Source organism: Falco rusticolus, chromosome 3 (assembly GCF_015220075.1).
Source record: "Falco rusticolus isolate bFalRus1 chromosome 3, bFalRus1.pri, whole genome shotgun sequence".
NCBI lineage: Eukaryota > Metazoa > Chordata > Aves > Falconiformes > Falconidae > Falco > Falco rusticolus.
This window is the reverse complement of record NC_051189.1, coordinates 86868574-87012752: the sequence shown is the minus strand read 5'-3', so window position 1 is coordinate 87012752 and position 144179 is coordinate 86868574. Positions and strand designations below refer to the sequence as shown.

General features: G+C 41.8%; 2 protein-coding genes across 8 annotated transcripts in view; one reads left to right on the top strand and one right to left on the bottom strand.

Moving 5' to 3' along the window:
* The window catches only part of DENND3 (DENN domain containing 3), a 44735-nt gene extending 1640 nt beyond the window's left edge, over positions 1-43095 (top strand). Inside the window, exons 2-23 of the mRNA XM_037380545.1 lie at positions 5241-5514; positions 6240-6355; positions 6868-6998; positions 13192-13303; positions 14907-15026; positions 16470-16688; positions 18984-19105; positions 19564-19719; positions 22471-22567; positions 27821-27924; positions 28229-28410; positions 29016-29537; positions 30386-30648; positions 31200-31370; positions 32220-32349; positions 32817-32924; positions 34152-34291; positions 35524-35684; positions 37260-37393; positions 38404-38519; positions 38649-38786; positions 41557-43095. Coding sequence (XP_037236442.1) covers positions 5241-5514; positions 6240-6355; positions 6868-6998; positions 13192-13303; positions 14907-15026; positions 16470-16688; positions 18984-19105; positions 19564-19719; positions 22471-22567; positions 27821-27924; positions 28229-28410; positions 29016-29537; positions 30386-30648; positions 31200-31370; positions 32220-32349; positions 32817-32924; positions 34152-34291; positions 35524-35684; positions 37260-37393; positions 38404-38519; positions 38649-38786; positions 41557-41757 — 3717 coding nt within the window. The 3' untranslated portion in view covers positions 41758-43095. The remainder of the gene's footprint in view (positions 1-5240; positions 5515-6239; positions 6356-6867; positions 6999-13191; positions 13304-14906; positions 15027-16469; positions 16689-18983; positions 19106-19563; positions 19720-22470; positions 22568-27820; positions 27925-28228; positions 28411-29015; positions 29538-30385; positions 30649-31199; positions 31371-32219; positions 32350-32816; positions 32925-34151; positions 34292-35523; positions 35685-37259; positions 37394-38403; positions 38520-38648; positions 38787-41556) is intronic.
* A 6158-nt stretch (positions 43096-49253) lies between these two features.
* Positions 49254-139553, bottom strand: SLC45A4 (solute carrier family 45 member 4). Of its 7 annotated transcripts, none has more exons than XM_037378938.1 (9): positions 117122-117335; positions 110617-110657; positions 88801-89417; positions 62531-62719; positions 59396-59575; positions 58210-59285; positions 58012-58111; positions 56792-57003; positions 49254-55968 (listed from the first exon to the last, which is right to left on the bottom strand). In XM_037378938.1, exons 3-9 carry the CDS (start codon positions 89042-89044, stop codon positions 55606-55608), a joined length of 2364 nt encoding a protein of 787 aa, XP_037234835.1. In that variant the 5' UTR covers positions 89045-89417; positions 110617-110657; positions 117122-117335; the 3' UTR covers positions 49254-55605. The 7 variants fall into 7 exon arrangements, with proteins under 7 accessions (XP_037234835.1, XP_037234834.1, XP_037234836.1 ...); XM_037378937.1 differs by lacking the exon at positions 110617-110657 and adding an exon at positions 92576-92710; XM_037378939.1 differs by lacking the exons at positions 110617-110657; positions 117122-117335 and adding an exon at positions 139305-139553.
* Between the last annotated feature and the right edge of the window lie 4626 nt (positions 139554-144179).

Sequence of the window (144179 nt, the reverse complement as noted above, 5' to 3'; positions counted from 1 at the left end):
AAGAAAATAAGAACATTTCAATGGAAAGTAGTGGACCTCTGATGATATTTACAGATGAAACAGCAGAGTAAAAATCTTGATAATGCTTCAAATCTTGGTCTTGAAAGTGTGTTTGGTATTCTTAACTTTATTGCAATATGTTCTTTACTGTAACAAAGTCAATGAAGTTAGTGGGAATGTGATATAACCCACTGTCAAAGAAAAGTCTTGTATGACTGACCTGTTGTCAATGGAGATTCCAATGGAAAAAAAGATAAAGTTTTGCACTGAAGCTCATGAAACTGAAGTGTCTGGGCTGTCATCCATCAGTTGTCCTTATTGCCAGGATACTGTCACTCTAAGATTTAAATTTTAAGAGCTCAAAGGCTGCTATTTTCAGCTAGAGATTACTTTTTAGTGTTGGAAGTGTGTTATTTTGTAAGAATGAGATGTACAATAGTGAAGATCATACAGCCATCTTTGATAAAACTTCTTTCCCCTAAGTTATCTTCAGCTATAAAGCTGGGGTTTGATATGACAAGTATGATGTGCAAACTATCAGTGAGATGTCTCAGATCTTCCTGTTGGCTCCATTGTTGGGTTCTGTATCTACCTACCACAGTCAGTGGTATAGATCTTGTCTCTTACAGTGTCTGCATCGTGCTTTCTGGCCCTGCTAATGCAGACATAACCACCAAACCATATTTTTTCTTTTTCTGTAACGCCCTCCTGGGTGTCAAGTTGTATGAAAGGAATGAGGTGTGATCAAATTGAGCATTAGTTAGTAGTGTGTGCTTGTGGGACAGAGGGATAGAAGGGACAGAGTGTACCCTCAGCAGGCTTCCTGATGATACAAAACTGGGAGAAGTGGCCGAATGGCAGCATAGCCTTCTGGTGTAAGACCTGGATAGGCCAGAGAGCTGGATGGAGAAGAGCCTAATGTAGTTCAACAAAGGCCAGTGTAAGGTCCTGCCACCTGGAGAGGAACAACCCCATGCACCAGTACAGGCTGGGGCTGACCTGCTGGGAGGCAGCTCTGCAGAGAGGGACCTGAGCGTTCTGGTGGGCAGCAAGTTGCCTGTGAGCCAGCAGCGTGCCTGTGTGGCCAAGGATGCCAATGGGATTCTGGGGTGCATCAGGAGGAGTGTGGCCAGCAGGTCGAGGTAGGTGATCCTCCCCCTCTATTCTGCCCTAGTGGGGCTGCACCCGGAGTGCTGTGTCCAGTTCTGGGCTCCCCAGTTCTAGAGAGACAGGGTGGTACAGGAGAGGGTCCAGCAGAGGGCTACACAGATGATGAGGGGAGAGGTGGAGATACAGTTTTGCACTGAAGGTCATGAAACTGAAGTTTCTGGGCTGTCATCCATCAGTTGTTCCTATTCTCAAGATACTGTCACTCTGAGACACTGGAGCACCTCCCTTCTGAGAAAAGGCTGAGAGACCTTGGCCTCTTTAGCCTGGAGAAGACTGAGAGGGGATCTTTTCAATGTCTGCAAGTGTCAAGAGGATGAGGCCGGGCTCTTTACGGTAGTGCCCAGCAAGAAGAGAAGGGGTAACGGGCACAAACTGCAACACAAGAAGTTCCTTCTGAATATGAGGAAAAACTCTTTAGTTTGCAGGTGAAAGAGCACTGGAACAGGCTGTCCAGAGAGGCTGTGGAGTCTCCTTCTCTGGAGACATTCAAAACCTACCTGGACGAGACTCTGTTCATCCTGCTCTAGGAGACCCTGCTTTAGCAGGGGGTTGGGCTGGGTGATCTCGAGAGGTCCCTTCCAACCAGAGGCCCTGATTTCTGCAGCAGTGAAAAGTGAGTGCGTAATGGCCTGCATCATCAGGACCATAGCTCGTAGGTGAAGGGAAGGGATTATTACTATTATTGTTATTAGTCAATGCTCTTTAGGTCACATCTGGAATACTGTCCCACATTTGGGTACCTTGATACCAGAGAACTGCACGCCAATGGCAGTGAGACCAGAAGAAGCTACCCTATATGAGGGCTGAAGCACAAGGATGGAAGAATCTCCTTCCTAAGGGATTTCTGAAACTTGACTGGACGAGACCTAATGTAACCTGATTTAACTTCAAAGTTACCATTGCTTTGAGCAAAGGGTTGCACTAGAACTTCCAGAGGTCTCTTCCAACCTAAGTATTCGAAGTCTTCATACTTTTCCCTGCCCAGTTATTCCTTAAAGAAGCTGGTTCTTTCGTGGCATTTAAAACAATATTAACTTCTTCAGTGATGACGAGAATGAGATCAAGGAAACACCAAATAGCTGAGATCACACTCTAATCTGTGGTTTCAACACACTACTTCTTGTTTGTGTCTAAAATAGTGTGGTCAGTGTAAAAAGTCTTGTCTGTTCTGTATGGCATCATTGTTACAGGAACATAATTGGTAAATGGGGATGGACCAATGTCCCTGATTTCTGGAATCTTGCAGAATTACAGGGAAGAAAAGGCATTAGTATTTATAAGAGGTTATGCATGATGCAAGGACATTTGATAGTAAAAAGCGATAGAGGAGAAGCATTTCAAAATGAAGAATTAACAGTAGAAGCAAAGACTACAAAGTGTTCAAAGAATAGTAGAAACAAGTGACTGTTGCTCTGTTGCTGCCTGCTCACTATCTCTGAACTGAAAGTGTAAGAAAGTACAACTTTGGCTGCAGATGTTAATACGAGCCAACTTGGATGCTGATTGACTGAGTCGCTGGGTCAGTGACAATGCTGACTGTGCTTTTTCTGGGGCGGGGGCTGATGGAAAATGGTGTTTAATGCCTCTGTTGTAGTTCAAGACATTAAGGACCTGCAATTTTAGAAGCTTGTAGGCTGTGAGGCTATTAAATTGCTGGCTGTCATCCAGCACTTGTATCACAGAGATTCCTTCAATGTAAGTCAGGGATTGCCCTCTCAAAGCAACTTTGTATGGAAACCTCTGCAGGGCAAATCTGCCAAATTAAGATTGCTACTGTTTGAATAGGTCAGTGGTTTTTTTGCATAACAGCCTCAGGGCTGATCGATAATTGTTCATTTGCTTCTGAAATGTTGAGCTGCATGTTATTTTGAGTGATCCTGTTGGATTTATCTGCGTTTCCAGTTTATTCACTTGATATGGATGTCAGCTGCCAGCTAAGGAAAATGACACAAAGTTTTTAGCATGGCAGGATCTGTCACTGAGTACCCCAGTTTGTAATGTGCTTTTGTTGTGGTTTAACCTTGGCTGGTAATTAAGTGCCACACAGCTGCTCACTCACTCCACCCTCACCCAGAGGGCTGGGAAGGAGAATCGGAGAGGAATGCAAAACTCTGGTGTTGAGGTAAGAGCAATTTAATAATTGAGATAAAATAAAAACAAAAGAACAATAATAATAACAGTTATAATGAAAAGAAGGGAGAGGAATGAAAATCCAAAGGGAAGTGAGAACAGAAAACAAGTGATACACAATATAATTGCTCACCACCCACTGACCAGCCAGTCCCCCAGAAATGATCCACAGGCCCTGGCCAACTCACCCAGTTTATATACAGAGCGTGGCGTCCAATGGTATGGAATATCCCTCTGGCTAGTTGGGGTCAGCTGTCCTGGCTGTCCCCCTCCCTGTTTCTTGTGCCCCTCCAGCCTTCATGCTGGCAGGGCCTAAGGAACTGCAAAGTCCTTGACTTCGTGAAAACACTATTTAGCAACAACTAAAACCATCAGTGGGTTACCAACATTATTCTCATACTAAATCCAAAACGCAGCACTGCACTAGCTACTAATAAGAAAATTATCCCAGCCAAAACCAGGACAGCTTTTTAAGGTAATTCCTGTCTTCTGAATATCCCAGTGGATACTTCCTGAAGTTTTATCTTTTCCACTCTAATCTCTTTCTAGTTCAGGCTCTGTGTTTATTAAAAGTATTTTTTCACTTGTTATTTTTATTGAAGTACTTTGTTTCAAGTATCCTAGTATAGAATATGGTGGAGCTTATGATACAGTAACAACTATATCATGAAGGTAAGTATTCCTTCGCATTTTTCCTGTGATGCTCAAATGTGAAGAAGACTACTGGTGGACTCATCTACTAGGACAAATAACCTGAGACTTTCTGTTCCAAAACTTGGATGGAGGAAGATTGGCTTCAGTGAAACAATAGAGCTTTTTATGTCGTAGCTATTTTAAAAAGCAGGGAAATTGAGAGAGGCCAGCATTGATTCTGAAGGAACATCTTACATACAATACTGATGCTTTTACCTTCAGACACGATGAATGCAGCATGTATGCTGCATCTGTCTTTGAATTAGTTAGCAAAAAGTTGAAAATGAAACAGCTTTTTAGCCACAGTTAGCTTGCCTTTCCTGTTTCCAAATATCCGTTGACTAAACAAGGCTTTTTTTTTTTTTTTTTTTTTACTTGCTGTTTTGACCTTGCAGGAAGAATTAAAATAGCAGTGAAGTAATTGAAAATGCAGCTACTTGTCTCTACTGCAGGGTCAAGAATACAAAAAGTGCTTGCAAGTACAAGGAAATCTCCTCTTCTGATTGCTTCCTCCACAGGTCTTTCATAGTCAAGCTGCAAGGCGTTTCAGTGCAGTAGTACTTTAAAAGCTGCCTCCTGAAGAATGTTGCAATTTTATATATGCTCTTGGGATGCCTGTTGCACTTAGTCATCGGTATACAGAGGTTTTTTCATGGCTTCATGTTGTACAGTGTCTTAAAATTGTGTTTATTGTAACAGTGATTGTAATTTTTAATTGTACTTTCTTAATTGTCTTATAAAATTAAAAGTTGTCATGTGAAACCTTATGTGTTTTCTTGGTGGTGTTTTTTTCCTGTAGTAGTTATTCTCCCTTAATATGTCACTTTCCCTAAAAATGAACAAAGGCTTATCTAGGCAGTTCAGTTGGTTTTCTTTGTTTTCGTGTATTTGTTGCTTGGTTCTGCTTACTACCAGTGTTTATTTTAAGTATAGCTTACATTTCAAAGGAGGAAATACAGTGTTTGATATTTGTTAGTTTTCTTGTGCCAAAGGTGTAATACTGATATGGTGCATTTTGAATGATGAGGAATGATTCTTTACCTACTGAAAATGCCCAGAGTATTCCCTATGTGTTAACATACATGAAGCAAGAAATTAGAAGGAAAAATCAAATATTTAGGAAGAAGAAAAAATGTAGTCTAAAGCCACAGCTTAAGGGGTGGAGAGAAAACAGGGCTAAAAATAGTTTTAAAAAAATATTAGGATGAGTGTCAACTTAGTGGTTGTTTGTTTTGTTTTTTTTATAGGGTACACAAAGAAAACCCAAAAGTCTTCCTCCTCTTGATCCGGAAGTTCTTTCTGTATTTGTGCCACCATTTATCAGCAGAGATGATATTCAGGTGATTAATGCTGGTAATAACTTGAATAAAAGCAAACGCCGATCTTTCCGAAAGAAAAAGGAGAGACCAAAGATTGAAAATGTCAAGAGTCTCAATGGGGAGCAGAAAGCACCTGACGCTGAAGACATCACAGTTCCAAAGGACATTGATCTTATTGGTTTGCCACAGCTATGCTTCCCAGGTACAGTAGAGTTTACGCTTTTTAATGAGAACTGTTTTAATACATATTTGTTGACCCATAGTACAGCCAATTTTTTTTATGATCTTATCTATCTCTTTGTCTTTCCCAGTATAAAAAGTGTGTCTGTATGTGAGCAGGTCAGTGATGAAAGCAGCTGTTAACTGGAATGGGTGTGCTTACTCTGTATGGCCACATTATGTGAAACGGATCTATTAGCAGTAGTAGCTGCAACACCTGCAAGAGAGGGAAGTTGAAAGTCACTTTACCCCTTATGGGTAAATCTGAGTTAGAATGAAATGCACACTTTTAAAATCCACGCCCTCCCTGCCCCGTGACCAAATACCCTTTCGCTTTTCATTTGCTGTGAAGATATACCTGAGGTAGTGACTGTTTCCTCCAGGTTTAATTGCAGAAATTTTAATATTCATGTCACTATTGCAGATCTTACAAACATCTTGAAAGGAAAAAAAAAAGGGAACAAAATCCATCTATTGTATTTTGCCACTTAAAATGAAGAATAATTACATAATATTTTTCTTCCTCAGTGATGTGCAGCCTTTGTAACAACCCTTGGATCAAACGGACTGTATACATGCATTTTAATCCCTTGAAATGAGACATTTCTCTTGAAATTAAGTGGAAATGTGCAGTATTTGTCATTAATTGCTTTCCAAGCAGCTGTAGTTAAATATGTAGTTAAAAAAAGGTTTCTGCCTTCATTGCAGGAGGACTTCATGTAACTTCTGAATCAAAAGAGGACCACATTCATTTCCTGGTCTTCACAGATGTCTGTGGTAACAGAACATACGGTGTTGTTGCACAGTATTACCAGCCTATGCAAGTATGTTCCTTAACTCATGCTTTTATTAAAATATATTAAAAGATACATAAAAAAAAAACATTTTGAGAATAATTTCAGGTTTAAATTATGAAATTAGTGAACAGATACGTTTTTATGTTAGTAGGAATACCGAACTAATTGTACTTTATATTGTCATTGTATATTAAGTACATTGGAACAGCATTGCATTGGGAGGAACTGTTATGGATTTCAGTTAGGAGTTTTGAATATTTAGGAGCAGACTTTGTCCCTTCGATGATTTTTTTTTTTTTTTTTTTTGGTGAAGATTGTACCCTGTTTTCTTTCTGAATATCTTTTGTGCTGAAATTCTTTTTAATACGTATGTCTGGGTCTTGTGGGCTGGCATTTTTCTGGAGGGCCTAAGGGAGATAGATATCCAAATCCCCTGGAAATTTAGAGGGAATTGGGTATCATATCTCTATGGTTCTCAAGACAATATGAGCTATAAATTAATGATTAACATAAATACATAATCTGTAGTTTTCTTGCAGGATGGCTGTATTTCGCTGGCCCATTGGGAATCTGCGCAGACTGGGAAGGTGCCTGTCTGTTTTGTACCATTTGCTGTTTGTGTTATATCCAGATATCCATATTTTAATGCCCTCAAGGATTGTCTTTCTTGGTAAGGCTTGCTGTGCTGTGTGCTTCTCAAAGTCACTGTGCTGGTTTTAATATGTGAATTTGCATCATGTGGTCAGGATAGCTGCATAATACTAAAGCGGGTGTTAGTTCTCTGTTACAGTAGTGTGAGGTGTGTGCGAGGGTGTATTGTGGTTCAACCCCAGCTGGCAACTAAGTACCACACAGCTTCTGGCTCACCCCTCCTCCCCACCCCCAGTGGGATGGGGAGGAACATCCCAGGAAAAAGGTAAAACTTGAGGGTTGAGGTAAGAACAATTTAATAATTGAAATAAAATAATAACATCATCATCATCATCAATTGTAATGAAAAAGAGAGAGTAAAATCCAAAGAGAAGAAAAAAACCCAAGTGATGTACAAAACGACTGCTCACCACCCACTGACCAAGGCCCAGCCAGTCCCTGAGCACCAGTCAGCAGGCCCTGACCAACTCCCGCCTGTTAATATACCAAGCATGGCATGGAATACCTCTGGCCAGTTTGGCTGAGCTGTCCTGGCTGTGTCCCCTCCCGATTTTTTTGTGGCCCTCCAGCCTTCTTACTGGCAGGGCCTAAGAAACTGCAAAGTCTTTGACTTAGTATCAACTGTACTTAGCAACAACTGAAAACGTGCTATGTGTGTTACCAACGTTATTCTTATACTAAATCCAAAACACAGCATTGTACCAACTACTGGGAAGAAAATTGACTCTGTACCAGACAAAACCAGGACAGAGAGGAAAAGAAGAAAGGTAATGTGAATGTTACCAGAGAGTAAGCACAAGTTCTAAATATCAAGGAAATTAGTGATGTTGTCTTTGTTTTCTTTGAGGTTATTGTAGAAAATACTAACTTGCAGGAAATAGATTTTGCAGATTTTGGTGGCTGGTGTTTTGTTTTTGTTTAGGGTTTTTTTGTTTTGTTTTTTTTTTTTTTGGAAGAGAGTTGACTATAATTTTACCACACTAGTGGAAATCACTTGGAAAGCACAAACCCTTCTTTACAGTGCACCAAATAAATGTCCTAAGAACATGAATATATGTATTGATAAGCAGTTAATGACACTTTAACTGAATAATCCAAGTAATTTGAGGGAGTATAGTGAGTACTTCCCTGTCGTAGATCTAGGAGCAAAAATCTTAGGATACAGAATACTTCATGGATTAGAAACACTTAAACACTCTGCAGTGTAGGTGAGTTAAAAGATAAGTGAATCTGGGTCTGTCTTATTATTTAGTAATTTAACTTCTTTTGAGGTTGTGTGTTGCTTTAAACTGCTAAAATCCATGAACTTCCATTCTGAAGCGTATTAAAAACTCCTTGCGTTGGGGAGCCTGTCTCTGTACGCTGGACATTACTGGGTGATCTTTACTTGTGGGCCAAAGGTAGAAGAGTTTTTTTCACCAAATTCCAGTCAAGCTTTCTAGAGTCAAATTTGAAGTCAGGTGTTTTCCTTTTGCAGGTCTTTGCTGCTTATACGGAAGATGAAAGATGTTAGTGTTTTAGGTTGGAGTTTGAGTCTTCCAGCTTGTTCTGCCAGTGGTTGGTGTGTTGAACAGATGAGCAAGCAAGGGTGTGCTTTCTGGGCACTAGCTGAGGTGCATCACTAGCCCCTAACCTGACTCCGTAACAGGATGAGACCTGAGCACTCATTTCCTCACCCCACGCACCTCTTCTTCCCAGTGCTGTGGGCTTGGAACTGTTTGGAGCACTGACTGGCTTTCCCTGGCTTTTCCATGGTTGAAGAGAGCCCTGGAGGAACAAAGCAGTGCCGCTTGGGCAATTCAGATGTTGCCATCAAAAAAACTGCGATAGCAGAAAAGAGTCACTCTGGCAGCCCTTAAGTATGAGCAAACACACCACTCATGGTGTTCACCCTACCCTTTGCTCTGTCATTTTCAAAGCGTTAGTGAAGGGGTTTAATGTGAGTGAGGGACTTCAACATGTTGGAAACTATGTAGGCACAGGTTAGTGTGAAATTGTGATGAGCTGTAAAAAGAATAGAAAGAAAGTGTTTGTTTCCCTTTCTCCTTTCCTGATCAGGTCACTTTTCCCACTTCTTATGTTTAAGCCAGTTGTATCTGTTGTTGGTATTGCAGGAGCTGATTCATTGCTGTCTTTTTATAGCCTCAAATCTCAAACACTAATCTGCGTATGTAGCTCTTACAGCTGTATACCTGAGCTGTGGTGCTCTGCTGTTTATATCCAGTCTTTGTAACAGGACTCATGCTTTTATGCTGTCAATTCAGTCTGTATGAGGGCGCACTGCAGATGAGCTTTCCACCTGGTGGGAAATAGGGTAGATTCAGCTTTACCGTTATGGTGTTCGTCAGTGGTTTATATAGTATATCCATAAATGAGTAATTGCTTCTCTAAAGTGAGACATCTCTGAGCTGGGAGAAGCAGTCAATTTGCAAATGGATTTTTTAGAGCCCACTGAGGGAGAAGTGGGATAACATTTAAGAGAACCATGGAAAATTCCAGAGGTTACAAAGCTGTTTCTAGATCTCATGTTTGTTTAGAGCAGACAGGAACCAGGTGGAGTTAACTCTCTAGAGATGCAAGCTTTGCCTCTGGTGGGTATTTTAAACATCATAATTAAACATCTCTGGGTTGATCATATGTAGTAGGGTTTTGCAGCTATTTAAAGCATTAATGTCCAAGCTAACTACTATGGATGGCTTTCCCCTTTAAGCTGAATCTGTGCTGGTTTCAAAGGGGAGTTCAGATTTATCAGTAACCTGCCATCTAAGCTTTAAGTGTTTTGTAGATATGTGAATAATTATAGAGGAGTTTTCAGCAGGACAGTAGCCTTCCACATTAGTACTCTATGTTGTCCTGGGCATTTAACAGGGGAGTTTGTCATATACCTGCACAGCTTTTCTCTTTCCTTTTTGCTGCTGCATCTGAATGTGAGGTGCAAGTCTGTGTAACTGGCAGGAGAGGGGGAATGCAAGTGACAAAGCTGTATTTGATGCTGGTGTTTCCCATTGCACTGGAAACTCAAACTGATTAAGTTTCCATTATAATTTCCTCTGGATTTTTTTTTCTTAAATATCATAATCACCACATATTTTCTTTGATACTATTTGATAGATAATTTCAGGATGTCTGCCCTTACATTTTTTTGGAAAAGATATTTTGCTGTGCTAGAGTATACTTGAGTGGGAGTAAAGGAAGGGGTGGAGAGGTACTGTTTTTCCTTGTTTTGATTGAGTCACTGAAATTTTTCCGTATGGCATGAAACAGCTGCTGGGATGTATGGCCGTTCTGAATGTGATATAAGCAATTACAGTAAAGACAACTATGATGTATTTTCAGTGTAGTGCCCTGTACAGCTGGGGATGTTTCAGCTTTTTGTAACATTACAAAACATTGATGTTGTTTTCCTGTAAACCAGAAAGGGAGTTATTGTCATTTTGGATGCCTTAACTGTAATCAGGTGGCCAAATAGTTAAAAATTTAATTAAATGTTTTTGTTGACTGAGTGTACTCAAGTAGTAGTTCCTATATACTTAAGTAATAATGTGTTCAGTGCACTTCTATCTTTGGTGTACTTCAGTGGTGTTTTGCAGGATGCTTCAACATTAATTGTTCTGCAAGTCTGGGGATTTGAAAACACTTGCTGGTGGACCTCAAACCGCTTATTTCTAGTGTATAGCCCTTTCCTCATGAGAACTAGCTGAAGAACACTAATTGTCATTGCTAATGACGGCCTGATGTTGAAGTAGCTTCTAAAGGGGTTCTGCTTTCATTCAGGATCTTTGTGCAGCAACAGATTTCATTCTCCTCCAGAATTCTTCTATGCCTATCTTCTTCTTTCCAGGACCTGCAGTGCACAGGATTGCTTATAGGTGGGGTGGTACTTGTTCTCATTCAGAACAGTCCTTAAAGGTATTTTATAATCTTAAACGTTCTCGGATAAAAATCCATGTTCCTAAAACTTTTTCAGATGGCATAGTAAAAGCCATAACTGAAAACTGAGGTTAAACTGACATGCAAAGGCAACATTCAACTATAAATCCTTGTAGGTGCTTTGAACTGCAAGAACTTGCAGACTTTCAACATAGAATAGGAAGACCTTCATTATTGTGCAATTAATTTTTAAACTAAAATATTACTATTATACAGTGCTTTCAAATCTGGAACAATTTGAATGGAGTGTGTCTGCCTTTCTCCAAAGCAAGCAGATGTGCATCTAGAGTGTTTCACAACACTGTGACTGTTGGATTATTCTACATTATTTGAAAAGATTCAATTTTAAATTGAGAGGTTTTGGCACTTTGCACAGGTAGTTTTGCCTCAATCTGTAACACTGCGTGAAAAGTGAAATATTCCTGGCAGTAATCCCCTTCTGGATGAACTCCCATCTTGGATGGATGAATAGGCTTCATTCAAACAGTAAATCTTCCAACCTGTGTATTAGTCCTTTCAGCTGCCTTGAGGAAAGGTGGAACTGTGGAAATAGCTTACAGCACTGCGGTCGTACAAAGGACCTATTCTTAGATGTTCTTGCTTTCTGAAATATCTGTCTGTGGACAGTTAATAGAGGTAATGGAAGGTTCATAAACTCCTTAGCTCTCCACTTTAATGTTTTAGAGATTACTTCATTTATTTCAGCAGACGTTTGCAGTGCAGACCTGTCAAATGCTATTATGTTGCATTAATGGACACAGTGTACTGACTAGGGAGCACTTTACCTTCTTTTCTGTACATCAGCTGCTTTTTCAGTGTCAGAGTCAGGTTGTTTCTGTTGTTAACATTGACTGAATGTGTTGATATGTGCTTTATGTCTAAAAAAAAAAAAAACACACCAGAAAAGAAAAAAAACCCCAAGCATGCTACCTATGCTCTTGGGCCGCACCTAGGGCATTACAAAGTGTGACAGCGTATTTGTTTAAATTGATGGCTCTGCTATCAGTTTTTTCTTTGGTAATTCTCAATTTTCCTTCTTCATCTGCACCCCTGAATAGCTGATTGGCTTTTTTGGGGATATGTGTAACAGCCTAGTACTCAGCCCAGGGCAGTTTCCAAATGTGAATTTGTGAATTTAAATGTCTCATTAATATTGATTAAAAGCTCAGTAGTATATGGCAGAATATTTTTATTCTGGAATCTAAGTGCCATACACAAATACAATGTCCTGAATTCTAATATACCTCTTGACCTACTCGGCTGCTTTCTAGACCACTTTATTCCTGAAGAGCAAGTATTCTTCTGCATGAAACCAGTAAAACCAAACTGAAACAAAACTGCAAGGGAGAATATAACCATTTTAAGTTCCTAGTTTCTGTATATATAGACTTGCAGGCTTAAATTTCTGATTTTGTAAAGGTTTGGGGTTTTTTGGGTTTAGGTGTGGTTTTTGGGGGGTTGAGTGATTGGGGTTTTTTTGCTATAAATATATATTCAATCTTGAATAAAATGCCCTTTCTGACTACAAACTTGTTAATTGTTACATTTCAGAAATGCAGTTAGACTTAATGGTTTGCAGTCTTAATAATGTGTATGTTTAAATGTTCATGAATTGATCTGGTAATAACATAAGCTGCATGACCTTTGTGGCTTTGACACAGCCAGGGTAATGGTAATACTGTTCTAAAATAGAAACATTTGGCAGGTTTGCATAACTGTATTTGTTCTTTTACAGTTAGGAACAATAGCAAAGAGCAGTGTTCCTGCAGGCTTAGGCTTTACGCTAGATATGGTTCTTGCTTCACACTCCTCTGCAGTTAAGCCCATGTCTACAACCTCTCTTTTTCTCTGATGCTATTTTCCATCCCAGAGCTGATGTCTGGTGCTTGGGATGAGAGAAATGCCATGGCACTGTGTTGCAGCTGTGGGTGTTTTGTTCCTCAAGCAATCTTTAAGACACATTGCTTTAGCTGTGTCTTGCCTCTCCATTTTCTTTGTCATCATGAGACCCAGTGTACTATCTGCATCCCCTGATATATATGATGCAGCAGTATTTTATGCATGCAAGTAAAAAAACCCCTGCTTCTGACATAGCAGCATCATTAAAATTAAATGGAGCCACTAAAGTATCTAATAAATTAGAAATTAATTAGCTGCAGTAATAGCTTCATTGCTTGTAATTTATTATTTATTTTTTTTTAGTTCTAGGTTATCAGCAGAAAGGCACATTTTCTGTTTGCATATTACTGTTTGTAAGTAATTTTTCTATAATTTAATTTCAGCCTACTAGTGCAATTGCAACCTTTCAAGGATTTAGATGTTGAGGAGCACCTAAAAGAATTTGCAGCAAAGTTATTTTTGATACCCAGCCCGCCACCAGGACCACTCCACTTGGTAATCACTGATGCTGAATGTCGTAATTAATTTAACATTATGTTTTATAAAGCGCTAAGATGTTGTTTTCTATAAATTGGGAGCTTTCTTCACTCTCAGGTCAGAGGTTGTACTTGCTGATATAAAATTGATCTCATTACCCGTGCTTTGAAAATAAGGCTGTGCATTATTAGTACCTAAAATAACAGGGTAATCAAGGTGCAGGCTTGAGCACTGGCATACCAGTTGGTCGTGCTGCTTAATTTTTAGTACTCTTCTGGGGAGGATTTGGCTCATGCCAACTGTTTACTGTGTGAGATGATGCCTAGATAGGTCTGGGACAGCGTAGTCTAGCTTGTGATTTCTAGAAGGTCAGCCCACATAATCTTTACTACAGGTGGTTGGAAGCTCCAGTCTGTAACTACTGTAGAAGAATGGAAGCTTGCCTTTCACCTGGACAGTATGGCATTACCATGTCATTGAATACACATGCATGAACTCCAGTAAATCATGTAACTATTTAGTCCACCAAAGTGTGGGAATTGCCCATCTCATGTCTGATATCAACACACGCTGCCTGATGCGGATGCTTATGGCTATCATCCTGATGGTGTGATGGGTGGACATGCAGCTGTGAGACTGAGAAGTAGTGCAGTCCCTGTGAGAGAGAAGGCGCCAAAGAAATCAGTTGCTTGGAACAACACGTACAGCTGTGGACTTGTTCTTTTTGTGTGTGTGAATGACTCTAGAGAAGCAGAACAGTGTGGAGTGGATTAAATGTTCTGGTGAGTGAATTAAATGTTCTGGATTGGCTGCTGCCTGGATAAGACCTAGCTGAAAGGAGAAACTCACATAAACATTTGTATTCAGTGTAGAAGCTGAGGTGTGTGGGCTGTGTTTGCTTCTTTATAACCCTTCCCAAGTCCAGCTAGATGTTATCTGAAGCAGTGATTTCAGCACACTCTCTCTTTTGACCTCTGAAATGGCTTCTAGGGAAGCAGTGCTTTGGCCATGGACTTCTTAGCTGCTTTCCTTGGCCCTTGGGATGAGGGGTTAGGAGCAGGATTAAAAATAGCATAGATGGAAAATTGTCTGAATGATTGGCTAAACCAGCTGTGACATGCTGAACTATCCAGCACGTGCAGGATCTGGCCTCCAGAGATTTGAGCTAGAGTATGTGAAACACTGAAAGAGCACATTCATTTTGGCTTATTCTATCTTTTTAACATGAGCACCTATGCTCAGCTATTTTTTCTATTTTCTGTATGAATTTTATCAATGCTTTTGATTTCCCAGTTGTATCTACAAATATAAATTCCATTATTTTATTATCTTTATAACAAAGCAAGTTTAATTCTGTTAAAAGAATATATATATACACGCACATACACTTCCAAGGTTTTACTGGTTAAACAACCTATGAGAGTGAAATGAGATAGTCCATGTTAATCTTTCAAACTAGTTATTATGGCTTTCTATTTCAGTTTTCTGCAGTCTGTAAATATCTATTGTCTTGGTCTCAATTAATATTAATATTTTGTAGGTTGGAACTAAAATCCCAAACTATACATGCTGTGGGAGCATTTTCATTAACAACTAAATGGGAAAACATCTGTTATTACAGGTATTTAATATGAAACCACTTCAAATAATAATTCCTTCACGAGAGGATCCAGACAGTCCAATTATTGATTTGGATCTTCATCTTCCATTGCTGTGTTTCAAGCCAAAGCAGGTGCTGCAGGTAAAACTAACTGATACTTTAAAATGTGTTAGACATTGACAGTACTGGTATTAGAAAAAGTAAAAGTGTTTAGTTACCCAAAAAACATTATAAACCCAGGAATTCAAAGTAGTGATAATTCTACATATTAGACACATGGCACAATAAAGTATATTTCTTAGTAAGATATTTTGTTGTTTATAGACCAATTAGATCAAGGCATGCTGGATTTTTCTCCTGTGGTTTAGCAATAGGTATTAAATTTCTTAAGAGTAAGTTTTAAAACATAAATTCCCAAGCTGATTGGCAGATTTTGAGTTCTCATTTCTTGCATTTCTACAAGATTTATAAGAACCTTCTTAATGTGTAAGAAAAGGACCTGTAGGATGGATTGGTAACAATTGGCACTCATACAAATAAAGTGTAAATGATGTAGAAAGAAGTGTGTGTATATGTGTATATATATATATATATATATATATAAAAGAAGAATAAATACAAACTATTTGCAAAGATTTTTTTCAGTGCTTCATAGAATCTTACAGTAATTTGAGCTTGGAGTGTCCTTTGTAGGTTTCCTGACCCAATTCCCCACTCAAAGGCCACCTGTGAAGTTAGGTTGCTCAAGGTCATCAGTATTATTGGTGCCACTTCCTCTAAAAAGAGCAGGTTGGAGGTCTATTTCCAGGGATGATTGCAAGCTTCCTTAATCCTGAGAGTAGGCAGACTGGTTTATTTTTTGGGATTCTGCCCACATGTGCACGTTATGAATAAAACTATCTCAAATCCTAAATGGTCTTCTGCAGCTGGTGCATCTTGAGCTTTATGAATTTTACATTGGCACCATTGTGAGATGTCGTCTGTGTGCCGTTAGTCTTGGCTTGAATTCATCCCACCTAATTTGAGGCATCTGGTGCTTAGATGCCACTGGATCCCTTTCTGTAAGTGGAAAAGGCTGGACATCTCCAGGTAGCTTCCTGAATTGCTCTGTGAAAGCACTGCTCCCTAGTGGCACTATAAGGAACCTCGACCAGCTGTCATCTGGAATAGATGTTTGGCTGAGATGTCTGAAACGTAAATGGCCTTTGTGTTCACCATCAAAGACAGGTTTGCTTATAGTCTTCATCTGGATACTTTTTAATTGACATTTTATGGTCTAATACTGCGAAAGAAATGCGACAGGTCTGAGTAATTCCAGCTAGATCCTAGCCTTGTTGACATTGGTGGCAAAAGTCTTATTAACTTCCACTGTCACTTCACCACCTCTCCTTTTCTGTTTTCTCCTCCTCTTAGTTTTGTAAGAATCCTTAAGTGGACATTATTTCAGTTTGTAAATATGTAAGGTAGCTATTAAAAAAACAGAACTTGTGAGGCTGAGTTTCACAAGCAGATGAAATATTTGTGCATATCTAGTATGTTCTAGATACAACTCTTTGTAAACATTTAGCATTTTGGTTTTTCCAGATTATGACCTGTATTTTGACTGAACGGAAAATAGTTTTCTTCTCTTCAGATTGGGCTCTGTTGACGCTCGTTGCTGAATGCTTTATGTTGTACCTTCATCCTCTTCAGTGGCAGCACACTTTTGTGCCTATTCTGTCTCGTCAAATGCTGGATTTTGTAATGGCCCCAACATCTTTTCTTATGGGATGTCATATTGATCATTTTGAGGAAGTTAGCACGGTAGGTTTTAGACTATTACCACTCTTGCTGTTCACTATCCCCTTCTTTCAGATGTATGCAGAAACTGGCTTTAGTGTGGCTTTAGGTGTGTGAGAAGGAAAAAAAGTAAAAGTAATGGAGCCATACTGATGTGACCACTGGCTTATTGGAAAAAGCTTATTGTATCCCTTACCTTTCTTTTCTTTGCAGGATAATATAAAGATTTTTGTGAGTTCAAGTTTCATTTGGGCAAAAATTCTCCTTACATGTCATTTGTGTAGTATAAATAGTTTTCCCTCAGATTGGTGAGGTTATTTTTTGCTCAGTCTCGTGTGGGATGAATTAGGTGCCTTTTCCAGGCATCTGGGTTAAGAATTGAGCATGCACTTGAAAATACTCTAATGATGCTGCTGTTCCCCATAGTGGAGTTAATTATTTAATAAAATAAGAAAGAAAAAGCAATGTAAAGAATGTAATCTCACAACTCTTCTGATTTTTTTTCTTGTCTTTTTTTCAGAATATAATTTAATAAAGTCTCTTTCAGTGGGTAACATTATCTTGGTTACCCAAAAAGATTTCAGAAGAACTCAACTTCATAGTAGAGGGCTGATGAGAATCTACTTTTTTGAGGATTTCACATAAGGTTTCTGTGGGTGTTCAAAATGGAACACAGAAAAATTATGTTAATTTTTATTAGATTTATCTATCTGATTATAAGCCAAAGTGACACTGGTCCACCTAGACAAGTCCAAAATAAAAAAATGTTAAAATGAAGGAGATAAATAAGTACAGATTAGAGAACACATTTTTCTTTGATGTAATTGGAAAGATTTTATGTTTACTTTTATATACACTGTGTTGCAGACTGATCTTTAAGGTTATTAAAATTGCAAACTGAGGGATAAGCATGGGCTTTACCTCTGTGTGACTTTTTGTGCATTAGCATGTGTTTCTGTGTTTTGGACTGATACATAAACCCTCCCTCTCTCTATCATCTCACCCTGTCATCCCATGGGGTAAATACAAGAGTAAATGCTCCAAGTGGAGCCTCATCTATGAGCCACAGTCTCTCCAAGAGTATACCTGCTGTGGCATAGACTTATCTACAGCCATAGTCGCTTTGAGGCGCACCTGTTCAAGCGTGGCCTTGTCCATGGGCCACAATGCCTTCAGAGACAGACCTGCTCCAGCGTGGCCTTACCCACAGCCGCAGTGCCTTCAGAGGTAGACTTGCTCCAACACGGCCTTACCCCTGGCTGCAGTCCGTCCAGGGGTATACCTGCTCTATTGTGGGCTTATCCATGGCCATGCAGTTTGAGGTGGCCGATCATGTCCTCCCGCACAGCCACTGGTGCTTTAAGGTGTACCTGTTGCAGCAGGGACTTATCCACAGCCACAGATGCTTTGACGTGTACCTTTTCCAGTGTGAACTTATCCTTGGGCCACAGTCCCTTCAGAGGCATACCTGCTGCAGCACAGGCATGACCATGGCCGCAGACACCCTGAGAGACACCTGCTTGGGCATGGGCTTATTCATGGCCACAGATGTTTTGGGGTGTCCTGCTCCTGCATGGACTCATCCGCAGGTCTCAGTCCCTTCGACTCGAGCTCACACTGGATTTCCAGCCTGTCCAGTACAGCAGCACAGAAACAGCAGCAATGCCCTGGCCATCTGCCAGCCCCGGCGCATCGCCATTGATGTTATCAGAGTGTTTCCGGGCACAGCACAGTAAGATGACAAGCAATGCAGCGGTACAGCAAGCAATGAAAGTGAAAAGCAGCCACTAACGAGCTCTAGACTCTTAAGTATACAGTAAGGCAAGCGAGCCCCATGGCAAGCACAGGAGCCTGCTGATTAATAGCTAAACAGCAATAACAGCTATAAATTCAATCCAGTACACTTGAATCGAATCTGGCATTACCTCAACCCCTTCGTGCCTCGTGTTTGGTGACAAAAAGGACTGCCACAAAGCTTTCTGCGAGCCTCTTTGTGTACATATGTATGGCTTTGTGCATATCATCATAATGTATAGCTTTTCAAGGATGGGCTTAGAGATCCAGTATTAATTTAATACTGCATGAAGATCATACTGGGTTAGTAAATGTTTATGTACTGAGATTAATGTCTATTAATGACATTTATCTTTCTTGAAAGTAATTGTTTAGTTATCCATTTTAGTTTGGGAAAGAAGTCAAACCTCTGGTTTACCTCCTTGCTCAAATAATTCATTGTCTGAGGATTAAAGAAAAGAGAACGAATGTCTTTAAAAAAAAAAAAAGTATATTTACAGTCATTCTATTTTCTTTTGTTAAAAGGAAACTGAAGATTTAATTCTAATTAATATAGATAATGGAGATATTACACATTCAAAAGTGGCTGAAGAGGAACCTGAAATTCCAGATGTTCCAGCACAAGCAGCAGAAGCTTTCATAAAAAGGTGAAAAGATTTTGAAGTTGTGTTTATCTTAGTGCATAAATCATGCTTGACATTCTTTCTCTTACTTTGTATTATTTATTATTACACTCTTTCATTCATATAAACCCCACTTTGTTTGATAAGGGAAAACTGAAAATTTCAATTGATGGATTATACAGGTAACTGTAAGCAATAATAATCATAACCAAATTATTTTGCTACACCTGGAATTACTGTTTCTTTTTTTCTTACTGATTATTTTCTGAACTTTACTGTTCTCTACAAAGAAGACTGAGTGCACTGTGGTTTACATGTGCTAATAGGACTTCCAGGAATCTTGTTAGCTTGTCAACACTTGCAAATCAATCTGGCACTTTCTCTGGCTGTAAGATGTGTGAGGCCTAAATGACTCTTTTTAAAAGGTATGAAAAAAATTGTTGGTGTTGGGATGTAACTTGATAATTTTCTTCTCTCTGTAGAGTGGAGAGTCTTCAGCTGCATTATGATTTAGAGCTCTGCCATCAGCGAGCCAGCACAGATCTTGGTGAACTCCAAATGCGTAGAAGGGCTTGGCAACAGAAACTGAATACAGAAGTTCAGCAAACAACTTTGCAGTTAATTGTTAATATCTTCAGGTGGGTGGATATAGTATTTTTTATTATAAGAGCACATGGTACTGGTTAAGATACTTTTACTGTCACTGAAAATTTTCTTGTTTTGTCTTTCTGTATAGATATTTTATAAATCTTTTAAGTTTTGTGAGGGAATATGAGAAGAACATCCTGCTAACCTGCTGGAATATCAATAATTAAAGTATTTGGGTGCATATACATTGCTAGGACATCTTAGATAAAATTGTTCTAATTTTGAACTTGTATGTCTTTTGTATGAAGATTCCGGGAAGAGAAGCGCAGTCTTCATTTTGTAATTGGGAGGCGTTTAAGGCCCAGTAGAAGTATCAATTTGTAAATGGACACAATCTTGGTCACTTTTGTTAGGGGAAAATTAATTCGAGCCAGACCAGGGTAGAAGAGCTGAAAGCAGAATCGGGAGTTCGAAGCACCTGAGTGTGTTTTGGCTAACTAAACAAATGCTGAGAAAGGATAAAATATCTGGAGAATGCAACCACATGGGAATGAAGGAAGGAGAGGAGCAGTTTAAGCTCAAGGACACAGTCTTGGCACAAGAAATTATTTTTTTAACAATGATGTGGAGTAGGGTTTGGGTTTAGGTTGTTTTTTTCTCCTCTAGAAAAAGGTTCAGCTATGCTAGTTTTCCCTGTTCTTAATCTAATGTAATGTGTTGATACCCATAGTTGCTTTATCTTACCTGTCAGGGTACTGGTTGTAAATTCTGCTACTATTTGCTTGTATATGGGGAGAGAATAGAAGTGTGGTAGGAGATTTGTACAAAAAAAATTGTGGAAAATGGGCAGCTGGTTTGCACATGCTTCATTTCTTTTTGCATAGATACTAACATACTCAACCATGAAAGTGAAACTGCCTACCTGGTACTTCTAAAGAAATACGGACAGAGGTCAGCAAATAGCTGTGCACATGGCCATGCCCAGCTATTTCTTCCTGCCTTTTGTTGGAGATGGTGCTCCCCACTGGATCAGCTACTCAATGACTCACACGAATGCTCCCTAACACTTTCAGTCAGAAGATGCTGGGTTATTTTATATAGTCCAAATACCAGGTCTCTGATAACCTGCTTGCTTTCGTTGGATCAGCTTAGGGAGCATACATACAAGTGGCTGGGCCCTCCAGGAGGACAATAGCTGCTGGGTGTGGAATATAGAACAGACTTTACAGCAAGCTGGATATGGAAACTGAAATGCATTTACAACCTGTTGTGCTACCACAGTGGGATCTGGTGGATTTCAGTGTTTAGAAACAATATGGTCCAGATAAAGATGAGGAGAAAGGCATTTTGCTGCTGACAGCTTGAGCTCTTTAATGCACTAAATGCTTGGCTACAAAAAATGAACAGGTGTTTTGCTGTCTAAGAGACAATATGTTTTGCAAAGGGATTGATTCTTCACTTGCTTTCATTCTCCTTTCCTTCAAACTTACGTTCTCTGTTCTTTTTTTTCAGCCTTGTTTCTTCTATCTTCTAATGCTATAACTACCAGTGTCCAGGAGTGAAGGGAAGTAAATCTGCGATGCAATTGTTCTGCCAGTTGTTACTGTCTTCAGTGAAGCACTGTAGTATTTTTGTGTCTGTGTAGGTTCCCCGTTTAAAGCAAACAATGCTAAATTATGTAGAATTATATAGAACTATGTACTTCTACTAATGATTGTTTTTCTGAACCCATACAGCTTGGTAAACTTATGCACTTTTATCACTGATCTGTGAAAGACAAGCGATGTATGTTTTCTGCATGGGTATAAGATTCCCCTTTTGTGCTTACATTCAGATTTTAGCTTACCAATTTATTTTCTTCATTCATGTTTTTTCATGGGAATTTCTTATTCATCAATACCCAGCATGAGTAGATGAAATAAGATGTAATAATAAGAGCCCTGATTTAACCACTTGCACATACCTGTTAAATAACTTGGATTTCTTACTCACAGACTGCAGTTTGGAGAACAGTTTTTTTTTTCTGAAAAACTCCCACTTTCTGCTTCTGAAACAGCTTTTTCTGGCTCACCTTTAGGGCACGGAAGTTACTATTGATGTCTGGTTTTCCAGGGATAGCATAGGACCTCTGCTGCCTGCTGTGACCATGCATATAGTAAAATATGCATCAATTCTTTATCTTGCTTTCTCTTTCTGTCAACGGTTTGGTGTCTTTAACACAATTGCTAGTTGCTGCTGGCTTTATAAGCCATGTTTGAGAGTGCAACAAAAAGTTATGTAATCTGTAATATTTCATGTGTGTGTTACAGATGAAATGTAATAAGGCAGTGTTGAGGTCAGATGACAGCTTCCAAATGGCCTATGCAGATAGTTACACTTGTCTTTTTAGTGCTCCAGATGGGTTGTATGTGATTCAGGAGCTGTGTATGTAAATGTAATTCCAGGATTGGAGCCTAAATCATAAATATAGATTTAATAAATATAGAGCCCAAATATATAGATTCTCCTCTGTGGTTTCCTAAACCTAAGACTCTAAAGTGAATTTGCTGATTTGAAATGACAGTGGCAGCAGGTAGCCTGCCCTACTACTTAGAAGAGTTTACATTCTTTTTCTATGATTCAGTAACTCAGACTTTTTCATTAAAACTGAGGTTGCCTTCTGATACTGCAGCATATTTCTAACTGCCTTCTGATGCTGCAGCATATTTCTAGTAGAACCAGTGGGCTGCTGCAACTGCAAAAGTGCAGCTTGCTTACAAATCTGCAAGTATATTTATCTATGTATTTATTTTTTTCGCCAGGGAGGTAAAAGACCATCTAAATTATGAACACAGAGTGTTCAACAGTGAAGAATTTCTGAAAACAAGGGCAATTGGAGACCAGCCATTTTACAAAAAGGTAAAATCAGTGTTAAATACATTGTGATTCTCTGTTATTAATTTTAGGATTAATGTCAAATATTAATGAAATGGTCACAGTTTGGTCTGTGTGGTGGTGTTGAACCACCAGCTTTCATGGAATGCTTTACCAAATTTATTTTATTTCCTATAAACAGATAAAATAGTTGACAGTATTTTGGAGAGCAATGTACTGTGTAGTTCCAGAGCAAATTAAATGTAATTCCACGGGGGTGAGATTAACCTATGGCAGGTGGTCAGTAAAGCTATATCTAAACTGTATTCTAAGTGCAGGCACTTGTCCAGACTTTTTGGACCAAAGCCCATATGTAGACATGACTTTTCAGCAAGCCTGTGAGCACAGCGGAAGGGAGCTTCAATGACACAAATTGAAGTACCTGCTTTATCTGAATCCTGAGCAACAGGGCATGGAGTTAACGATGCCTGTTTGGCACCAGGCCATGAGCCTGTTGCCCACAACGAGTCACGGTGAATGCATGATGCCGACTGTGAGTGCGTAAGTGGGCACTGGTGTCCTTAGGGCCTGCAGTGTGACATGGCACGTAGGATGTGGGTTGATTTAGCTTACATGTATTTTACCAAGTAGTATAACTGTAAGTGCTGGTGAAGCCTGTGAAGTAATACTCAAATAGTGCATAGCCTCAGGCCAGGCCCAGTAGAGCCAGAGGCTAAGAGACAACCTGAAATCTCCACTTAGTTGTTTGGGTTTTTTTAGCCCTCCTGCTAATTCAGCTGATTAGATACTTATCTGAGTTTGAAAACCTGTAGGGGGGTGGAATTTTTCCATTTAAGCCCTGAGTCCCTTTTGTGCTTGCACTGATCAGCTTGATCCTTCGTTAGCATCAGCTCAATCAGCTGAAGGTCCAAAATGACTCAGTTTTCACCCAGTGTATACAGTGAACCAGCTTTTTATGAAGGATGCAGGTCTGTTATCCCATGGAGCACAGGTGGTACCAGTGCCTGAATCTGCCCTTTTCTGTAATGGCTTTGTATATCGTGAGGCAATGGTGTGGATTTAATTTCTCATTGAAAGGAGGATGTCTTTGTCACCAGGCTGTAGAATTTGGAGCAGTTCTCCATGCCTTTGGTGTAGGACTGTCACTGACCATCAAAGGTTGGAGTTACTTTGGGTAAGAAGGAAGGAGAAAGGAAGGGGGAATAGAAGGAAAGGAGCAGTGAAAGAAAGAGACTGAGAGTGCACGGGTTCCTGTGAGACTATCTTGCAGTGTTAGGGTACTCTGCCCAGAAGTGGGAAGGTTGAGAGTTTCATCCTTGCAGTTGAGACAGTTATTTTACATTAAACTGTTTACACCTGATTAAATTAGTATTTGCCTTCAAAGAACTAAACTGTTGTGTATGTGAGAAACAGAATTTACATGTTTTAAGCATTTGTATCTACCCACATAGTGTTCTAGGAGAATTTGGTCTTGACATAGCAAGCCAAAATCCAAAGTTATAAACTCCTGTGTTTTTTTTTTTTTTTGTGTTGTGACTATTAACCAAATAAAAGGTTTGCCTTAGTTAAAAAAAGTAATAGTTGTTTGGAAGAGTGTTACCTTGAACTGGGAGTGTCTATGGTTGATACCTAATTTCTGAAGGGATGTGAGACATCTTTCTTGGCTTCTTGCACCCTTTGATGCAACTTACATAGTAGTTTTTAACAGATGCTTTATTAAGTAGCTTCTTATTCTAACCAGCTGTAAGACATGTTGTGCTGTTAGTTAAGCTTCTCAAAAGTAAAATATTATGGAATATGGCCCCACTTTTTTTGGTGATACTATAGCTTGTTTAACAAACCTGTGGGTCAAAGCAAAGGTTTAACAAGGAATGTAAGAAAGTGCACCTACCATCTTACATTTGCTTTTAATTATGTTCCATGTGTGCATATGAAAGTTCCAGAGGTTTTCTTTGCCACTAGAATTTGGCAGTTAACTCTCTGGAGTAACTGTTTTATACCTGGCAAAAAGAACTGTTCACTAAGGTCAACAGGCTGTGGTTGATAACACCTTTTTAGTTTCCTGTTTTGTTTTGTACTTCAAACATATGGTAAGAAAAGTTTCTGATCATCTGTTTTAACGACATGTCAGTGTGTGAAGGAAATGATCAGAAAAGTATCTCATTTTACTTAAGTGGTAGTTGTCAAACTTGGCAGAATATCTGGCAATTCAAAGATAAACTGATGAATCCTAAATAAGAAATAATGTTTGTTGGATAAAGCTTCCAACACTAGCAAATATTCTTAAAAACAAACAAAAAGAAAAAGTTAAAAAGAACCTATTAATATGCCATCAGGAGAGAAGCTAATCAGAAATGTTCTGACCAGGATTGCAAATGAATAGAAATAATTAAAGTATTTTCAGTAGCAGTTTCTGAGGCTTAAAATGAAACAGTGGCAGTTCTATGAATTGAAATTTAAAAATAATTTAAAATTCAGATGTGCATATTTAAGAAGAGCTTTAAGCAGTTGACTCGCTTCAGTAGTAAATAACTAGGGGCAGGTTTGCCTTCAAGTAAATCTTAGAAGATAACACAGTATGGAATAGTTACTAATAGTATCTAGAATTATATAAAGAGAACTCCAAAAAAGCGTTAGAAGAGACTCTTCCAGTTCCTGCAGCTTGTCATCTCCTACACACACAATTGCCAACAAAATATGCCATCTACTGGCGAAATATGTAAAAGCAGGTGCTGTTCAACATCTTCATGGGTGACATGAGCACAGGGGTTGAGTGCACCCTCAGCAAGTTTGCTGATGACACCAGGCTGTGTGGTGCAGTTCACATGCTGGAGGGCAGGGATGCCATCCAGAGGGACCTTGACAGACTCAAGAGGTGGGCTCGTGTGAACCTCATCAGGTTCAACAAGGCCAAGTGCAAAGTCCTGCATATGGGTCAGGGCAATCCTAAGCACGGATACAGGCTGGGAGGAAAATAAATTGAGAGTAGCCCTGAGGAAATGTAGAGTAATTATAGAGGAATGAAGCTGGATTAATTAACGTTGATAATATGCAGCTGTGGGCTGGCTTCAGGGGTGGAGGGTTAGTTGATGTGGATGATGTGCAGCTGTGGCTGGTTCTGTTAAGTAGTTAAATAGCTCTAAGGATGGGGTGAAGAGGAGCCCTGGGTGAAGAGAGACCTGTAAGAAGCAGAGGGAGGAGAGAGAGAGTGTTCTGGATGTAGGAGAGGCCCTGGGAGAAGCAGGGGGCCTGGATGAGGAGAGGCTGGCTGGAAGAGGAGCCTGGATGAAGAGAGAATCTGGACGCAGCAGAGGCAAGAAACAGGGTGGACTGGCCTGCAGAGGATGAAGAAACAGCGTGGACAGTAGATGAACTTTTGAAACCTTGTGGTGGATTGGTGGCTGTGCCAGGGCAAGGTGTGGGAGCTACTTATTGAAGTTAACCTGGTATGGGATGGTAAAAGCCTTGTTGCAGCCGGCTAGTTTTGAGTGCTGCGACAAGGAGACAGACCTGGGGGTGCTGATGGACAAAAAGCTCAACATGACCCAGTAATGTGTTTGCAGACCAGAAAGCCAACTGTATCCTGGGCCAAATCAAAAGAAGTGTGGCCAGCAGGTTGAAGGAGGTGATTCTCCCCCTCTGCTGTGGTGAGACCCCACCTGGAGTACTGCCTGAAGGATACAGCTCTGGGGCCCTCGACACAAGAAGGACATGGACCTGTTGGAGCAAGTCCAGATGAGAGCCACAAGGATGATCAGAGGGCTGGAGCACCTCTCCTATCAAGACAGGCTGAGAGAGTTGTGGTGGTTCAGCCTGGAGAAGAGAAGGTTCTGGGGAGAGCAGCCTTCCGGTACCTAAAGGGCCTACAAAAAGCTGCAGAGGGACTTCTTACAAGGATCTGTAGTGGCAGGACAAGGAGGAGCAGCTTTAAAGTGAAATAGAGTGGATTTAGGTTAGGTATTAGGAAGAAATTCTTTACTGTGAGGTTGGTGAGACACTGGCACAGGTTGCCCAGAGAAGCTGTGGATGCGCCATCCTTGGGAGTGTTCAAGGCCAGGGTGCATGTGACTTTTAGCAATGTAGTCTAGCGGAAGGTGTCCTTGCCTGTGACAGGGGATTGGAACTAGATGATCTTTAAGGTCGCTTCCAACCCAAACCATTCTATGAAATCTTAATGTCTTTGTAGATGTCATTTTACAGGATACGTTTCAAATGGATTGATAAGCGGCATCTTGAATAAGAATAGCTTATTTGTTGGTGAAATATTTCTATTAGTTTCAGAGTATCTAGGTTACTTATGAATCTTTCTCATTTGCTTTTTAAAAACATCATAGAAATACACTGATCAGTGTTTTTTGGGGGTTGGTTTGGTGGTTTTTTTGATCTTGTGATAAACTCCAAGACTAACTAGGGTACTTTAGGCAAGCCTCTGGGATGTATCGTTAATCATAGTAGTTTTTCATAGTTACATTCAAAGATACAGCTGTCTGTCAGTAAGTTTCTAAAGCCTAGAGGTTGTATAAACATAAAGACAGGATTCCTGGTTATGACAGTATTGTCTCCTGATGAAATTTGCTTTTGATTTGCTAAACAGATTAGTTTTCAGAGTTATTTATGTCAAACAATGCTAAAAGCCCAGTGCTAGAACTAACAGTCATATAGTACACATGTTGTATTGCCTCAAATTCTAGCTTTCATCTTGTTTTAATTTGCAGTGGTGAGAGGTGATAGCTCTCCACTCTCTTTAATTCACACTTGTTATTTTTTACGGCGTCGTCTATCCTAACAATAGCAATTTGACCTTTTAGGAATTATTTCTGGATAAAACTATGATAATTACCTGGACAGGGAAAAATTTTGGTGGTTAGCAGGAGTAAAGATGCCTCTCTTGTCATTTTACTTTGATTGTGACACTATAAATTAACATTATGCAGACTTCTTAATCCAAATCATAGACAATATTATCAGCACTTAGGCAGAAAAGATTCTGTTAAACTTGTAGCTAAAACTCTGTTTTGCTTAATATTTCTTCGGGGTTTTTTTGTTTCATCTTTTTGAGGGCAGTCTGAGATTACTGTTTGCCCCTAAGCAAGTATCGTGGTACGGAAGGTGAATGGAAATTGAGTTAGTGTTCCATTGTTGAAGCTTTCAAATATTTTTGGTTTTGTGATTGCTATTCTCAGCTTTGCATATGTAAAGGTAATAAAAATGAGAAAAAAATGCTAAGAAAAATGTAATTTGTAAATGATCCATGGTTAACCAGTTTGTGTCTCACAGGTTTTAGAGACCTACATGTTTCACTCTTTTCTTAAAGCTCGTCTGAACAGAAAGATGGATGCTTTTGCTCGACTTGAGTTGAGTACCCAGTCTGAAGAGGAGAGGTAAAGTTTTCTTATTCCTTATTCTGATTTTGACTCTTTTGTTCGTATCAGTGATATAAGTCCTTTTGACTCTATTGGTATGAGATTAGGTCATCTTTGAATAAGATGATGGCTAATTGATAGGCCATTTTATTAAGATTACAAGGGTGATATGAACCTGTCCAGCAATGGCTGTTGAAATTGTAAATTGGTACTATAATTGTAATTTAATACTATTATAAAAAAAATAATAATTTAGTAATTTAGTGTGTATGTATACTGAATTTTGATTATATAGTTTATATATAATCTTTGTTTTTCTCAGATTAAACTCGATGTTTCATAGCCCGAGAAGACTGACTATTGAGAAAATGGCTTCTAAACAATTTAATCCACAGCGCATAATTAATAGGCGTATGGTAATCAGTATGCCTAATCTCCAAGATATCAAGCTGCCAGAGGGCCCTACGAGAAATTCCTCACTTCAAAGAATAGAAACAGGCGCTGGTAAGAGAAGGATGTGTTGAACAAATACGGTGTTTTTTCTGTTGTCTTTATGGGTGACATCACTGAGTGATTTTCACAGAAACAGGGTCAGATGCTGTAAAGAACTGGTGAGCTGAGTCATTTTGCATCTGTGCTTCTTGCATGTTAAATCAGTCTGCAGCCTGCTGTAACTTTTGCTGTGCCTGATTGACAAAAGACTGATTGGTCACAATAGGACTGACGGAGAATCGCTTCCTGGGGCAGTGACCATGTTCAGTCCTCGCCCACCTTATGTCTAGTTCTCCACTACCTTTAAACATAGGCTTAGGCTTATCACTGTTTAACAAGGTGAGTCTTAATAAAACTGCATGTTGGGGTTTTTTTGTTTTTTCTTTCCCAGAATTGGCACTATCAGATGTGGGAATATTCTGATGGTAAGAACAGCGGACAGAGAAATATATTTGTGTCCTTAGCACAACTGTAATCTTACTTGAATTTCACGTGATGTAATTGCTTGTTGCTGTGATGGGGATTCTTTTTATTGTTTATAGTATTGCTGGTTGTGAAGATACTTGCGCTTTTACTCACTGCTTCTTCTAACTAATGTACTTTTTGTTTGTTTTTAGCTGTGAGAATGCCCTCCAAATCAGTCAGTATGTTCAAAATCCCAGAAATTCACTTTCCTCTGATGTTCCAGTGTGTTCACTCCTACTATACAGACTTCTTCAATCATCTCAGCAAAGCTATAAATACCTTACCACCTGATAACTCAGCATTGCTGGCAAGGTACTTCTACCTCCGGGGACTTATAAGCTTGATGCAAGGCAAACTACTAAATGCGCTTTCTGACTTTCAGAACCTAGATAAAACAGACTTAAGAATTTTCCCTACTGATCTTGTAAGAAAAATAGTGGAAACCATGCCTCCTTCTGAGCGTTTGCAAGCAGACCGCAAACCTGAGCTGAAGAAGCTGATAAGTCGAGTGATGGAAAAACAAAGAGAAGTTGTGAAAATAGATGATCATGTAAAAAACTTTGAATTACCAAAAACGCACATGCAACTTGATGATTTTGTGAAGCGAATCCAGGAATCTGGGATTGTCAAAGATATAGACACTATACATCGGTTATTTGATGCCCTAACAGTAGGTGAGTATAAGATACATTTTTAGTGACCGTCTACATAGGTTCATAAAAAAAAAAAGTTCAAAATTATTATTGCACCAAAGTAAAATTTGTCTCCAGTTGACTTTAATTATTATTCAACATTTTCTGGGCCTCTGAAAACTCACAATATGTGATCTTTATGGACAACTTTATTTAATTAGGATAATTACAGAGAATAGCTTTAATGTATTCAAGAATGCCTATACTTGCATCCACAATGAAGACGACAAGTCTACTTATATTTGGGCACACAATTTTCAATTTTTCATGTTGTGTAGGTGAGGTAGTTTTATGATCTGATGGTGTGCAGTTCTGCTTTGGCGTATATTATGAGTGAAGTGAATACAAACTCTCCTAATGGAAAATAGCTCTGTGTTATAAAACCACTAAGTAACATGACAAGGTGGTGGTCTGTTAAAAATAAACTAACAAAATCCAGAATTCAAGTAGCTACAATTAAATTCCTCATGGATGGTCATCATAGCAAAAGGAGAGGTTTTGTATAAACTTGAGAGAATTTTCTTTTCTCCTGAATGAGATCTGAATCTTGTGATTGATTTCTAAAAAAAATTGTTTGAGGGTGCTTTTATAAAATACTACTCAATTATCTTCTGTGCCTCATTATCCTGGTAACTGTTGTATTTTGTGGCCGCAAAGGATTAAACACTGGTCAAAATAGCAAGACTTTCTGAAGCCAGAGGTAGCATCTCACAAGAATTTGTGTTTGCTTGAGATTCTGCTGTCCAAACACTTGAACTTTTAGAATAATTAATTACTTGGAGTAACTATTGCTGAAGTCTTCAACTGTTGCAATTTAAAAAAAATTTTAGGACGTCAGAAACAAATTGATCCTGAAACATTCAGAGATTTCTACAACTACTGGAAAGAAACTGAAGCAGAAGCTCAAGAGGTGAATCTACCACCAACAGTAATAGAACATCTAGATAAAAATGAATGTGTCTACAAGTTATCGTGCTCAGTTAAAACTAACTATGGTGTAGGAAAAATAGCTCTGACCCAAAAGCGCTTGTTCCTTTTGACTGAAGGAGGACATCCTGGCTATGTCCAGATTGCTGCTTTCAGGGATATAGAGGTGAGCATCACGTAACTTCTTGTTCTCTTGCATGCCTATGGATATAAGCCATGTTCCATTCTGCAAAATGATCTGTCTCTCAACTTAGTTTCAGTAAGGAGTGTAGGAAACCTCTGAAGTCCGTAACCTACGAGTGATTAGATAAAATTCTGAGTCTTTGGACCAAAAACATCAGAGGTGATGTAGTGTGGTTTGCTAGGTGCTAGGATGAAATAGAATAAAAATCTAGAGGTTGTAGCCTCTAAATGTACAGAAATGTGCACAGTGCAGCACATGGGATATAGAGCTAGAGAAGTTTAACACGAGCTGTAAGTGTGCTTATTTGAATTTATTTTGTTGGTGTCAGTGAAACTTGTATCCACTGTAGAGTGAAGTCTGTATGATGCTGTCTGGAACTTCCATTTTCATAAAACCATCTCAGCTTAACGGTGTGTATGGACAATTGAAATTATTAGCTATAGTTAGGAATAGAGAGTTGCCCTGTAGGGGTAGGTGCTGCACCTTATCTGTGATACATCCTCCTTGTTTTCTTTTTTCTCATACCTTTCTAGGATGTTAAGAGCACAACTATAGCTTTCCTTCTTTTGAGAATACCTACTCTGAGGATTAAAACATTCTATAAAAAAGAAGTCTTTGAAGCTAACCTTAAAACTGAGTGTGATCTCTGGTACCTGATAGTGAAAGAAATGTGGGCTGGAAAAAAAATGGCAGATGATCACAAGGTATAAATATGGGAATTTCTAAACAGATAAGTATGAATTATGTGCTTTCTGTTCTAAATAATTCATGTATCAATCTTAGAATGTCTAAGTTCCAGCAAAAAATAGCTAAAAAACTTTAAATTTTGCTTCTAAATAGAATACTTCTGGAATAATAAAAAAAGGAAAGAAATAAAGTTATAGATTGTTTTTTCTTACTCGTTGGCACAGAACTTTTGATTTACTCACCAATTCTGTGAAGCAGTTTCTGAAGCTAACAACATATGAGAGTAATGATCCTAACAGAAAATTTTCTTCACCTTGCTTCAAAATATAATGTGTAGAAAGAATTTGGCCATGCTGGGACCCTGGTGACTGTAGAATCTTTCAATGAATGGAGCAAAATGTGTTCTGCCACAGAAGCAGGGTTTTCATTTAAACTACATGATTCTTCGTGACTGCTGAATATAATAGTGAAAATATAGCTTGGTGGTTTTTCGGGAAGGAAGCACAATGTGTAATTCCCTCCTGTGAAGAAAGATCTAGCCTGAAAATGGGTACCCATCCTATGTCTGCTGTATGTTTTCCATCAGTGCCATTCATATGGTTTCATTGGCACATCTGTATCAAGATTACATCAGATCTGAAGTATTCATCCAGTCTAATGAATTTACACTGGCTCTTGACTCCCTGCTCCATGCCCTTTCTTGGGAGTGGAACACGTAATGTGGAAGTGCGGTTTCACTGTAAGTTGCATGAATTATGCTGCAGGGCAGCAACTGGTCAGTGCTTGTGTTAAGAAAGACGTGTTGTTGAATGTGGAGATTGTAATAATGAGCAATAGATAAACTACAGTAAGATTTTTGGTTTTAGGATCCTCAGTATATTCAGCAAGCATTGACAAATGTTCTTCTGATGGATGCTGTGGTTGGTGCCCTGCAGTCCTCCAAAACCATATATGCAGCCTCTAAACTGTCTTATTTTGACAGGATGAAAAATGAAGGTCAGTCACATAGCAATGATATAAAGCCTGCTGCTGTTGTATCATGTGTCTCAGCTCTTTCTGTTTATCTTCTGTTTTTCAAACTGATTTTCTGTAGAAATATAAAAAGATGTTAGTCTTGATTGCACTTTCACAGATATAGCTTATTAAATAGTATTACTAGAAAGCTTAGGGTTGAGGGTTTTGTTTGTTGTTTTCTTTTTCTTCTGTGCATCAGAACCTTAGTTGGTATGTGTGTCTCCATATTGGATGCAGTGTTTTTGTTTTGGTTGTTTAGACTGCTTGGGTGTTGTGTGCATGCTTCTGCTACCAGAATTCATACAAATGGTGTTTGGACTCTCCCAGTCAGCTAAGGCTAGAGGGAAAGAAAAGTGAGAAATGTGAATAAATGGTGCAGAATTCTTATTTCATGAGAATCTATTTCAGGCTTAAATGTGTGCTTCATGACCTTTTAAAAATTGTTTTAGTGCCTATGATGGTCCCCAAAACAACTTCAGAGACATTAAAGCACAAGATCAACCCCTCAGCTGGTGAGACATTTCCACAGGCAATAGATGTCTTGCTTTATACACCAGGTAATGTGATGTATTGCTTGCTTTATGTTAGCCCAGCTTTAATTAGTCTATAAAGCATGTTATCTCATAACGCTTGGTATTATAACTGCCTGATTTTGTTCACATTCTGACATGCTTTGGTTGTGTGTTGAATACTAAAGCAGAAAATCATTAAAAAAAAAACGGTAATAATTGGAGTAAGATACTCCAAGGCATAGCTTTCACAGTCTTAATGTGTCTTCCTGTGTTTATATGCCTTATAGTAGACCTCAATTATGTGTTAATGTGCTGATTTCCCATTAAGACTTCTGCCTTATTTATTGAGCGGGGGGTGGTGGTGAATGATGCTCCACTATTGATCAATATTCATTTTAATTTTTTTTATTTTTCAGTAGAGTCATATGGGGATGTTTGAAACAGTGCAGGGAATAGCGTACCACCTCTTGAAATCTCAGGCAGACCTATATGCCCATGACTCTCATTGTATATTATGTGATTTAACGTACTGTTCATCACATGTAACTTAAATCCATCCCTGCAGAAAGCACTATCAATTTCCTTGTGAGCTTTTTGGTGATACTTGGCACATTTATATCTGGCTAACTCAAAAAGCATTAGAGGAAAAAAAAAACCCAAACCCAACCCCAAAGCTAAGGACTGCGTGCAGTGGGCATGAATTTAGATAGCAGATTAGTTCTGGAAGTTCCTAACTCTTAGCTTCATAACCTTGCTAGTCTTCTGATGTAAGTTCGTATGAGATTCCTGATATTTGGGCAATTTTAGACAAAAGGGGAAAGTTAGTGGAATTCCAGCGTTAAGAAAGTGGGAAGGAGCAACTTTGGGTGGGTGGGTGGTGGTTGGTTCAGTGGTGCTTTTCTTTCTTAGAAGCCTCATACTACAAAGTGGAGCTCTAATGGAGCAGGCAGAATGAGTAGATTTATTAGTTGTATTTCATAGAGCTTAAAAGCCTTCCGGCAATCCCAGTTAGCTAAGTACATTATCAACGAAAAACATTGCCTCTGCTCTGAATAACTTTGAAGTGTAAGATTGAATCATCAGGTGAGCTCAACAAATGGATGAGAACAAGCACAAATGCGTTGAGAACTGTGTTGTATGCTGATGATGTAAGTTCCAGAATACAGATGTATTTTGTTAGAAAGCTGCTCTGCCTAATAATGGTTTTCCCACACATCTCCAAAAGTGGTTTATTTTCTTGTATCTCTCTCATCTTCTCTGCTTTATTTCTAGGACATCTTGACCCTTCAGAAAGACCTGGCAATGCTCATCCCAAACTGTGGTGTGCTTTAAATGAGGGGAAGGTGGTGGTCTTCGATGCATCTACCTGGTCTATTCAACAGCACTGTTTCAAAATGGGCCGCTCTAAACTGGTAAGATTGACACACATTGCGATTGCTGCTTTAGTTTGGTGCTTTTGTTGCTATAGCCTGTACGACCCTGAATCGCTGTCATTCTTTTAAAAGTTGTAGAAAAACAGTTGAGATTTTTGGGCCTCAGTTAACCTGGAGAAATGGAGATTTTTGAGAAGAAAGGAAAGGAGGGAAGGTGGGTCCATAATGAAACGAGTCAACTGGTGGAAGTGATGAATTGGATATTGGGAAAGCCTGCTGGCCTAATGGCCTGCGTTCATGGGGCAGGAAGGCAGGTTTGAAACAGCTGAGGAGAAGGAGTAAGAAAATCAATATAAAGAGAAGATGAGAAGGGGAGCCCTAAGAACAGATGAAGTGTCACCTGTGCTGAAGAACTGGAAACTGGGGAAAGGTATAAGGAAGACAGGTGGATGATATTGAAAGAGAGACAGTGCTCAAAAAGAAGATGACACAACCTGCAGGTTAAAGATTGTTGCTTGTGAAAGGCCACCTGAAAAGAATAACTCTCTTGATGAAAGGGGAAGCTGACCAGAGCTGTGGACTGAGTGAAAAACATGCAGTAGAGAGAACATGCCGGAGAAAGGGATTGGATAGGGTACTTATGTGAAACATCTCTGTGGGTGAGTGTGGGAAAGAGTCAGAAAGGGAGAGGAAAGGCTGATGGTGAAGAGCTGGGCGGAGGGAAGATAGAAATCCAGGAGAAGAGTCAGATACCAACCTCTTATAAAGAAGAGAAAGAAACGAGGACGGAAGTTTGGAACTGGTGGGACTCAGGAGGGAGAGAAATGAAGAGCAGCTGAATGAGGGAAGTATGTCCTGGAGTCAATAGAGGAGAAGACAGTGTTTTCTTAGACACTACTTCAAACTGAAGTAGGAAGTATGTTTATATCGGACAGGATGGCTTCCAGTACAGAACAGAGAAGTACGCTAACTTCTGTGGTTTCCCCTGATGCACTTTGTAGCATTTACTTTGTTTGGGTCAGAAAAAACAGCTTTGAATCATTTACCAAGATACATTATTAATTGTATTTACGGAAGAATAAACTCAGCAGAGATCTGTGCTCTCTTATTTTTAATAGAGCAGAGAAAAGGATATAATACTGGAGCACCAAGTCGTGATCTTATATGGTAATCACCAGAAAACTTTAGCATCTTAATACAATTTTTTTCCATGTTATGTTAAAGAGTGTTTTTTCTTCTAGATCTTACTTAATCTTACTTTTTCTCTCTAGACTTGTATGGTCATGGTAGAACAGAGTCAAGTGTGGATTGGTTCTCAAGACTCCATTATTTATATTATCAACACCCACAGTATGTCTTGTAATAAGCAACTAAATGATCATCGTTCTGATGTTACAGACATCATTGTGGAGAAAAAGAATGGAATACCCAGGTATATTTAATTACTGTGTTTTCTTCTTAAAAATACATATACGAGCAAATGTGAAGGATGTCTGTACCCGCCAGAAGAGACACAGACATGTGGAAAATCTTCCCGTGGTTGAGTAGAAAGCCATTTATGTAGCTAGAATAGTATTCACCAGCCTAGAGAATTTGGCCTGCAGTCAGCAGAGGACTAGTTAAAGATCCAAATGATATATGTTGTGCTTTAATTATTTGACTGAAACAAGGGCAAAAAGTTAACTTGTGGCAAAGAAAAAGGAGCCCACACAGGAAACCAGTGACTGATCTTCCTAGATGTTGGAAAGAATTTATTGTTTTAAATGGGGGAGCTTATTCTGCTAACATAAGCCTTCATTTAGCCTGTTTTTGTAGCTCCCATATTGTATATGGTAAAGTAAGAATTTCCTTTTTAAAGAAAGGCCATTATGTACTTTGGAACAAAGAGGACAAAGGAATGCTTTTTTGGATGAGGATGAGAGCAGCCAGGAATTGGCAGCATCCAATGATGAATCAGTACAGATGCAGTTTAAAGACCACTTCACTTGTGCTTTGAACACATCATCAACTAGGTGTTTACAGCATGCTTCTAGATTTTCCTGCCTGTTTGTAAAAGAAGAAAATACATTTATTGTTTTGTTAAGACAAAATGCTTTTGATCTTTTGGTAGCACCGGGAAGAGATTGGCTGGAGGCCTTAACCTGCTGTCTTCCCATGGGAGCAGCAACTCCCAGGCCAGACCAGACATCAGCCGTAGCTCTGCCATTGGTGCAGCAGGCGTAATGGGTTTCAGGCAGAATTTGCTTAGGTGTTGTTGGAACCTTCCGAAAAAGGTTTTCTCATCTGAAGACAACAGATGTTAAGGGTAGAAAAAAAATACTGTAGTTTGTTTTCTCAGGTGCAGTAACAAACAGTTCTGAGATGTTTTTGTCCTAACTTGAGAGAAAAAGAGAAAATCCTATAGGCAACAATATTCGGGATAATTATAGGGAAAGTTTTTGTTGTACTTAACTCCTCATGCATGATGTAACATGTACTCTAGTTCACTTGGAGCTCTGAATTAGCCTGCAGTGTTTCCAGTGATACAGAGTACACTCCTAAGAAGAGAAAGGTACCTCTACTGGAATACTAGGAGACATAAGCAGCTTGAAAGTTGGATGCCTGGTTGTGACCCAGAGCTGTTCATTGCTTAAATGCACTTTCAGCTGTCTAGAGCCAGCTACCTAGAATACAGTGAGGGAAGAAAAGAAGTTTAGATCCTTCCCTAGGCATGTGGGCACAGGATGGACATGCTTCCGTGCACTCAAGACTCTGGTTACCTTGTTTTAAAGAACTGAACCAGTCTAATTGTTTGCTAGTAAAAGAACTACAGTATCTGGCCTTGAAGACTCTTGGACTTCAGTCTGTTTGAAATCATTACAGTGCTTTACTATTCCAGTCTCTGAAATGAGGAACATTAATTTGGCTCACTGAAAATTGGTTATTTTGCAAGTGAGTCTCTTGTGTGTTTGTGCTCTGTTTGGAACATGAATGTATATTATACTCTTCTTTTAATCTGTACAAACAGTGAAGCATACTCGAGCAGCTTAGATGGAACAGTTATTGCTTGGAACATCAGCACTCTGAAAGTTAATCACATCTTTCAGCTGCCCTGCCAAAATCTCACTTCTATCAAGCTTCATAATGACCAACTGTGGTGCTGTAAGTTCACTTCTCAAATAATTAAAAAAACCCCTACATCTTCACATAACGCGCTGTTTTATTAGAACAATACATGAATCTCAAACTCAGACTTATATGTACATGGTATTCTTCCCCCATTCTCTATTTAAGCACCCTTGTGTAGGTAAGGCCTCCAAAACACTTGCATAGATGGCTAGCTTGGATCGCTCCTCAAGGTATTGCCCCTACTTCAGGGTGTGACTTCTGGCTACACTGTATTTTTCTCACCTCCCCTAGCGATGCCTGTAAACTGGAATGGAAAAGTCCTTTTGAAGTCGAGAGGGCCATAGCAGTTGCAAATTTTGTTTGATATTTCAGCTAGATTTTATGGTATTGGTCTGGCTTGGTAATCCTCAGACCTGCATTTTGGCTACTTGTAGAAATTTCTCATTCCCTCTGTAGGAATTTAGATGAACAAAGGCAAGATTTTTGCTAGGGTAAAAGGTCACCTTGAAGTCGTTTCATAAATGGTGACCGGATCAAGAATTTTGCACTGATTCTCAGTACTGCCATAGCAAGAGCCTGGATCCAAACGTATCTTAACAAAACAGCAGCTAAAGAATTGGGAGATCCTGGTCCTGCTATGGGCAGTAGTGATGCTGCTGGTGCTGTAGTAGAGTAAGGATTCAACTCTGTTAACCTTTTAGCACAGACACTTGGTCTCAGTTCTGTAGATGAAAATAATTATTCTCCTTAAGTTCTTAAGTATGAGATGTCCTAATTTTAAGGAGTTTTTTTCTCAATCGTTTTTGGATTCTAAACTAATAAGCGTAAGTGCTGCAGAATAGAAGTCAGTGTTTAGAGAAAGAACGATCTGGAAAACGGATACTGTGAAAACCAGGAAGAAGTACCTCAAAAATTTCACTGTTGACTGAGAAACAAGACAGTTGTTAGATGCATCCATTTTATTTAGCCTTTTTTCTCCATGATATATAGAGATGGAGGAAGTTGGCACTTCTGTTACTAACTCTTTATTTTTAACATTGAAGGTACTCGGAGTTGCATACTTGTAGTGTCAATTCATGAATATCAGCTGCAGATGAAAATTGAGCATCACCTGAAGGATGTGTGTTCCTACTTTCTGTGCTTCCAGCTCTTTCCTGAGGTATTATATCTAAACTGATAATAGAGTTTAAAGGAAGCATGACTATGTGGCATTACAAGCCATAGTTACTTATTGCAATATACCTCCTGTCAGCAGTACTCACGTTAAATGTATCTTTCTGTGCTTCAGAGAGATGAAGTGTGGGCATCTTACTCGCAAAGTAGTGACGTGTATATTTGGAACACCAAAGACTTTTCAAGTACACCTCAAAAGATTAATCTTCAGGATTGCTCTGAGATTACTTGTATGATAAGAGTTAAAAATCAGGTGAGAGACATTTGGACTGTGTTTACCTGTTGTGGAATTCTTTGCTGAAGTTTTGTTTGTTTGCAGCTCTGACGGGCTGTCATTGGTTAGTGTCCTTACTGGGTGTTTGCCATATGTACTGGTTTGAAACTTTGATTCCCCTTTGAAATTAGAAGTTAACGACTGCCCACCACAACTGGCTGTTACAGGTATAGCCTAAAATGCTTCTCAACCCAAAAGCCTCATCAATAATTAAATGTGTGGTGACTTTTATTAGCCATTAATGTTTTCGAGGAACTGTAGAAACTGAACATTTAGGTTTGTTGATATTTAATCTCAGGATTCCGAAGACTAAGCCTTGGAAAAGATTAATAGACAAACAGTAAATGGCAGCTAGCTAGCCTGTTTTTATATATAACCTTTTTCTTGTTTAGTTACCACATTTGTAACTCAACAGAGACAAAAGGAGCCAAGGGCTTCCTACCTTAGCATCTTGTGTTCCTGTCATACCTGTTGCGGTGCAAATGATTGTAGTTGTGATACCACATGGACAGGTTCTGGGTTAACTTACAAATAAATATCTAAGATGTATCTATTGGGAAAGCAACTATCTGAATCTTTGGTGTTTCCTCCTTCCTTCCTCAAAAATGATTTTTTTTCATGAAGTGCCTCATGAGATAAGGAAGCTCTCTGTGTATTCAGCCCTTGGTTAGATTTGTGAACTAAAATAGAAAAACCTTTTGATACATCCTTCCTCAAAGTAGAGATGAATATATTTAACCCAGGGGGTTAAGAGGATTGTTTGGAAACCCCAAGGCATTAAGCTCTCTTTTGTTCTACCTAAGAACTGTGTTCCTTTTCTCTTTCAATTACTCCTCACACAGCTCCACCTTAACTACCATTGTAATTCAGCTCATTGATACCAAAGGAACAACTGGAAGATATCCCTGTGTGAAATGTCTCCTGAACTTGAGTGTTCAGCACCTCATCTTTTAGCCTGCCAACAGCTCAGCAGCCTTGGTTGTCCAGGGACGAGTCTGGAGCCTGCTGTAGTAGCTGGAGCACACGTACTCCTCTTCTACACAGCGCTGCAGTTGCTAAGAATGAACTTGCAGCTTGTTAAAGGCTAGTGACAGCATTGGTAGGGTTGTCTGCCACAGGCTTGTGCTTCAATTAAAAACCAGCCGATTTTAGTCTTTTAAGAAACCTGAGACAAAACCATTTGTATAATGTGCCTGTCTGAAGTAAGATGCTTTCTGGCTGCCAAGCATTGCTAATACACAGCAGTGAGTACTTATCTTGTGCAAAGTTTTGTGCAGGGTGACCACAGCTTCTGTTTTTTTCTGCTGCGCCAGACCAGGTACATCTGACCCTGTATTCTGCTTCTTACTGCTGGCAATAGCAGTGTGAAGTAGGGAGCACACGTGAACCTGGCCTGTACCTGCAGTCCATTCCCCTTAAGCACCCTCACTATCCGTGGTCCTTGTTTATGGGTACTACAGTATGCACATCTGTCTCAGCCATTTATTAGCTATTTTTGAACCAGATCTCTGTGGATCTGATTGTATTTCGAACTTGCTGGTGCCACAGTTTCCCATAGCAGCTGTTTCTAGAAGTTCAGTGCCAGCCACGTACAGAGAAGTACTTTTGTCTAAGTGAAACTGAACTCTTACTTGCTTCCACATGTGACCCTTACTTCTCTTAACTGTGGGATGTGAAAAATGATTCTACATTCTGCTCATCTGCACTTTTGTGACTTTGTAAACCTTGATGTGATCCCTCCTCAGCTGTCTTCTCTCCAGCCTAGGGAGTCCTGCCTTTTTCCATCTTTGCTCGTACGACAGCTGGTTTTTTTCTCCTGATAGTTGCAGTTAATCTTCCCAGGATTTTCACTGCTCTTGCAGTGCAGAGAGCAGATATCCAGAGCACACAGCACTGGAGAAATGGGCATGCTGTGGTTTATGCAGTGGTAAAGTGACACCTTCTGTTTTATTCTCTGCACTGGGTCTGTGGAACCAAAGGCAAGTTGAGTTGCTGAGGTGAACAGCTCCAGTGCTGGCACGATCAGCAGCCGAGCGCTCTAGTGTGATGCACAGAGATGTTTCCTGAACTGGGGGAACTTCAGGGGAGCAGAGACACCTGCCAGGAGCCCACAGCTCACATGGCAGCGGCTGAGGAGACTGGAACAGGGCCAGAGGCAACAGTGGGCAAGCCACCCCACTTGTAAAGGAAACCCCTGGGGAATGCTAGAAACGGGGACAGGCAAATGGGCTACAATGTGGCAGTTTGTGCAGCAGTTGGCGCACAGGAAGGGTGTTATGACTCTGCTGGCTAGACCAGGGAGCAGTGGGGATCCACCCAACAGAAGGCCCTGTCCTCTGCACCCACGGTGACTGACGCAGCTGCCCAGACAGAGCTCGGGTGGGAACGGGCAGCCACCCCGGTGCCCCGCTGCAGGCCGTGCCCGGCTCTTACGGCAGTACCAGCCAGCAGCGGTGAGCGCTCCCGTGGGAGATGTGCCCGGCTGGAGGAACTCCTCCACTCAGTGGCAGAGCACCGGGAGGAGGGGAGTAGGCTGAGGAGGATCAGGGAGTCGGGGTGGGGAAGACAGAAAGACTTGAGGTGGGGTGGGGAGATACTTATATATGACATTTTTACTGTTTCTTTTTTTCCAGCCTAGCAAGAGAGAATCCTCATTGTATCAATGTGGCACATCAAACTCCTCAACTGTGTCCTAGCCTGAAATGTGAAGTAATGAAAATGATTGTGGTTTGGTCTTGTTTTATTCCAGATGTGGGTTGGCAGCAGTGGAAGTTTGCAAGGCAAAACCAAAGGGAAGATCTATGTGATCAGTGCTCAGAAGAAGACTGTGGAGAAAGAGTTGGTTGGTCACGCTGATACAGTAAAGGCGTTGTGCTCAGCAGAGGACAGATACGTCCTCAGCGGCTCTGGAAAGGAAGAAGGGAAGATTGCCATTTGGAAAGCTGAATAGTTAAGCTATTCAAAATATGTCTTACCTGTGCTGGAAAAAAGTGAAGACCTCAGGCTGTGTTTACTCCAGCGTTTTGCACATGTTTCAACCACCTGTCAGTGTTACTGTTTTCTATTTATTGAATTATTTTAATCCCTACATCGTTGTAGAAAATCGAAATGGAAGTGACTCTCTCCTTGCACCTTGTGCTGCTCCTGCAGGTTTGGTAAAGAAACAGAAATGTGAACAGAGGGGTCACTGGCATTCAGCTTGCCATGTGGTGATGTGAAGGATCAGGGTTATAGGCCAGGTGGCACTGAAAGCATCGAAGCCAGCTCAGTAATTCTACTGGAGCTCGTTCTGTGCAGTGCATGTGTTGCCTAAAAAATGGAATTAGATACTGTGTTTACAGCCTATAATAGCTGGAAACGATCACCAAAAAGAAAAAACAAAATGCATTTATTGGACTTGTGGAGTCACTATGAATGCTGAGTATCTTTCTGACCTAGCAGCTAGATTCAGCTGGGAAGACTGTCCATTACCCCTGTATGTATATTTATGGTGCTGTATTTCAAATGTAAACACAGACAGGTTCTTCCTGGTGGCACTGAAAGCTCACTGCTGCTCAGACAAGACACTTGCATATTTTTTAATGACCGTTGCACTTAAAAACTTTTCTTCTTTAAAAACGATGCACAGCGCTTGACATTTCTAACTGGTCTTTTTTTCTCTGAAAAAAAACCCCACTTTTTTTTTTTTCTTTCATCTGAAGCACTTAAATTAAGTGGTTTCTGTATATATTATACTTGCTTTTGGAAACAATCTTTCAGTTACTGTGCAAACAAACCTGGAGACTGTGACTGAAAGGAGGAGCAGTACAATCAGAGGAACTGCTGTTATTTTGTGTAGAAACTGCTTTAATTTTTAACTACTGCAGAGTCATCAAACTACTCCTTGATTACTGAAGTGAGCATCATCAAATTGCAGTCTGAGGATTCTCTTTAGCATTCCCTAACTGCTTCCTGATGTACGTCTTTTTTTCCATTTATGACAATTCTCTATAAGTAAAACAATAAATATATACAGAATAGTTTTATCTGTATCAGTGCTGAGGAAAGTGGAAGGCAATATTTTAAATATTGTAAATAGAAAGGAAAAAAAGGGCTGCTACTTTTGTTAATAAATATGAAACAGTGTAGACCTAATACAAGTGTAAAGTACTGGAGATATGCACCTTGTAATATTTCTAACTCTTTCAATGTACTGATGAAAGGTTTTATCATATGATGGTAACTGGAATTGTACCTTTTTAGTTTTGTTTTATTTTTCAATTTAAGAATATTAAACACCATATTGATACTCTGGTCTCTATACTTTCTTTGTTTTCCTGTGTAACTTGATACACGATAAAAGAATGATGATTTTTAGTGCTCACTTGCATCCTGTTTGTGTACTATGGGGAGTAATTGCCTGGCTTTTTCCCTCTACATATTCTCCTTTCTAAAATCAGCTTCTCATCTGTAACTTTCAGGCTTCTTATTTCCTGTCCTGGCAGCTGTCTGACTGGTGATGGTAAGTGAAATGAATTATTTACTGAATCAAAAGATTTCTCTGTACAGAGACACACAATGATGAAAATGTCAGCTCTGCTCCACATTTTAAAACTGCATTCTAAAGGGAATGTGAAATTTTAAATGTGAGCTGTTGCTACCAACAACTTTATTATTATTATTAGAAAGAACTTGTTAATAAAATTTCACTTGCTACAGAGGTGAACAACAACCTGCCACCTGGCTGTCATTGCCATCACTGATTTTTCATTCCTGCAAGACTTCTTAAACCTGGCTTTGCCTTCTCAAATGGTTTGTACCCAGCCTGTGAAAATGTCAGGTAACAAGAATAGCAAATATCCATTTTCATGCTTATAAGTTCTTTCACTGATGAAAGACTCCAAAGTAATTTATTGAATAGGAACATAATTTACTGAGTAGGTATGTCCTTTTTAAAAGCACTGCTTTCTTTAATACCAGCTGTTGAAGACCAGTGTGTAGAAGAGTTTAACCACCTCAGACAAAACCATGAGATACAAAGATCTGTCAAGAACACTGACCCGTCCCCAAGAGCAGGAGGAGGACCAGCAATACCAATTTAACTGACATGAGGAGCACAATATCATGTTGGTCAGTCTCTCCCAGTGCAACGAGGACACTCAGGTATGTGTTCACTTACCATTTCAGCTTTGCCACAATGTTGCAGTTGTGGAAATGAATCTGCAGGAAGGGTGAGGTAGGGTTTTGTTGAGTTTTTGATGGTTTTTCAGTCACTTTCCCTGGGCTCCTTGATGGTGGGAAGGCATAGGGGGAAGGGATCCTAAGATCTTGAGTGGTCCTCTGAGCTCTGTGTTGCGATGCTTACTAAGAGATTGCCAGGTCTAGTTGCCTGTGCGCAGTCCACACTGGCTTGTGACTTTGTGATCTCTGTCTGGCTGTTGTTTCACCCTGGAGTAAGCTGTTTGAGGCAGAGACTATTCTGGTTGTGCTCATGTAATGCTTAGCATGGTGCTGCCTTGGCATGTAACAAGGACTCCTGTGAGTAGTGACGCTGTAACTACTAGTGCTTGATGGCTTGAGTTTTATAAAGCTTTTGTTGAGCTTTTTCAATTAAAAAGCTGATTGTCGGGGCTTTAAAGAGGCTGACAAACACTGGAAGGTTTTATACTCTACCTGAAATTGTCTCACTCTCAAAACAGCGCTCGAGGTTGCTATGCGAATACAGAAGTTCTTCAGCTATTTATGAGTGGATTGACCAGACAGAGCCCCTGGATCCTGCCAGGCTGTTCAGGCTAATGTGTGTTCAGCTCCTTTTTGCTGCTGATTTTTCCCCGCTTTTCCCAACCGGGGAACTTCAGGGGAGTAGAGAGACCCGCCAGGAGCCTGCAGTCATGGCACAGCAGCTGAGACCAGAACAGGGCCAGAAGACACTGCAGGCAAGCCCTGACCCCCCACCCTCCCGAACCCCAAAGCAACCCCTGGGGAGCACTAGCAGCTGACATTTAGGGCGGCAGTTTGTACAGGATGGGTGTTATGACTCTGCTGGCTGGGACAGGGAGCAGTGGGATCCACCCAACAGAAGGCCCTGTCCTCTCTACGCTCTGCACCCACCGTGACTGACGCAGCTGCCCAGACAGAGCTCGGGTGGGAACGGGCAGCCACCCCGGTGCCCCGCTGCAGGCCGTGCCCGGCTCTTACGGCAGTACCAGCCAGCAGTGGTGAGCGCTCCCGTGGGAGATGTGCCCGGCTGGAGGAACTCCTCCACTCAGTGGCAGAGCACCGGGAGGAGGGGAGTAGGCTGAGGAGGATCAGGGAGTCGGGGTGGGGAACCAGACGACTGGAGCCGTGCCTGGCCTCCCTGGGACAGGCCTGTCAGGCAGCCAGGAGGCATGAGACAGAGGATTCCCTGTCCTCTCTCCACCGGGCAGAATGTGGTAACTCCAGGGAGAGAGGGCCACGGCGACAACTTCCTGCCTGGGGCAGCTGGCATGTCTCCTCCTTAGGTGGAAAAAGTATGGATTGGAAACAAGGACAGGTGACATGGGAGGACTACAGGGAGCAGCCCTGTAGAAAGCTCTGGGCGTTTGGGTTGATGGCAATATGAGTTAACAGCATGCCCTGGCAGCTAAAACCATGTCCTGGGGCGCATCAAGCACAGCATAGCAAGCTGGTGGAGGGAGGTGATTGTCCCACCACTGTGCTCGTGTGGCCCCACCTCAAGTTCTATACGCAGTTTTGAGTGCCTCGGTAGAAGAAGGGCATAAACTATTAGAGTGTGTCCAGAGGAGGGTGGTGAAAACCCTCAGGGGCAAGACAGGAGGAGTAGCTGAGGCCAATTGGTTTCTTCAGTCTGGAGAAGGCTGAGGGGTGACCTCATCGCAGTCTGCAACTGCCTCAAGGGGGGCAGTGGAGGGGGAGGTGCTGATCTTCTCTCTCTGGTGACCACGACAGGACATGAGGGAATGAGATGAAGCCATGTCAGGGGAAGTTCAGATGGGACATTAAAAAAATGTTCTTCATTGAGAGGGTGATTGGTCACTGGATCAGGCTCCCCAGGGAATCGGTCACAGCACCAAGCCTGTCAAGAGTTCAAGGAGCGTCTGGATGATGCTCGTAGTCATATGGTTTAGTTTTAGGTAGTCCTGCAAGGAGCAGGGAGTGGGCCTTGATGATCCTTATGGGGCCCTTCCAGCTGGAGGTTTTCTAGGATTCTGCGATTCAAACCAAGGGATGGCAGTGTTTGCTTCTAGAAATTACTCTGCTGCGGAGATGGGAGCTGCTTGGAAATTCGGGCTGACTTGTGCTGGCTGATCAGGGCCGTGCAGCAAGGTAGGAAATGGCCCCTTCCTCTCCTTCCAGCCTGCATTCATGGGCTTCTGCGGGTCTGTTTGTAGGACTAGTTCCCTTTCGCCATCAGTACTGACTGAACCCTGTCTTGCTGTCAGCTTGCTACAGTCAGCGAAGCAAAAGCCCATCCTCAGACACCAACCCCCCCCCCCCCCCCCCCCATTAATTACTTGCCTCTGTTGCTCTTTCTGCATCTCTTTCAGCTACTGTGCTGCTGTGCTCCCAGCCCTCTCCCCAGGGGGTGGTGGCGGGGCTGTCCTTTGCTGTGTGCCATTGAGTGGGTGCCAGCTGCGCTGGGGTCAGCTGCCATTTGGAGGCTGAGGCTGAGGTAGAATGTAAGCTGCAGGATTTCCCCGGGTGTGTGACTTCCTCCTCCGTGGTGCTTTGCCCCAGCGCCTCACACGGGTCCCCCACTTTTGGCTGCGGGTGGGTGGCCCTTGTGCCACCCCAGGTGTTAGGTCAGGAAAGATGTTGCGCAAATGCCACTTTGCACCAGTGCAGCCTCCCAGGCCCAAAGAAAAGGAAGCAAATTCTGCCTGCTCAGGGCTGGGAGCTGGGGCAGCGGCTGCCCGCCACCCTTGGCCCTAGGATTTGGGCCACTGTCCTGCTGCAACTCCCCATCCATCACCACGGCCCTCCAGGGCTAGTTCCCTGCCGGGTGGCTGCCCCCTGCCCCTTTTCAGGATGCGAAGGGCTGCCCACTGCGTGGGACCCCAACTCAAGGGTGTGTGTCTGGTGTCACCACCTGGAAGATGGTCACATCCCATGTCCCCGTGAGCTCTGGGCTTATGAGTGTGTCGTGCAAGGTTGGAGCTGCTGGGGAGTGGGCAGTAGTGGGAGTCCGGGAGTGCATGAGGTCTCAGCTCTGCCGGGTGCCTACGTGGGGTGCAGGCAGCGTGCACGACAGGGCCTGATCCTGCAGGGCACAGCGGGGTTGGGGCTGCTCAGCAGGGCCTGCGACAGCCGCACAGAGGCAGTAACAGGTGGCCATTGGGCTCCCCTGTAAATACCCAATGGTAGCCCTCAGCAGTAGGTGGCATTACCTCCCTGCCAGCACTGAGGGCTGGCGTGGACATGGGCACAGTATACCCCCGCCCCCTGCCCCAGGGTGCGAGAGATGTTACTCCAGCTGCTGCGAAGCCTGCAGGGTGCAGGGACTGACTCCACTGGGGCAGACTGGGGCTGACAGGAAGGTCCTAGTTTGCTGGTTGTTTCATCCTGGGTCCAGACTGGGAAGCGGGGGAAGCACTGGGGCAGGCCCCTCTCGCGCTGTTCCCAGCTACTCCAAGGCCACTGAGCTATTTTTTAATGGCTGTATTTAACTTGAACCATAGCTCAGGGGTGACCAGCTCTTCTTTCCTCACCCCTTCCTCAGCGTGCTTCAGCCAGCCCAGACTTGGCACCCTGCTCCCAGCCCGAGGAGGGACCCGGTGCTCCTGACTGGGGATGGCAGCCTCCCCCTCCTAGGCCAGAGGGTACGTCATGTCTCCTGAGCCAAGCAATGCCTTTCCGCACTTTTCCTCCTCTCTGGGCATCACCCTGCAGGAACAACAGCACCTGAGAGGCTTCTGTTTCTTGTCACTCTCCCCTGGCTGCCTTGTGACACTGGAAAGGAAGAAGCGGACTGCCCGGTCCTCCCCATCTCTTGGCACAGGGGACAGAGCTAACAAGCAGATACTGGGGAGGAGATGCATGGACAGAGAGAGGGGCTCAGTGTCATGCCTTGCAAGACCCAGCCCAGGGAAGTTCAGGGTTATTTCTTTACTCCTTTCACATCCTTTTGGCTTCTTTACTTTTAATTGTGCTGGGAGAAGACAGGGATGCAGGGCAGTCCCTGCCACTTAATCCCCACTTTACTTTGGTTGGGCTCTGCCTGGTGAGCTCCCCATGGTGAGGGCCCTGCTCTGCCAGGTGGGGTGAGGAAGGGAGGCTCTTGCTCATCGTAGTTTCACCCCAGCCAGCAACCTCACTCCCCCATGCTTCATAGCAGCTCTGTATGAGGTGCTATGAAGAAAGTTAACTCTATCCAGCCAAAACCAGCACAGCTGGGTCTTCTGTAGGTATTTGAAATAGCTCCTTCCCCAAGGAGGCAGTGTCCATGCTCTCTCCCTGATGCTGGTGAAAAATCAAGTTCATAGCCCAGGCTGAAAGTCAGATTTATTGCATTTTATGTTTTCACTTCTTTCTTAACATCAGGTCCAGTGAGAAAAGAGCGCAGATGAGCTGGGTTTCATCAAAAATGAACTAAATGCTGCACAGGCATCAAATTCTCTGAGCTGCTTATACCAGTTCTGAAGAAGTGCCTTCAGGGGAAGTCACAGATCAGATCTGTCAAGTAAAGCGCTAGAAATCAAATCAGGACAACTGAGCTCTCCACAAGGCAAGTTTAACCCTGTCAGCTGGCATTTGTAATCAGATAGACTGGTCTCTGGCTTTCCCCTTTCTTGTCAGTAGCAATGGCCCATGTGGTTAGTCAGTTTGGGTGTGAGCTGGTTTCTTTGGAAGCTCCTTATTAGTTACATTTGTTTCCTCCTGAAACGCTCCCAGGCCCTCCCGCGCAGAGGAATCCCACACCGTGGTAAGGAAGAGGAGTGGGAAAAGGCCAATATGCTGGCAAAGAAGGGACAAGACCCTCCCTGCCACCCACTGGAAGGGAAGGCCTGACAGCCCTGAGGCCCCAGTAGTGCTCTTGGTGATGGCGTGAAGATGATGGATTTTGCTGGCTCAGCAGGTGACAGCCACTACCCTGGGAAGGGGTCAGAGCAACCAGGGCAGGAGCAGAGTCTGCAGCTGGGGACATACACCTCTCCCAGGCGTCACTGTTTGCTCTCCATCTGCGCTCCCTCCTCTGTTGCACCTGAACCCTGCAAGTGTCAGGTGAGTTTATCAAGTGTTTGTGAACTGTTTGGGTTTTTTTTTTTTTTGTAGTAATGTTTTTAGAAATATTAATTAACCTTTGGGAAGCCGGTGAACATTATTTGTCTTGTACAGCTCAGGGATGAGGGGAGGCGGCAGCAGCGTTCAGCCAGTAGCAGGGAGCCAGCATTGCTGCCAGCCCCACAGGTGCAACCACAGCCAGGACACTCACGTTCCCTACAAACAACACAGGAACTCCAGCCACCAACTCTTACTGAAATGTTTATTAAGATCGAACTTCTGAACAACAGATTGGAACACAATGTTTTGTGGAGTAGAATATTTCTAAATTGATTTTTTTCTATACATAAATGAAAAAAAATCAAGATTATACAAAAAGAACAGAAAGTGCAGAACACAATAAAATAGTTCTCATGCAACAAACCTCTTCTTTTAACCTTAAAACAGAAAATAAGCTCAACAGTGTAGAAATAAAAATCATACATACATTATGCCATCTACGCACTCAAACATTCATCTGTGACATTACTTTTCTTTATCCCTTTTTCCTCATAAAACAACATTATGTGTTTAACACATGCTTATAAACATTGCTAAACTCAGCAAGAGCTATTATAGTGCCCCAACTTAATAAGTTGATAAAAAAGTAGTTGTCATATGGCCAGTTCACAAAGGAACTAAATATTCTTTTTTTTTCTTTTTTTTTTTTCTGCTATGAGATGCCTATATATGCAGCTTTCTATTAATATGAGGCATTTAAAATAAGCTGGTCATTTGGCTACCAAAAGGGCTTAGTGTTCATGTTACATCAGAAAAATAAAAATTAATGTTGGGAACTGCCAATTTGTTGAGAGAAAAGTCTTTCTGGTTTTTGGGGCTATTTACTACAATTTAGCTGTCATTAAGGATTCAATAGGTGCAGACTAAATAAGGGGATGCCTAGTTCGGCTAAATGTTCCTAAAGCTTCACCCTCAACTTCAAAATTTAAGAAAAAATGTATTCAAATCGAACCGTGTTTGCTAAAGTTTCAGCAGGTCACAAGGGCATCAAAAGCCTTTTAATTTTAGCAGATGCTCTCTTCTAGGGGTGGAAGGTATTTGTCCCTCCTGGGCACCCATCATGGTCCGCTGTGCTTCCCGGGCGAGGGAAGGCAAGATTGAAAGACAGGTGAGCTGCAGGGCTGCTTGGGTTGAGGAACCAAATAAAAACCGTGTTTGGGGAGGTGAACTTAATTTAAATTACAGGAAAAACTGGAACATCTTAATGGGCAGACCTTTGCAGATATTAGTGCCACAGTAAGAAAAGGCAGTTGAGCCTTTTTGTTATTAAGACTATTTCCTAACTCACTGGGTTGCTGAGTCTTGAAACTCAAAATCAAAAAGCCAGTTGATATCTGAGCTTCTGCAGCTCACCTCTGCCAATGGCTTGTTCTGGATGCAACATGAGAAAGAGAAAACTTTGGGTAGCTCCACTTTTTTAAAATGACCATTTTTGATGCACTTTACAAACGTTCAGCTTTGTCATTTAAGGAAGAATAACAGCTAGAGAACTCTCTGTAACCATAAAGTTTCTGCAAAGAAAAATAAAATTTGGTATTTCTTCTACACAGTCATTAATAACATCTCTGTGCAACATTTGGTGTTCGTTACATTTATTTGGCCTATTAAAAGGAAAGAAGGACAAAACAGCTGCAAATAAAAACCAACTTCTCTTTCACAATAGATACTTCAGATGCCGAAGCTGCTACATGTGCTTGGAATATCATGCAGGAGTTTACTTATTATTTAAATAGGATACATATTTATAGCTGAGCTCGTCTCGCATCAGACAAGGATGAAGGAAATCTGGAAGAACTCAGTTGAAAATGTTGAGTACAGTGATGACAAGCACACAACCACCAAAAGAGATTTTGGCCCGAGCAGTGTGTATATAAATGTATACACACACAGATACATTGACACACGCACACGCACCTAAAAAAACCCAACTCTCAGTGACTGAACTATGATTTGTCGCAGGGACTGAACAACGGAGTGTTGTGCAACCCGGCTACGTGTATATGCAGAGTTACTGAAACCATGAGCGAGCACTGAAAACGAACGCTGACCCCTGTGACATGCCTCCGGGAAGGCAGTGCCCCTCAGCTCCCCTCCCGCCCAGACATGGAAGGAGCTCTTGCAGGAACAAACTGTGAATTTCTCCACCTTTATTTGTAAATGTAACCTCAACCTGCGTGGCTGCAAGACCCTACTAGCAGCCATGCAAATCCTGCCTTTAATGGTGAATGCTGGAGGAAGACCAAGCTCGCCACAAACCGAGGGCGGGTGAATGTGTTTCTAATGATAGAGGTGAGGTTTTAATGAGGTACCTGGCAATAATCACTGTTGTTGCCACTGTCATTCCAAGTGCGGAGGGGGGGATTCAGATCAGATGGGGGAGGACTAAGAAGGGCTCAGCCCTTGCTTCATGCCTCTGTGGAAAACTTCACGCAAGCCTGTTTCATCACGGGGCCTGCATGCCAGCATCGGCACTGGCAAGAAAACTGGGACGCTAAATCTGCAGCTGCCTCCTTTTCAGCCTGCCGTGCCGGGAATATTTCATAGTCTAGAACAAGGCTCCAAGTGAAAAGGGAGAAGGACATTGTGTGTTTCAAGGAGCACTAACCTCCATTGGATTTACTGGCTTCCTCCCTTCTGATGATGAACAATCCACATCTTTCCATAACTGCTTACTGCCAGTGCTAGCAAACGACCAGATTCATGCTATTAAAAGGCTATTTAGGTAATAAATCTCTATGAAAGTCATCTAACCAGCAGGAAGAGAAACATTCCTAAGAAATTATTGCTTCTGGAGTCTGAAACTGCCATCCACAAACAGTGCAGATCTGATCAGACTCTTGCAATAACCCAAGGGTGCAAAAATCCATGCTACACCTTTCTGAGTGGTTAAAGAGAGCTTCTCTGCTCTCATGCGAAATATTTCTAGATGTGCAGCTTACTGACTACAGCACTCAAGAATCTGAGCACTAACAGTGTCTCATGTCCGAGGTGTTAGACATCACCAGAAGGACTGCAGCAGAATATGGTAATATTACTTACAGTATAGAGCAACACAGAATGAAACCACTAAACCTGAAGCCTACTGTAGGAAAGGTCCAAAAAGACGGAGCATGCAGGATGAATTGGACTATACAGTAATACCGACAAACAAAAAATGATACTTACTGTCATAAGGAGTAAAAAAAAAAAAAAAAACCACCCTCCTTCAAATCTCTCTTCCCACAACTTCTGCAATAAACACATAAAATCATACTACTTCACCTTTTAATTGTGACCATAAAAAAAAAAAAAAAAAAAATCATTTCTGTAGCAAAAGGTAAGGAACACACAAAAAATAAATCATTGCCTGCTCTACCCTGAGAAGTGCCAGGACTAGAAAGAAAACTCTCTAATTCAAGGAAAAGCATTACTACGAAAGACCTCGGGAGCCCTCACCAGCAAGCACAGTGAAGCCAGTGTGGTGGTTTCACAGGCCAGCCAAGGTACCGGAGGAGATACTTTGGCTGGTGCTCCCCCAAGTTAAATCTTCTGGCAATACTACAAATACTTCAGTGTGTTTACAATGAAGAATTATTTCCTTCAGCTTTTACAGGGGAGTGAAATAGAGCTTCCTGCTGCAAGGCAGTGTGCACATTCATGTGTTACACACAGTAATTAAACAGCCCCATAAACAACTCCAAATACATATCTGAACGTCCCATTCTTAGAAACGAGGCTATGCCAAGTGCTGGCTGGGACAGAATTGGGCCTGCCTTGCCTTTGAAAACCTCTGGGTTCAAAATGTCCTTCCTCCCTCCTCACCCTTCCCCTGACTGAAAAAAGCTCAGTGTGTGTGAGCTCATACCCCAAACAGTTTCACATCCCCTCTTCTGGGTGTGAAACGAGAGGGAGCTTCAACTCCTCCCTGCAGCTAGAATCAGGGGTCCTCAAACTGTTTAACCAGGGGGCCGGTGCGCGGATGCAGTGGCAGGCAGCCATCTGCGGCTGCTTGGTTCCCCCCCCAACCCCGGCGGGGGGGGGCAGGGGGGTCTGTAAATACTGGGTGCCAGATTGAGGACTCTGGGGGGCCGTATCCAGCCCGCAGGCCATAGTTTAAGGACCCCTGAGCTAGATCTTGGTCAGCTCGATGGTGCTGTGAAAGAAATCTTGGCTTACAAAGGTGCAGTGTGAAGTAGTGGTGCTTTGAAACCACACCGATCCATGAAACTCGTGGGGAAAAGGCTAAAGCTGGCACCAGTCAGAAGATGCAGATTTTTTAAACTGTAGAAGAACCTTTCCAGGAACAGATTAAAATAAGGAATACTTGACAGCGTTCATTTAACCAAAAGAAGAATCTTCAAGGAGCTTCAAAAATAAAATATTAAAGCCACTTTAAAATGTCTAACTCAGTGTGCATTTTACATGAATGCCAGTTATAGGGTGAAATACAACACTCATCTCTGTTGTACATGAACATCACTAGAATATATTAAATGTAACTGAGATGATAAAATTCACGGCAGAAGTTCAGTTAAAGTTTCCTACAACTGATTTCTTCAGTAAGGTCTCATATTCTTCAGTAGTATTATTCCCCTGTCTGAACACAGTTCACAGTATGTGTTCTAAATAAAAAAATATTCACCTCAAAGAAAAAAAGACTTTCTCAAGACACATGAAACTAAAACCCCTAAGTCCTGTGCGATTACGTGTACTTTAGTGCTCGGTGATTTCACCAGCCTAAAAACAACATTGTCACCCTTGATAGCACAGGGCATCGGCACTGACTGAAAGCCTTCAGCTAAGAAACCCACGTACGCCACCAAAATTTGTCAATGATGCTGGCCAAGACTGCGCGTTAACTTCAAATATACCAAAACATACATTTCTTAAATACATTGACAATTCAAGTAATTTATTAAAAACTGCTTTTCATTTTGAAATATATATTCTTCTTTTGAATGACTATATTGCAGCATGATTTACACATGCATTTTAAAGTACTGTAGTATGAGAAGTCTGAGGCAGCAGAAATCTTACAACGAGCTGTGATTTGTCTGTTCAGCAGACGGACTGACTGCAGCCCGGAGGCCCATGCGAAAATGAGTAAATAGCATCACAAACACTTCTTATAAGACAACAAACAGAAGTTCAGTTTCTAAAGTTGCTTTAAATGACTGCTGGATCTCTGAGCTTTGGCTGCCCGTGGACTGGGGCGCATTGCTAGCGATCCAAATGCTGTTTTAAATCAGATTAGCACAACTCTTTCAAGCTCTTCACAGAAAAATGTCTTTACACTGCAGCTATATCCTGAATCAAGGAAGGGGGCATGGAGGTTGCGCTGACGACATCAGTACAGCAGCTCAGAAGAGCTCCAGCCTGCAATTCCTCCAACACGGGGACTGGAACAGCAACACATGCTAGTGGATTGAATTTTAAGGCCTAAATACTGTTTCTGACACAGCTTTTCATACACCCAGACTATGCCATAAAGTGACGGAGGTAGGCCTTTGGTTCACCTTGTTGTACTGACACTGTGTCTTTACCTTGGCTGCTGTGTTCTCAGCCAGGAGGTTAAAGGATCATAAAAAGTGCAATTAATCAATTACTTTCCCTACAAAAGAGAATCCGCACGCCCCCTTCCCATGAAGCTGACCCCAGAGACACCCTTTCTCTATGGCAGCTTCATCCAGAGATGACCAGGTTTAAAATGCCAAGAAAACCCTCAAGTTCACCAGCACAAAAAACACCAGGCTAAAAACTGTCACAGCATATTCCAACGACATTCTTGAAGTGCAGCACTTGTGATAAAAACCTGTGAGTGCTGGTCACCTCTCCCAGCTGCTGCTCCTTCCCTCTACAGTTCACATCACCTATGTCACCCTCTCTTGACAAGCAGCAGACTTGGGAGTAGCTGTTGAACAGTGTGACTGAAAGGATTCACGGCAGTTTCTTAGAAACCGCACTAATTGCTTTTGTTTTTCTTGAAAATAATTGTAAATAAAACTATTCTGTAGTAATTGCACTAACAAAAACATGAAGTCTAAAATTAATGCTAAAAAACTGTAGCTGTCAGACCAATAATATCATGCTTAAGAAAAAATTGATCAAGATGTCTAAGCGTTTGATTCGGCTATTACACTAGTGAAATCTGAAATGTTCAGACAAAAAAACAGCAAGAGACTGTAAGTCAAGATAGCTTCCATTTTCAGTTTAAAACCAGCCGAAAACTTAATTTTTCTAACTGCTAATTGAATACACTGTGAGTCTCATGCAGATTAATAAAACTTATTTGCAATCTAAATGTATTCTTAATAAAAAAGTGTTCAGAAATGACGTTTCTAAGTTGTAGAGAAAGCAATTAGCATCATAGCTACCTGTTCAAATCTATATTAAGGACTACAGGATTTCATTTACATTTTTGCATGAAACTGCCTTTTCTTTTGCAATTTCAGCTACAAGTAGTGAAGACCCTAATTTTTTTTTCCTGGGGAAAAAAAAAAGTTCTTGATCCTGCACCTGCACTCCCTGGAATGTGAGTGAACAATAAGCGATGGTCTCACACAGCTGATTCACTCTCCAGCTCCGATGTGGCAGCTCCTTTGCGTGTGAGCTTCAGCACAGTTGGCTTCTCTGCACTCATGCCGTTGCCCTCGGCTGTCTCCGGAGGACCTAATCCTTTCTGTTCTTCCTTTGGCTCTTCATTGACTTCGGGGTATATCACCAAGAAGGTAGCTGTCAAAAACCCCAGGAAGGATCCCACTGAAGCCACCATGGGAATGACACTGACTGTGCCAACCGCATCTACCACACCACCAAGCGCAGAGGCCACGAGGATCTGAGAGATGTAAACCTGGCATGACAGAATAGCACAGTCTATGCCAAATCCTCGCTTTGAGTTCCCAGGGCTATGGTGAATGTACTGGAAAAAGACAAACATGTTAGGAGGCAAAACAATGGATTAAATCAAATGGTTAAACATTAGCATCTTCCTCAAATTTCTCTGCGATGTGGTGGACTTCATGCCATCCTTGTGCATCATGCAGGCTATACAAGCCCAAAGAGCCTTCTCACCTACTTATCAAGCACATTCTCATCTTGCACCATGAGACAGACATTTAGTGGGGTACTCCTAGTGTCAACTGGCTCCAAGATCAGGTTTTGTAGAAAAAAATTACATGAAAGAGTTGGTGGAAATTATAAAAAGGAATCCCCATCCCCATCCCAATGCAGAAACATGTTAAAATCAACAATCCTCCTGTAATTTGTAATCCAAATGGAACAGTGCTGAAAGATGGAAAGTAAATCTGTCCTTTTTTCCAGCAGAATCAGTTTGCCTTACATCTCCCCAAACTGATAGTTGACTCACGTCAATATCTAAGACTCTGAAAAACCTGAGTAATGCTAACATAACACATCTGAAACAGTATAACTACTAGGTATATAATAAATAGTGCAATAATTATTTCATCTCTCTTCATCCTACCACGTCCACCCAAATCCTTTTATACCTCAGCACATGGTAATCATGACCCCACCGAGCCAACCTGAAGCTTGGTACTACCAGCAGATTTAAGTAGCAGCTCTTGCTATTTACTATCAAGGATGAATTTCTGCTTTGGCCCACATCCCAACAAAGCATATACCTCAAATAATGGGGTTTAATAAATCCATTTTGCCACTGTGATCTTCAGTGAAATGTGAAGGCTCTGCTTTGATTAAAATACCCAAAATATTCTACGTACCTGTTTAATATCGTGGTATTGTCCCAAAAGCGCATAGGGACAGTAGGAGATACTCATGGAGACTATTCCCATAGTGCTGATCATTATCATAGTGACATACACGTTGGGGAACATAGCCATCACCGCAGTGCCAAGAGAAAAACCCAGCGTGCCCAGGATGTAGATCACTTTTATACTAAGGTCATAGTTGTCCAAATATTTCTGCAACAAAGCTGCAGAGATGAAGAATGAAACATAAATGTCAGTTTACTCGACAAAGTTTTATGGTATTGATGTGGCCGTGATGGCTCGCTATGCTGTTTAGGGCTTGGATGCTCACCGAGTATTTGGCTTGTCTTGGCAGAATAGCTCAGCTGTCATTGGGAAAGAAACGCGTTGCGGCTACAGAAACTGGGGAGCAATTGAGCTCAGAGACTTGCCTAAACCATGCTACAAGTCTGAGGCAGAACAAAATGCATTGAGACTCAAACCTATCATGGTCCACTCGGTCCATTCAGTAATTTTACCTATTCGTTAACTTTGTCAATGCAGGTACACACCGAGCACAGAGGCCGTTCTGTTTCTAACGCAAGCACATTCGCTAAACAAAGTGATCAGGTAACTGATGTTCACAGACCCATTTCAGTTTGCGTTCAGAAACAAGCTGCCCACCTGAACTTCAACTTGGCATGTCTCAACAAAGAGGCAGTCCCCACGATACTGATCTGTACAGATATGCCTGCGCACGTACTGCAGAAGGCAGAATTTGGCAGAATTTACATTTGGCAAAAGTTCTCAATTTCAGAGTCTGTATTCCAAGCCTAAATTGTCTGTAGTTGCTTTATCTGTTGATTAGAGAACATGAAAGACTTTCAGAAATACATATTTATAATTCTGATTTTAAAAAGTCTTTGCAAAACCTTCTTACATATGCTTCAATTTTCTAACAAGCATAATTTTAGTTTCCTGATGACTAACCAAATGCCATTAATATCCTTTGATAAAATGTTGTGCTTTATGCCACTTAACTGATCTGTTCTTATTTCCACCCCTACATTTGGAGGGATTTTTTAATATTGATTCTTAAAGAAGCCCCTTCCACTTTGACCACATCAAATGCTTTTCCAAAATATCCTTCACACCAAACAAGGATGCAGATGCTAACTGAAGCAAAACTATTTCTACCTTGCAAATACATCTATGAGGTGCATAACACTGTCTGATTGTGCATAGTCTCTTACCTGAACAAACAGCAGCAGTAGCAGCATAAATTACCAGTCCCCAGCATCCCATCTGAACTCCAGCGTTATAGGCGTGTAGCTCAGTTGAGTTAGAAGGGGCCTGCAACACACACAAATGCAAAGCCACTTTCTTGTAACGAGCGCATCTCAGAAACGAGTAACTGCAAGCAGGTCTGCCAAAGGTAACTGTTCTCTTACCTTTGGATCGCCCTGAAAAATGACTTGTCCCATGAAATCTGTATAGAACACAGCTTCAGCAATGATCGAAAACCAAGTTAAGAGGTGACAGACGCACAGTCTCAGCAGCTCCTTTGGCATCTTTAGCATTGACAACCACAAGAGTCTGACAGTGGTTTCAGTTTCCCCCTCTTCGCTCTCTGTGTCTCCACTTGAATTTGTTGTGCCACTCTGATTCCTGTGCCTGTACCTCTGTCGCTGCCGCTTCTGCATGTCATAGATATCATTCATGCTGCGTGAGGACTTTATCAAGACAATGGCATTGGCCCGACGAAAGCGATAGCGGTGGGAACCTATTTTGCCATAGTATGAGAAGGTGTAAGATGGCTGACGGTAAAACATGTGCCTCCGCCTTCGCATGGAATTTGAAGTACTAGATTGCTTCATGCCTATTCTAGCGTGTCCGTTGAGGAACTCTTTTGGTAGGGAGCCGTTGACATTTGGGACTTTATCTTCATTTAAGCGATTATCAAGCAACATTTCCTCCTCTTTCTCATTGTCCCTGAGGAAAGCAGACAGGTGGTTGAGTTTGGACTTCATGATCTCTTGGCTTGTGTTGTGGGGAGTGTTGGGATACGAAGCATCCTGAAAAATGGAGGGTTCGATGTCATGCAGAAAAAGCAGCTCCGATTCAATTTCCAATGTAGCATCAGGCATGTGTAGAACTGAGTCGCTCTTGCTTCTTACAATGTTCACCTCAAGGAACTCCATATTGAGATCATGCTCTGATTGAACCTCATCATGGAACATAGAGGCTCCATATGGGTCTTCCTCACTGATTACATTCAGTCGATTTAGAGGGGGGAGACTACCACTGAATTTGACACTGGAAAGTGTGTCTCCTTCATCATCAATCCTGTCCTGCTGAGGGTTATATTGCTCTTCTTCAATGCTAAAAAGGTGGAGAGCAACTGAGACAGAGAAAATAATGGCTGCAAAGAAGAAAAGGACTTGCTCTTGAGATTTAAAAATACCACCTAAGAAGGTCTGTGTCCAGTCCAGCCCTCCTAACATATAACCAATTGCTCCTCCAAGACCTGTGGAAAGAAAAAATGAGAAGTGAGCTCAGGAAAAAAATAATTAGGCCACAACTCATTCATCAGGAAGACTTGACAGCTGCCAAAAAACACATCAGCTAACTCCATACCAGCTGAAAACGCATGGATGTTAAGGGCCATGTCTTGTTCTTCACTGTCCACGACATCCAACAAGTAGGCCCGAATTGGCCCTTCTGTTGCATCAGCGCAAAAGTCCAACACCACAACACCAAGCACTGTGAGAACTATACCAATGGGTTGCTTGTCTGGGACATCGCCAATAGCCAGACCTGGGGAAAAACGGAACAGGAATCTGAGCATGTTATTCAAAAAGGGAAAACTGCTAAGCACAAGCTTAACTCCTTAAGGTGGCCAACACACTCACTGGAAATGTTCCTTTACAGAGTAAAAAGGCAATTTCAACTCTTTGGCACAGCTTCATGGAAGGTCTGGGACAAAGATTTTGTTTTTACATTTGTAAGACTGACATTTCTTTTTCAAAATGTTATTTTCAAAGTATGTCTTAAACCTCTGAGAGCATTGGATATTATTTCATGATCCTCAGATGTGTTTTCCTTTAAATGCTGAAGGCTGTTTTTGTAAGACAGCCACGGTGAGGAGAGCATCCAAAAGCAAAATGACATATTTCATCTGTCAGTTACAAACACAGGTAACTGCACTGTTGACAGCATTACTGACATGGTACCTGACATGCAAGGGTCACAGTAAATCACAATCAAGTGAAATTTAACCCCTTCACCTCTCTCTTTGCTTTTCTTAAACATTCATTTTTCTAGATCATTTTTACAAGCAAAACTTTTAGGAATGAAGCAACATGAAGGTATTTTGCATTGCAAAAAGCATCAGTCAGCTTCTGTTGATAGCACGGGATGAAATGCTTTTTTTCTACAAAGTAGAAAGGCAGCATTAGTATACAGCTGGAAAATGTTTCATGAAACAAACCATTGACAAAAGCATGAATTACTTGAATCAGAGAGATTTAGAGGTCACACATGCAAGACTGATAAAACCGTTAGCATAACTCATGAAAATGACTGCGGAAAGAGATGAACTGGCTAAGCCACCAAAAATCATCTAAATCTCAAGTGCATATTCAATCCTCATTTATACCAAGTCCTCTGAATGCTAATGAAGTTTATATGTGTCCCATACTAAGCTGAATCTCACAGCAGAAAACACCAGCAGTGTCCGTGCTTTAGATTTGTTGGAAACTTGAACAGTGCATATAGTGGAGAGAACAAGAGTTGAATAAGATCTACACATAGCTGTTCTCCTGGGACATGGTTCTATTACTATTAGGATTAGTGAACCTCTTCTTCAGCATGCTCTTGTGTTCCCTGTTCTCCTCACTACGACTCCTATTGCCAGAGGCCAGGGTATGGAAAATGGTACAAAACAATGACCACGTCAGTTTTTGCAGCACCTCCTGTAGCCCTAAATTGAAATTGTGATTGCCAGTAACTGGAGACTAAGGACAGGAAAGTGTGAACCTAAAATGGGAAGAAATCAGACAATAAGAGCATACAGGGTCCATTTAGAAGAAAATCTGGTTACAAATGAGGCCTCTTCCTGCAAAGAGCTTGACACCCCCTTTTGCGAGAGACTGGGAAGCAATGCCTTTTCTCTCTGAAAAGTGAGACAAATCACAATTTCAAAAACTTTAATTAAAGAGAGGCTAATATAAACTTTATCATATTGTGCATCTGTTCTAACTAGTAGTTCAAGTTCTGTCTTACGCTGATGTCAAGTGCTATCTTATGTCGATGTAAACTGAACATTGGCAGCAAATTTCTATCTTCTAGTATGGAACAGCTCTCTTACTTCAGTTCACTCCAGGTTCCCTTGAGAGGCACAGTGGTGTTTAAAGTGCCTTTCAGAAGAGGGTTTTTGTTTGAGATGTATCATAACCATGTCCCAGGAACAGATGCATAACCTCTGTGTTTTAAAGAAATGTCATTGCACCGAAGTACCACTGGAGTATCTGGGAAAGCACAAGTTTTCTAGAAAGCTATGCAACAGAGACTGTATTACTGTGCAACAAAGAATTAAAGAAAAATTAAAGACAGTATTTTGTGCTGATTTATTAGAAGCCGAGACACTTTAAGCCTATAACCTGCATATGAGGTTTGCTTGCCAGTACCAATGGCTACCTGTGTGGAACTAAGAGCTTCCTATCAATTAAAATCTTGTAAGAAGGCTGCAGTCTAACATCTTGCATACATCTGGAGGAGGAGGAATAAGTCTTGGAGGCACAACAACAAAGTACAATTGATACCATATGACAGCAATTCAAATAATATTTATTGCCTGGGTAAATTAAAAAAGGATAAGCTAAATGTCATTCACCTGAACAACTTGTCCACTGCAGTTTGCAGCAAATTGGAAACGATCATATGGCATCCCAATGTGGCTTTAAAAACCTAACATGCTGAGCCAAGGTAACGTTCCACTCATTTCCCTCAATTAGTAAAACTTTTTGACAATAGAACTTCATCTAACCCAAGATAAAAATGAGAGCCAAGAGGATGTTATTAGGTGCTAAGTTCCTTTCATTTGCATCAGTCCAACCATGATGTAAACATTTCCCCAAATGTACTTGCTGTCACCTCTCCTACACTAAATTTACAAAGAGATTGTAGATTAAGGTCTGTAGTAAACTATGTTCAAGGGAAACTATTTTTACCAGCTTTGATGGGGGCTCAGGAAAAATTATTTTCCCACAAAGTTTTTGATAAACAAATATTAACTGTGTTCTGGACTTTTTCAATACCAGGTCTAAGAAAAGCACAAGAAAAAGTGAAAAGATAATTTCTGAAATAATGCTGGAAACAGGATGTGTTGCCAGATATGCATTAAAGGGAAAATGGATCACAACAGGAAACATTTCCCTGTGAACAGGTTGCTACAATTTTCCCATGTCAAGGATCGACCAAATTCATCTCAGCAACTGCAAACGTGCTGGCAACCATTGTATTAATAACGCTGTATTACCAGTTACAGCTATGATTGCACAATACTTAGCACAGCACTGTAACTTTTGAGTGAGAATAAAAACATGCAAGATAGATAGCTCAAATGCAGCGTTGCAGAGATTTCTAACAACTTTAACATTAAACATATGTTAAATTAACTGCATATCATTATCTTTACTTCCTACATAAACATCTTAAAGCAGGTATGTATGTTAGCAGGAGATATACGCAGGTGATTTCCTCATTATTTACCTATAACAGAACCATTAAGGAAAAGTGCAACTCCAAAGAGGACACCAATGCAGAGAGCAAGAATAAAAGGCCGCCGGCGGCCCCAGCTCAGTGTGCAGCGGTCACTAGCCGAACCTATAAGCGGAGTGAAGATCAAGCCCAGGATAGGGCTAAGGAACCAAGTGAGGCTGTAGTATTGTTCAGGAAGACCTAAAACAAAGACAAAAATGATGTAAAGGTTACGTACTACACATTGAACAACTAACTTTATACATTAAACTTTCATACCTTTGGAACTGTAAATTGATCAGTAATTTACTTACAGTAAATTCTCTCCCAAATGAACAACTCCGTTAAGATTTCTTATCAATGGTTTATAAAAACAGCTAAGGAAAACACAGATCATTTATCTTTCAAAGACCTGGGCAATAAGAAGGTAGCAATAGGCATATTTAAGCTACTGGAAAAAAAAAAAAAAAAAAAAAGAGTTAAAAAACAACCCCAAACCCAGAAATACTTCACAGTGGACTCACTAGTCTACATTTGTTACTACTGCCCAAAACCCCACATTTTTGCTGAAGTAGCAGCCAAGGTCTGCTGTGTAAAAGCCAAATGGCTTTGTTGCATCCTCTCTCCATTTGTGGACTATGAAAAAAGCTTTGGGATGCTTGGAAAGGTACCTGGTTTTCATATACACATACCCACATCTCAACAAAAGTTTCAATGTCCAACAGGAGTTGAAGTTTATAGTGGTACTGTTCAGCTAAGACCACCACCACCAAGAGTTATTAAAGATTTAATGGATTGAGAATGATGGGCAGAATTTGACTGTCATATGAAATGCCCCATTTCTAAGCACAACAATGTTTACTTATAAAATTGAACAACGAACAATAAAAGAAAAAGCAATTATTCATTAACTTCTAGAGAAATCTAAGGAGCTTATCTCTGCTATCCTTGGGTTTTTTGGTTGTTGTTTGTTTTTTTTTTCCCTATAACCGAGGTGACTAGTCATAGGATCAGATGGAAACAAATTAAATTTAAATAAATAACATTTACCTAGGGAAAACAAACAAACAAACAAACTTGTTACAAATAATTTCTGGAGAAGGAAAGAACCCCCCAAGCCCCTGCGTTACCTCTCTCCCAACGGAGAGCAATGGCCTGCAGATGGCAGGCTGGCCCAGAGGAGCGCATCCACTCCGCTTCTGTGAGACCTGCCTCCCTCTCGGTTTATCAGTACAGGTCAGCTAACCACGTTTCTTAGCAAAGCATTGAAAACAAAACAATTTCTTGCAGTCCAACTCCTGCCATGCCTGAAAAACTCAGTGTCTCTACCCCAGGAAGGAAAACCATTTATTATTCAAAACCATGTATCGTGAGTGCAAGGAGGATTTGACCTTTGCTGGTGAGATCAACCTGTACCTTGTGCTCCCCGTTCAGCACATTGAGGCATCCATTACCGAGCAGGATTATACCAATCCCTGCCCAAAATAGCCTACGCTGCAAATCTGGAAGTCTAATCTCCTGCTGTTTAAAGTACCATCAAATCTTAACTAACACTGCTGACTTCTTCCACCAGATAAATCAGATTTTCCTGAGACTGTTGTGCACTCCACAGCAATGCAGAAATTATGTTATAGGAAAATAAGGTATTTTTTTTACCGTAAATAATAAATTTCATCATCAGGATTCAAAATCCAGGTCTGAGGCCAAGGTCTTTGTGATTTCACTCAACTTTGGCTAACAAACAAGCTAACGGCAACAGCCGCCTGGATGAATGAAGTGTTATTGGAAGAGACTTGCCTCTTCTGAACTCATCCAACCTGTGGTTTTGGACCAAATATGTCCATGAAGACCCTGCCCACAGGGGAATGGGCATGGCATCATGGTTTAGCCGTCATTCCTTGTTACAGGCAGCTGAAGGCCTGTACCAGAGGCCAATACTTTGTACCAGCCCTTACCACGTACCTGTTCACTCCTTTTTAACTACTGCCTCCTTCAGTGGCAGGTTTTAGATCTCTAGGAAAGGGCTGTGTTCGTACAGATGGCACCTTGTTCACATCACGGTTCAAACTGCTACCTCTTGCTCAGTCTTTCCAACTGTTCACTGACGTCTTGGCTGACACGGAAGTTTTAGCTGAGACATACTTAGTAAAGGGGCATATTAGGTTTAAAGCTGTTGTTCAAGAAGCCATAGCTGTTAGCAACATTGCTCCCAGCCCCACACTTACTTGCACCACCCAGCTTCTCTTAATGAGTGCTATCCTAATCACAGGTGCAAGTCAGCAAGCCAGTAATCCAAATAAAAGTGCAGGGAAAAACCTCCATCTCCCCATAGTTTCAACATTCTCTTTAACTTCACCGAGTTTAACAGCTTTCCCAAGCACACAAGCAAGTTCAGGCGCCGTGGATTAACGGACACCTCGCCTGCTCCAGGATGCTAATGCTTATCAATGCCTCAGCTGGCATATAGATGGGGATGGGGCGGGGGAATCTGCTTTAAAAAAAAATGATGGGAAGGAGGAAATATTTAGTTCAAGGCAAGCAAAACTACATTGTAGGCAGGTTATGATTCATTTTGGGTGAATGATTTTTCTGCAGGACACAGAAGAAATGGCAATACGTAAATACTCATCCCATTTTGCCTCCACAGTGCCATCCTGTTGAGCAGCAGTTATGCATCAGAGGTTGCTACTGTGTGATGCCAAGTCACTGCAGTGAGTCTGTTTTAAATAAAGTTAGAAGTTTAACCAATGTCACTGATCTTTACTGTAGTGATTGCCAACATCTGAAATAAGTCGATGTCCTATCACTGAAAGAGGGCTGTATGTAGAGAACAGAAGCTCGTTTTCTGATTTATGTTGTGACTTATGAAGTATGAGCTGGGACATCTTAATCTAGCTTATCCATCAGTAAACACTTGAGAGATGTTGGGATGGTTTTGCAGTAAATCATACAGTTGCTTTAAATAAACACTGGGGATGAAGGCTAGCAAGAGCTCCATTACTAGCATTACAAGCATCATCCTATCTTATATGAATAAACAGCTTTAAATAGGGAGATGTAAGTAAACCAGACAATTAAGAGACTAGACTCTCTTCTAATATTCCAACATCCACTGAGACAATCAACTCATTTTAATAGAGACTATGAGTAGAAACACAAGGAAACACTAGTACAGCTGAGACAAGCAATAGGAATGTATATCCAGGGACAGCGGGGGCTTGCACAGGTCACCATCCCTCTGTCCTTGTGGCCACCACTTTATCTGTCTCCAGTCTACAATGGCACTTGCCTGTGGCATCTACAAATTTTAATTAAAAAAGTTCTGAAAACAATTAATCCATTTGAAATTATGATTGAAAATGACTTCTGCAGAGAATTAAAACCTGTTCAAAAATATTTTTCCTTCAGCTATAAAAACTGCATGTTTCTAAATTGGAAAGATAGGGTTGTTTTTTTCTGCTTTAGAGCCAGAGTTAACCAACTGTCAAAAAGAAATACCCTTAGACTATGAAAAAACACAGTGATTTTTACTGCTGGCATTACTTTGACTTCAGTACTATCAAGATCAACTTTGCATGTAATAACTTAAAATCAGATAATCAGATTAGGGCCTACATGTGAGGGCGGTGAGGCACTGGCACAGGCTGCCCAGAGAAGCTGTGGACGCCCCATCCCTGGCAGTGCCCAAGGCCAGGCTGCATGTGGCTTTTGGCAATGTGGTCTCGCGGAAGGTGTCCCTGCTCATGACAGTGAGGATGGGGCCAGCTGACCTTTAAGGTCCCTTCAGTCTCAAACCATTCTATGGTGATTCTATTATTCTGGTTTGATTTTACAGGCCAGTGAAAGAAAGGAAAAGCCCCTGTTACATGCCAGCAATTAGAGAGTCTTACCTTCCCATGTAAGAGCCAGAGGAAAGAGACTGAAATGCTTTGAGACGACTTTATTTTCACTGACTGAAAAGGGCGATCTTCCTAACATTTAAGTATTATAAATAAAAGCCTAAATCCAAATGTTTACATTGAAAATGGCATACTTTGCAAAGACAAGAATCTCAGTGATTTCAGAACAGAGCTAGGGATACAGCTTTTATGGAAGGGTAAAAAGGACACTTAAAAATCCAAGACTATTATATTTGGAGATCTTTCCTTAGCCAAACCACTGTGATATTTTTTTATTGAACTACTCTTTAGCAGCCAAAATATCTATCTTTAGAAAAAGAGACCATGATAAAAATCTATACAAGAAGTAATAGCCCCATGCCAAGAAAAATGGAAGAATTTCTAAAAAGCTTTCAGTGCTCCTCCAAGTAAACAGGAAAGGGATAACTTTCAAGTGAAACATGAGCAATTCCCACAGATTGTATAATGGTAGGAACCATCAATGTGAGCATAACCTGCTTTTTCCCTTGCTGGAGAAGTCATGCTATAGGACTACTTCCATAACCTAAGCGGCAGGGCTCTTATAAACTGTATTCCAAGTGTAAGCTAGCAGTTTATAAAATCATCATATGTGTTTTACATAGAGTTATGCAGAACTCAAAATACTTAAGTGAAGTGTATGACTTCTCTTTACTGTAAGTATGTAAACTGTGATATCATTACATTAGAATGTAGTTGGTTACTTGTGTGGAAAACTACTGAGTGGGGTTAGAGAAGATTCCTGGCAGGAAGATGGTGCATGTGCAAGCTAAAATAAAACAGCACAGGAAAAATAAATTTGCTGAACCTGTCTGACAGACAGCAGACTCCTCACCTGAGTAGTGTACGGGTAGGCAAACAGAGCAACCATTTTAGCAACGGGTAGTAAAGTTTCTTACCCAAAGCTTCTTTTTGCATTTGCTTTCTCTGTCTTGAAGTTGAGATGTTACTGATGAGCTGTAGTCTACCCAGTCAACCAAAACTCTACAAGGCAACAGTTCTGGAGCCTGTAAGAGCTTTCTCTCTCTGCATAGATGTAGCTGTCACCTCTGCTGTCTGCACTCAGCACTGCTGCTGCAAAGTCAAGACTTTTGTAAAACTCTCAGCCATGTTGTACCACGGGTCTTGCAGAAAGAGCTTTCTGAGGCACTGAGCACTACCTCCACTGTCCCACAAATCAAGACTTCAAAACACACCTTGCAGATGTTCTTCATAAAATTCATGCTTCATACTGGCAGAATCTACAGGACCTACATCATTGCAACAACAGGTTCACTTTAGCACTAGTCGTTTTTGCATATAAGTGAGAAAGTTCCAAACAGACAAGGAGGACTCCAGTCCCAAAATACTTCTTTCCCTTAAAAGAGGCTGGTTCTGGTTTTAGTATCTCAAATGTCTGCATACATGATATGCATGTTTAGGTTGGCGTGTATGATTTGGCAGTAGAAGCAAAATAAGTAAGACTGAAAGTTGAAAAAGAGATTGTGCGTGTATATATACATCTCTATATATACATATACACACACCACACACACCCCAAAACCCAAGTCTTCCACAGTTTGCTGCCTCACAAGAATGAGCTCCAATAATGAAACTTTACAGAAATTACGCCTGTGAAGGGCACTAGGCAGTTGAGGAAAGTAATTACGTACCCTAACGGTTCCTTTCTCTGCACATACGTGCTGCTATACCTACAGAACGTCACCATTTTATACAATGAAGACAGTCAAGAAGGCATTGCAAGCCAGGACAAGATGATGATAAACAGAAATGAAGAGATAAAAGGGAATGTTTTGAGACCAGATTTCTTCCGATACCCCATCTAGTGGCAAGGACTCAGCTCCAGCACATATTTTAAAGAAACTTGGCCACAGTGGTGTGCCCAGCCAGCAGCACTGCAGCATCTAGCCTCTGACATGCAGAACAGATGTACGGGTGCAGGTTTTGACTAGAATTCAAGGCAGTATCACACAGCAAGCTTGTCATCCATATGACTGCCTCACTACAACCTCTTACAGCCAAATGTGAAACGACCCAACTGCTGAGAGCTGCTACACCCACCTGGAACAGGCTGTAACTAGACTGGGACTGATTTCATATGGCCAAGAGAAGTATCACGCAGCATATGCCTTTACCAAAGGCTGCTGAGACTCACAGGCAGGCTCAAAGGCCAAAGCAGCTGCATCCCATTACCAGTTTAATGTTGTTTCTTTATTTTGTCTGTAATTTTCCACCTCCACGTTTGCCTTGCCAGGTAGCAGCTCTAACAGTGAACCACCATCCACCAACCCGGAAAAGTAACCTGGTAGCCTCTTGGTGGAGGAATAATAGCTGGAGGATTATTATTTAGCCTTTTACTGACAGCTAATCTGAGGAAACACCGAGGAGGAAAAAAACATATTGGATAAACAAGGTTAGTATTTGTGCCGTGAACTGAATCTGGAGCAGGTCACAAGGCAAACTCAGAAGTCTCATACAAATCAGTGAGGAAAAGAGCAAAACACAACAACAGCTTCTGTTAGCAGTGACGACTGCCACTGAGACCCTTGTAATATGGCATTTCCCAGCCAGCTACAAACAAACAGGACACTGGCTTCTAGTAAATAAGGGTTTGTTTTTTCCCAGACAAAAAAAGTGCCCCAACAATAGTGGGACCAGCACTGCTCACGGTTCACAGGAAATGCTCACTGTGTCACCATCAGTCTAAGGGCTGCGTGAGGTCACGAGTTACATGGAAGAAAGATTAAGTCACATGCAGCAGTTTCTATTCAAAACCTCTTTTTGATAAGTTCTATTGGGGGAAAAATGGTTCTTTATAAGCTTAACAATAAGATCTGATATGGGAATAGGATGCTAAGCTCCTATTTTCATTTGTCAGAAATCATCACCTACAGACTTGTTTATACACTTAAAGTAAACACCATACAAAATTCAGAACTAACATAAGAAGCTGTCATGCCCTGCAAATACTTTGTATTCCACAACTTCATCCATGTATAAAATACTGTGTATTGCTAAAGATAGTTCACATTGATCTGTTTAAAAATGCATTGCTTATACAAGCTGCTTTGTTTAGACTGTAGTTTTCAAGAGTGTAGGCAAGCAAAACCAATGCTTGTCAAAAAGCTGTGAAAAAGTTAGAACCCCAGTATCTGTTCTTCATCTTGTTACAACAGAATCATAGAAACCACTGCAAACCCGAGTATTGTAGCTTTGGAGCACCTGTATGAGGAACAGGGATTTCAGAATGCAGTTGCAATCATTTCATAAATGCACCCCGATATCCACTCTCTGATATTTAAAATAAAAATACGCAGCTGCCACACATTTAGGTCCCCCTGAGAAAATGCAAACAAGCTGCATGCCTATTTTGACAACTATCACCATGAAACTTCAGCTACAAATGCTTTTGCTTCTTTCTATCTCCCCTCAGATTTTAGGGCTTCCAATGGTTTAGCGCTCGTGTGGGATGCTGAGCTGCCAAGAAAACCATATCCGAGCCAATATATGTTGAACCAATGCACTGAAGTAGGCTTGCCTCGTGGTCTAAGCACTACTGCAGTACAGTCAGCACTTGCACGTTGAGTTTATTGCACCCACGAGAAACCACTTTCTAACTTCTGGATTGCAATAGGAACTCTGACCAACAGGGAAGGGATATGAAGAAGCACAGTAATTTCTCCTGGTGCCCACTGCCATGCTTTGAGCAGCTTCCAAATGTGGGAGTACAAGTTTTTAAGAAAGAAATAATTTTAAGTACTACCTGAAATCAGAGTCCAATATCCAATGAGATGAGAGAGCCTCTCATTTGCATCCCTAATGCTACAGTATCGTAACAGCTGCTGGGGTGAGAATAAATGAAGTCCTATACTGAACTTCATTTTTACGTGAAAATTTTGCTCTTTGTTAAATTTCGCTTGCCCAGCCTTTATGATACAATGACACTTGCTCAAGCCAAGTGCTGTTCAGATGCCACTCTAATCAAGCAGCAAACAGCACACCCAACACTGGAGAAAAAAAATAAATACTGACCAATACATGTGATAAGGCTCAATTTAGTTGCAAGAGCGCAGGTGGAAAAACTCAGAACAAAATTGGCACTGTGTGGTTTTTAATTGCTCTAGCTTTCTACATAAAAATGATAGCCTATCAAGTTGTCAGGCATCTTTATTCTCTCAGTGTCTCAGAAATGACCTATTGCAATAAGCATCACATAAAATAGGAGCAATATCAAAACCGTGGCTTCAATCTTCCCACTAGTAAAATTCACATCCTGAAATTCTTCTTGTGCCTGTCAAACAAGAGCTTTTCTGCTTAGCCTGCAACATTCACAAGCTGTCAGCATGTTATATACATCTTACAGGCAGAAGTACGTGCACTCTGCAATCTGAACATACTTTTCTGGAGCACAAACTATCACCCACTTGCAAGAAGTCTATCCACTCCTTCCCCCTCCTGTTTAGCTCTTGTCAGCCGGGATGCCTGCACAACGGCTGGGAGTGCTGGGCTCTCTGCCTCACTTAGCTGATTTGTTCCTTTTCTGGATAACATGAAGTGAGGATAGTGCTGCCTTCTTGGTGCAAACAGGGAATTAGCTGTGGGACATGAGAGTGGAGGGATAAAGCACAATTCCTTCATTTGGATGGGGTTATCAGCACTGAGGGGTGTGATAATCGAAAGAACAAATAATTAATAGGAATATTACAAGGGCATAAAAAGCACAGTACTTCGCAGGACTGACATCCAAGGGCAAAATGCAGACAATTCTTTCCAGAGTTACCAGCAAAAGCCAGCTGCAGCCCACCCTGAATGCATCGGGAAAAAATCCACAGGACCAAAGAGGCACTTTGCAGGGGAGAGGGCTGGAACACTGTGTCTTCCTCTTCCAGGATGGTGACCTGCTACCTGCATTGCTGTGACATCCAAAACTTTTACAGCAGATTCATACCTTTAAAACGCACCTACATTTCTGCTTTAGTCACTCCCTGTCGTAAGGACAAGATGATAGATGAAAGCTGAATCTAGATTTGAGATATATGAACAAATAATAGGAATATTTAAAAGATGAAATTAGGTTAGATATGCTGGAAACAATGCCCAACATTTCCTTAAAACTTTATTTCAAATCTTAAATTTCCTTAGTAGCTGGATGCAAACAAGTCACACTTCTGCAGCAGAACCAACTTCCAAAAATTTGGAAATAACTACAACTGTTACATGCCCTGCCTACAAGTAGACTAGAGCCACCCGTTTTGAAAGAACAACTACTAAACTGGTAATAAGGCAATGCTCTTGCTCTTCAGCAGCTTCAGTACAGAAACATTGGTGCAGTGTTTCACACACAGAGTCCTCAAGGTGTTTTTTAAGCCATAGAAGGGTAATATCCCCTTCTGGCAAAGCTATTCTGCCTTTCGGTACAGCAATAACTTTTGATTTTACCCATGCAATAGTATGCCAGCAGCAGCCACGTTGGGTTAAATAACACTTCTGAAAAATGGAATTAAGGAAATAACCAGCAGGCTTCTTAAAGGATTTCATCATCCAGTTTTCCCATTTTCTGTCCGCTCAATTATTGCTTCTCAGCCTCCTACCACTGTCCTCTCCTCCTCATATTTGGCAACCGTGGGAGTCATCAGTGTTTCATTAAGCTCTGCTGCTATACTGCTGTTCTGCCAAAGTTGTAGAAAGGTTTATGTGGCTTCCCTGACAATTTCTAGTTTATAACCTAGTTTTATGATGCTGTGTCAGGAAAGAGAAGCATATGTTAAGAGAAGGGAGCCAAAGGTACGTGTGGAAGGCGGAGAAGGGAAGCAAAAGCCTGAGAACAGCTGAGGTCTGAGGCACTGGAGAAAGAACACACGCACTGATCTGCAGGCAGGCAAATACGGTTTTCCTTTTAGTGTAATCACAAATACTGTCAAGTAAAGCTTTAATTATTTATTTTAAAGTTTCTAACCCTCCTACTAACCTACTTCCACAGGAGCAACCTGTAGTAATTCAGGTAGAAGATTATTTCTAGCTTATTGCCCTTGTAACAATCCAGTTTTCTACTTCCTTATCCAATATATCAAGAAATTGCTAACAGACATATGTGCCAATATTAGCTACCCCTGCTGCTCCTGAAGGGGAGGAATCAAAGGCAACACATATGACATGCCCTGCTCAAGCAAAGACCAAAGAATCAATTACTGTTGTAGATTTTTTACTATAGTAAAAATGATAAGCAATTCCTATAGGTTGCACAAATTTCATCCTTACCAAAATTATGGTATTTATTTTTGCCAGGGTACATTCAGATCAGTGAAAAGCACCAGATTTACTTAATCCAGAAGTTGAACCTTTTATACTCAAACACTGAGTGCCAAACAAGCCTTCTCCATGCTGCAGCAGGTAATTAAGCTCCAGAGAGTGCGAGGAAACGCAACATTGCCAAGAGCTTCCATCCACTGCTGAAACTCATTCACTGCAGTTTTCCAGATGATTTATGTAATCTTTTTTGGCTCTGTTTTTAACTCTTTTTCCTCGCTCACTTATTAACCAATATTTAGAAATATAACACTTTGACACTAATAAGAAAACTGCATCACAGCACTTAATGAGCTGAAACTGAATACAGATTAAATCTGATGCAAATTCCAGCGTGCCGAACCAGCAGTAATAAAAAAGTTTCCCTTTAACCTCTACCAAAGAGCAGTTTTAGGGATATAACAAAGGTGTTTACATCAACTAAAAAGCTGAGAACTTTCTTCACGGTCCCAGAAAAGCGCAGGTTGTATTCAACGATACAGACTTATCAGTATAACCACCCAAGGTTAACCTCACAGTGTCAGTGTATTTATTCCCAGGCTGCAAATGCTGTCTCCTCGTGCTGGCCAGTTAAGCAAGCTGGAGATACAGGACTCAAAAGGTCACACGCAACTGCACTAGCATACATTTCCCATCACTCACAAGTGTCTAAATGTATGCAGACACATATATGAATGCAGCAATCAATAAATTGTTCTACCACAGTAATCCTTCCCTTGCCTTTACGGGATGTAATTAAAATGCATCAGCTGTACATGATGCCCCACTTTGACTCCGCACACATTACGTAACACTGCAGCACTTCACCACTCTGTCTCGCTGCAAGATTAGACATCAATTACAGTGACATGTGTTGCCTGAAGATACACAGCATCCCAGTTTATCCAAAGCTCAATAGCGTTTTTCGTCACCACTTCTAGAATATTGGCAAATAATAAACAAAGGCACTTTGACTCAAACGGTCTTTACAATTCCCAAACTCAAAAGACTTTTACATGTACAGTAGAAAAATCTTTCAGCACCAACTCGTAAGCCTGTTATGTTACTCAACAGTGGAGCTTTTGTTGCAGCGATTAACATATAAATACCCTGGAATATGACCATCTACTTACACAGCTGAATCAAATCCTAAGCAAAACCTGGTGTTAACACCAGGGTTTTTTTCCTCCAGGTAGAGCCAAACCTGAACTGTTAACTCTGGGTGTCCAACCCAGACTGAACTCTTTCCCATCCCCTAAAAATATATGGTTAATGATCAACTTCTCCGTTCTGCCCTAACAAATTTTCAATTAAAATCATACTTGCTTAATGGGGACCTATTCAACATGGGGCTGGTCATAGCTGGGAGGGGGCTGCCCAGCAGCATCACAAGGCTGCAGTGAGCGTAGCCTGAGCCCTTGGTTGGGTGCTCTGATGCTGTGCTGTTCTGCAGTGCAAGGATTTTGCATCTAAGGAAAGCTTTGACTATCCTTCTGCACTGCTCTAACCAGACCTCAAGGGGAGGTAGGAGCGTGACGAACACAACTAAACAAGGGCAAGATGAAAAGCATGGCTAGGACATCCCAAATTTTGTAAGGCTCACTCAAGGTTGTCTTTTAAGATACCATTTCTAGCAAACACTGGGCTAGAAGGCATCACCTAGGTATCAAACTCCCATTCACTACAGCAGAAGTTTACACCTGATGTGTCTGCTCTACCCCACCAACCTCCAATCCCTAGGAAACCATAAAGAATCTAGTTCGCACTGCCAAACAAATGACTGGCACATATGTAGCCCAGCATGGCATCTAGTCCGTGCATCCAGGAACGGAACTTGAAAAAGGAAGGCAAACAGACTTGAAGGTAGCCAAGAAAGTATTTCTTGTCAAGCAGGCAGCCAGCCAGAGTATGGTCTGCACAACATTTGTGCCCTTGAATTGCAAGCAGCAAGGAAAACAGTTCATTTCCAGCCTCAAATTGTGGGTATTAGAAAATGCAGAAGGTGTACAGCAGAGTAAAATACAAGGAGCTTGTCTTTGCACATTGATAAAAATTATCCTCTTCCTCAATTTTTAGGCATGACTACACATTTGGAAGCCGTGTGAAAACAGTGAGTCAAGAAAGTGGGTTTTGGCCTGTGTACCCCTGTAGATACCACCTGAAAACCTTCATCTTCTTGGGGATTACCGACCAAACAGTTGATCTTTAAATTTCAGCTGAGATCACATTTCCATAGTCCTTTTAAGAGCCAGTAATTGGTGCAGGCAGCTCCTTCTATAATTACCATAGCTGACCTAACACAAAAAAATATAACAGCTAATAAACATTATAGGTACCTCGTATAAACTTTATATTCTAAAAGCTGTTTTTTTCCAGCTAGAAGTGCACAAACTAGAGGGGGAAAAACCTGAATTAATCTACCTACACTCCTTAAGCCATTCAAGTCATGGCAGCCTCAAAGTGCTTTACTCCCCTTTTCAATACTCACTCAAAGCCTCCCAAAACGCCACCGTTCCTGTAACAGGCTTACAAACAGTGTATTGTTAATTGTTACTACACAGTAAAAGCAACCTTCTGGCCTTTCTAAAGTCTTTAGGGCTATAGGTTTGTTTATGACAGGAATAAACACTCTGCCTGCGATCACTTTCATCCCAATTATGCTACTACTGGGAAGCCTTACCAGCTAAAAGTCAGCAAAGAACAGTAACACTGCATTCACTTTTAAATTACTTGCTATTTTAAAGGTGTTGCTGAATTATAGATAAACACACTGATTCTTCTAACTCATTATTCATTGTATACTTTAAAAAAAGAGAGGCATTTTGAAAATAACCCATACTAAGATCCTAAAGAGAAATTGCATTCCTCTACACAGTCCCCTTTATTGAGGTTAATTCCTCATGTGGCTATATCAAGCGAAACATAAATCCTATTAGTGCTTTTCTTATTTGCTTTAACAAATGAACTGCAAGTTGTAGTTTGCAGGCATGGTTTTCCACACAGACCACTGCTCCAGGAAAAACACTGCAATTCATCAGTTGTTTTAACAATCTTTAGACATATGAATGCTGGTCACAGGACTATCATACAGAGAATTTTAATCAAGTGAGCACACACACCCCCCGCAAAAAAAAACCACAGTGGTTTTCCTTTATAACTATTCATGCCACCAACTGCCCACCTTGTGGGTAAAGCATTATAGAAAACCATCTTCTCAGATGAAATTATGTGGGCTGATTAAAAAGATGGTGTTGGTGTTTATGTTGCCTGCCTCAAACTTTCAAGTTTTCCTACATGCCACCTTCTATAAGCTTGTATGTTTTGGCTTGAACATGAATTTACATGAAACGCATTCTGCATGCGTACTGAAGAGATTTAAAAGCAGAGCTGCTTTCACATTGAAGTCTTCTAAACTTGAGCTATATAAAAAAAATCATCTTCTTAGTATTTTGAGCTTGCAGGGTCATACTACAAAGTTGCACACATGGGAAATTTTGGTAACTAGAGCAGAACTTAACCTCCAAGTCTCAGGCAGCACTCCAAGTAACACTCTTTACTGCATCCCGGAAGAGTGGCTCCTCCACCCTTACCGAGCTGTTTCAAAATTATACGACTTGCATTTATACATGAAGGATAATGAGACCCATGGAGTCATCGCTTTGCACCAAATAACTGGAAATAATATTTTGGAATAAAATGTAATCATACAAGATGAAAAAGACATCTTACCACAGATTCTCTTATGTGCAATCTTTACTTGCACGTGTTATGTTTCACAATTAGTGAGCCTATGCACACAAGGATAAATTTATCAAAATCTGAAGTTAACAAGCAGAGTGCACCAGCAAATAAGACAGCAGACACTTCCTTTACGAGAATTAGGCCCTAACAGGGGCCAAGTAGAACACAACTCTTCCAACCAACCAGACAAGTATTTTTAATCATATCATGAAAGGCAATTTTACTTTACATCACTCTGCTTGTAACCTTTTTCTTGTCATTTGGACTTATATATATATATAATGTTCCATTCTTTTATAAGTTACAGGTGTAGTCAGCAACGTGGCATTATTCATCCAACCAAGGAAACCTATATAATTTTTAAGATTGAAAACTAACTAATTCCCCAAGACTGAATTTGGCAATCCTTTAATATCTGACAGAGGGGAAGTTGTACTGAACCCCTCGCCTGAAGGTTACAGATCAAAAACATTTGAAAACTTAAACACGTTTTGCCACATCAACAGGGTAGGAATCCATAGTGCAGAAAAATAACCTTCCCCTTCATTTATCTCTGTAACCTCTCACATATGCTGACTGATGCAGTCCTTGGCACAAGATTTATGACCCATGACTTTGACTACCTCAGAGAAGAGGTGAGCACTTGTTAAGACTACTCCTTAATTAAACTACAGAGGAAGTGCCACCCTCAGCTTTTTAACTGATTACGTAATCTTATTTTCTCATTTCGTCCCCAAATAGCCTGAAAGCTCCCCCATGCACCTGTTCAGCATTGCCACTGTTACACAGCATGTCTGTATCTGGGGCCATGCTGCAAATCACTAGGGAAGGGGTGTCAACACTGCTGCTCACCACAGGTCGCTAACGACCTTGAGATGCTAGCCAGTTTAGGTTTGAAAACTGTGTTTCTTGCATATTGCTGTTTGTTGAGTCAAAAAGGGGAAAATTTAAATTCAATTTTCATTTCAGACACATGAAAGTTTCCTTCTGCTCTTATTTAAAGTCAATATAAAGTAAGCATCATTCAATTTATGTGGCAAAGGCATTATTAGGAATAATTCCCTTAGTGAAAAAAACCCCAAACTTTTCGAATAAGCAGTTTTTCTAAAAAAGCAGATGTAGTGCAGAACCAGTACAAAGGTGATAAACTGACACTGAAGTCTAGCAACCAGAAACCTATTTTTGTAAAGTTTTACAGAATAACGACTCAAGGAGGGAGAGAAGGAGCAGAGCACCGTGCATCTGGTCTTCATTTCTGTTGTAGTTTGGAACAAAACCCCGGATTAGATGTTTCTGAGGCTGCAGTGGCATCCCATCGCTACATAAATTGTTTAATTTGCATCTGAGTACAATAAACAGTAATTTTTAAATCACCTGATGTAGTCCATGTAAGTCAGCAGGTATGCCTGTAATGAGTCTTCCTTGCCAGAAAATGTCTGGCTTCGTAATACATGATATGCCTGACTTTCCAAATCAGGCAAGGAAAACAACAGTGAATGCTGCAACAGTATCCACTAGAATTAATTAATACTGGTAAACAATCAGTTACCCAAATATCCGAGGCATTTTGTTGGGTTTAGATTCACGAAGATTCCTCCTTGAGCATCAAAATTTAGTATTACATCTTAGAATATGCAATTTAATATTAATTTTCCTGCCACCTACTGTAAAGTATGCAAACTTGAATTCCAGTCTCCAAAGAAATATTTTCATTCCCAGAAGTATCCAGATATAACATTTGTAAGAGGTATTAAAACACCTCTAGATCAAGAGCTCATTTAAAAGCAGCAGGGTATTTTTGGAATTATGCAGATTATCCTGGAGGGCCTCAATTCTGATAGACTAAATTATTGAAAGACCATTGTTTACAGAGCAGCACAACTGATAAAAGGAGGAAATTCATGTTTTTAAACAGTCTATACCTAAGAACACAGAAAATGATCCCGCTCAGTTTATCACTTGAACCTGAAAGAACATAAATGATCCAGAGGAGGATAGAAATTCAAGGTTAAGACAATCTGAGCAGAAGCTATACAAAATTTATCGGCATATTAAGAGATTGCACTGCCTTGTGGTGGGACACTTGCCAAAGACAAAACTGATACTGAGGACAGAACCAGGCTGCTGTAGGGACTGATCCTTTTGATTCACTGTTCTCCATATTGACACTTCTGCGGAGAAAAAGTAGTTTTGCTCTGGAAATGTGTTAAGGCTTCTTCAGCTGACTGCAGAATCCGTTTCTGAAGACTGCCTGTCACAGTGACATTTGTTTTGACGTTATTTTATGGACACAGTTCTGGCTTCCAAGGAATTCAGTCTCTATTTGCAGAAAGTTTGCTTCATTAAAATGTTTTTTATTTAGTAATCTGGAGGAAGACGACGAAGTTACGATTTCGGCATTCAGCTGCTCTACCTCTGAAGTTTAAGCTCATCTAACTTTTCTTCAAAGTCTCCTTCCAGCTGCTATGCAAAACGTTGGTGGGATCCCACGCAGGAGTGCCTGAGTGGTTCCAGCTACCTAGGGCCTGCGTCTACGTAAACCAGCAGCTCTGCCCTCACACACAGCACTACTCACAGCCCTGGGAGATGGCATCTAACTAGTGTTAGATCAGTGTAATGCAGCAGCCACCATTCCCTATAATAAAAGAAACTCAGACTCAAATCCTTCTGTTTACCCAATGCCAAGAAGGTATTTGCATCTAAATCCTTCCTTTTCAGAACGCCACATGGACACTGGGCATTTCAAGGTTGAAACAACTTCATAAAGCACCTACTTTACAAAGGGATTCAGCATAAATGTGGACTGCTGAAACATGCTACAGTGACAGCACAGTTACTTAGCAGACCTGTGCTTTCATGAACTTTTATGCTATTTTACACAAATGGAACAGTTTCCAATGACAATGATTGGAAGGGGGGAAACCTTGTTTGCTGTCTTCCTCAGCAGCGTGCACGTGGATTGCATGTCTTTCCTCAAATGAGGAGTGACAATAAAGGACCTGAATATCTTCTCAGTTTCAAAGTGCAAGTAGAATCACCTACCAAGTCTAGCAGCACTTGCTAAGTGCTTTAGTGCTCTTGCCAGCCATTACCTGCTCCCAGCTAAGTCTTTTCTTCCCCTTTGCTACCTACTCATCTTACTCTTCTTTGTGAGTTTAGGCTTTCAGGTCATTCTGGTTGCAGGCAAGTTATGCTTCCTTGTCTGATGAAACCCTTTTAAATCCAGATTATTTCTGTAAAAAAACAGGTCACACTCAGTTTTCATGCTCTGTATCAACTACACTGCAAAAAATCCACCATGGGGCTTCAATTGAAGATCGCCAAATGTTAATACAGTATAGTGCTGAGTTTACTTATGGAAAAATCTGCATCTGTGCTGCTTTGTACCCACTGTTACTCAAGACTTCAGAGAGAGGAATATGTTTATGGAGTTACCTGAGCTACTGGGGATTTATCCAAACCAATGTAAATAAAATCTATGACCTGGTTTTCCCCTGTTTAGTTAAATGGACTTGTATTAAAATTTATCCTCAAACTGAACCAGCAGCTCAACACTTTTCCAATAATTTCTTGCAAAATAGCCTGCAGAAAGCATATCTGAAACCTTCTCAACCGTTGTTTGGATAAAAGAGGATGATTAAAATGGAGTCCCAGAGGGTGCATCGCAACAGAAACACTGTTGCAACAAGCACACAGGAGACTCAGAGAGGAACAGAGCTTAGCTTAAGGGGCTGCAGCTTTGACAATCCTCTTGAAGCAAGCTTTATTAAAGCATTTCATGATTTGGCAACAACCGGTTGCCATTCTTTTAATTTCAAAAGTGGCCTTAATTTTATTTCCTTGAAAAGTAAGACTCCTGTTCACTAAGGAATTCTCAGCCACTCCCTTTTCATTACCTGTTTCACAATCCACATTCAACAGAAGACCACTGATTTGAGTCTTGGCATGGCAAGTTTCAGAAGCTGGGTGCCCGAATCTTGGTCCTGCATCTACAAGTCTCCACCACCAGAACGTCATCCAAAGGGTTGAAAGTTTTCTTTTTACACTAAAGAACAGGCAATTGCCTGCTGGAAAATTCCCCTGGTGGCAATTACTGTGTAACAAAGAACATGGAAACACTATTGTGTTTCATCTGTTAACAGGAGGGGAAAGCTACCTCTCAGAGTTGAGGGGCAAACTCAAACTGAAACTCAGACAGCCATTGTGCATGCACATATGTTCACATATTCACCCGACATCTTGCTCTCCTAGAGGCTGTTCAGACAGAAATATGAAACGATGTGGGCTTTGTAAATTTGGCTGAGAGTGTATGTGGGTGGAAAGAAGATTAACAGGAGGGGTTTAGTAGGAAAGAGGTTGCGTAAATGTGCGTGTTTAAAACCACTCAATTTTAGTACATTTTCAGGAGGCGAAAGTCTGCCCCTACTTCTCCCATCCTTTCCCTGCTACTCACAGGAGATCTTATAAGGGAGCACTAAAAATACAGGGATCCTGCAGTTCCTTGAGTCCAATACATGCCCCTTTCTACTCCAGAGCTGCCCGTGAAAGCAGAAACCTATAGGCTTGTCTTGGCTATAGCAACAAGGTGGGTCTGATGCGTGTGGGAGGAACAAACTGCAAGACAGTTCAGTGACCCAATGTTAAAAGACAAGTAAAAAGCACATTTACAATAGACAAAGAAAATCTAAAAGTCATTGGCTGATATGCAAACTAAAAACAACAAAAAAATCTGTATATAATTTAACATAGTCCCATAACCAGTTCATCACTATTAGCCTGTAGCAGTGTTATTAACTAGTCCTTATTTCTGCTGATTTACTAGATCTCCTTGGGACAGAAGGGAACAAGAGATTGGGAAAGAAAGGGAACACATATGTCAAAGTACTCCTAAGTCATTGCAGAAGTTTAGCCTCTCTTAAAACTTGGCTACTCAAGATAAAAAGGAGACAGCATGCTGGACAGGAAAGATTTACTGGTAGAAAGAAGCATCTGCATAAGGATAGAGATGTCCATTTCCTTCTTAGGGAGTGATTATTTTTGGAGGCCTCAAGCTCTTCCCACAAATCAGACTGAAATGTCTATCGCTGCAGAAAAAAATAGATTTGAGGAACGGAGATGACAAAACCAAAACCCAATTTTAAGCCCCCCATCCTTATATAAGAGCTGACAGTCTGCATTTTATACAGTATGCTTTGTCTTGCAGCATGCTTCCTCTATCAGTCCATAGTTCTCAGACGTGTTAGCATTCCTTGCATGTCATATGGTCCCTCATGCCAACCTCAGATCATACAAGCTCTCAAAAGGAAAACTTCTGAGGATTCAAAGAAGCGTTCTCACACACAATTTTTACTGCAAATACTCTTTATGCTAGGGGGGAAAAAAGTATTAATATTCCCACAGTACACAATTAAAAGATCAAGACCTTTTGTTAAAAATTCAGAATGGGAGAACACAGCACCAGAGCAAGTAGAAGACCTATTTTAGAAAATACGTAGCTTCTTTAGCAGATGTTCAGCCAAAAAAAAGGGAACAAAACATTACCTACTGCTAAGTAATAGGAAACATCTTTCATGCTATAAGAGAAGCCTCTGAATTTCTTTGCACTCAACTTCCCTTTCCTAGTAAGGCTATTCATCCAAAAGTCACACAGTCTGTACAGTTCTAAAGCCAGCACAGATCCTCATGTTACCCCAGCTGAAAATCTGCCATGTGTTATCAGTTGTGCCTCTGAAGGCCAGATTCAGTGTTAAAGAAAAACAGAACATTGATATAAAAAAAGCTCTGTAAGTAACAGTTGTTGCACAACTGCCAGACCATGTGGCATTTGCCTTGATATGAAAATAAAGCATGTACTCCTACTGTCCCCAGGATTAACAAACTTATTAGCTGCACAGCACCTTTCTTTAAAGGTGCCTTAAATGCATCCTTAACCAAACCTTTCACTAAGGACCACATGCATTCAAAACCTGCTGCTATTGATTCGAGGTCAAAAGATATTTTATCTAAGAGAACAGTGACACGATATGAAGGCCTTACTGACTTGCTTGTTGGTTAAAAAACCCAAAAGTACAGTAAAGTTAGTCTTACACAACTCCTTAGTGGACATAAAATTAGTCCATAAGTAAAAAAATGATGGGTGGGGAGATTTTATAGGGCAATTAACGTGTGCCTCAAGCACAGCATTTGCTATTTTATACATTCCACAAATTAAGATTTGAATACAAACTTTACATGATCTTAAAGACCAGCTTCAAAGCTAACAAGGCTGAAAAATTTATTTAGTTGTTTATTATGCTCAGGTTTTGGGATCCACTGTAAATTCAATTTTTGTCTTTAGATTAGCTCTGTTACAGTCCCCTCTTGGGACAGGTCAGCTCTCAAGCCATTAATTCTTCCAAGGAGTAATTCAGATCCTGCAATTCACTGTCAGCATCAAACACAGCTACACCTGGGAGCCCAGATGCAGCTAGACTGTACAGGAATTTAACTTTGAGAATCAAAGAGCAGCTTACAGCAGCTCAAACAGTTTCGTCCTGTCAGACAAGGTAAGGCAATGCACAGCTCAAATGGTAAGATGCAGCTTTGTACAAAGACAGTTATAAATACATATAACCTTAACATAAACGTAACCTCTGGCAGAGATGAGGAATAAACTTCACTACTTTGAGCTGTGATAAAATAAGGAGTCAGTGCTGCTTTACGTTGAAGAGCTTCCCCCATCTACGAGAATTTTTCCAGCCAGTCTGCCTTTTTTCACTTGAATTACAGGCATCCTCTAAAAGCTCATCCAATCCCTTTGTTCCCCTTTCCCCCACCAGATTTCAGGTTTTTAGATTTCCTTTGATCTCAGGCTTAGCCTTAGGAAAACTATCCCCCTTCCACGCTGAACTGAGTCAGCAATTGATACCCTAATTCCTTTGAAGAAACAAACCTAGAAGCTAACTTACCTGTCAGATTTCATGCTTGGTCTCTAAATACGTCTCCATAACCTCCTCTTTACCTACATGCATTCTTCTCAGACGGGTATCAACACTAGATTTCAATGGGGAAATTCACTACTTCATACTAAAAGTCTGCAATATTAAATCTCTTCAGCATAATGACTTTTCAGCTACCACACTGAGATTTCTCAGAATCAGCAGTTTGAATTATTGCTTAACACACTTTTTCCATACTGGCAATTTCACATGAACTACATTTGAAGACCCTTTAAGCATGGTCTGCTAAGCTTTAGGCTGGAAGAATTCTGAGTGTTAGATTATTTTTTTCTGAGCTAACATGTTTAAATGCTCTAACGGAGAAATGACAGCCCAAACTCCTGAACAGCTTTTCTACATGTATAAGACCTAAGAAACGTATCTCTTGCCTCTCATGAGACATGAGGAACCACAGTATTTTGCTGATTTGAAAGCATATAATGAGAAATAACTTATTTTCCAAATATTTCCAAAAAATAATCTATGGTATTCTGCTCTGCTTAGTTCAGACCTTCTCTTTATTAAAATTTATTAATTAGCATTGAAATACAGTTTCCATAAATGCTATTCCTTTGTGTTACTGCCTAAAAAGAACACCATGATCATGGTTATGCTTAAAATGACCAACTTCAACATTTAATGCTAAACTGGCTAATGTTTACTACAAGAGCCCATTAACTCTCACAGCAAAACAAAGTAATGCTATCACAGATAGGCACTCAGATACGAAATGCATAAAAATCAAGGTACTGTACCAGAGAAACAGCCCTAAGTTGAAGTGACATTATAAATGTAAGCAGCACATATAAACTGTTCAAGTCTTTTCCTTATGTAAATGTACATAGTTTCTTTTTAAAAGCACTAGTTACTATAATTTATGCAGAAGCATAAGGAACAGTTCTGGTGCTGACAATCACTTCTGTGCCTATTAACTATTCATAGAACACTCAATGACATTGGGAAGAGCCTTTGAAGCAATGGTAAAGGCTTTGCAAAGCTTTTTTATTAACTAGACAATGTAAAACTTCATGTTTACAGCTACCACTACTCAGAAAGCAAGTTTTTCACACTGAAAGAAGCAGCCACTCCAAGTCACAGAACAGAGATTTTTGTCTTTCGTAGTCCTAATGAAACAGGCACATGGATCCCACTTTTAGAAGCACTGTAATTCACTGGTTGCATTACAACCCGAATTGTGCTTGAATTACAACTCAAAGGATCTGAAATTACCCAATTACGTTATTTAATAATGGCTTAACGTGTCATTAACAGAAGCCATGTATTACAATTTCATTGAACGAGTTTCTTCAAAAAGCAGTTTCTCTAAGTTTACACTACACTAGTCATCAGTTTCTCCTCACTTTTATTCACTCAGTCCCTTGCAAAATAATCCTTAAAATGTATCCAAATTTTCCATGAACTGTTATGAACTGGAAGTAGTTTTAGAAATTTAATCCTTAGAAGCCAAGTTTAACGATGGAAGAAAATACACTGTCATCTAAACAATAGTAGGATTTTAATTCCCTCTCACAGATAAGCAGCATTAAGTACCAGATGTTTCAGAAAACAAAGGCCTCATCTTGCTTCTATGGAGTTTATAATACATGGCTGAAATGTGACAGGGCAAGCAAACAGTTGTGTTAATGCACCAAACATACTCAGGAGTAATACAAAAATCACTCAGTTGCTCAAAAACCTTGGATGAACAAGTAAACCTAGGGTTTACTGACAGTTTATTTTCTAATAAAATTTTAACACTGGCTGGGAGGAACTGCTGATTGAACAGGTCTTCAGAAAAGGTTAATGGAAGATTTCCAGAGATCAAAACTTGTGAAAGTGACAACTAATATAATGTCATCTGAAGTCAGCCTGCCACTTCACATATTTGGCAAATTTTTATATCCTCTGAATTCTTCTAAAGAAGTTCTCTGCTCATTTTGGATTCTTAAGCTGCAGACAGTAAGAAATCAAACAGCAAGTTAAAATAAAAAACCCATGTAATACATATTTGGCTTGTTCTTGTTGCTAAGCTACTAAAGCCCAGTTAGGACTAGAAGACTTACAGATTTGTAGCTGCATTTCTAACAAGCCAATATAACATCAATCTAAGCATTGCAATAAAGGCAAAGATTAAAGTCACAAATCAGAACTTATTTTGGTAGGGGTACAGCAACTCCGGCATGTCCAGACGCTTCCAGTTCACAATATCTATTGATGCAAGCAGCTTTCACTGATGCCTTTAGTTCTTTACAAAAAGAAATCAAAACTTCAGGAAATTTAAACACAACAGGCATTCAACCACTGTTGAAATGAAAAGGGACTATGCAAAGGACTATCTTCTTCAGTTGCTAGTATCTGGTGGCTTACAGATCAAGTACAATAGGTTGTTCAACTGCCAAATCATAACTACACCTCTGATCCAGTGCACACAAACAGCTAGGGAGTGAGTTACCTGCCAGCAGAAAGTGTGTAACATTGTACTAATGTGCCTAAGGTTCTAATGGTGGTATCCGATAGGAGTCTCTGGTTTCAGTTTTCTCTTGAGATACAGGACACAAGCATACACTGTAAAACTTAAATGTTAATATTCAACATACATCTGTAAGAAATAGTCTTTCTTGCATACCCAAAAGGCTTCTGGATCTTCAGTTTATTATAAGCAAAGTTGGTTAAGTCATCACACTTCCCCAGGTGCCACTTCTCAAAAATAGTTTCTTGAGCCAATTTAAATCTCACAGAAAACAACTGAATGTTGCTGTTACCAAAACAAGCAGCAAAGGGAATATTACAGGAGTCTTACAGCTACATGCAACCCCCCCCCAGTGAGGAGCAAATATAGCTCATGTTGAGGCAGACAGATGTTGAGATTGATAAAGGTAAACAGAACCATGTAATTACCAAACAAACTAGATAAGTCACCCGTGAATAACTTAACCCTTCAGTGAATCCAGCCTTGGTTATTCCCTTGCTGAGGGAACATGAGCAAGAGCACAGAAGATTTTAACATTTATAACCAGCTACCTCCATTTCTTATCTCCATGGCATGAAACATCATTGCATGCCCACAGCCTTCTGCATCACTTTGTTACTTGCCAGCTTTTCTAGAAGCGAGCGCTCTTTTCTTCCCTTCCTCCAAATCCCAAAGTTACTTTGATCACTGGGGTTAGGGAAGGAAAGGAAGAGATATTTCTCAATTATCTGGAGGAAACAGATATGCTAGAAGAGCTCACAAAAGAAATGTAAACCAGCAGACTGGTCAGTAATTACCAGGATGGTTTATTTATACTGTCTGACCTTACTCTACGGTAATGTAAGGTCAAGCTTAGCCAGCTATACATTTTAAACATCCAAGTGCCAGCACAAACAAGAAAGCCCCCTGTACTGGGCACTGGTGAGACTGTACCTCAAATCCTGTGTTCAGTTTTGGGCCCCTCACTACAAGAAAGATGTTGAGGTGCTGGAGCATGTCAGAAGAAGGGCAACAAAAGTGGTGAAGGGTCTGGAGCACAAGTCTTAAGAGGAGTAGCTGAGGGAACTGGGGTTGTTTAGCCTGGAGAAAAAGAGGCTCAGGGGAGACCTTATCACTCTCTGCAGCTACCGAGGTGGGGGTTGGTCTCCTCTCCCAAGTAACAAGCAATAGGACAAGAGGAATTGACCTCAAATTGTGCCGGGGGGGGTGGGGGGAGTAGATTGGATATGGGGGAAAATTTCTTCCCCGAAAGGGTTGTCACGCCTTGGAACAGGCTGACCAGGGAAGCTGTGGAGTCACCATCCCTGGAGGTATTGAAAGGCATGTAAATGTGACACTTAGGGTCATGATTATTAGTGATGGACTTAGCAGCGCTAGGATAAAGGTTGGACTCAATCTTAAATGTCTTTTCCAACCTAAATGATTCTATATTTCTATAAAATAGTACAGGCCACTTACAAAACTGGGGGTCATGCAAAGCAGGATGCAATGTTTTGCATTCATGATAGACAGTAATTGAACCAACACTGCTAGTACATATTACTTAATTCGCTAAATCTCACTTTACCCAAACAAAAAAAACTCAAAACATATTATGGACAATATAAATGTTCCTAGATTAAGTTGCATCTGTTTTATTCAGCAAGTCAGGCTGATCAGAAAGCTTCTATTTGCAGAACATTGATAATCTATTTTAACTATGTCACAGATAGATCCAAAAAGGACATTTGATGAGCTCTGAAAATGAAAATTTTCATGAAAACTTGAAGGAATAATTCATCAGCATCTCTCATGGCACTAACTGCACTGATTGACTGCTCCGTTGACTCAAAAGAAACCAACTAGTAATTTCATACAAAACCCAAATTTTTAACTGTGGGAAAACTACACAAAAGTATGTTTACATTGGATGCTCACAAGTTCAATCTCTTATTCCTTTTTGTCATATCAAATATAAAAATACAAATGTTTCATTTGAGATGCTAACCTTGAAACAATTTTTAAGCAATGTTGTAAATAGTATTCAATTCATATTCGAAATCAACTCAACCAGAGAGTCAGTTGAGTGCTTCTGTTTGGCCACAGCTAAGCATGCTGTAAGGCACAACCACATGTATAAGCCAAGGCAAACATTAGCAAACATCTAACATGCATATATTGTATATACACCTATACAGTGTGCACACATCATTGATTTATTCACTCAAGGTAGCACACTCAGTCCAGTACTTCCATTCAGTTTCATTGTAACAGTTTCTGAAATCTGATAGAGAACATGATTTTCTAGATTTGATAAAGGTAATACCAGATACTGTTAATACTGTAAGCAGTTTATTAGAAACCTAATACAGTACTCACCACAAAATTTAACAGTCTACTCCTATTCTAAACTTCACTGCCCCCCCATTATTAACTAATTGTATCATGGTTTATTTGTATGTACTCTCATGTTATAAACTAGATAGATCACATAAGACTCAGTAGTGGTTTTAAATAAATGCAGTATTTCAGCAGTAGTTGGAAAAGCCAAATTATCTAACTGCTTAAAGTATTGTATCCTGAACCGCTTCTCCATAAATAAAAAAAGCTTTTACAGCCTAATGTTGTTTCTAGTTTCTACAACACTTACCTTTTAGTAAAGAATTTTAGACTTATATCAGGTTAAAATTTTTACAGAGAAGCAGTATTAGACAGAAGATGAATGTAAATAAAAATCCTTCCCACTTAAACATGGTCACATAACTGAATCTGTGGCACAGTCAATAACAAAACAACAAAACTCTTTTTACCTTACGTACTTTTAGTTGGTGGACCCCACTTCCCTCTTAGTCTACCTCAATGAATGCAAAAAGGTATAGAAAGTTTCAATTAACATAAATGAGAATTACTTACCAATTTGTAACAATACAGGTGTTACCAAAGCTGTCTCCATGGCATAACAAAATTCCCTGCCAAACATTACTGCACCATGCATCACCCACAGGCGTATTGGTATCCGGTCTATGGATCCTTCACTAATGGTCTCCTCCCTACTTTCATTCTCCTTGTTTTCTGGTTTCTGAAGCTGTGCCACAGGTAGATCTTGAACTTGCATAGATTCCGAGTCAGCATTCTGGGGAGCCATTTTCATTACCATAAAAAATATATATTTGTTATATCTATATAAATAATACTACCATAACTCCATGAACAAGTTAGGGTGTCTTCTCTTTCTGCTTCTGCTCCTCAGGCAAGTAATGCTTATATTCCTTTTGTACAAACAGGTATCTTGCAACTTCTTGTATAGATACAAGACATTAAGAAATAAAAGCTATTTGGTAGGAATTTCAACATATGGCTTGCTGGTTTACTGTGAGTTAGAGTTAAAAATCCATAATTGCCATTCAGTTAATACCAGTTTCATAATTATTATTGAAGAAGTGCTGAAGTTGTTATTCTTGCTACAGAGAGGTGGAAAGCCGACACAAAGAGGTGCTCCACTGTTAATCCCCATCGAGTGGCTGATTAATCTGCAACAAAAAGCAAGCATTTAAAAATTTCAATAGCATTTTTCAGGATATTGTGCCCCCCCCCTCCCCCTTAACCATATACCCTATTTCCTGCTTAATGCTTTCCATTGTCCTTGCCTAGTGTAAGGTCTTTTATTCCACATTCCCTCCTACCTCTGGACTTTCCACTGAAATGCAGTTACTCTTCACATTTTAAATGATGCTTAACTGTATATATCAGTGTATTTGTCTGAGATCCTTAGAACATTGAGCACAAAACTAACAAATTCTGGGAAATTTAAAGCAGATTTCATTTCAGAAACAGCATAGGATATTCCAGTACTATGCCAGGAAGATGATTCATCAATTACCATTTACTTGCTGGCCAGACAGACATCTCCATTTAGACTTTTGGAAGTTGCCAGTTATTTTGCAGTAACCATCTCACTATCCTATAATGAAAATATTCCTCAAGCAAGCATAAGTAAAAATAAGCCATTAGGGATATAACTTTAAGGATTGATATTTAAGTATTTAAACTTCTAATGAAGATATATACAGCATATGCACCCATCTTCACTTTCTGCTCACAAGACCAGAGCATTTCACTCCCACATCCTATGAGGCTTCTGAAGTCCATGACAGTAGAATGGTACAATATCTTCCACCATACATTAAATTTATTAAAATAAATTTCAGCCAGGTAAGACAAGCTTCTCCTGTATTAACACCTCCTTTGTGCCACAGAAAGTCTAAGCAGACTACATACTGTAATATGTCAGTCAAAATGTGTTTAAGCACTTAGGAGAAAAAAAGGAAAGCATTGTATAAAAAAAGTCAGATGACAATGTTTCTACTAGAAGGATGCATAGTAACATCTATGCACACAGTATTACTGAACTCATATCCCAGGATAAAACCTCTTGGGGTTCTGGTTCCACAAGATGCTGGCTTTGGCAGCAAAGCTGGCCTAAGAAGTCCCCATGCTGCAGCTCAGCTCCCTGCCCCTTCAGTTGTGGCAACTAAAACTCTTTGTGGCTAGAGCATAAACCAGATCATTAAGTGGTGAACCTACAAATGAGCCTTAAGAAAAAGATGACATATTTGGGGTTTGAAGCACATCACATCAGCAACTCTGTTTCAGTGTGATCCGACACACTGTTCAACTAGAAGTGCAGCATGGGAACATCATCTTGATCATTCCCTCCTGCTGATACCCTCCTTTGACCTGTACCCCCAGTGGGTTTATTGCATGTATTTTGTTCTTCCATTCAAGAGCAACTTTTTTGATCTGGCTTTTTCTCCTCCCAGGTTCCCCAAGGTTACTGGAGTTCTCCGATTTGATCGCCTCAATAACAAACACTACAATTTGCTTTTGGGCTAGTCAAACCTTTAAATCACACAAAAGAAGTTAACTTTCTGAACACACGTGCTCTGAGCCAAGTTTTAAATTCCAGGTTTTAGTTTATAAGCATTAAATAGCTCAGAACAAAATGGACTCAAAGCGTTTCTCCACCCACTCACAATTAAAAGGAGGAGCTGAGATGCACTTCCTAGGGTAACTGAATTACGGCACAGACAGGTAAGTTCTTCATAAGCACCTTGTTTTTATATAGGTTTTTCTTTCTGCCAGTCAAGGTTTAGATTAGCCAAGCTCCTGCATGCAGGCAAGTTCATTTGTTCCTTCTAGTAGTTAGTACAGTGTTAAACCTGCATCAGGAGAGGAAGGGATGTGATTCTCTTCCTTTGCTTTAGCGTCTGAGGTTTCAACTCAGTCCTTGAAGGGCTATTAGTTTATCATAAATGTGAAGTACTATGTGTATTTACAAAAACACACATCCACTTTTCATAACACAAGTTATGGGTGAGTAAAACCTACAAAATACAGGTTCCAGAGCAGGAGCAATTACTTTAATTACAGACTCATAAAATGTTTAATTGCTGGCAGACTCAGGCAAAATTACATTCAGTAGAATTTAAAAGTTTATATATCAGCTCTTACTATTTGGAACACGTGTGCTGTATTACAAACTAAGGTTCACAGATAACAGTCCTGTACAAGATGGCTTTTAAGTCTCTGGTGTTTTCTTATGCTTAGTTTCCCCCTGTCTCTGTCTATGAAGGATTTAACTCATTTCCCTAAACACCTCATTCAATATGCAGTTACAGGGTAACGGAATGAGGCATGGAGAGGAAGGCAGTTCATCACACTAGAATGTTTTATGATGCACTGGGGCAGCCTGCATATGCAAGCAGGATGACACCAGGCTGAGAGCATTTGTCACTGGAAAGGATAAAAAGGCAGGACAAAAGAGGGTATCTGAGATTTAGTCCATTTGAGCGAGACTCTTAAGGGATCACTGAAAAAGTTATTCTTGAAGTGGAAGATGATGGGGAGAGATCAGATAATTTAAGAGACAAGAATAATGGATGATAGATGGAGGTAGACTTTGAAGCTGTAATTGACACAGATGATAAGAACAGTATATTTAAACATGCCAGAAAAAGCAGTTACAGTATTCAAATGCAACAGCAAGAGGCACAATGAACAGGTTTTATCTAAAGGAACAGAGAATTACTGTTCCATTATGTCAATTTTGTGGTAAGCATAACACTAGTCTTCCTGCAGCACTTTCATCTGACTCCAAGTGCATGTCTAACATAAGAGCCAGAGAGTAACAAGAGACTCTCAGAAAGGTCTTCCAGTTCTTTTGTAAATCCTGCTAGGTTGTGTTCATATTTATTTTAGACCCATCCAGATTCTGCTACTGCTCTTTCCAAGTTAATTTTGAATTTGGCAAGTTTGAATAGTGGCATTCTTCCTTATCAAAAAGGAGATACAAACTCATTTACCTGCTGGAAGTAATTATTACTGAAGCTTTTATGCTAAGAACTCAAAAGTAAATGGCATTTAAAGAGGAGATGGATTAAAATATGAAAGAGAGCATGCTCCCACATCTGCATTTAGCACAAATTCTTTTCTCCCATGTTCGTTGGCTAGTGAAACCAAAACTTAATTGACAATCTTTTTAATTGTAGCACTGAATATCCATGGTAATGTCCAATACAGTCCCTTCACTTATACTCCATGCGATAAAGCCTTTGAACCGTATAACTAAGAAATAAGCCAGCACTATTATTTTTTAAAAAGTGATGAATTAGGCTTACATTTTACCTACCATTCAAGCTGACTAGGTACTAAGAGAGTTAGCCTCCCTTCCTCAGACAGATGTTGAGAGACATGGTGGCAAAAGTTTTCAGAAAGGCAGCTTCCTTTTCATCTGTACCTTTCTGACCATCCAGTCATGCAGCAGCTATACAAAATAAATTAAAAAAGTAAACTGGCATGAGACAGCATTTCTCTCACAAAGCTGAGACCATGTCCCCTGTTCTGCCATGCACTCTCGCTATACTTTCCATAAAGTTTCAAAAGGCATTTTCATAACTAACAAAGAATAAGGAAGTGGAATGAAGAATTTCTAATACTGGAGAGTATCCAGTGAAGGGCTACAAAGATGATTAAGGGGCTGGAGCACCTCCTTTCTGAGGACAGGCTGAGAGGACAGGGAGAGGAGAGCTGGGCCTGTTTAGCCTGGGGAAGAGAACACTGAACTGAGGGGTGATCAAAGTTGGCAAGTGTCAAGAGGATGGGGCCAGGCTCTTTTCAGTGGTGCCCAGCGACAGGAGAAGGGGCAACGGGCGCAAATTACAACGCAGGAAGTTCCTTCTGAATATGAGGAAGAACTTCTTTACTGTGAGGGTCAGGGACAGAGCGCTGGGAACAGGCTGCCCAGAGAGGCTGTGGAGTCTCCTTCTCTGGAGACATTCAAAACCCACCTGGACACGTTCCTGTGCAACCTGCTCTAGGAGATCCTGCTTTAGCAGGGGGCTGGACTGGATGATCTCTAGAGGTCCCTTCCAACCCTGAGCAGTCTGTGATTCTGTGAATTTCAGCCATGGAAAGAGGTTTGTGTTGGGCATTGTAAAGATGTTGGATATGAAGAGAAGTTTAGACACAGAAGTATTCCTGATCTTTCAAAGTGTTTTATGGGAGGAGGGGATTGATTTCACTAGCTCTTCTTCAACTTAATTGCATGTTTTACTTTGACCTTTGGCCACACTGCAACAATGACAAAACCTATAAAGTGTTAGTTAATATTTCAACTAAACAGTCAGGTAACATTCTGAAAATTAATCTGTAAGCAAAATTTTATAAAAGGTGCTCAAATTGCTTGTAATCTGATCTGTTATATTTTTACTATCTTCCATCTAGGCATAAGTCTTAATATGACTATGTGAAGCACAAAACAGTATGTTACAAGGTTGACAAGGCTGTATCACAAAAATCCTATGGCTCCCAATAGATATCCTTCAGAAAGTACATGAACCACTGAACCACCAGAGGAAAATTACTGCCTGCCTTTAGGGTTTTCCGAAGAAGAGGAAGAGTTATATACGTCAGATTTGTGGCCCACAAAGTTCAATGGTTTTCTTTTCCCTAGCCAGCACTAAGATGCTAGAGATGGACAAAAAGCTCACACTGAACAGTTATGCAACACAATGCCTTGGGCAAATGACTTCTATCACACTTCCCAGAGTGTTTTGTAAGTGTAAGACTTACAGGTTGACAAGCAGTGTTTTTGCATTTGTAATACCATCATGTGGAGGTCAAAAGATTGGCAGTACACCCATCGATACCAAAATAAATGGGGTTAACAGTGATCCTGCCCAAATCTTTTAAGACTGAACTATTTTTAATGCATGTTTCCAGATATCTCTTGCTAACAAGGAATAGGAATGTACTGTTCAACAAGCAACTAGATTTTCTGCACCAGTGCCAAAGCATATGACTTTAAGCTATGGAACATACAGCAAGTTTCAGGTAATCACACACGCACTTTTACAAGCAGTAATACAGCTTGGCAAGTAGAAAACAATTAAGTAGGCCCAACTGGATACCACAAGAAAATTTCAAATCTTTAAGGAGGGCTTTCTTCCTCTGAAGCCATTAGGCAATCCTTAAGGCATTTATTGGTGTAAGAAACAATTTCAACAGGGTAGGTGTGCACTAGTTACAAAATCCTAAGTCCTGAAGGGAAAAAACAAGCACAGCCTAAGAAAAACTAGAATGAGTAAACTGAAAAGGATGGAAACAGTTCTGTGCAAACACTACTAATATCTGAGGGAACATGGAAGGGATCAAGCAGAAACTACCCCCTTCTCTCATTTGGGTCTTTAAAATTCATTGCATTAACTTCCAATCACTTATTTAGCCAGCTCTTGTCTTCAAGATCTGCCTCTTACATTATCATTACTTTCTCTTACATGCAAGTATACAGATTGATCAAAGCCTCCTCAAATCATGGTGAAGAGCTGCATTCAGTTTTGCTCCATGGGAATTGTTTTCTAATGATGTAGGAAATACTCTAGTTCAAACAAAGATTCTACAGTTTAAAAGAATTCTACCTTCTTGACCCTGCAAGAAAGGATGAAGAGGGGCCTTGAGCCATCATTGTGTACAAATGCCTTTTCATTGTTTACCACTAACTTCATAAGGGAAAAACACTCAAACAATTCTTAAACACTCAGAAACAGTTCTTATAGAAGTAGGCTTTAATGATTCCGGTTCACAATTGTCACTGGATCACTAGCAGGTCCTCAGATGACATCCTGCATGACATATCGAGAAAACCATAAACAAAAAAACCAAGGCAGGTGTAATTCTGCTTCATTAAATATGCAAATGTTTGACTGGAAAAGAGAAGTGTTGAGTGTCCAGAAATTGCCAGTCTAATAGGACAAGATTTTTGTTTTCTCCCAGACTTACACCTTACCCTCCTTCAGTTCTTCAATGAGTACATCCCACAGACATACACACTTGTAACCATACTATTTCACCTGTGAACCATGTTAAGCTGGCAAGCCTATTATTGCCCAGTCATTCCATTTATTTGTCAAATACTTAACTTTTCTGCCAAGCTGGTTTATGCTAAGGTTTTCAAGTAGTCTGGCCATCTCTTGAAACGTTAGCTAGACTGATTTAAGTATAGCTTTAATATCAGTATTGGAAAGAAAGGCATTTGAGTTTATCTGGCTTTTCCTCAGACTAAATAAATGTTTGGCTGAACACTTCTACTCTTACATTGCAGACAAATATCACTTATTATTCCTTCCATGATTAAATGCAAAAGGGACACTGGGTTCTACTTCAGCATCCGACTGGCTTGCAAAACGATACATTGTTTGGACTTAGGCCTTTTAAAGAGTAAAGTGGCATTTGTCCAAGGATAATTACTAATGTTTTGAGTTCAAATCCTCTGGTGCTCCACCATGCCAACAGACAAATAGCATGTTGCTGTGAAAGAGCAGCTTTTAAAGGCAAGGCTGACCTTCATCCCTCTGCAAGTGTGGTTATACCCCCTCACAAAAATTTGTCAATTCTCAAAATAAAGTAAGATCAATTCCAGAAGATGCTGATCCAACTGATTTTGTACAGATGTCTGCCCCATGATTAATTTTGTTCTACAGATCTACAATAGGAACAGTAGCTTGCACTACAGAGGTAGTAGCAGCTGAAACAGATAAGATACTCCTTGTAGTATAAACCTGATCACAGCTTCAAATTCTAACAAACTATACTTTCGCTAGGACAAGTCTGTTTTGCTAGCAAGGGTAGTTTTGTTTTACAGCCAGCTGCTTGCACAGGAATCTCACACGAAATACATTACCAGCTTATTATACTGCTTACACTATAGGTTTCTCAATCACTTTAAGCTGGCATAAACAAGTACTTCCTCTAAAAGCAGCACCCTCTTCTTCCTTTTCTTTGCCCCAGGTTCCTTACTCCCACCCCTTCCTGCGCAGCCACACACGTATCTAAGTAGTGAACCAGAAAGTGTAACTGATCTAGGTTGAAAACTAAGCTGACAAAAACATGTCCAAGAAGCTAAAAAGATCCTTTATAAAGTCAGGTTAGTTTTATCTGATTGCATGGCTGGATGGATCCATACCAACATAACAGGGGAAGGGAGGAACAGAGGCAGCTAGAAGTATTACTTTGGGTAGTAAAACCTAAAGCCAGTGTAAAATTACAGCTCACACAGAGCAAAGAAGTTGTCAGTGGATCCCTGCGGCTACAAGGTCAAAAGGCAGACGCACCAGCGCAGCTCGAGATGCCTTCTTTTCAGAAGGCAAAAAGAAGGCTCTTCAGTCATGCTGTGAGAGCTATCATGCATTCTGCCCCCTAGTACTTGCCAGATGCAAGGCAGAACACTCCTTGCTTAGCCAACAGGCAGCTATTTTCTCCCTGGTTGTTTTGTGGCTCTGTTCCTAATTATTAGCAGCTGTTTATAGTAACAGAACTGGCCACAGGGGAAGTTTCTTTGGCCCATGTCAAGACACAAGTGTTCAGCCACTGCAGTAAGAAAAGCATCTAGGTAACATACCTGGACTTTTTTGCCCAGCTGGACAAATGTGGTCAACCAATCTATTTGAAGTTCAGCAAAGGGGCTGTATCCTTCTGTGGTCTGATTAAGTTGTTCCTTCATAAAAGTTTAGACTCAAAATTTCCTGTGACTTTCTAGAAGAATCATGATGTTAAGTGAGTCATGAGGCCTTTGGTTCAAAAGGGCAGCAATTACAAGCAGGTAGTTGTTTAAATTCTCATTAAGACTTCTCCCATAGTTAAATGCAAACATCGAAAGATTTTTAGCTATTGCTTCCTAAAAAACAGAACTTCATTAACCCTATCTGACAGGAAAGGCTATAGTTGTTCAGAAATAATTAAAGAAGTAATTGTGCAACATATTACTTAATAACAGTCCCATATGTGAGCAACATTACTCCAGATCCTGAGAGAAAAGCCAACCTCTAATTTTAAAACAGTCTTAACATTAAACTGGACTAACCTGTTTTGAATCACTAAAAGCCTGCCAAAGGAAAAAGGTTAAGGCTAACTGGGTGCAATCAAGAATCACATTCAACATGTCCTAACATTTAATTCATCATTCAGGTAATCAAAGGCACTGAAACACAACAGCATAAACCAGCTTGTTCTACAAGGATACTATGCCTAAGCAACCCTACAACTGACAGCGAAAGAAAGCTTAAAAGAGATTTTTAACAAGTTCATCTTGAAACCTGAGATTTAAAAAACTACAACATATAAGGAAGCCACTGGAAGCAGCACAGTGCTTTTGCATCCTGACCTACTTTTAAGGCTACCACAAAATTTAGGCCACTGAAGCAAGATCTGGGAGGCTGGAAATCATTCTGCAGCATGTTGCAAATGAAGTCGATATGGAGCAATCCACCTCAATGGAGAAGCAGCGTTTCTTTCCACTTCTTGCAATGAAAACTTTCGCCTGCCCTCAGGACTCTTCACACACTGTAATCCAGTCGATGTATCTTACAACCTTTGCCTTGCTGTTGTTTAAGTCAGGGCATAACTTTTGAAAAATATACTCAGCTGAAAGAAATTATTCTGGCACCCCTCCTACTATTAAGGCTGAACATAAGACATCTCAACTCCCCCAACAAATCCATAAAAATATCCAAACAACAATCTAAAACAATAGTAAGGGTGTGTGCCACTTCATTTTGAAAGGGTTAATGAAGACTTCTTGCACCATTTCCTTGGTATGCACACAAAATTCCAGAAATTAATAAAACCTGACATAAACAGGCTTCCAACTCCAGCCCTGACAATATTAAAACTTCTGTAGGGTTTCCTGCCTATTTCTTTCCATAAAGCATGGCCTTGATTAGAACCTCCCTGGCTTTCTTGGGATCCTCTTTCCACCCCTTCCAGCTTACTCAGAAAATGACCAAGAATAAGATTTTGGCTCATGCTGGAAGACATGGCGATGCAGTCGCAGCTGGCAATCTGTGCATGACAAGCTCCCCTTATGGGCTTTTTTCTGCCCAGACATGCAAGGAGGAATAGAAAGCTTAAGATGCAAGGAAGAGAAATGAAGGTCCTCATGACATCAGGGAGATCATCTTTGTAACAGACAGCACTACTTCCTCATTCTGCATATTTTGGGGGTCAATGTCATTGCCACAGCCTGATCATTACTGGGGAAAAGATGTAGGAAACCGTAAGTCTTTACAAAATTACTGGAACAATTCTTGGAAGCCATCTTTTGAAAAGGCATCCAGAATTTCACGTGAGACAGACTTTATTCAGTGCATTGGATATTACACTGCTCTCTAAAGGCACTCGCTGTTACTAATATTAGATCAGAGTACATTGTTAAGTCACTGCTGCTCTGCTTTTAGTAGGAAATACTTCATTTTCTTAAACTGGGTAGGTAGCCTTATCTGATTAAACTTATTTTTTCTTTTATGCTAGGTAAAAAACTTCATATATGGCCCCGTTACCCTCATATTTATTAATACAGATACATTAAATAAATAAACATTAAGGTGGCATGGACAGAAATAGCAACAGAGAAGCCTTCCTACCTAGTGGAAAATCTAACAGCTGGGACCAGCAACACTGGAAAAACAGGCACTAAGAAGCAATGTTACACTACAGCAAAGACACAGGCATGCCTTAGTGATGACAACTGGATCTCCAAGTAGCAGGTTCTACCCCCAAAATTAGGTAAAGGTTAAGGGCAAGATAGCAAGCACTGACAGCTAAGTACTTTCGATACCAAAAAATAACCATCTACTCACTACATAAGCACAAAGAACTCATAACTCATGGGGATGCACATCACTCAAGGCCAGCGTGCAAATATTCTCTTATGGTCTAACAATGCTGCAAATAACTTTCACTAAGAAAATCCACTAATTTTGTCAGAGAGGCACAAACTTCAGTCTGGCACAAGCTAAGCATGGCTCAGCTTAGGCATGCCCTACTAAAAGATCCTCAAGTTTTAAAACCCTGTTGAACTCTAGACTTATCTCCCACCAGAACTAAATTCATTTATTCCCTCTGTCTCAATGACAACAGTAAAAGAAAATTAAGGCTATTATCAGGGAACATCTTAATACATTACCAAGTGGATTAACTGGAACAATCTTACCTTCATGCAGAAGGAAGGACAATGTCTAACCCAGTGGGGCTGGTGGTGCAAGAATAATCAGTACATCATTGCCACTAGCGCTTTTTTATTATTTTTTTTCAAGTTCTTTCACCAAGGCTGTCCTCCTGATTGCAGTGTGGGAAATGCAGTATACCAGTGTAGCCACTTGCAAACTCTTTGCTACTCTCCAGAATGAGCAATACTTTCTATAACAGGTTGAGATTAGTGTTTTGCATGAATAATCATCCATAAAAAATAGTCAAGCCAGGACTGATTACTTAGTTCTGTATATGCAAAGTTAGATATTCCTTGCAGATATTACTGTACCTATGATGAAGAGTGCAACGCTTTATTTTCACGTACTGGAATTTGAACTAATTATATTCACTGCTCTGAAAATTCACAGGCTGGTTTCTTCAGGCTGTAAATGCTTAAGAAACCCAAATACTGCCAGAATATGTATTAGACAATTAGAGAAGCTATTCAATAGATCAAGACAAAAAAAGAGCACAGCATAGATCTTCATATGCGGACTCCCCCTCGCATATCATTAACATCTGCAAAGTTTAATTCATTGGAATTATCTCCAATTACAGATCCCTAAATGCATTACCATCATTCAAATCTCAGAAAACTCTGTTAAAGTAAGCTTTTGAAAGCACCCATTGAATTTTGTTCAAATTGTACAAATTTGTACAAAGATGGAGAAATTAGGTCTTGGCTGGATTTTATTAACTCTTCACATTATTACTCCCTTAGAGAAAACCCAGAACAACACAGAAGAGGGTTTCTCACACCACAGAATTTCTGAAGGGTTTGTAAACAATTATATATAACTGGTTGCATCATCGTGCACTAAATATTCTCTTTTTGCTTTCTTTGACTGGAGTCACAGATCAAACTGGTACATCATCAATGTGATGGTTTAGTAATAAGCAACTGCTTACAGCCTAACCTGCAGTTGAGCCCACACTGATTCAGCATGATTGCTGGCAATTGTCTCATCAGCATAAAGGAGAGATCTCTTCCCTTCCACCTCTTCCCCATCCCAGCTTCACATAGCTTCCCTCCATTTGGGCCAAGTAAAATATTCTAACATCCCCTGATGAAGTGTTAAATGGAACTCACCACTATAGTATTGAAAGAAATGTGTTTAGAGATACTGAAAGCTGCTTAGAGATTAACTTTTTTTTCCTTACTTACTTCCTCCTTGGCATCCAAGGAGGCCTGCCTCCTGCTAATGCAACTGTGCTGCAAAGGGTGCAGTAAAATAGCTGCTTCTCAGCCACATGACCTCAAGCCTGTGATGCAATGGAAAAAACAGCTATAGGTTAGGGCAGCAGTTTTATGGTGCAGCACCCTGGGTAAACATCTTCAGTGCCTCCCTTCTGAAGCACAAATGATTACAAACAAGCATTGAGACAGCATGCTTCATAAAAATTATAGCTCAAGCACTTGAGCAGATCCCTGCTCCGGTTTTTCACACTGTCCCAAATACCAGAATGACAGACATGTTTATGTTCATTGCCATTAAGTATAGCCATCTGATTTATTTTCTCAATTATTTAACTAAATACTTGAACTGGCCTAGCAGCGATGCATAGCCTGTATTTTTAAGTAAGGTGTAAGATAAAGAAACAAAATTAAGAATCCCCTCTTAGTACCAATTATCAATAAAATTAATAAATCTTAATATCAGAGAAATACTGTTTGGCTAATAATATGAATAAATCACTGCTTAGAAGGGTTATATCACAACACTGATTTCAGACCATATCTATACCATCTAGGAACAATACAGTAAGAGCTTCCAAAAACAGTACTTTAAGCAAAGTAGCTTAAACTTACACATTTAAGAGTTACACCTGCTGGAAGAAAGCAATACAGGTAAAAAACAGACAATACTTTGACCAACATAGTATATTTACAAACGATGCATTTTAGAAAAATTAGTGCAAGTAATGTGATTTAGCTGGTTTATAAGCAGCCCTGTGGAAAGCTGGTGGCCACATTTAAGAGCAGCTTGATCAGGACATATTTTGAATTTGAACTATGTACACATGCTATTTTAGTAATGTGTTTTGCCAAGCTGCAACCCTGTTAGAACTGGCAGGATAACATATTTACTGACACACAGGCTAAAATAATAAGAGGCTACAAGTTCTTGGCAGTTGGACTCTATACATAAAGACCGGCTAGCAGGGAAATATTTAGAGGACACAGACACCCTCGATTTGTGATTTTGTAGAACTATGAAACACTTAGCAAAGGCTTGTCAGAATTTGATATTTTTACCTAATTTGGAAGTGACTGTTAGTCATTCTCCTCCTATAGGACGCATGAGCTCCAGCATCCATGACACTTTTAACAGCATACATCTGGACCATTATGGGATGAGACTTGCAGCAGTTCTGTACCAAAGCCGAAACCTTTATAGTCTGCTGTTGTATCAGCGCAATCACTACTGCAGTTCTGACAGCTGACAGGCACCTTCGGCAGGTGAAAATGAAAGTAAACACGTCTCACAGTCTAGGTTTGGTACTGTCACATTCAGAAAATTTGATCATGCTCTGTCAGTCCATCAACTTTTCCTCTATGCTTGCTGCAAAATATACAGCTGACATCGTTCAAGGGAAGTTTTACATAGGACCTAAGGAATCCTTTAGGGGCAAAGCTACACTATGAGATGGGGGCAGATCTCATCCACACAAACATAAGCATTATCACAATATCTGGAGCACAGATCTTATGCCCCTTCAAATCCGCACAGAGACATTTTCCAGGGGCAGAGTGGTTAAGAGGTATCAGCATAACACTTTTGTCATCTGCATTATAATTGTTACAAGCCAGCTGGGGCTACCACAGGCAGGCCACGAAGGCACTAGAGATGCTAACCTATATTTAACTAGCTTGAATATTGGGTTGGTCTTGTAAACTATTATCCCCCTACCCCATCAAAATAAAAAAAAACCAGCAAATGCTCTTTGAAAAGCATCTAGTATCTTGCAAGCATTTTCTGTTGGCAGTTACGATGAGCTATACAGCCTTAAATTACCTAAAACATCCTCAGTGAATCGATATTACACAAACTAAAGCAGTTTTTCAATGTCTCTAAGGACAAAATGTTGTTGCAATATTTTCTACTGGACTAGGCAGGCTTTTTGTAGTAGAAGGAGAGTTTCTTCGCATAAAAAGGGTAAAGTCAACAAATCATAGCCAACATTAATTTAGATGTAAGGTTCAAAGTGATTGCACTTGAGTAATTTTCTAGATGCAGGGCTGCTGGCATAAAGAACACTGTAGCAAGAAGCTCAGCCTATACAAGCATGACTGACTTTAGAAAAAAAGCTAATCGAGTGGTTGGTTGTTTCTTTATACACAGCTAATTGCATACCAGCTACAGTACCTTTTGAGATCATTCTTGGAGGCAGAATGAATTTGTGGTCAGATAGTATCACAGGTATTTCTGTAGGTGGATAGAGCTGCTTTAATACTTGCAGGCACTGAAAGCAGCATGTGAGAAGATCAGGACAAGGGAAACACCAGAACTTCAGTACACAGAATAGCATGACACTGAAGTGCAACAGCCAAGTTAGCAGGTTATTCTACCAGACATCTAATATCCTCAGAAAAGCATCAGATCCTCTACTCAGAAGTGCATGCACTAGAGTAAAAGAACAAACAACAGTTTTTCTCATGCTGTTACCCTGGATAGATCATGAAGTTTCAAGCCAAGTGGGAAATTCAGTTGGGAGATAGGGAAAGAAATAGCATCCTGAACACCTAACAAAATAGGTTTAGGTTTCTAACTTTGTTTAGAGACACCAAAATACACATGTAGTTAGCATAAGACATCTTCAAAGGAACGAAAATAAAAGGGACGCCACAGTCAATATGAATACACTTTCAGTGTAAATAAGAGCTACAATAGATTCAGGACCCCAGAACTGGTCCAGTGAATGTAGATGAGGACACTTACGTTTTTTAAAATGTATACCAACTACAGCTTGGAGACTAGCAAGTGCAACTTGTTGAGTGTTGATTTGAAGGACAAACAGGAACAGCAACATCTTGCTCAAAGTAGTAATTCGGATTAGTCTAACATGCACATATAAGGGACCTCCTATTTCAGGGGCTGCATGGCTATTCACAGAACATACCAGAGGAAGAACTGACCACACTGAGAGCTGATCAATGAAAGCTGCCTTTAATGCACTGAAACTGTGCTTACGCATCTCAACAGTTTGACAGAAGCCCTCTCTAAACTATTAATTATTCTTGAGTATAACACATAGCAACAGCGTGGGCTTCACAAAGATAGTTAAATAGCTCTCCATTCATCTTCTGTCATCCACATACCTTTATTATGCTGCTTTAAGTTTGTGGTTGCACCACTGACTGTTCCACATCTTGTTCTGCTCACGTTCAGACTGGCTTCACCTCTGCTGCTCTGCTTGTATCATAGAAGAAATGCTGGTACAAGATTTTTAACCTCTACTCTTTGCCCTGTTTTAATCTTTTGTGATTCAGCAGAAGCTGTTGAGAATACACATACCACAAGCTATGGCATCCAGCTCTTTGCTTTAAGCTTTCATTGCTTTCTGATCTTAAAAGTATAATGGATAGGCTTCCCACTGCTCCTCTGGAAAGCTGAGCCTGACCTTAACAATATTCTAGATGTTACATTTCCAGCTCCCTAATCTGTCAATCATGATCAACTCCTGGTGGCTTCTACTTGCTATGATATACTAATTTCTCCATTTCCAAAACTGACTTGATGTTTATCTTCAGGAGATGACAACTGCCCACAGCAGCAACCAAAGCAAGGAGCATCACTAATCACATGCAGGGGTCAGATAAAGTATGATGTGAGCTCACATACACCTGGTTGAATGTTAGGTGGTTTTGAGTAGATAGATTTCTGAAAGGGATGCTTTATTTCTGTGGTGCAGAGGAAATCACAGGCTTACATGTGGGGGTAAGGGGGATGACAGGAAGACTGTCAATTCCTACAACAAAGGGATGAGCTATAGCTGCCAAGTCAAAGTAAAATAGTTGAATCAAAGAATGGTTTGGGTTGGAAGGGACCTTCAAAGACCATCTAGTTCCAACTCCCTGCCATGGGCAGGGACACCTGCCACTAGACCAGGTTGCTCCAAACGCCATCCAGCCTGGCCTTGAACGCTTCCAGGTACGGGGCATCCACAGCTGCTCTGGGCAGCCTGTGCCTCACCACTCTCTCAGTAACAAATTTCTTCCTAATACCTAACCTAAATCTACCCTCTTTCAGTTTAAAGCCATTCCCCCTTGTCCTATCACTACAGGCCCTTGTAAGAAGTCCCTCTGCAGCTTCTTGTAGGCCCCTTTAGGTACTGGCAGGCTGCTATAAGGTCTCCCCAGAGCCTTCTCTTTTCTCCATGCTGAACAACCCCCCCCCCCCCCTCTTAGTCTGTTATCTTAGGAGAGGTGCTCTAGCCCTCAAGCATCTTTGTGGACCTCCTCTGGACTTGCTCCAACAGGTCCATGTCTCTTACATTGGGGCCCCAGAGCTAGACAGTACTCCATGTGCAATCACACAAGAGTGTAGAGGGAAGAATCACCTCCCTTGACCTGCCAATCATGCTTTGTTTGATGCAGCCCAGGATAAGTCTTCAGACAATTTCTTTAAATAACTGCTCTACTTTAAACTGATAAGAGAAAGTATTCAGTTAATTCTGGTACAAGATAGCAGCTTGGCTCCCAACCCAGTTCCCATGAAGATAGTTAACACTTAGAGGATTCCTTTCTCTAGCATTAAAACTAACTAAATTTATCACACATGGAATTGACAAGGGATAGCACATTTGCCCCTGAATTATTGTGCAAATTTGGGCTGGTTCCCTCACTGCAAGGTGTTTAAAAGCAAAAGGTTGTTGGGATTAACAGACTTATTGTTCAGGTTAAGAAATAACTTCACTGTGCATTTGGCCAAGTTCCTGAAGAGCAGAAAAAAAAGTTTTTACCTTGACATAGTAATGTACATATTAGTCCTAAGTATTTAAATTGTTACACCTGCTTAAAGTATATGGCTGTTAAGAGCAGACAAACCAAAAATATCAAGTGAAGGAGGCTTTGAGTGGCAGAGTTACCCAGGTCAGACTGTGGGGTGATGTCACTTTTGCTTACTATTTCTAAAAAGCCTGTTGCAAGCCCTTTGGCATATTGGATGGCTTATAGACCTTCTCTGGTTTCAGTTAGAGACTTTTAGAATATATTCTAGACAACTGGAATTGCCTAAATTTGGTCACTCAAGAAGTCTTCCAGGACAAATCCTACCTAAACACAAGGGCTTTAAAAAGAAAATCAGCAGTTATGCAGGATTTCACAGGTCTTTTATTAATAAGCATTAGTAGGTGCCATGCATCCCTATATTAAGGCTCTGGCAACCTTAGAGGAAACCACCACAGAAGTGAGTAGGACACTCAGATTGACTTAGAACATTACAACAGCTTCCACAACTTTTACTATAAGGAGTAACTGACTCCAAAATAGTATTTCTGAGTAGGGTTTCAGGAGCTTTCTAGTGTTGGTCCAGAAATATCATCAACTCATGCACTGCAGCTTACTGAACAAAGATCTGTAAGGACTGCAAAAGACAGTTTGACATAAAAAACCCAAATATTTATTCAAACACTGCTCCTGCAGAGAATGTATTACACATTTTTCAGGAAGGCCTGTGGGTTATAGCAGAGAAGCAGAACCCATGTCAGTATCCTGTTGAGAGCAGATACCCTTACTTTTGTCCTAGTGTTACATCAGCAGTGATGATCACCTCACAGGACTAACAATTCCTCACCAAGCACAACATTCAAACTTAACACTTCAGTGAGCAAAGCATGCTGTGTGTAAACAGACTGAGCCAACTAGAAAGAGCTGGAGGAGGAAGTAATGGAAAGGACAAGAGCCCAAAGACAAAACTACAAGACTGAACGGCATGAGATTATTCTATTTAAACAAAGGCTTGACAGTAGGTTTCAAATTTAAAAACTGTTGAAGGACAACATGAAGTGATCTCCATCAAGAGAAGTAATGATGGGCCCAAGTTGTAACCAGGATTATAGCATAGTCTCTACATGGTATCAGTATCAGAAGTGTTATTATCCATCATAAGACAAAAATCAGGTTCACTCCTTCCTTGCCACACTCATTGATAACTTTCACATGGCTCCACAAGCTGAGGTTGCTCCTTGCAATTCTTGCATCTTCAATGGTGAGCACACATCCAGTTGCCTAGCTACCAGGTTCCACAAAGACACATTTATAGATGCTGCATGTGCAGTTGTACTCCTTCAGTGATAACACAGAAAGCTGAAGCAGCAAACTATCTTGTTCACAAGCTACAAGAACCAGAAAGTACATTTAGTATTTAACTAACAAACACCTTAAAGTTGATGCAAGTTACTGGTCAGCACATGGAGGTATTTAACATCTTAGAGCAAGGAAAACATTAGGGTGAAAGTTTCATGGTTGTTAAAGCTTATTTTAATGAAAAGTGTAGCTTGCCCCTCCAGGCTGTATTTTAGTTTGGCAGCTTTACTGAAAACACTGTGCTTAGTCATTTTACTTTTCCAATTACAGTACCAGCTTATGCAATAAACTAACATGTTTACTGTTCGAATGATCACCTGCCAGATTTTTTGAAGGAATAAGATTTGATTAAAGCAATGAGCAGTTAAGCATAACATACTTAAATGTTTTATGTTTTAAGAGCCTAAATAGACTTGAAGTATCTTAATGTTGCTTTATGTAGCAGTCAAGATTAAATAGACAGAACAGGGGCACCACATTCTTGTTATCTTTAAGTGAAATGCATTTATTATCCTTTAAGACCTTTAAGTTTTTGTTCTTCCAGTAGCATATTTCTAAGTTCAACATATTTCCTCTAAAAAAATATTTCTGCAAAATGAATGAAGCAGAACTTGTCTGGAAAAGTACAGATCACTATATAGTAAAACAGCTATAGTTTGAAAGGTCACTTCCATTCTGTTTTAAACTTATTTTTAATTCAAATGAGACTTTAATTTCTAAGTTACAATTCCACATTAAAAGAGCTATGACAGGACACATTACTACCCTTAGCTTGCATTCTGGTTCTCAATCAAGTTGCAGTGAGCTTAGGGGATAACAAATTTCCTAGGGAAAAAATTCTGCAGGAAAAGAATTCAAATGCTGCCTGCAAACATCTTCCTACTTATACACACTGCAGTTTGCATTGACTACAGATAACCAAAAGTTCTGGCTAGGACAACTTTCTCAGCTCACTGTCCTTTAAGGATTTAGTATGCCCTTGCTCACTACTCAACATCATGAAGTCTGGAGAAACAGGATGAATATAAAGTATGTAACTATATCCTGTATTTTCCCCAATGAAAGAATACTTGTCCTGTAACAATACACTTCTACCAGGCTTAAACTTTCACTGGCATGGAAAACAGAACTCTGCAAATAAAGTGTTATTAGCCTTCAAAGCATGGGACTGAAATTAGCATAGACACAAGTTTCCCAGGTTCAGTAGAAAATGTTAATTCCTACTGAAGAAACTAGTGCAATCAAAAGAGACTCCAGTTTACTTCAGGAGACACATAGGGTAACATAACCAGTCATCTGGGTAGGATCCCAAGTGGCCTGATCCCAGATTTCTTTGCTGGGCAGAAAATAAACCAGGGCCTTCTCACATGCTTTCTATTAAACAGTTCCTTCCATGAGAAGCAGGTGTGACTACCATTTGCTGCAATTAAGCTGATTTCAGAAGCATTGGCAGTCACACTAAAGCCATACTCCAAATCCCACTAGATTGTGAACAGTGAGACTTGTCTGTCACTTTGGATACATCCTCCCCACATACACTGTAAGTGAAACTGCACACCTGAGGAGAAAAGCTACCCAGCCTTTCAGGTTTTCCCTGCACAATCTGGAGTTTAAGTCTTGCCTAGCCTACTTGGTCTGGATAATGCAGATCTAACATGAAACTACAAGCCCAGATATAAACAATTGAAGATGTATTCAGTCATGTAAGCCTTCTATATTTTCATTCTTTTCTGCAAGTGTGACAGCACTATTACAAGCCTAAACCCTTTCAGATGCAAAAAAAACCCAAACAAGCTTACATAGCTTTAGTCTTAGCTGCTCACTAAGAACTTAGAGCTACCGTTTGCCCTGTGAGGCCAACAAATTCATGAAGCAAAGTTCTGGGTCTTGCTTGCTTTATCAGATACAATAGAGTCAAAAAGTTTCCAGCCTTGGCTTCCTGGTTTGCTCTCAGTCTAACCCAGTATTTTCAAAGTTTCTTCAGTGAAAGCCAAGAATTGGCCCATATTCTTAACTGTTATTTGAAAAGATACCACTATTATCCAGGCTATTAAAAATTGCTTAATTCCTACTAATTAATACCATTACTGAGCAAGAAAATGAAGCATTATAATGGCATTAAGATAACCACGCCACGTAAGAATTTGAAGGGATGCTGGACAGTCACTGAAGCAAAAATAAGGACCACATTCTCATTTAATAGCTGTCACTTGCAGGCTTCCACTCATTTTCCAAGTTACAGGTAGATGCAATATGAATGAACTGAATGCTGCTACTGGAGATAGAGTATTGCTTTCATTTACACACTGCTTCCACCCTCACCACACTAATTCAGATGCAAGATTGACAGTACATTGTACGGTGATGTTATAATACTGACCTGAAGTATTTGAACACATTAACATTAGACTCTGCCCTTCGACAATATACCCTTAGTATTAAAGCTTAGGGAACTATTACCAACATCTCTTCTAGATTATGTCTCTAGTTCACGCTTTTTTTTTTTCCAAGTACAAAGCAATTTTACCAGGAATACTCAAAGCACAGAACTGCAGCAGCTCTTAGCCCACCTCCTAGAGGCAAGATCTCCAAATCATTTGTCCTGCAGCAATTTCTGCATGTACTGTTGAAATCTTATTCCCTACTTAAAGAATTTCTTTTGTAAACTATAGTGTATATATTCAGTCTTAATACAGTAATTGCTATGTAGGGACTTAAAGCTTTCTCTAGTAGGGATGTTTGACCATGGGCCACCTCCCAGTCTACTGCTTTGTCAGTGGGAAAGTCCCTAAAACCTCAGAGATCAGTGAAGGGTGGCAGGGACACATCAATTACTACATTCTGAGGAGGCAGAATGAGGTTGTAATGATCCACAATGAAGGCAACTTGTCATCAAGTTCATTGAAGGATCCTGTAAGTGAGATCTTTAGAAATACCTACCACAAGACAGCAAGTCTGTTGAGCAAAAGCTTCTGAAAGAGGCTGAAGTTAAGGGAACAGTGTAGCTATTATTGTACCAGTGATAAATTTAGGCATTAATTACAGCCAGTTATTCAGTAACCAGCTTTAACACAGAACTGGAGCCAATCTCTTGGAAAGAGCATTCATTTAGGAGCATAGTTAAAGAAGAGAAAGCTACGAAGTGCAGCTCAGGGAAATACCACACAGTGTTGGGCTACTGGAATAAGCTGAAAGTTTGTAGTCTAATGAACTGTATGTTTAGTAGTTTGTAGTTGTTGAGTACTGGGGTTGTGTCAAGTGTACCTTTCCATGAAGTAACTTATGCAGAGGTAGGAAAATACAAAGAAATCTGTTTAAGGAGTACAGGGTCAGATTTATACTGAACATCCCTGAGATACTAGGTTTTTACATAGACAAAACAGTATTACTTAGCTCTAGCCATGAAAAGGCTAAGAATACCCTAACACAAAGTAGTAAAGCTCTATCTTAAGTCATCACACCACTGACTTACTTGCCCACAAGTATATCCTACTGTTCCTAACGAGCAGAATTACCAACAACTTAATATCAAGTCCAGTACATGAACAGGTATCAATGGAAGATGCTAGCACAAGGTTCACTGGATAGGCATCCAAATGCTTCTACATACAGCTTAACTGGGAGCTACTACACAGCTGAAAGGCCACAGTAGATATATTCTACTTGGATGTCCAGCTCAGCTCATATGCATACAAAGATCCCACTATACTAAAGGGTCAAAAAACTTATTTTCAAATGGCATCCTGAATTGTCACACAAACTATCCCAGAATGACCACTTGGAAGAGGACACATCTTATCTGGTTCAATGCCATTTCTCCAGGAGACTGAGCGACTCACTGCTGCACAGCTGCATATTGAGAGTTCTGAACAGACCATACCTGGAAGACAACAAATTGGATAGGTGATATGAAAGCAAAGCAGCAGAAAAAGCTCCAACTCTAAGGCCAGCAGTAACAGTAGGAACATGAAGGGTACAGATAACCATCTCATCACTCTTCAGACCATGAAAAGAGCTAGATGTTTTGACTTTCAGGCTATGACAACTGATGTGAATGGCAGATGGAGCCACAGGAGTGCTATGATGTTGGAAACAATCAGGATAACTCCTGCACCAAGAAGTGTAAACCTTTTCCCTCTCCACACCAAAGTCAGAAGCAGAAGAGCCAAGAAAAAGGACAAGAACAAACCTACATCACAAGCTGATTCCCCCAGATATATTTCAGACAGAAAACAGGACATGCACACTAGATGTGTTAGTGTTAAAGCAAGCTGTGCATTTGTTTTGGGTTATTTTTTGAACTCCTGGGAGTTGGCTGGCCAGCCACACTACTCTAAGGAGCAATAGTTCAGACTGTAAAATCTCTCCTCTGGGAGTACCCAGAGCCAGACTGCACAGGCCAGCATACTTGCTCATATAGTCCCTTTGTAAAATGGGAGGAGTATTCTTGCCCTGTATGCATGCCTTCTCCACCACACCCTGCAAAACAAAAACAAACACCAACCCTGAAGCTCATTACCTGGAAGAAAGATCCAGCACTGAGACTATTCTACCAGTTGATTCCTGTTCCTCCTATTTGTACTCCCATATGATTGATAAGCAAGTTGTAGGTTTAACAGCACTCAGATTAAATGTATTCTGGAAGACTGCTGTGTGTAAGTGACAATAGGAAATTAAGTGGCACAGAAATCCAACAGTTATGTAGTCACCATTTGTTGGGTTAAGCCACTGATTTCTGGACATGGTCCAGGAAGACTGATCATATATTCATGGACAGAATGAAGATGGTAAGTGTTACATACAGTTGTGCTTTTATAAAAAGAGTGCTCTGGGGTCAGCCCCCAGTTAGATCATTTATTTATCTGGCACCAAAGGGTGATAATGGCTTGTTTTCAAGTCTCCAAAATAAATGAACTATACTGCATGCAGAAGTAGTCCAGGCCAGCCAGCAAAGGATAGAAAATATGCAGGGTCAGCATAACACTGGTTTCAATTTCAGTTACAAAAACATTAGAGCTCTCATTTAAAACAAGATGAGGAAACTAGGTTCTCTCTCTGCTCTAAAAGCACCAATCTTGCTCTCCCCAGAATGCTGATAAAACCCACCTCAGACAGTTTAGCAAAACAGTTCAGGAGTAATGCTTTCCTGCTGCTGTTTATGCACCATGATCTTTAAAAGCATCTTCAGTCTATTCCTTACAGTGAAGTTTTGTTTACCTCCTACCCTTTTACATCTTGCTACATGAGTAGCAGCTATTAACTGACAATTTTAGTCTTGTAAAGGAAGTAGGTCTCAATCCATTCCCAGAGCACCTCAGGCCACCCCATAGCAATCAGTCTTCATAAAACACTGCAAAAGAGACTTCTAGTCAAGCCTGAAGTGTCAAGCCAGCTAGGTGTCCTAAAGCTAAAGAGACTAGTTTAATAGCCTATACCCTTCATAGATGGGAGTCCTAGAAAGCACATCTTCCCCAGCCCTAACTGGGTTTTAAGAGTTTTATTAGTTGTCCATGTTGCAGAGACTAACTTCCCATCACCTATATACTGAGATTTATGTTCAAGCAGACTACATGCCAGCAAGAGGCAAACCAAGAGCAGAAGCAGCTCCTAAGCCAAACTAAATCATTACCCAATGAAAGCCTTGTGTCCTGATGCTCGCCAGAGTCACTTGCCAAGAGTAAGTTTGATGAGAAAACCTGGCTGCTTCTCCCAAGTTGTTATAACGCAGTATGCCAGTTGCAGTGTAAATGACTTTAGTGCTGTTATTTCCAACAAGTGCTGTAAGGGGCTTTAGTTAAGCTACTGTGTGCCAGTTTCCCTAAGATGGCAGTTCACAGTACACAAACCACTCAATGCCTCAAACATTGCAGTGCTCTGGAACCAGTGCCGAGATGCCTAAAGTTCAGCTTTTAACTTGAGGCCAGCAACTCTATCACAGGTCTAGATTTAATAGCATGAACTCAGCTCTTTTTCATGCAGAGTATCTTATTCCACTTGGAGGAGTGAACTGTGATACAGAAGCATAACAGAATAACCAGTGTATTCAGGCTAGCAGTATTATTCAGTGCTTGGATTCAAGAGACCCTCAGTCCCAGCTGGAGCACATAATATCCTTTACTAGTGGAAGTTTTGGGTGGTTACTCCAAGCAGGGCTGTAACCCAAATGCAAGATGTGTGGGTAACTGATAAGCTGCTGACTGTAAAACAGTCACCTGACCAGCAGCAGCTTACCAAAAGCATGTAAAACCTTTAGTTCACAGCCCAGAGCCCCACAGCTTAAGAGTGTCTACCCCCAGGCTTGGTTTCTGGGCTGTTCAGGAGCTCCCGTCTGGAAGGCAACTTTCAAACTGAAACACCAGCTATCTGTCAGGCTGCACACATGGTGTCAATCATTCTGACAGCAAGCATTCTGCTTCAACTTTCTGGCAACTAGATTTGCCAGAATGATTTGTATCTTCTGCTTCTGTATGGCAACCTAAATGCACAACTCTGCTAAAAAGTTTATTGGACTTGTTAAAGCAGTTACCAAGCAGAAGGAATGCTCTGCTTAGAAAAAGTAGTTTCAAACACCTCTATCAGTTTAGCACTGGTGTATTAACCCAAATGACAACCCTGCACTCTCTATTCCCCAAGTTAATCACACCGTTAAGTGAAAGCTGTTTAGTAAGGCTGACAATGTGCTGCAAGCTGAAGGACCAGGAGCTCCAACAGAATAGTTATCAAATCAATTAAGCCTTCTCAGACAGAACTGCACATAAGACTACACCATTGTCAGTGTAGTTTTGATGACTTATGCCTATAACTGAAATAGCTCACAGCCTGGGATCTTGCAAATATTATTACAGGTAAAGGTTATGGGAGTAGCTTGCAGAAGTAAAATGCAGCACAAACATTTTTTCATGTTACCAGTCATTGCGCAAGCTGCTAAAGCTTCCCCCTCCATCATAACAGCCTCATTGCTTCCACAGCAGCTCTCCTGGCAGATCAACTGGAAAGCCCCATTTCAACCCAAGTAGCTTTGCCTCTATTCTACATGCTTTTACACTAACCATCACATTAAAAATCAGTTTGAGGTGTAAGTGGAGTTTGTTTTTATCTCAAGCATAACACCACTGCACTTGTGCTGTTGCTCATACACACTGCTTGATCATTTGATGCAAGTGTTTTAGGGTGGCTTCTGCTGTTAGGAGTAACAGCAAAGGTACAGACTCCTAGTTAAGCTCAAAAAGAAGTGCCAGCTGCAGCTTTGTGATGGGTGACGTGAAAGGATTTCACCGTTTCTGCCTTAACATACATGTAGATGTGCCCACATACTGTGGGTGAAACTGGCTACCTACTCTAGGAAGTGAGGCTTTAAGTCATAAGGCATTCAACTAAGACCAACAGCAGCACATCACAGGCAGAGTTTACAGATTAAACTAGACAAGATCAAATGCTACTGTGCAAAAGAACTGTTTATGGCTTAAGTCTGCTGAAAGTACAGAAGTGTTATACAGAACTGTTCACAACTGCAAGCATTATCTAGCAATTAGTAAGCCATTTCAGTCATCAACTTCCTACCTAGGAATTTATAAGATGCCTATCAAAGTCTAAGCTACTCAGTTGGCAACACGTTTTGACTTTAAGGTTTTTCCAAACATTAGATGCTGTTTCACTGTTGAAATACTCTGCAGGTACCACCCAACATTTAGTATTCTCATAGCTTTTAGAAATGATCCATTTAAAACTAGTTTATACAGACAAAGCCCATACATTCCAGCCTTAGTATACAAGCAGACCGATACTAAATTACCAAGACTTAACTTTCTAGTTGTCAGTGAATCCAGGAGTGGAGCGAGTTTAAAGGTAATTAACCTCTGAGGTCACAGCCATGTGAGATGGGTCCAAATTCAGCCTGCTTTCCCTAAGCTCCTCAGAGCCTGTATTTCCACACAGAATAAAGGGAGTTAGTTCAGAAAGCTCCTCAAATAGGCTACAGATTTACTTCAGTGTGAAAAAATGAAGGTCACACATACTTAGACACACAAGCAGCATCAGTCAGTTACACCATACTTCATTGGAAGCCACAAATACACCCCTGGTGTTGCCCCACAGAAAAGACACATGAACAGAGTTGTACTTCATTAATTTTGAAGTTACATGACAGAAGGAGCAACAAAATCATCTACATCAGTTGTTCTTGTAACAACCTTCTCGCCACTAATGAAGGACACCCTCCCTTGTCTGCTTAAGGCAGTATAATACAAGTGTTTTTAAACCAGACTGAATTGCTAAAATACATTTCAGCTTTGAGGGAGAGGATTACTTTTGATTGCAAGCCATCCCCACAGCATCCAAACAAGAAGATCCCATCAGCAGATACTGTTCATTGCTTTCTCAGCAAACTCCCAGAGCAGCAGGTTCCTGTAGGAGTTAACATGCATTACACAGGAGGGTTATCTATAGAACCATATGTTTTCAATTTTACTGAAGATGCCTCAGTCACACATAATTGAGTGCAAGAACTGCTACCATTTACTTGCTCAGAGGCATGAGCCAACCCATGTAAACTGGCCTCTGATATTACAAATAGCTAACTAAAATAAAAGTTGTTCCACTGATCCCATCCCTTACAACACGGAAATTGTTTTGTCATGAAAACTTCTTTAAATATCCAATTTAATCTCATTAATACAGGATTGAAGCTCTCACTTCTAAGACAGCAGCTGCCACCACCTTTGACAGACACAGGAACTGGTAGATGTTTGTGGATGTCTCAGACTACTGAATGCAGTTTCAGGAGCTTACTGAGTGTTCACTGTAAGTCTGAAAAGCTAAAAGTACTTCTGGAAGCATTTGTAGCCATAGTGTCAAGTAAGTACCTTAATCTCTTGTCTGAAATCCCTTTCCTTATTTAGGAAGGGAAAAATTAGGCCTGTTGAACATTTCATCAATCCAGTATAATCATTAAACAAACCAAGCAAGGAAAACCTTCTCTTTTGCAATACTGTTGTGGGGGAAGAGGGCATATATAAGCTACATCTATGCAACTGCACCAGCAACCACTTCTGCCAGACACTGACAAAAAATCCTGACTTCTAGAGGGAAACAAAGTATTCACCAGCTCACTCTTTGAGCTCAAGTGCCTTCAAGCCATATTTCCTTAAATATTTTAGTAGTACAGTCTGATTAAAGCAGTGGAACATGACGCAGATCACACTGGAGCAGTTTTTACAGAGCAGTAAGGATACGGCTGTAACAGTGCAATTTCCTCTTAGTCCTCATAATGTTGCAGTTATCTGTGCTCTGCACCTAGTGCTGCCTATCCCTGAAGGCCCACTTCTTGTAACATCTCTCCTTTCCTTAAGGAAAAATCACCTCCTCTGTCCAACATCCTGCAATATCTTTCCTATCCTTTTCCATTTGTAATTCACTGCATTAGCCAAGCTCTAGCAACATTGATTCACTCACCGCACCCCATGCCAAGTCAGAGCCTTGGCTAGATTGTTTCTTCCCCTCCTTTTCCTCTATACATAGAGAACACTGGAGGCCAATCTCAACAACAGAAAGCTGCCCCACAGGGAAAGTATTTTTCAAGGTCAAACACAGTTTCTACACCTGATAAAGATGCTAAATTAGGGCATCTTGGAGTTGCAAGTTACCAATAACATGATTTTAAGGAAAACTGCAGCCTTTGTGCAACACTTATGTGCCAAGTAATTTCTTCCCCCAGTACCTTCCCACCATCAGACTATGAGAGGTGAGACTCAACTGTTTTATGACAACATATTGCAATCAAGTTACAGATTAAGTGTAGAATTATTCAAATGGAAAACTAGTGAAGTTTAATAGTTTGAAGAGCTACACTAATTTCCATCTTTGGCCCCTCGGTCAAGTCCTCTTGCAGCACACTCAACACCCAACACAGTCCCAAAGGGGCACTCAACCACCTCCTTCTCACCCCATTTTCAACTCATTAGGACTCACTATCCCAGACAAGCCTCTCCAACCAAGCCTTACTCACCCTACCATTCATTCCTCAACCCTTTCCAACATCTGCAGCCCCACATTTCCTTTAGCCCAATCCCTCACCACAGAGCTCAACTCTTTCCAACTGCCACCTCTGCAGCCCCATGTCTCCCTCACCTCACTCCTTACCCCCTTCCCCCTCTGCAGCCTCACACCTCCCTCACCCCTTTCTCCCCTCTCCAGCCCCAACTCCTTCACCCAAAAGCTTCTCAGCCGTCCCTCACCCCATTGCTTCCCAACCTCTCCTTACCTTCACACTCCCCCTCCTCACTCCAGGTACCCCCCACAGCTCAGCCGCCACCCCTCCAAGGCCCAGCCGCCCCCAGACCCACTTACCTGCCCCCGGGTCTCCCCCTGCACCCGGGACCTGCTCCGTGCAGCGGGGGAGGCGGCGGTGCCGGGAGGTGGCCGCGGCGGCCGGCGGGGAGGGTGGGGGAGGGGGGGAAGAAGGGAGGGGTGAGGTCACTCACGGCGGCACGAGCGCAGCAGGCGATACGGGGTACCAGCGGCCGCTTTATACCGGGCTCCTCGGAAACCGTCTCCCGCTTCCGCTTCCGCCCCCTCCCCACCTCCGCCCCCTTCCCGCGCCGGGGTACATGAATATGCAGTAGGGGGCGTGGCCCGGGGGGCGGCCGCGGTCGGGCGGGGGGCGTTGCTATGGTGACGGGCAGGCGGGCTACGGGGGCGCCTTGGCATCCGCCCAGGGGCGGGGGTCGCGGGCGGCCCTCCCACCTGAGGGGAGCCGGGAGGGCAGCGGGCGGCTGCCGGGGCCGGGTCAGGTGTAGCGGCCGTTCCCGCTGCCGGGGGACGCGCGGCCGAGCCCGCTGGCACCTCTCCCGGGGCCGAAGGGGGATTCCTGGCCGGAGAGGGAGCCGCGAGCAACCTGAGGGCGGTTGGAGGCTGCCACCTGATCTGCTCCCGCCGAGCCAGCCAGCGTTTTCCACAGAAACTCGGTGGGGACATAGCGCGGAGCCGCTCTCCCCTGTCCAAAAAAGTTGTGCCAAGTACAGCTCCAAACTAACAACTGCGAAAGAGCAGGGGTGGACGCCCTTCCCTACCTGAGATACTGCAAACATGTCGGCCCAAAATTGTTGACGTTTTCCTGCATCCTGAGGAAAAATAACACCTTTTCCTCAGGCTTGGCCACACGCAGAGTCCCATCGTGCTTCCCTTCCATCAGCTCTGTGCCCGCCAAAGCCTGGGAGCCTCCTCTCCACATGTCCAGCCCTGCGCTTTAATGGGGTGTGACAGGCCAGTGCCTGTCACCTGCTCTGTACAAGGGTCTAGTCTGACATTCATCACACCCGCAATATACAACGTTCAATATACAACATGCAGGGACCCTCAGGAAATCGAAACACTTCAGTCCTGATTGAAGCCATAGTCCTGCCACATTGTAAGCACCCCCTGCAAACTTGCCATAAAAGAACACGTTCTTTCAGCACAGGTGTGGGGTTTTTTTTATTCTCAGTTACCATCTCCTAGCCTTAATTGTGCTGACTGCAACGGGCAGGGTAGTGTAATACTTAATTTTCACTACTTACATAAACTGGGGATGCATAAAGTAGTGTATGAGTGGCATGTAAAAATGCACGTTACATTGCGTAAGTGTAGTTGTTTTCTGTTTCTTGACATGCCATTAAGTATATATTCCAAAACAATTTTTTTAGTGTAAACTTCTTTCTCTGCAGCTTATGAATAAATAAACCACAAAGCATACCAGACTCAAGAAAAAGGAAAACCACAGAAGGCAAAATGGAAGAACTGTACACATCTATGCACTATTAAAAAGCAATAGGAATCTTGAGTCTGACAAAAATACTGCAATTACAAGCCCTAAAGAAACAAAAAAAAATCATTATTCTTTTCTTCTGGAATGCTATTATCAATATGTATTTATTTTTAGGTTAATTTAGACCAACGACTGAAAAGCATGCATGACCGCGGTCATACATAACTCACTGAATCAACCGTTCTCTGATGATGATTCCCGAAGTCTGTTGAAAGAATGATGGGTTTGATGACATATTGCTGGTGTTTATAAATATTTTAACAATATTGCTAGCTTTTTTAGAAAAAAAAAAGTGGCAAAATAATTATTTTAATTAGCCAAATGATAAAGCTACAATACTGACGACAGCCCAGTGTAACACCTACTCTTGACAGTAAAATGACACTCACTACATCAGAAGTGAATGTATGTAGTATGGCTTAGTAAAACACTATTTTTTTTGCCACAGAAGAAAAAAAAAAAACCCTATATTTACAGTAGTAGAGAAGAATAATGATTTGTGGTAAGAGAAAAGACTTCAGTGACTTTAGTGGAAATTATATGAGACCCTAACAGAACTGAAAACACTGAGAAGGGATCTCAAAATGTGGGTGTAGTTACAACTTCTAAGATGTGCTTCTTCTTACCCATAGATCTGTGGCAGCCTGGAGTACCTGATGGTTTGACACCTTGCTTTAAAATAACTGGAAAAAATTGCTTCTTTTTTTGTGTGTCTTTTTGTTGCCTGCTGTTGTGGCAAAGCGTGGTCCTTACCTCACCCTGCCATTTTAGACCTGTTCCAGCAATGTCCAGACATGTCCAGACGTGTCCAGATATTTCTCCATTGTATTTCCTCATTTTATTTTCACTTGAGTGTTATTAACTGTCTAGCTGAGCCTAGAGTCATAAAGAGTAATTTTCCATAAAACAAACAGTTTAGTTTAAAAAATCTGGTTTTTTATAATGAGAGTGAGGGAGTGGGGGGAAAAAAATCCAAGGAAGCAGACCCACCTTTTCCCTCTGAGGTTCTTACTCAACTCCAAATATTTAATCCATAATAAATAAATGCATCCTCAAGTCTCGGCAGGGGAGGAATGAGTGTCAGTTGAGAGACTGATGTGCTGTCCAGACGTGTGCTACGTTTGCCCAGGAGAGGGACTGATGTTTGTGGGACTGGGAGAAAAGCTCCTAAACTGTGGTTGAGGGTGAGGTTGGGGACACGCTCTGCTTCCCCATGTTTGTGAGAGTCGACCTTTAGCAGGTTCCTTCTCAGCCGGGTGGTGGTTTTGAGTTCTTTTCCTCAGTGTGTTCTTAGGCAATGTGTAGCGAGTTGAGGCACTTCAGCAAGAGCTTTCCCTAAAGAAAGCATCCCGAAGTCACCTTAAAATCTCTCTATGACTCTTATTATGCATGCTTCCATTTTGTGAGTCACGTAGTTGGAGAAACCCCCAAGGTACTGCTCCCTCACTTATCCTTGCTTCCACTGATTTGTTTGGCATGCAGTACCAAAGGACTTAAAAAAAAAATATTAAAAAAACCTACAGGACCTCTGAACACTGAAGAGCAATATCCTGCTCTGAAAGCCTTGCCCTCTGTCTTGGCATAGAAGCTGGAGCAAGGGGTCTTCCCTATTTAATGAGATATGTTAATTAACCAGACGGCAGGATCATCAACAAGCTGCCATGAGTTCTCTCTACTCCATTTCACAGGTACTTGGCTTACAAAATTGTTATGAAAATTTACCATCCAGCCAAGCCAAACAAACAACAACCCCAATATTATTTTACACGCGTGTCAAAAGAAATAACTTGCCGCAGGCAAAGCGGGTGAAGGAATTTTACGAGGCTGTGTCTGATCCTCCCTCTCCCCTCCCTCAGACAGTTAAAGAAATGTTTGTATGATGAAAGGGGTAAGGGAGCAGAGGACAGCTGGTTAGGAATTAATGAAATGTTTGAGCATTATCATGCAATAATGGATTTAGTTGACTGTTTGCCAACAATCAGATCCAGTGTGAACTGCTTTACATGCAACGCAGGGATTCCTAGATTATCCAAACCTCATGAGACGGGCTGCTGCTCCTAAATCCTTTGAAAGCTGTGACTTTATAAAAAAAAGGTAATTCTTCATCTGGATGGACAAAAGCCCATGGGATTGTTTTGACTTGCTTTCAGACTTAATGATGTTTGACACAGCCAACTCTTAGAAGTGTCTCCTAACTGGGAGCGGCCATGGGTTTGGGAAGCCTGAGGCTGGACTTTGGGCAAATCTGAGCACCCAGAAGCCCAGGTGAGGTCTCCTAGCCAGGACATTTGTGAAGAGGACGTGAAAAATGAGACTCAACTTTTACACATTTGGCCTGTAGCTTCTCCCCAGGGTATCTCTCATAAAGGGTGAGATATCTGATGGGAAACCAGTGCTCTGGGCTTGAAACTGCTGTTTATCCTTCTTCCCACCCTCCCCCAACATATGCTGTCATTAAGCTGGAACTTTAATGGTTGTGTAAAATGGCCCATGTCCCTTGGTGCCTTTTTTTTTCCTTTTTTTTTTTTTTTTTTTCCTTTCTTTTTTCCCCTAAAAGCATTGGGTTTCTTCTGGTTTCTGCCTATGGATGAGGACTTGAAGCAAGCAAACCAAAGATACTTTGTCTGGACACAAACAAGTCTCAAGAAGGTTTTATAGACAGCAGGATACTGCATGTGAGTTTGTGACTGCAACCCAGGTAGGCAGATTCACAGGTCAATTTAGGTTGCCTGTGGCTGGTAGCCAAAACTGACTTTGAAGTTTGAGAGCCAAATGGCTTCAGACAGGACATGCAGGTATAGAGTGAGACCTAGCCCTTTGCCCTGTCTTGTGCCCAGAGTTTACCCATCTGGAGCCATTTGGTTCATGTCACCCTAGAGCAATGTCAACAGTCCTAAGCAAACAGGGTGGTGCAGGTGTAGGGTCCATTTATTTTTCTCCTGGGCTGAAACCTGGTGTAAAAGCAGTAGCTGTACCTTCCCACACCATCCCCATATGGAAAATAAATGTCTCATCATGGAGACTCCAGCTAATAGCAGTTATGTTGGCAAGATCCTAATAAGGGCTGTAAGATACGTTTGCTGCTGTTGCTGCTGCTGCCGCTGCCGCTGCCACTTGTGAGGTCTCATCAGGAGTTCATGCCTTGAAGAATGAGAGTTCCCTATCATTATTTTCCTGGTTTGCACAGCTAAAAAGTGGTATTAACAGCTGCAAAAATTATCCTGCCTCTTGAATTTATGTGGTCTATAATTATCTTCACAATAAAACTGTGAGGAATTAAACTCCAGTGCAGTTTATAGTTGACAAGGATGACTTGACAGTCCTTCAAGAACTGTGGCCTTCAGTCCTCATTTAAGTGCCAAGAGCAGTTAAAATGCTGCTAGACAGCATTTGAGACCTGCAGGGCTTGTTCAGTTCAGTCACTCCTTCCCTTGCAATGGAGAGACCAAACCCTCATTTTTTGAGGCTATTTACTCTTTCTGTTTCTCTCTGCTTGGGCAATGAGCTGAGTTTAGTCAGTTTTCCTTCCGAGCTGCCTCATATTAAACCATGACTATGATGTTTATGTGGTTTCCATTGCCACACAAGGATATTTGTACTTTGGTCTCTCTATTTTTACTCAAAGCCAAATTGAAAAATGGATTTTCATCACACTGGGTTTGCAAAGAAGCAAAATCCTGAACCAAAGCCCGAAGTACAGGAGTCTGTTTAACTCTGAGATGATTTTCAAATTACTTCATTCACATTAGCCTTACCCTGGTGAAAGCTGGCCGGTATTATTGCCAGTTTACACTGGTGAATACAGAAAAAAGACCAGTTAGTTTTCTGGCTGCACAGGCTCCTGCAGCATGCCAGAAAGCCAAATTTACTGAAGTTTCACCTGTAAGATCTTGATTCCTTAGTGCTTTCTCATAACAACACATTTCATGGATTAATTTATAGATGATAACCAGTCAGTCTAGTCCAGTGCAGAATAAAATATCATATTTTATCCAGTCACAGCACACTTAGTCTGTAGCGCTAGACACTCAAACATGACCTCTAGTAACTGAGCATTAATTCCTGTTCAAGCTGCCTTCTTGTTTTGCAGCCTTTTAGTTACAGCTGGATTCAGATATGCACGTGTTATTTGGCACGTCTGTTTTGATCACCCAGGTGGGACCTGAAGCCTCTATAGCCTTCCTGAAGGACTCGCTTTACTCTTTGCTTTGCTAAGGCCTGTTATAACCACATGTTGTGATTTATCTCATCTCTTGCCTTGCCTAATCGGTCACATACCTGATTGGTGTTTGCAATATTCTGAGTCCTGGCATAGACAGGATTTCAAATTGTTTAGCCTTGTGTCATCAAAACTGCATCTGGAAAACCAGCAGTGTTCTCTGTATTTTTGGAAAATTCTAAGAAACAACTCAGAAGGAGCTACACCTAAGCTAGTGACTTTTGCAGCTATGACTCAGTGTTAGCAGAGGTCCATGAGCAGTCGCAAAAATAGACACTGTTGTGCTGACTATATTCAGGATTTTTTTTACATACTCGTGAAAACATGAGTAACAATCACCTGGGTGATGGAAAAGCAAGTTGGATTGGCACTGCTTGGCAATGGGATGGAAAATTAGTATGTAAAGAACCTAGTGATTAAGATAATAAAAACAATGTTAAGAGTCTTAGGTGAAGCCAAGTTTTATAGCCCTCAAGCTTTTAATTGTGAAATTGTTGGCTCTCTTTTTGTTTCTGAAATAGAAATCTATTTAAATGACTTAAGCAACCCAAGTTTCAAGAATAACCCTGAGAAGACTGTTGTAGCTGTGGCTGAAAAACTCAAATGAATTGAGTGAATGCTTTTTATTCTAATTACTTGAATTTCCAAACACAACCAAACAACTGCAGACCCCGAAGTGTTTCATAAGAAAGTAATTAAGTAATTATAAACTTTGAGGAAAAAATAAAGTGCATTTCCAAAGTCCAAAGTTGATAGGAGTGAAAATTAAAATCCGCAGAAAATACTGAGATTTTTTTAGAGTTCTTTTGGTTGCTTCCCCCTCTAAAAGTTGGGTGAAAACGGACAAATTCACAGTTTTTGACCTAACTCAAAACAGTTGTGTTCAACAATTTCGCCTTTTCCTAGAACTGAATATCACCCCGGTCATCAATTTTCAGGCAATGTTTGATTTGGGGAAGTCCTGCTATCTGAAGCACAGTGTGGATACTGCACACTTCTGCTCCAAGAGTCTTGTTTTACTTTGCAGCTATAATGATTTAAAAGCTAGTTGCTCCCAGAAGGAGCAACTTTCCCTTTCCTTTTCATCTGCGGATTGTATATGCTCTGGTCACCTAGCTGGTTTAGTAGAAAACCCTACATAAAGAATTGAATACTTTTCTGTTGAATAAACCATGCACATTGACTCATGTGACAGTCCTAAACCTTGTTTCAGCTTGCAGAGGCTGGCAGAAAATGGTCAGGCCCTTTCACATCGTGTTGTCTCTTCCAGGGTAAGTCACCTTCCAGTTCTCACTTCCAACCCCTATAGAAACAGCTGCACTTTCCAGTTCTTTCTCAAGCAACTTCATAATCTTCCTCAAACACTTTCCAGATCTTCCCCGGCCTACAACACAACCTGCTGGAGGGGTACCTGGAGGTGTCACTGTTCTTTTGTAGAGCTGTGTGTGAACACTGTGCCAACAGCAGTGAGATCAGGAAGGTAACAGAGATGTGCTTTCCTGCTGCTCTTCTTACTTGGGCAATCCTATCAGTTCAGCAGCTTCTTTCCATATCTATAAACAGAGCCTGGCAACTAAGCTCCAAATTTAAGTACCTCAAAGACCCAGGGCTGCTTTGGTAGGACCAGAAGTTTTGTATTACTGTTTTTTTGGTCCCATCCTTGCCCGCCGCACTCCCACCCCGCCCCGCCCCCGCCCCCCCCCCCCCCCCCCCGCCCCCCCTTCTCCTATTATTAGTGAATAAAATGCAGCAGGGACTATTTTCTGAATATGTCAGAATAAGAATAAAGATCCTTTCTCCTTGAATGGGTTTCAACCCATTTTTCTGGACTGGCAATGTATTTATGATTTATGCTGAGTCCAGATAGATGCTCTCCCTAAGGATGTCCTAGCGCTCACCTGGGCCAGAGCACAGAATGACGACAGAAGCTCCGAAGGTGATGATTTGAACGGAGATTATTCGCAACCTTGAGAGCTGACTCAAGAGGTTATAGCTTAAGATAAAGAAGTTAATAAAACTGAGAGGAAAGAAAGTTCCTAGCAATGAGGTTATTTGGAAGGTTTAACAAGCTCCCCAGGGAAGCACTGTTCCTGAAGATAACTTTGAGAAGAGACCAGCAGAAATGTTTTTGAGGCATTTAGATTTTTCCTGTAAAGTAATCAGTTGTATTTCTGCCAAAAAAGGCCCTCCCCGGTCCCAATTAAAAAAGAATTGGCCTGAATGGATTACTCCAAATTTGAACAAAATATTTTTTTTTTCCATCTGGCAAAAGTTTCATGTATCTTCCTCACTCTTTTTTCCCCTTGTTAGTGGTTTTGGTCAGACCAGAAGCATATGTTGCAGAATCTGCCAGAAAAAAAATGTTTTCACAATTGATATTTTCTTAAATGCCTTTCAAAAATTCAGTCAGTGCCCTTGGAGACAGAAATCCTCCCTTCAATGATACAAGTACAGAACAGCCACCAACCACCTCTCATTTTTTCTTATCACAGAATCAAATGGTTCAGGTTGGAAGGGACCTTAAAGACCATCTAGTTCCAACCCCCCTGCCATGGGCAGGGACACCTGCCACCAGACCAGTTGCTCAAAGCCCCATCCAGCCTGGCTTTGAACACTTTCAGGGATGGGGCATCCACAGCTTCACTGGGCAGCATGTGCCAGTGCCTCACCAACCTCACAGTAAAGAATTTCTTCCTAATGTTTAATCTAAATCTATCCTCTTTTGGTTAAATCCATTCCCCCTTGTCCTATTTCTACAAACCCTACCTAAAAAAAGTCTGATCATCTACCAGACTTGAACTGCAGGCCTGGTGCTGCTGGCATCGTAGTTCACTCTCTCTTTCACCTGCCTTCTGAGGTGCTCAGCAAACCCGTGATGTTGCCTTTAGGGTTTCTTTTCTGAACCCTGACAGGCAACACTGTTCTCCATGACCTCTCGGTATGGTTTGGTGAGGCTGTGGTTGGAGCATGGCTGAGGAAGTTCAGAGGATTGTTCAGGGAGTACAGGGCACTGAACCAAGTTGAAACGTAGATTGTTTTCTCCTGATAGATAGTCCTGGAAATGACCTACCAGATGGCCTGGTCCTTTCATATTGATCATCAGTTACCCTGCTGCACAAACTCTTCATCTTCTGAGAAAGGCGAGTGTTTTTTATAGTGGATATGTATTTTATATCATCCCTTCTGGCTTGTTTTGAGCTTCATTTCCCAGAAATGAGAGATGCTGCTGTATTGTTCCCCTTTTACTCCACTCCCCCCTGCCCTGCTTTGCTTACTGCTAGCCAAGTATTGCCCCAAACTGTTTCTTCTCTTACAGGTCTGTGCCTTTCTGTTAACTGCAAACTTCAACCTGTTTTCCTGTGGTTTAAGCAGATACAAGGTCTTTCTACCATGTGGATTTACTCATCTGAAATACCACAAAATCCATATTCCAGGTGAGCCACTTGCAAAACTCCTCCTTTAAGCACTTACTTTAACAAACTTGCAGCATTTCATCTACTCTGTGGTTTTGATCTCCCTCTGAAATGCAGCTGAAGCCAAGACGTTTAGGAAAGGCGGCATACTGTTGAACCAACCTCACACCCTTAGAAAACTAGTGTAAAATTCAGAGACAAGCCTAGAAATTGGAGTTCCCAATATTTCCAGGGCTTGGAGGCAGAGGCTGCATTTGCACACTTGATGCTGTGTTTTGCCTCAGCTCTCTGAGCTCCATCTGAATTCTGCACTTGAAGCCAGACCGAGCAAAACTTACAGCTACTCAGACCTATGCTTTTGATTTGTACATGACAAAAGATACAGACCTGGTTGCAGCAGACCTCTGGCAACTGTACTGTTAATGACGGGAAGAAAGTGAAGCTGTTCAGCTGATCCATGACCATTTGCAACTCAGCCCGTGATGTATTTGAATTGCAAAAAACTTCAGAAAGTTTTCACGCATTGCAGGGACAGATATTCCACCACCTGTCTCACTGGAGGTTTGCATGAGGTCCCTTTTTATAGATCAGAAATAGTGCACAGGTGCAGAATTCCCAAGTACAAGGTACTGTGTGTGTGTGTGTGTGTTGCATTCATTGACTTTACTTTCTCTCTAATGACCTATGAGTATCTCTTGTCTCATGGAATTGAGTGTTGTTTGCTTGTTCACAGTTTCCTTTCCTTCCGTTATCCAGCAAAGAAAGTTTGCTTAAGTGGCTTTTGTGAACTCTTTCAAGATCCCCAGAAGGATGATACAGGAAACAGAGAGTTTCCTTTCTATATAAACTTCTAGGGTGTTCCCATAATAGCCTGAAATTTATCTGCACTCAACAGTCTGCAACTGGACAAAAAATTAATGAACTGTCAAGGGATCAGGCAAAACACAATTAGAGTATCGGAGAGAGGAGAGCTTGCAATAAAAAAGAATCCTCCACTTACATAGCATCTTTTATCCCATGTTACCAAACACTTTCCCTTCTATGTTTCCAATTACTTTACAAGTTGGCCGTGCTTTAACCATTCAGCCTGAAATTTTCTGTAATTGCTCCCTGCCTCAAGTTGAATACATTTTTCAGAGAAGAAGGAAAAGTGAAAAGTTACACACACAAAAAAAACTTTTTAAAAAGGTGCAGTCATATTTCACTGAGATTAAAACTAAAGAATTAGTTTTATGAATGTTTAAGCTTTCTCCCTCTTTATTTTAAAGAGTATGTTTGCACCACAGGAGGCTGGAACAGGACTGAGACGCTTGGCACAGAAGCAGTGCTGGGGATCAGAGTCTATTGCTGTCTCTGTGAAAATACATCTGGATTTGTCCAAATAATAAACCACAGACAAACCTCTACTTGAAAGCATTAGAGGCAGGCTTGCACCTCGTTTTTTATGCCTGCTGACAGCCGTGCCCATAGTTTCTACAGCCCCCTAAAAGCAGCCCCCGTAAGCAGAACATCTGGACAAGGCGCTGACAAAATGGATTCTCATCTTTCATGATTTCACCCTGGGTGACCTGGCACAGTGGGTGAGATCTGGGAGGATTGTAGTACTGGGAGGGAGGGCAGGGCCTGTGCTGAAAGCTGACAAGGTAGAAATGTGAGTCATTAAAAGGCAAAGACCAAACTGTAAAGAAACAATTACTTACATTATTATTTAAAAAAAAAAAAAAACAACAGATCTGGAAGGCACGTTCGCCTGGTGGTTGACACTCCCTACAAAAGCACCGTGTTATTCCAAAAGTCTCCCATGAGACGAACAAACCTTGCCAGGAATAATCACAGATCTGGAATTGTGTAACTGCTCAACTAAACACAGGCAGAGAACAGATAGGGAACCTGTGCTTTTCTTTTCCTGCCCACTTCCTTGATTTCAGGGCTGTGTGGTGTTTGGGAGCTCTGTGGCTTACATTGGCTGGAGCAGTCAGGACACCAGAAAAAAAAAAAAAAAAAAAAAGGTTCTTAGCAACAGCTTCACAGCATCTGTTGTTTTTAACTCCATTCATAAAAGCAGTTAGCCATGCTGTAGTGAGGCAGGCCGCTACACTCAGCATACTCAACCTTTGCGAGAAGCAGAAAGCTCTTGACTTGCTCTGAGCGGAGCGCTGGCAGATTTCATGCCCTCCCAGCACTAATCCAGCGATAAAGAAAATGTCTTTAAGCCACTTCAAATTCTAGTGCTCCCATTAGTATTCTCCAGTTACAGAGATCAAAGGACTACAATGGGCAGTGCAGCGAAGGGAACGAGGAGATGCAGGCAACAGCTTCACCTCCCCTCTTAGCGGGGTTTGGGCCATTTTCTCAAGCAGGAGAGACCATGTTTGGGAAGTAGATGCCACGTCAGCCTGGCTTGGACAGTTCGGCAGCACGCTGGCACTCCCACATTGCAGGAGTCTGGGCATTGCATCAGGCAGCGTTAACGGCAGGGCTGTGGTGCCTTTATTTTAGCGATAATTTACGGCTAACCAAAAATCAGATACTTAACCTGCTGCAGCCTGGAAGGCAAGTCTGTATGTGAAATGACCCATATCTGCATGGCCACAGGCAGAAGCTGATGTGAAAATTGTTTTGGTAACAGCAGTTAGTGCAGCAGTAGTTTTTATTAATTTTCTAAAACAACTTGTGGAAATTAATAGTTTTTAAATTAAGAAACACTATTTGTCACTTTTAAAATCAAAAGCCTCATGTTTACTGAGAAAGGGTTGTCTTTATTGACAAGAGCCTATCTTTTTTTCCAAGACAAAAAAATGCTGTGAAACAGTACTATTTAAAATAGTCTCTGAGCAAAGATAAAGAGGTTCTGCTATAAAACCTCACCATACAGAGGAAGTAACTGAGGAAGGCAGCTGATGTGGGATTTCACATACTGAGAAGGTTTGGAAACAAGAGTCTCGTGGAGCTCTGGTATGTTTGCCTTGCAGCAGAGAAGGCTAAAAGGGATTTGATCTGTCCCCAGAAATACCTGTGGCAGAAGAAGGTACCAGGTTTGAGCAGGCTGTCTAATCTGTTAGGCAAAGTGCTGCAAGAGCTATTTCCTAGAGACAGAAACAAGAGATGTTCCCACTGGAAATAAGGATCAGAGGTTAATTAACTATAGGAACATCCTACCAAGGAAGCCACCCTGTGAATTTCTATATGATAGATTGTTGGCATTGCCATTGAACATTTTAGGTGTAACCTGCTTTGCTGTTGATTACAGAGCGATGCCAGGGGTCTTGCCTCAGGTACCCAAACCTCAGGGCTGTGAATACCTCCCAGGTGCCTGCTGGAGGACCGTGCCCTGCTTTGGTGTTTCTCTGTGAAAGAGCCTCCTCAAGTCTCTGGAGAAAAGCAAAACAAGGACAAATTTGCACTTCCATTACTCTGTTTTCATTTACATCCAAATTCTGCCAAAATTTGTGTGTCCATTTAAAACTTTTATTTCCTCCCCACTGTCCTGCCTCCGTGCTGGGGTGCATGTTCCTCATGTTCCTTTTTTTTTTTTTTTTTTTTTTCTTTTAGTAACAGCTTTGCGGTTGCTTCACAGCCCACTTGATATACTCATCACTCCAGACACAACAGGGCTCAGAGCTGAGCACAGTCTATGTACAAACAGTGTATGTACAAACACTGCTACGTGAGGTTTTGGAGCCTGCCTCATGCCCAGGGCAGAAGGCAGAAGACTGCAACAGACTTTCCTTGGCTGCAATACTATGGCTCAGCCTGTAACTGGGGGCTGTGGAAAATTAATTTATGGGCCCTGTTTTCAAGGCATGGCCGGCAAGGTCACAGTTTTGAAGCTGTAAGGGCGCAGCCTTTTCCTACTTGCAGCCAGTACGCATGCCAGCTTTCCTGTCCTCGCTTCAGATGTCACCAGATCGCTGTCACATGAACACACCGTGGGTGGGGGAATGCCCTGGCTGCTCCAAACACGGTGCCATTGGCTGCCCAGCCTGTTTTCTTGCATGGTAAATCTATGAATGCAGCCTGATGATTGCTCAAAGTGTAACTTAAACCCACTCTTCAGAGACGCAGCTTCTGGCTGAACTCTCCTTGGCCCTTGCAAGGCTGAGCAAAGGAGTTTGTTTAAACCAGCCTTGAAGACAGTGCTGCCCTGTGTAGCAGTGTGCAAGAAGGTGCATGATGTATCTCTGCTGAGGGTATCAACTTGTACAGTTACCCTTCCGCATCTGCTTGGTGGTCAGCCCAGCTGAATGGAGACAATTTGAATGCAAAGAAATGAATTTTTCCCAGGCACCGAAGCCAGAGCTGATTCCTTTTGGACATGAAGAGCCTGGGCTTGGTGTACATTGAGCCCTGTCCCTGGGCAGTTTAATCTCACCAACCAGAAATCTATGGATTTACACTTCCATATGCAACTGTTTGATAATCATGTTGCCATGGCTACATTTGAATCTTGCAATAAATGTGTAATTTCACACATTTACATCAAAAGGAATTGCAGGACATACAACTGCCTACTGCCTAACAAAGCAAGCTGATGTCTCTCCATAAGCACTTTCCATTTTTAACACTGTATTATTGTACTCATTGGGTGTTTTGGGGGCATTGAGGGCTATAGGGCAGGTTTGACAGCCTGGAGGTCAAATTCTTGAGGTCTTGTCTACACTAAGGCTTCCCCAGTGCTGACATCAGGGCAGTTGCCCTTCTGGGATCTAAGCAGCCAGTTCCAGGGCAGTGCTGGTTCAGTAGCTTCTCCTGCTGCCACTGTGCCTGGGAGCTGCAGGATGCTGAGATCTTTTGCAATTAAAAAAAGAGAGTTGAACACAAGGTCCTGGTGTGCCTGAAATGCAAGGTGAAGGACTGAGGAAGAGGAGTGGAGTGAGAGGCTCTGCTCAGGGGTCTGAAGCCCTCCTCTTTTCCCAGTTTGGTCCCTTCATCCTCTTTTCAGCCCCGTCCTCTCATAACTTTCTTGCTGGGTCCCTGTCTCCTCTCTTTCACCTTCTGCCACCAGCACTGCTCCTTATCTCACGAGCCACCTTGTCCCAGCCTCTTTGCTCCACTGCCCCCAGGCTACCTGCCCATCTGTCCCGCAGGTTCCTTCTCCCAAGTGTTCTCCCACTTCTGATGGCTTCTTAATCCCATGCACAGCTCTTGTCTTGGTCCATGCCTCCTTCTCTGCCCCTGACAAAAGGCAATGGGCAGGTAAGAGTCATTTAGAGAGGGGCAGGTAGCAGGGGTAGCAGAGAAGAGGCTGCGTCCAAGGTACAACTTCAACCAGCAGCAGCTGAATGCAGTGGTGGATGGCAGAGATGCACTCACTGAGCATCAGATCTGGAGAGAAATTTGCATCCAGATTCTATCCCTGCTGATTTAAACAAATTTTTCAGGAACTCAAAACTTGGACAGTTCTGCCTTTGTTTTTTTTTCCTATAGCAACGGCAGCTGGAACAGTGTCGGCACCAAGGCAGGGCTGCAGCTGGGTTTATCCTTGCTCAGAAGCAAAGAGGTGCTGGAGAGTCTTTAGCATTAACAGAATGTGGGCAAAGCAAATGTTTCACCTCACTCTATGAATTTACTGTTGTGTAGAGAGGAAATTTGACTGAGACAAGTACCCAATACTGACAATTGCTGTGTGAGAAACTGGAAAAGTAAAAAATACTGGAAGAGATTAAGATATTTTTTCCTTAGTTGTTTATACAATTGGAAAAGTTAAGTAAGCCTAATTATTGAGGTTATTGGTTTTAATGAGTCACCCCTTGCTATTATTATTCCTGGTTTCTGTTGCCATAGGACAAGAAGCTGCAGCTGGGCTAAGCTGTGCTATGCAACAAACCCTTACATTTGCTTTTCCAAGATTGAGACATAGGAAAATGGGTGGACTCAGGCAAACAGGGGAACATGGGGAAGGAAAGTGATGCTTGCCAGTATGGTCTGTGGCAATCTGACCATTGTGCAGATACTGGGGGCAAAGATGGGTTTCTACCAGGGGCTGGGGGGACTGATGTGGCGTTGGTTTTTGGATGTTTCTGAGGAGCCCTTTCCAAAGATGTGGTAGAAAGTATGAGGAGGTTGTCCACAGAGGTTGCCATCGTGGGCTGGTTGTTGGAGGGAATGGCCATGGTCAGAGAAGTCACAGGGCTTTGAGAGTGAAGACCTGAGTTTGATGCTATGGGATGGGAGGAGCCAGTGGAGGGATAGAGGCTGGGAAGCAAGACAAAAGGGAGAGGTCAGGAGAAAAATCTCCATGGTAGTATCCTGAATGGGTAAAAGCGAAGCATGAACAGGGCCCATTGAAGGTACTTTAGTAACAGAGGAAGGGAGAGGTAGGTAAGAGATTTACCTGCAGGGCTGGAGAAGCTGGGCTTGAAAAAATCCACAAGGTTCAACTGCAGCCTAAATTCATGGACCTCAAAAGAGAGGTGTGAGGTGGCATTCAGGAGCCGTGTCTGCATGGCAGATAACGCATTTTGTTGCCCACTGTGCTTTTAGAAGATTTAGGGAGAAAGCTTGGGAGGAAAGGGATGTAAAAATCTCTGTCTTATCTAGGCTGAGCTTTAGATAATAGACATCCATGATACATCCTGTCACCTGGGATGATTGCTTTGAACTGGCCTTTCTTACTGAGAGCCAAAACAAGTGTGCAAGAGGACGTGGGATCTCGCTGGAGGAGGGTGTGCTTGTGTGTGTGTTAGTGTGCAGGCTAATTCCGATCTGCTGTTCAGGCGGCACCACAAGCCCACGGAGTGGAGGCAGGAACATGCTAACCCACAGTGTTCCATTGATTGGTTTCAATTGATCAGTTGTATAGAAACAAAGCAAATGAAGTTTCTGGTCTCTTGGATGTTGCAGTGGGTGTCGGGTTTGCTTGCAGCAAGTTTATCTTTTTCAGCTGATCCTGCACTTTCGGTTCTCTCTCCAGGATGGTTGAGAAAAGTCTTTTTTGAGATGGATAGCTGGCCTCAGGAAAAAAAAAAAGGGAAGATCTGCTGGAAGAATGTACTGTCAGATTTTCTTTCCCTCTCGAATGCATACAAGGACAAGTACTAAAAATGCCATGGGAGCAAGCATGGGAGGGGTATGTACAGAAATGAGCTGCCCTGTGGGTGTGAAAATCATTCTTGAGCCATTGTGTTTTCCCTCCTCCCTTCCCTTAGCCCAACAAGAAAAGTTGCACAGTCTTTTGTCTTCCAGTACTTTAGTGTACAAAGCCTGGAGCAGAAGGAAACCCTCACCTTTCTTTCTGTGGCATGGGTAAAGTGTGCCTCCCCTCTTCACAGCTACCAAAATCTGGCCTTTCCTGCTTGATTATCCATTTCCCAATAGTTCCCAGAGCTCGAATGCTGGACTCCACCAAGGCTCCACAGAGAGATTAGCGTGGACTTGCCTTGTCCGTGGATGACCTTAATTCTCTTTTGCATTTATTCCTCCTAGAGGATCAAGGAGAAGGAAGGGGAGGGTGAGCTACAGTTAAATCCGGTTCTTGGATCTCCCTTCAGCCAGTGGAGAATGGGCTGTGTGCCTAAATGAACCCAAAAGGCCCCATGGCGTGAGGTGCCTCACATCCAAGCAGGATGTGGTGGACTATTCCCAAATGCCTGAGCTGCTACACGCTCCGGCCATGCTTCAGCAGACAGCACATCCCAGAGACCCTGGGGACAGTAACAGGGCTGCTGCCAAGGCACTGAGCTCCCCTCCAGGCAACTGGAAGATGGCAAAAATGCAGGTCGTGAATGCTGTCTGGAGCGAGTGACCTGGATGTGTCTGCCCAGACTTCATACAAAAAGGCAACGTGGTCCCGGCTTCGTTGCTCACAGGGCTTTGTGCCGGAGGCCAAAGCGGATACTGTACAACGTGTAGAGAGCCACAGCTCTTGCCCAGTCGCAGAAGAGGCCACTGTTCCCAGTGGTACCCAGTACAGCTCTGTGAACCCATCTGCACAATAGACTTGTCAAAATGGATGCCAAGAGCATCCAGCCTCTCTGCCGTTACTGCCAAAGCTTTCCAATAGCAGGCTGCTCTGCAGCCTAATGCAGCTCACTAAGGGCGAAATTCAGATGCTTAGGATGTTCAGATGAGAACTGCATAATGCATTAGCAGTTATCAACGTTTTTTCACTCTTGAGGCCAATTAATTTTTGGATGCAAGCATGCTGAGACCACCTTGTGCAGCACTGCTGCTGTGGTTTTCATGGGTTGTTAAAGCGAAGTTAAGCTGTGTTTTTCTTTGTGTGTTTATCAGTGTTTTCTCTGTTAGCTTGTGCATGTGAGAATTGTTATCTGAAACACCCTCTCCTCCCTTCCAAACCACACTGAATCCTCTGGCAGTGGCAAGTAGCCCATGGACCACAAACTGAGAAGAACCTGGCTCATTCCCTCCCTCTCCTAACAGGTATTTGCTTGATATTCGTGAACACAGGAATCAAACACAGGAGTTCCCAGCTAATGATAGTCACGATCCCAGTTGGAAGCTGCTCCTGTGCCTAACAGTTAGCTAAGAATTATCTCAAATACCCCAAAATAGGTCTTACAGGACAAGTAGAGGAGATCTAGAAGGTTATTCAGTCTGCCTCCAGCATTGCACAGGGACAAGGCTCACTCCACCTTTGCATGACTGTAAGATTTGCTTCTTCTCTCCCTTGTAAAACTGTATGATGAAAACAGTTTTCCCCAGGCATTTGCAACTTATGAGCATTATTTAGTGCATCACATTACAAATAAAGGAAAATACTAAATTTCTGCTGATTTTTTTTTTTTTGTTTTGTTTGGCGCTCAAGTTTTGTATCCCTTAGTCCTTTTTTGACAGGTTAAAATTAAAGGACTTTTCAGGGTGATCAGGGTCAAGAAAGAACTAGAATATCAGTCTTCTGCTGAATGAGACAACACAGGGGAAATTTTCATTAGATCATCTTGAATCTTGGGATCCAAATACTCTTTTTCTCCTGCTCTTCAAGTCAGGTCAATGTGCAGGGTACCAAGGGCCAGACTAGCAGGAAAGGCAGCACTGCTTTTGCTTCCCCTTCCCTCCTGCATACAGAAATGAGGGACATGATGAGCTTGCAAGCTCAGATTAAAAAGGACTGTCTGCCAGGGAGCAGACGTGCTCCCCTAGAATCATCCTTCCAGCTCTCCCATGTGGGCAGGGAGAGATTCTGGTTATTTCATTCTCTTAGTTAGGAACAAAATAGCACATGTCCATCACTCGCCACTAACGAAGAAGTACAATTAATGTATCTGGTGATACATCCTGTCTGCCCCGAGGTACTGTTGTGCAGTGGAAGTTGATAAATTGGACCAAATAATGCCTTAAAAATACCCTGTTTTCACAGTAGCTTAAACTCCAGGTCAGAGTGGGCACAGGCTACACTGGGCCACAAGTGTGTGGGATGTCACTTCTGACTTTACAGACACTATCCATTTTCCCTCCATGTCCCTTTTTTACCACCAAGAATTTAGCTGATTTAGCAAAATATCATGGACAATAATAGCTAGTGCCAGTCTTGAAGGATCAACATCGTTTCTGCAGTGCAACCCACTGCATGCAAACTGGGAAGAGTCAACATGGGCTTCCTGGGAAGGCTGATGCAGTGATGAGAAGAGGAATGACATGTTATTAGACTGGTATATAGGTGTCAGGTCAAAGGCCTCAGATTTCTGCAGAAAGATGGGATCTTGCCTGACTTCAGCAGAACTGGTTGCATCAAAAAGGTTTAGTGCTGGATTTTGTGTCTGCAAGGATACAATACTCAGACTCTATGCTCACCAGCATAGAGACGGTAAGTGATACGTGAGAAGCCCCCACACTTTACAATTAGAAAAAAAAGAAAGCTGGCATGAGATGGTAAATGCTGCCATGTGGTGTTCAAGGAAAACCTGTTTGCGTGGGATGTGCTGGAAAAATTGCTCAAGAATGGTGCATTCTCATAAAAAATGATCTGGCTGCTGTTCAGGTCAGTGTCTTTGTATAGAAGCTGTGGGCTACGTGGTTGCTTCAGCATATGCGTGCAGCCGCTGGCAAGGTGATTGCTTTCCGTGTGATCTAATCCCCCTTGCCCTGGGGTGTTGGAGATCTTTGCCCTCACCTAGTTTTGGGTCTGGATCCATCTTCTCAGAGCAGCTTGCATTGACACAGACCTTCATGGCAGAGAGAGGCACCCTGTGGATGTCAGTCCAGGAGAGCAGCTCAGCCAAGATCAGCTTACTGGTGGTGCTTGGTCCCTTCTTGGGGGGAAGGTGGGAGGGCTAAAATGCCACACTCACTTTATTAGCAGATTATAACTAGGTTTCTGATCCCTGCCAAGCAAAGCAGTGACCATGCTTCAGAAGAGGATGAAGAGATTCCTGGAGATTCAGATCATGAATTAGCACTAGCTGCTGGAGGAAATAAATGACAGGAATGCCCAGTTGTTAGCCAGAGACTCCTTTCAATCCCTGCATAACAAACTATCAATAAGTTGTGAAGGGACAACCCCGCCCCAGCCCCCCCACCCCCCACCCCCCATCTCCTTTTCCACCTTAGGCGAAGGCTGAAAATAAAAGACAGCTGGAAGCGTCCTGCAAGCCAGAGAGCTGGAAGCCTTCCCTCATGCACTGTTCTTGCTCTCCTACTACCAGACCTCCAGCCTTTCTGACAATACTGATGTTGGTCTACACTAGGTTCCTGTAATCTTCAAGGCTAGAAACAGCATGACTACCACCAAAGCCTGCAGCGGTTAGCCCCTCTGGTTTCACAGGGTGAAGTTTAATAGGCATGACTTAATATGGTTGCTTGGTACAGAAGGTCCTTTGTCCTCAACCATATTAAACAAAATAATACAGACCATAAATTTAGTGTAAAACCTGTAGTTAAGGAAAATGAAGTAGCAATCCATGGCAGATTGCTGCTTCTGCAGGGGAAGCACCCTTACACTGCTGAATAGTTTGGTCATGATCAGTCCTGAAGCAGCCACTGGGAATTAGAACAGAGTAAAGTTATGCAGGAGGAAGGTTGTGCTTTAGGTTCCTTATGCCATTGCTTTTAAAAAATCAGCCTTCACAGAAACTGCTCTTTTCCTTCTGGAAGGAGAGCTGAAGCAGTGTTTGAATCTGAAGTTTATAATAGAGAAGTGGGGAAGGAGCAAAGGTCCCTTTTTTTGCAGACACACAAAATCTCTCATTTGTGACCTCATGCACTGGCTGGTGAGTGCAGACAGAGATGGGTCAGCGCAGGGAGCAGTCCCTGCCATCACATGCACATGTGCCTACACACCCTCGCCCCTCCACACCCCAGGAGCTGTCCCAGCACCACAAATGCTGTCTCTCCATTCTGGTCCCTGGTCGCCTCCTCTCCAGGAGGATTTGTTGCTATTTGCCTTCCTTTCCAATCTCCATCCTGTCCAAATCAACACTACCAAGTTGCCCTCCTTGGCATTTTCACTACTTTGCCCCAGTTGGAGTTGTGTATGAACTCAGACCTCACATCCTTGCTGCATCCGTGCACTCATAGCACTGGGTGCTTGATGCCAGCTTTTGAGAAACAAGCACCAGCTTTAACTATGAGATGCCCAAGACTGTGAGCACTGAAAGCACCAGGAACGATCACTGTGTTACACCCAGCTAGGCTGTCCTTTTAAGAGCACAGCCCTGCCTGTGTAATACCCATCATCACAGCTACTGCAATGCTATGGCTGCAAAGACAAGATTTGGGGTGCAACGAACAGTTCACACCTCCTCCCCCAGACACAGATGCATACACACCCATGCACAAAACCAGGGCATTAAAAATTTCCTCTGTGACTGGGCTGTTTTGCTTGCACAAACATTATTTCTGAAAAGGCCTGGCATTCAGATGGCAGGCAAGATAACTGCTTTCAGCAGTGCCCATCATTGTGGTGTCTGGGCTTTGCAAAACAGGCTCTGTCTTTGGGGAAAAAAAAAAAATAAGGTAAGAAGAGCCCTCTAAGCTAAGGTCTCACCCCTCCTGACTGTCTCAGAAAGTAAATCATACTGAACCATGTTCCCCTGCCTTGAGATTATTATACCATTTTGAAACACCAGCCTGGTCTGGTAATCCTGCGTCTTAACCAGTCTCCCAGGCTGCCTCCTTTAGCTGCCAGCAAACATCCTCTTCCCAAATCAACCCGACCAAAATGAGCTACAGCAGAATCTGCATTAATTGCTCTTCTTGCTCCAAACAGCATGATTTACAAAAGGGACATTTCCTGCAGTAGCCAGACCCGCAGTATTCATTATTCTTAAACTAGGGGTTGCTGCGGTATCTTTACGCTCATGTACAGCCCTTAATCTCACACACTGCCTTTAGCAGCACCCACCGGCTGCAGCAATCCCGCAACATGCCCTCTTTCTGTCCTCTCCCAGGCAAGCAAGGCAAGAGGCTCCAGAGAGAGCTGGCAGAGCAGGGGCGCTTTTCGGCAGTCACCCGGCAAGAGCTGCATCCCCCCTTGGAGCCAGGCATGCAACTTCCACCTGCACTGGCAGGCGCAGAGCACTCACGTTGGCTTGGCGGCAGCGCGGATCCCTTTGAACAGCTTAGCTGTGATTAATTTTTAACCCCGGCCAGCGGATCTAAGCTGCTGTCCCCAGGGCTGAAACAGAGGTGCCTGCATGACACCGAGGCATCCAGACGCGGGCTTACCAGCTGATGTGTCAAAGCAATGTCACCGTTAGCAAATATACCAACAAACCGAGCGACCGACTGAGCAGCCCACACATTGGTGTGAACAGCTCGCTCTGTGGCGTGTGGGATCCCTGCTGCATGGGCAGGCAGCTCATGCTTCTGTCGCTGCTCTTGGCTTTGTGCAGCCCCATTGAATTCGGTGTTGCTAGCTCGCATTTTCTGCCGATGTTTAAAATCGCATCAGGAATGTTCCCTGTTGATTTCCCCGGCAGTGCTTGCTGAGCCATACCGGGTACTACAGCTCCTGCAACTGCCTCCATGCAGCATATTAAACACGATTGCTTGTTTTCTCCCTCCAGAGGAGGTGGGGGGGAGAAAGCCCTGCAGACATTTCTCACCCAGCTACCAGCAAATCCCGACCTGAGCTAATTCTGCCATGGCTGAAAGCAGAGGATGTTTGCAGTGCATGAAGCTGATTTGCTGACTTACCCTTCATCTCTCTCAAGAATGCCAGGTGAAGAAGCCGGCCTCTCGCTCAAGAAATAAACCACAAGAAGCCCGACAGCAGCCACTGCAGAGCTTGCTCAGAAGTTCGCTCCCTCTGTCACAGTGTATGCAGCTTGCCAGGTATAGCCTGGATGAGAACACCCTGTGCTTTTCCCAAGATGAATGAGATCAGCACATAATTCAGGCAAGGAAAAAAAAAATATTCACTGCTAATATATGTGATGGTTTACGACCCAGAGGTAAAGTGTTGGTCTACAAGTTCCTCTGCTTTACAACTCAGGGTTTTCTGGGGCAAATTTCACAGGGAGAGGAAGTTTCTGTTCTGCATTTGGTGGTAGTAGACACATGTTAAAAAGCAAGCAAATGGTACATCCACAGGGCAGGCAGAAACCCTGTCCTCAGCAGCATGAGATGGAGGGCACATGAAGGGTACCATTATGAGCAGCAGAGACACCTTTATAATGTTCATGCTGATGCTTTTTTGACTCAAGCCAGCACCTTCTGTTATATAGTCCACATAGTTTGAGCAGATCCTCACTCTGCTGGTCCTGGCTTTTCTGAGCAAGGTTGTTCAGATTAAACTCTTTACCGGCTGGCTTCTTCATGACCCCCCAGGTCGACAAAGTGCCTTTCTGCTGCCAGGTCCTTTGCATCAAGCATTTCTCAAGTCTCATCACCTGCCTGTCAGGGTTGGGGGATATCACCGTGCTGAAGCCCTGGGGTGACAGGGAGGCAGGGAAAGGGCATGAGCTACTTGGAGGACTCAAATGGGCTGAAACCTTTTGGTGGCAGGGAGTCAAAAAACATCATGTACCTCTGGGGTCTCTGTCCTTGTGCTGGGGGGAACCTGTACTATTAAATGCAAGAGGACCATGGCATGGCCAGGAGTTTTAATGGCTGCTTTGGCCTTAGCTAATGGTTGGGAACCTGTGTGGCACAAGAACAGGGAATGTTCCTTTAGTCTTAGCTAGGTGAAAAGTGACTGTATTGGAGGAAAAAGGGAAAAGTCACATGATTTGCTCAGGACCAGGCCCCAAGACTTGTGTGGTTGGGAACGCAACTCAGCTCTCTGAGTTTCTACCCGTAGCTTTAGCTATGGCAAACCCCCCTTTCCCTCTCCTGAAGCCCAGGACTAGGAGTCACCTAGGTAATGACTTCTGTTACGGACTGTCTGAGTAACCCCGGGGTGTGTCCCTGCATCTCCTCAGCCTGCTCATCTGCGCAAAGCTCCTTTGCAACTCATCCACACGAGAGGCAGATTCCCCTCTGACAGCCTAGACTGGGACGTGGGGTTTGATGTGGCTGAGATAGCCTGTGTGAATAGGCAGGCTGCAGGGAAAGTCTGGCTCCCTCTGGGTGACACTTAAGCAGGGGGTGGCAGGGCAGCATGCTGTGCTCTCCTGTCACTGTCCTGAAGGCCAGATTTGTTCTTTGGCATCAACGAGGCTGGTGGCTGGCTACCAGCTGTGTCCCAGGGAAAGGTTTTTCCTACCTGTGCTTGAGGTCTGGCAAAGCCTCATGCAGCCTGGCCTGTTGCTTGTCTGAGCAAGTTGGCTTCAGCTGTTGGATGTGCAGGATGCCCCACTGGTGGTGGGAGAGCCAGGGAACGAAGCAGCCATGCAGGGCCAGAGAAGATTTAGAAGAAAAGCCCATTCAAGCTTTCTGAGACATGGTTCCCTGGGCCCAGTGACCTCTGTAGTTGCAGCAGGTCCTGCGACGCAGAGGGGCAATGCTGCATGGGTCCCTAGGAGGTGTGGGCAATAGGGATGGTGGGCCTCCTATCACTGTTATAGACCTGCCTGTGCTTTCGACCTGCGAGGCAGCTGTGGGCATGTTTGGAAGCTACACACAAGACTGAACTAACCTACCTCAAATAGGTGCTTCGATTAATTAGTCAGTACATGTTAAGTGCTGCAAAGATTTAAGGCTCTGCTTAATTGTTAAGTAACTCAATCATCAGTGGCTGCGTGGGTTGCCTAAGGCAGATATTGGATGAATCAGCCAGTCCCTGGCAAGTGCAAGGTAAGAAGGGAGAAAACTTTCCAGGGCTGGGTGACAGGATGATGCGTTGGTTAGGGGACAGCAGCCATTACTGAGGTCACTGGGACTGGCAGCATTTATAAGAAAGGTCAGATCCTGCACAGAGCAGCCTGCTCTGAGGGGAGCAGGGCTTTTTTAGGCTATGGACAGGAAGGCAATAAATTCATAGCAGAAAGAGCTAAAAAAACGATGAGGAACTTCTCTGAGGTTTTCAAGCTTGTTATGGACAAGCCACTCTGAAAAAAGTGGGTTTGCAGCTGAACTGAAATGCTTTCGGGGATGTGAGAATGATTTGGGTGAAATGGGGAGCGCTTACATACCATGGACTCACCTGTCCTCCCTGCAGGGGCTGGCCCTATGTTATAGGTTTGGGAGGGCCATGAAGCTGCTGAGAAGGGGTGAACTTGCATCCTGCAGGTCAGTACTCTGTGCAGCAATACAAGCTGAGAAGCCAAGGGCTCCCAACAGGAACACTGGTGCAGTAGTGTCCATCCATCAGCTTGAGACATCTCTTCTCCTGCCACCACACAGTGTGTGCTCTCACTCAGGGGTAGGTTTCAGACCTGGACCCATGTCCTTGTTTCTGTGCTAGCAAATTCCAGCTTTCACAGTCTCACCATTTGCCCCTACCCTTCCTGCTGAGATTTGCCCTCTGCTTCTCTCCATGTGAGAGCTACCCACGTATGCCATCGACTGCTCTCAGAGACCTCTGCATGGCCTCAGTCAGCTAAGGTTTTCTCCACCCTCCTGTGAATAAATGTCCCCCTTGAAGGCGAAACTCGATGAGACTTTAATCCCAGCGTTAACCCCTGTGTGGAAGTGACTTCCAGCCATCTATGACCATGGCTCCTCCAGCCAGGTAAAATGGGGGACTCCTTGGCACTATGTGTCATCCACAGGCACATTCCCAGGGCTTTCTGTGAGGCTGGATCTGGCAAGGACCTACCTGCTTGGCATCTGGCTGGCTGGAAAAAGCCTCTGAGATCTGCCCTGGTGAAACATTCATATTTTGGGAAACAGAGAACAGGCTGGAATGGCCTGCACTGTTGTGACAGAGTTGCTTGCCCAAGCCAAAGCTCACTGCCAGGTCTGGGATGGCTGCACATGAGTTGTGTGGGATAAAGGTGTGAGCTCTGGAAGGAGACACAGCCAAACACAAGATGTGGGAAGAGCCAACAGGACAGTGCAGAGCCTCAGAGGAATGCCATAACCATTGCTTGCTCTCTTACCATCAGCATAAGTGTTTCCCTGCAGGCTGCTATACCCCCGATCCCATCCTTGCCCTGCAGCTCTCCTTACAAAGCAGCACTACAAGAGGCAAGCAGCCTGGATAAGTTGCCTGGGTCTCAGATTAGACCTGCCTTAGTCTTGGAGAAGTTGGCATCACCACCAGACAGCCCACTGTCTCAGCACCAGCTGCGGGGCTTGGCATAGGTTTGCAAGGCACCCCCTGACCTCAGCCGTCACCCACGTCCTTACAGCCTGCTTTAATCCTTTTTTAATTAAATGCAGAGGGGTGTGATGGTATCAGGATGGTGGGAGGGGGGTGGCCTGGGGTGTTTTGGGCTTGGTGTGTGTGCCAGCCAGCTGGGTTTGTTATGAACCTGTCAGATCTCACACGCTAGTGTTCCCTTTCTTGATCTTCTTGAGATCCGGCTGCAGCTCAGCCATGACGTGGATCATCCCTTCAGCTCTTCCATTGCTGAGGGATCCTGTGGTGTCCCACCTGGCAGAACCTGGCATATCAAAAATGTCCATGAAATTGGTGGCTGAAAGACAAAGCGGCTTCTCTGACAGCACTGAATACTGGGGAGCAGGTTCAATTTAAATCAGAAAACAGTTTTGGTGAAATAACCACAACAGAGATGAAATGGCCATGGAGATGTGCGAGAGAAACTGGGGTAAGGTCTCCAGCTGGCAGGTCATTGAGGTCATGCAAAAGGCTTTTAATGGGGTTTGTGTGTATTTGTGCTTGTGGGGGTTATTGCAGTGATTCAACCACCCACTTGCCTAGGGTTTGGACTCGAGGACAAGGCAGACACAGATTTTCACACCACCAACCTCCAGCGCAGGGAGCTGCAGATGCCCAGAGTGCTGAAGGGGTCTGATGCTCCTGGAGAGAACAATTTGCATGCTGGACCTGAACGCAGTGAAAATGTCTGTCTCCAGGCTGAAAGCAGTCTTTCACTGGAAGGACGAGATGCTTTGGGGACAGGTTACCTGCTTCTACCCATGAACAAACAAGAAAGTAGGACAACTGGAACTGAGGTCCCAGTCTGCTGGCACTACCAGGATCACTGAAAATGTGTGTGGTGGGGGTTGCTGGAAACTGACAGCACATGATGTTAAGTTCTAATAAAAATACATCCAGATATTAGCATCCACAGGATCTGTGTGTCTGTCTTGCACCCTCATGATGATTTCTTTTAGAGAAACCTGCCTGGCGGAAGCAGGATGCTGATGTGGCCTTGCCCAGCCCTGGGGTGGCTCTTCTGTGTTTTTGAACATCTGAGCAGATCTTGTGTAAGATATGGCCTTGAGGGAAATCAAAGGGATCAGAGCAAGGGACAAAGGTCTCTTCTTAACCAGTGAGGATGACCAGACACCACTGTGCCCAAAACAGTGGTGAAGTGCAGAAGTGAAGGAGCTGACCCGAACAAAGCCTATGCAAAGAGGTGCCAAGGGGTGACAACACTCCAGCCACACTGAGAAAACTGAACTGCACCCAGTGATCTGGAGCTGAGGCCAGATACGTTCAAACTCAGTCAGATGCCCTCCTGTTTGTAACTGGTGGAGGCTGTGAACCACTGTAATCAG

What these genes read in the sequence shown, in the direction of transcription:
- SLC45A4 (XM_037378939.1), bottom strand. Translation starts at nt 89,044, where the DNA reads ATGGTAATGAAAATGGCTCCCCAGAATGCTGACTCGGAATCTATGCAA. An exon ending in ACCTGTATTGTTACAAATTG is followed by an intron (nt 62,720 to 88,800) that starts GTAAGTAATTCT and finishes TCTTTGTTTTAG; the next exon opens with GTCTTCCTGAACAATACTAC. An exon ending in CCTTAATGGTTCTGTTATAG is followed by an intron (nt 59,576 to 62,530) that starts GTAAATAATGAG and finishes GTTTTTCCCCAG; the next exon opens with GTCTGGCTATTGGCGATGTC.